At 37.6% G+C, this 144,179-nt stretch overlaps 1 long non-coding RNA gene across 4 annotated transcripts; it reads right to left on the reverse strand.

Moving 5' to 3' along the window:
• Positions 1-6,596: 6,596 nt before the first annotated feature.
• On the reverse strand, positions 6,597-110,851 carry LOC112962524. Of its 4 annotated transcripts, XR_003252335.1 has the most exons (5): positions 110,805-110,851; positions 86,915-86,985; positions 49,519-49,605; positions 48,354-48,462; positions 6,614-6,649 (listed from the first exon to the last, which is right to left on the reverse strand). It is a non-coding gene; the product is annotated as an uncharacterized LOC112962524 (long non-coding RNA). The 4 variants fall into 4 exon arrangements; XR_003252337.1 differs by lacking the exon at positions 48,354-48,462 and having other exon boundaries at positions 6,597-6,649; XR_003252336.1 differs by lacking the exon at positions 6,614-6,649 and having other exon boundaries at positions 48,263-48,459.
• Between the last annotated feature and the right edge of the window lie 33,328 nt (positions 110,852-144,179).

The following is a 144,179-nucleotide window of genomic DNA, read 5'->3' on the forward strand; positions in this document are numbered from 1 at the left end:
AAAAAAGTATTTAGTGATGGATTGTTTTTATTTTGGCTGCACATTCAGAGCACAGAATGGTATAATATGGTTATATTCTATGCATCCTAATGCAATGGAGGGCAGGTTGCTTATATTGCATTTGCATTTCAATATCAGTTATTTTTTGGCTTTGTTTGTAAACAAACATTCAGAGGAATTCAATAGTGAAGTATCACTTATAAACAGAAGGGAAAAACTGATTTAATGCAAACATTCTGAGAAACAAAGACCACATGCAGTAAAAAGATATAGCTAACTACATGACACTCTATGTATATTTATTAGTCTGTCCTCTGTTCACCAAAATTGACTTTTTGTTTTTAGACTTTTTTACATCACTGAAGATCTAACTGTTGCAGGGTTATTCTTGACTTCTAGTGCTTCAAATTCCTTGACAGTTGATTATTTAAAATGTATTTTAAACTTTAAGTTAACATCTTTTTCCAATAGAAGTGGTAGAAAATTACAACAGGGCTAAGGGGCAGCAGAACAAGACAAATCTATTGCCTACCAGGACAGTCTGATCAATACAATTATTAAATTGATGTATTTAGTGTATTTTTCTTGAGATATGCATTTTTAATGTTAACTGTTAAAACAGAATGAAAACACATTTGTTTTAAGGGCATTTAATTTTCTTTGACAAAGTAAATAAATAAAGTAGCAAACGCATTTATTAAATCTTGCTCTTCCATCTGTACTGAGATCAGACATTTCTATTAAAAAATGTTAGTTACGTTGAACAGTGATACAATCTATCAATTTCTGGTATAATTTGACAAGTCATTTATCTTTTTCTTGAAGAAATCTATTTACGAAATAAAATGGCCCCAAATTCTATCAATTTCTGTAGCTTAAAATATCAGAATGAATTGTGTAGATTACTTAATTTTTTAATACATATTTTAATGATTTAGTAACTTCAGACACCGGAGCAGCAATTACTCCTTAAGCAAAAAAAAAGATAAGAAATGGAAGAGAYACTCCTGCACTGGAGAGGAAACATACAGATTACTAAACAGGCCTCTTTCAATAAATACAGAAGACACAAGCATAATGATATAAATGGTATTAAATAAGAAATGGATCTATATGTAAAGTCTTTATATTTGTCATGGTTGAAATTTAAGAGTCCAGAGATGAGTTAGAAAAATAACAATAAAAAGTTTTATTAAGAGCAAGAGATCAGTTAAACTGTGCTTAACAGAAACTGCAGCAGCAATCTCTATTTCATTCTACTGAAATTTCACTCACCACAACAGTATAGGAAATTAAAATCACTGCACGATTAAAATAATTTTTTCACTGACCAAAAAAAAATCATAGCACTGTTGAGATAATAGCTTTCTGCAAATTCACCTTGCTATAGAAACATTTTACTCATACTGAAACACCCCAATGTATATAAAAAGAAAACACTTCAACACTCTTTACACCAACTTCTAATGGCCTTCTGCCATGGCTGGCATCAATCCAGTCCATACAGGACGGCACTCTAATACAAAGACAGCTCTGATCAGAGAGCAAACATTTCAATCGTTCATATATTGGAAAGTGGGCAGCATAAAAGAAACTGCAGTATTCATTGCTAGAGTGGAGGACTGCAGTCAAAATTTTGTGGTTAACGTCACCAGCCCTTTTAAATTTGAATAAACATATTTTGTTGGTCGAAATAAAATGTGAAATACAAATTAAAAAAACTGATTTTGAGTTGATGTAATCATTGAAATAGAGCTAAAGAGAGCTCAAACGCATCACACAGTCTACCTTTTCTTCTCCTATCCAGCCCTTCATCTGACCATCTGCCTCACCCCTGGCAAACATTCAACAACGCCAGTCTCCAGCTATGGGCCTTCCACAACCTGAAGAGGCATCCTCTTTCAGCAAGTCTTAAATTTGAAAGTCTTTTCTAAATTACATCTCCCTTAGTGTAAATTAGACCAATCACTTCCTGTTCTATGCTCAGAAAAAATAGAGAAGAAATCACCTTTCCAAGATAATATGATTAATCAGCTAATGGGATTTTAGCAAAACAGGAAAAAATATGTTATCAATTTTGTTCTTTAAATTATTTTGGATTGCTACCTGYTATGTACCATATTTTGGAAAGATTACTCTGTAAGAACATTTTTACTCACTTGAAGATAGCCTTTTTTGATACACACTTTTTAACCTTCATTCAATAATTTATATCTGGATATCAACTATTCTGGGGGATATTTTATCCACACAGTTTTCGAGAAAACTATTAATTGGATAAATTATGCCTTTAAAGTGTCAGAGAAGCAACACTCAGTAAGCAACCTTCTATCAGATGCACTGCTCTGCAAGCAGATAAATACTTGCTTGACAAATGGATGTTAACAAAAAGTTTAAAAGGAATTGCATTGTCTAGAGTTTAATGAAATCTTTAAAATTGAGGTCTAAAGATCATCACAATTATTTCCCATCATCTATTTTTACTAGAGCTGCAAAGTCAAAACAGAAAGATAGAAGCTTATCTCACAATTAACCTTTTGTACTAAATAGTGTTAAAAGTCTACAGAAAGGAGAAAATTCCTTCATAAGCATTCTGAGAACATTCACGTCACCCTCTCTGTCTTACAGGGCTGTTCTGTTGTCCCTCTGAAGGACACGATACTGCAGTGAGACATCCACCACGCAGTGGAAATGAGCAAAGGCTGCTGGGATTGTGCTACATGCTCTAACCATATCCTGGAGAAAAATAATGCACTTTTTTTTTTCCCCAGATACGCATAAAATTGACTTTTTGACTCAGAGGCAACTTTCAGCTGTTTAAATTCTTGTGACCCACGGAAGAACTTGTTAACTGTTGTCAATAGCATTACCAGACTCCTTCGATCCTAGCTAAAGAGAAAACATCTTTTATCCAGTTCGTGTTACAGTTACTTCATGGAATATTTAAACTTTTTATTGGAGTTGAGCCACTTTGTTTTCTACTTCTCATATTTCATTTTTTCATTTCAACTTTTTCATAGAACTGGTCACTTTCATAGTAAAAAAATCACTTGTGGGAAATGCAAAATGGATGGAAGTTAAACCATGTAATTAGCGGCCACATAAGATTCAAGCAAACCTGTCTACTGTAGATCATATAAAATGCAAATCTCAGTAACAGGAAAATGGAAAAGCAAAGAAATTCCATCTGTGTTCCAATTCAGAAAGGTTCTGGCTTTTTCTGCATACTTACGTTTCTTTGAATTCTACTTAGGGCTGGATCTCACAGCCTGGCAGCTACTTTGACCACGTAATCCACTACTAACAACTTTTCAGAGAATTGTCCATCTAGAGGTGGTGTGCAAACTCAGTGCATAAGATCTGGAGAGGACTAACACAGAATTTGTAATTTCACTATGATCTTTTGAACAAAATCAATTACTGGGAAAATTATTACTTCAGGACAAATGTAAACAGCTTTTGTCTTCAAGACAGTGATAGCATCACTAGCTTTTAGATATCAGACATAATGCTGAAAGATGTTTCTCTTCAAGCATCCCAAAATACTAATGGAAGACTCTGCATCTTTTCTGAAAGTCTGTTTTCACACCACTGCCTTCTTGGAATTACCTTCCTCCGAAAGAAGCTGGAAAGTACATACTGATTTCCTCTCTGGAAACTCACAACAAATAGATAATATGAGCACATCTAGTGGGAGCAGTAAATATGATGGTAAGGTCACCTTTTTTATTAAGTTGAACTTTCATGCCTATGAAGTCCTTGTCTAAGGCAGGGTGAAACAAGAGCCTTATCATGCTGCCTAAGGATGCGAGTAAGCCATAACACCACCACTGACCATCACTGCTGTTTCTTGATGAATGCAGACAAGAGCAGTAAGAAAGGAGAACAGCATCTTCTCATATCAGGTAGTCCTGATGAGAGGAACAGTGGTTAGGTTGTTATTGGTAGCCCTTAAAGTAAAAGCAGAGAGAGGGACAGTCAAAAAAAAAAAAAAAAAGGGGGGGGATACTGGCGAGAAGGAAGAAGGATAGAGAGACCTGAAAGCATCCTACAGATAAGATTTTTCATGACTCTTATCTTCAAGAACTGTTCATGCTGCTCTCTTTGATAGCCTTACAAATCAAGCAGAGATATTAGAAATTGGTGCAAAATACGTTTTAGAAGTCCGAAGTGTCTTTTCCACACAGAAATGATACAAGAGCTAAATGTTCGTTAAAATGGGACATGTCTCTCAATGTTGTTTTACAACAGTTACAGCCAATTGAGTATAAACTCTAAAAAAAGCAAACATTTTGTTAAAAAACACATAGTAAAGCTAAAAGAATAACCTTCTGTGGCAGGGCAAATCTCAGAAGGGAGGCAAATCCACTCAGCAAGAATTTTCTTGTGTCCAGAAATAAAAAGACTCCTCCTTTGGCAAAGAACTAGAACAACCCATATAACTACAGAGGTAAATTTATCTGCTTTCAACTCAAGGGTAACAGTTGGTAAAATAACACCTGTGTCAGGCTCTGCTGAGGTGTCTAATGAGCCTGGCCATTTTGGTCTCTTCTTGTCAGAAATCATAATGCAGATGTTAGGCACCTGACCCATGTTCAGTCTCATCTGTTTCTTGATCATGCTCTAAGGGGTGATCTTCCTTTCTGCTTGGTCAACAGTTTCACTAATCAGCACTCCAACCAAATAAAATAATAGATGGATTAYAGTTCTTTTGTAACCTTGTACCATCAATAAATGCTCAGCAAACATCATAATTTTGAATTTAACCCTGATTCGTGTTTGCACTTAGCGAGTGTTTAATTAATACCTAGCTTCCAAAGGATGCCATTCAATTAACTTCTACAACCTAATGTATTAGCAATCTAAATAAACAAAAGCATATTTAAATTATTCTACTGGTTTGCTTTACTTTCCCAAATCAAGGAAATATATATGTGTAGCCTGAGATCTATACATCTGCTTGCCTTAGTCTACTTTTAAAGCCAGAGAATCTTCCATTATTAAGGTGGCTTCACTAGTATCTCTGCAGAGACAAGACAGATCTTTGAATCGAGACTGATTTTTCCTTACTGTTAGACACAGTTTCTGTCTGCCACGTTTGAGTGTTAGAGTAGAGGAAGACTTGGTGAAAAGACTGCACTTTCATGTGACAGGCTGCTCTGCTGTTGTGGATGTGGTTAGGATATGCATTGCTTTTTTGAGGCTGCACACGCACTTTTCCAGCACGGACTTGAAGGGGGCCAGCATAGCCTGCGGTCACAGCGTCTGAGACAGACCATCCCTTCATCTACAGTTCAAAATGCAACCTGCCTTTGAAGATGCTTTTCCACGGCAATCTCTAGCAATCAATTATCGATTCCAAGGAGCTTTAAACAAGGCTTAAGACCAAGCCACAAAGCCACTTAGGTACCAAATCCCCAGTGAGCTGAATATGAGTCGAGTGCCTTTACCGCCTAGGTGTTTGATTGAATGAAGATACTTGAAACTAAAACATAATTCAAACATAACTGTTTACAATACAAAGTGGGAAATTTCCTTTAGGTTCAATATGAGAACAGCCTGTTTTCTAGAAGTTGCATATAAAGGCAGGAGTATTCTTCTGAAGAAAATATCTCCTAATATATCCAATAAACAAAAATATACAAACAGTCACAGAGCATTTTGGTACTTCACATTATATTATGTACAGAAGTAGAGGTATGTTCATCTGCAGTAAAATTAAAACACTAAAAAACACGTTCCAGAATTATAGTCCTCGTTATGATGTCATATTAATATAATAAGATAAAGAATGTAAGCAGACAATCATTATGTTAGTCACCTCACCACAATCAGTTTTCCTTATTTAACTGTATTGTCATCATCTCCACAGACTATCTAAATAACCTGTTTTTTATAGCCATTTACACAATTTTAATTTTATAGCCACCTATCTACATAATTTTATTTTTTATAGATATCCATTTTAGCTCTATGTGATAATTTACAAAACTGCTCCTTCTACTGTTCTCAACATGTGGAAGGGAATAAAAAAGAGACAGCAGAAAGGAACCAGCAAAGATACTGAGAAAGTATCTGAGAAAGAGAAAGCAGCAAGCAACYGAGTCCTTCATCTCAGCACCTCACATATCATGAAGTATTACATACTTAGTCCCTTGCAGATCACTGATGCTATTATGAAATCTATAACATTTTTTCTGTATTGCTTCTGTTCTGGTATACGATTCTGTGTTGTATATAAGAGACATTCGTATGCTTTTTTTTTTTAGTATGCTTTTTTTATATAAGAGACATTAGTATACTTTTAATAGATCAGTTTAACTTTTTTCTGGATTATCATCTCATTTATATGGCCTTGTCATGATATCCAACCATTTCCTGGAAACTGTTCTTGCCTTTAAATCAGATTTAAGACGCTCCCTTACACTTGTTTGCATCCTAATCAGTTAGTCCTTTACTTCCCAGTGGGAATTTATGGCCATTCTTTACCCCTACTGCAGCTTATCACTTTCCACATATCAAGAACGTCCTTCCTCCTTCAAATCCCTATTTACCTAACTTGCTTGTACTAAGTTCCTCGCAAATCATCGCTGCTTACCTGAGCGGCAGCTGCCATGGTGATTCTCCTTGTCTTTGGCTTCAGTCAAAGCTAGTGAGGAAAAGAGAAAAGGACACGGTTTTCAAAAGTTTCTAATGAACTTAGCACTCAATTTTAAAAGGCCTGATTTTCAGAAAGCTCCTAGCAATTACTCTCTGATAACTCGCTTTGGTTTAGAACATGACTTATTCAAAAGCACCAGTTCAAAAAAAAATAAATAATAAAATAAAAAAATTCCCAACTGTTTGGGATACTAAAAAAACCCCTCCAGAATGACTGATGGACAGCGAGCATTCGAGAGAACTATCAGGTCTGCAATTAAAAAAATAATTGCATAAACAACCACGTGCAAATAAACAGTCCCAGCAATATTTAAGATATGTGCTCTTCCATCAAACATTGCAAATGAATTGGTTTTGAAAATGAATTAAAGGAATTATTGGTGTTATAGGAACTTCCTTTTCATCTAATGTTTACCTCTCTCTTTGCCAAATGCTTGTGGAGGACAAATTGTATATTATGTGTTTGTTTCTTAATTTCTCAAAGAAAAATCATACATATAATGTCTCCTTTCCTAATTGTATAGGTGAGAATGAGTTAATTAATGGCTGATAGTCTTAAAATGTTTTATTCACTATTTGCTGAACATATTCTACTCAGCATTAGTTATAAACATTCTGGTAATTCACACAAAGAAACAACTCCTGCATGCCTTAGACAAATTTCCCAGTGAAGATAGACAGAGCATCATTAGGCAAAAAACAAAGTTGATTTTTAAAAGTTTTCCAAATCAAAATAGAACTTCAAGTATTAATTTTACCCTAGCTTGTGTTTTTTTTTCACTTTCTAACTATTCACACTGAGCTAAATAAAATGTGACATGCAACATCTTGTCCATGAAACCTCATGCTCAACACCCACTCTCTTAAACTGATCATGTCTACTCATTCCAGGGATTTCAAAATATGAAACTAAATTCCTAGGACTGTAAATCAGAGTTTAGTTGTGAAGAAAAATTATTCCAATGTGCATCAAGAAGTTCCTTCTCCATAGATTAGTGAAATAAATTAAAAAAACAAAAAGCAAAAAGCAAAAAACCCAGGAGAGCCACTCTTCTTTATGGCAGTACAGGGAAAATATTCTTCACTCTTACACCAATGATGGACACAGAGCAAACTCCTAGGTGCATACCCGATGTTACTCTGCCAAGTTCTAGTATATATTAACTGGCAATGGATCACTTTGGTTCTGCAAAAGCAATTTTCAGCTAGCCAGCTCTATATCCGTCATTTAAAAAAATAGCTTCTCTGGTTTGATGTTTGATCAGTCAAGGTATTAACTTTGTAGCCATCAAGATCTGTCATTCCACTGCTCCTTTAATACAATTCACATAGCCACTATACTGAATACTGAAAAGAGCAATCAATCTGAATGGCATAGTAAACTTTTATATTTCTATTAGAAAATCAGTTCCATAAACCAAATATACAAAAATGGCCAAAATCAAAACATTTTATGAGCAGATCTCACTATAAAATATGCCACCAAATTTATTTTGCAAATAAAGATAGGAATATGTGCCCAGATTTTCCACTCTAATCTGCTTTTACCTCATCAAGTCCACCCATTTCAGTGAATTATTTCATATGTAGACACAGATAAGTGAAAAAAGAGTTAGGCCCCTGTTGCCTTTCATAAGGCCCTCACAATATTTTTCAAATCAATTATCTAGACATAAACATACACAGAAAGACACAGAGGAAAGACACGTAGAGATGAAGCTCTGCGGAACATTAGAGATTCACAGATGTAATAGTGAAGGCAAGGACACAGTGAATTACAGTAACCGTATTCCACTTCTGTAGTTCTAAGTTCAGATTTTATGCAGGTGCTTAACTATTGACAAAGGCTCAGAATTATACCAAATATCTTAGCAAATACGACGAAGTTGGTTGTCAATAGCAAAGATTCTCTGCTGGTTAAGTCCAAAAGAATTTGGTTTTATTTTCTGTCTTTACATTGATTCATTGGTATAGGCATAAAAGTCCAAACTCCTTTGTAATGCAAAATCCTTAGAAAAGACACGAGGGCTGTTGCACTCACTATAAAGGTAGTGGCTCAGATTCTGTCAAATCAACTGCCAGGAGCTGTCAAGACCAAATCAGGCTTAAGCCCTGGTCTCAGGCTTTGAAAGGACTCTCAGAAGTTGTGTGTTGTGCTGCTGCTCGGTTTCAGTGGTAGGTGGGCACACAGCCATTAAATCCTTCTGGCAATGCCAGCAGAAGACCAAAGGCGGTCAGTAAAAGGGGATCCATTCATCTCAGCTGCCTGGGTGACACACACGGACAAAGCAGGAATCTCAAACAGAAGTCTGAAGAGGGAAAAACCATGCTATGATAATGAGAAGATAAAATAGATCTCTAGAAGTATCTAAAGTAGCATCACTCCCAGAGGCTAAAAACAYGCGTTAAATCAGCTATCATATTCTACATCAAGGACAGGTGCTGACGGGCATTTAACTGGAAAATGGTGTCAAGTGAGAATGGTGAAAACGTGGTGAAAATTTAGACCAAGGTAAAGAATTTTGCTTTATCCAGTTGGAAAATCAGAATGACTGCAGCAAGTCTCTGACTGAAAAAAATGATATTGAAAATTGGGTATGTGTAAAAGAAATGCTTTCCAACAGTGGCTCACAGGCTAACCAAGCGCTGCCAAGGTTCTCCCAGCTGTGGAGTGGGGAAGCGTCTTTCAGAGGAGAGAGCTCTAGCATTATCTTCAAAATCTTTCTCACGTAATAAAAAATAAGCACCCGTCTTTCTGGAATTAAACCAGCTTCAGAGATTACCAAACCTTTTACCTTACTCAGTGTTCAGCCSTGAGGAGTAGTTTGGGCTGGGGACAGGGGAAATTCAACAATGAAACCAGAGACGTGCAGGACAATTTAGATTATGCATCCCAATGTAGAGCTTGCATATTAACCCACTGGTCAGAAAGAGAACATTAAATTAGCTATTTGCAGCCCATCAGGGAGTGCAAAAAGCCCAGTTACACGACAACTGCTAGGCAATACTGATGTCAGATTGCCAAACACTATTCAGAATTTCTCTGAATGCTGCTGGGAAGCAGTCAAAAAACCTTTTTTTGCTTTACTTCTCCACATATTGGTACATTAACTGAGGTTCCTGCTAAGGTATGAGAATGTTATTTCACTCATAATCTTCAGCAAAAACAGAGTGGCTCAGCAGCAGCTGCAGTCACAAGGTCACAAAGATTTAGAAATAAGTTCAATTATATTTCCTAGGGTTATAATGTTTCTTTTGTGTTGTTGCCCTACTAACCTTTAAGAAAAATGTACATTTGAAAAAATAAGAAGAGACGGCTTGAGGAAAGGACCAGTAGCCATGGCTTTATGTATTATTTATGGATCTATCTCTCAAACCAGAAGTGGAAAAATTAACATGTTTTCTGCCTGAGGTTTTTCACCAGCAAAACATGTTTAATAATACTAACCCAGCAGAATCACAAGACTCAAGTCACTCCTGTTTGCAAGAGTTTTTTGGGGAGCTTTGGATGAATACCTCTATAAAAGGCAAGAGTGGAGTATTTTACTGTAAAACATCCTGGCGAAGTCTGACAGAGGCAGGAGCAGTATCTTGGAAAACCTTGCACGCATCCCTCTGTTTAGGCAGAGGTGGGTCTGCATGCCAGCTCTCTGTTCTGTGCACACGCACAAAGCAAAGAGGGTAAAACCACATTCCAAAATGCCATTTAAGCATCGAATTCTCATTGAAATTTTTTAACTGTGATTAATTGCTTAAGTACATTTGTGGATCTAAGTATTCACATATACACCAGCAGGCTGGACCAAACCCACCATTCAAAAGAGCAGAACACTGTTTACAAGTATAAGCTAYGGATGCTACTGCTACATTTACCTCAAAAAGATGTGAGAAAGGGTAGATCACTGGCCAGGGAAGCAGACATCAGCAATGAGGAAAGCTGACATTATTGATGATATACCTTTGGGCAAGAAAAAGAGGTTTTTCATCTTTCAGTGTGCCTTAGGCTTCCTGCTGGAAGCACAGGAAAGAAAGGCCAGAAAACTTTTATTGCTATTTCACACAATGCATTTCATTTCAGCTGGAAATGGTGAGAGAACCTGGAAGAAATCACAGCTACTCCTTCTAGTAATGGCTATTTTTGCTATCTAATAGACAGCAATGTAAATGATGGCTATAGTCAAATAAACAGCTGAAGCATAAAGAATTCAGTCTTGGAAAAGGATATTTTTTGCCTGTATGAAACATATCTGGGAGTCTCACCTGAAAGGAAATGTACATCTATTACACAAAACATCACAGCTGAAACTTTCTTTTGCAAAGGTCCAGAGGAAAATCATGTCAAAATACAGCATTATATTTCTTGAGGGTCTTTTCCAGTTGAAGATTAAACATTATGAGAAACTTGAAAGTCCTCAGTGGCAGAGTCTCCTCACTCCCACCTTTCTACTGTGATCACTAGACCACATTTTTACATTCATTTGTTCTAGACAAAAATGCATCATTTGTTTCAATTCCGTCAGCATGGTGTTATGACTTTTTGGACATATGTCTTCTCAGTATGTCTCTACTATGCTTTTTATGAGTTCTAAAAATTTTGGATTATTATACTATGCTTAAAGGCCTCTAACAGAGTTAAGGTGCAGTATTACTATTGTCCTTGTATCCCTAAAAACCACGGTTCAGTAGCATTGTTTTCTGAAATTAATAAGTTTTTGCTGCCTAATGGGAAAAAGGAACCATGCCCTTCCCTGTGGAGGGAGGGCAGGGAAGGGTTATGTTGCTTTTGTAATTCAGAAAAGGAAATGGATTCAGCTTTCCTCACTGTACATAGAGGCTAGAGAAGTCTCAAAAATGAGGTTCAAAGTCAAAGTCTGTGGCGATGTCGCTAGCTCCACTGAAATCAGTAGGTGTTCCTACTCAGAGGGGCAACAATTTCACCTCTGGATTATCGCTCACAGCACATCGGCATTCAGGTCTCTTGGTTTCAGGTGTCTTAACCTCTCTGTGCCTCAATTTTCCCACCTGCAAAATGGTGGCAAATGACACTGGTGACTGCCAGGGACAATCAGGCTTTCCTGAACCTGGCAGAATGCCTTGTAAAACGTGCAGAGGAAAGTACATTTTCAGTTAATCAGAGACATCATTTAAGCCCCAGCATAGCCAAAGATGCCATAGATAAAACCCATTTGATTTCAGTGGGAATTGTTCATGCTTGATGAAATATGGATGATGCAGAAGCCCCTCGGCTGTTAGGAACTGGCAGTGACTCATCTGCATCTGCTCAAATTTCACCTACAGAGGAAATAATTTTTCTTTATGAAGCATTTTAACCTGCACATGAATGTACCCGTGTCCAGTACTACCTAGAAAATATTTCAGTATTAAAATGATTAACCAATTTCACATTTAATGACATTCTTCAATCTTGAAATYCATTTGAACTACAAAAAATAGAATTTTCTAAGTTAATATAGAGTATTGACTGCTTATAATGAAGCACCTTCACTTTCTAACTAAGGTTTTGTTAAAAACTAATCTCTAACAACAATAAGCTATACCTTTAATGATGCAAAATTTTTAGTAAAACAAAATCTTGTGATACTTATTTGAGGAAACTTCATTTTTGAGTCCGTAGAGGTTAACACTGCCTTTGCATTGTATTCATTCTTAGGAGCAAGCACTGCTGCTTGGTAATAAATATTTCCAAGACTGGCTTTTAAGGCAATATTGATGATTGCTTTGGCTTTTCAAGCATGTACAAGCTCATGTAGAAATTCAGATATGACCTAAAGAAAACCTATATTTTGAATATTCCATGGAGTTCTTTCCCTCCCTTTCCCTCCATCTCTAAAAAGATATAATAAAAATGAAAAAGAAAGAGAAAACTGAGAAGAGAAAGAATTATCAAGGGATGGAACAAATTCTGTTCAAGGAACAGCTAAACTGAGTAGGAATCCTGAGCCTTGATAGCACACAACTGCTGATATGACAGGGCTATACAGAATCACCATCAGCATGGAAAAGCTGAATAGCGAATGATACAAGCACTGGGGAACATCTAATGAAACTAACTGGTCACAGGTTCAAAACAGAAACTCTCCACCTAAGAAATAAAAGGGATATTTCTTTGTAATACAGTTAACTTCACAGTACATTTAAATAGTGAATTTTATCAACATTTCTCAAAATTTCTCTTATCTAGAAGGTTTTCTCTGACACTGCTGAGTCAAAAATATAAAAGCAGGTAAGGAAAAACCAAGACGAAATAAATAAAAGGAAAATTTGGGGAAATTATCCTGTGTTGTTGCAAGGATTTCAAATTACACAAATAGTTCTAATCAAATAACTATTTATTAGCAATCTATATTTTCTTTTGAGATTTTCACACCAAAACCGCTTTGCATATTCATCTACAAAATGTACTCTGTATTCGACTCTATTACCATGTAATGCTGTCTATCAGAGAGCTCCGTCCTTCTGACAAGCCCATTTTCAGTTGCAGGCAGCATCTGTTGTTTCGAAAAAGCAAGGTACGTTCTTTACCCTGTATGTGTTATCAGGTATAAAGACTTTGCAAGCAACAGTCATTCCTGACAAAGAAGGGAACAGTTCAACCTACTCTGGCATCACTATAACAGCGCTGGAATAGAGACATCAGTAAAATCCAAGTGTTCCTGCTGCCTGTGCAMTGACCACTCAAGAAAACAGGAGAATTAAACCTCAGTAAAATTCATCACCATTTCAGCATTGATTGATTTTACAAAACAACTCTCCCAGCTGTATTGCTTCCTACTTTATTTTAAGATTACCTTAGAGTTGACAGAAGAAAAGCTATTGCAGAATTTCATAACGCCTATATATTCCTATTCTAACTCAATCCGAGTGCCTGCCAAGACTCAAGATGAGCTGCTGTGGAATTCCTATGTGACAGAAGTCATGAAAAAGTTAGAGGGCAAGGAGTGTGGTCAGAGATTTAGCCAGGCATTTTTATCCTTGCTGTAGCACCTGCATTCACGTACTTGCAAATGCAACTTCTGTCTAGCTATCACCTCTATCCTTCGAAATGCTGCCTCAAAAAGGACCATTTCAAGCCATCTACCAGAGTAGCCCAATTTCATATCCATGAAAAAATCCAGAGATTTGCTAGACAAAAGGGATAAATGATGGTTTGAAGATAACTAGAATGCTGGAAGAACCATGGTCATACTGTTTATTCATACCATGCATGTACAGAAGTATAAAAGAGYATAGTTAGTACTACCAGCTACTGCAAGAACTCCTTTTATCTTCTCAGCATTTTACCCTGAACCTCAGATACCCYATCTGTTAAATATTCACCTCAGTATATTTCTGTGAAACTCTCCTGGTTTCAGCAAAGCAGCACATTCATTGTAAAAAAGTCTCAGTTATTTTTTATTTTTTTAATTAGCTCTGTTCTTGGGACTATGACTGCACCACACATACATATGCATCTCTCCCAGTCCTCAAGAAAATCAAAAAATCCAGTGAACTTTAAGGACTCAACACACTGCAAGAGGCCCTTTCCGTTTAGTCCAGAAGGGCTCCAATTTATATTCCTCCAGCAATCACGACTCCTTAAGAGGCTGTTACATTTACAATGATGAAATAAAGCAAATAAGATCTAATATTTTAATAATCATAATTCAGGGAGGGTATGTCTGTAAATATTATATATTACTTTTTTAAAGATCTTAGTCTTTTTTTTTTTTAAGTAAGCGGACAAGGTTGCTCATCTATTTTCCTGTTTGTGAACTTGAAATATGAAGGAGGTATAGCATGTACTCCAAACCTTTCAGAAATCAACTACATCACATGAATCAGAAAATTAAAATTAATTTTACATCAGAATCATGCAAAACCTTGTTCAYGATTCTCATTCAAGAAAATTCTGATAGTTTTAAGTATAGAAATATTTTCATGGCAGGATGACACCACTATTTGGTCTTATCCTTCCAATTATTACACTCATATTATGGGAATGAATCAGAATTTGTCACTAGAGCTAGTGTCCATGTTTCCTATCTTGCTATTTCAGGCAAAACAATTTCTTTGTCCTTGGAAACATTTATTAAAAAAATAAAGAAATGACAAGAATAACACAATATCTGAAATAATCTTTCGGGGACTACGTATTTGCTTCGTACATCCCTGATTAAAGCAATTTGTAACCTATGAGTAAGTCTGAGTATAATTGAAATGTATGACCTTCAAAATATTATTACATATTGATGCTGCCAATTTATAGCATAGGATAAAAAAGAGTTTTGCAGTAAATTGCACTATTATTGCAATCAAAGATTTTAGTTTCAGAAGAAACAAAGGTTTAGAACAAACAGCTAGAATAATTGAGCTTATTCAGAAAGGAGAGTTTGGATGTGTTACGAATGCAAAGCAGCCTTTGATTGCATAACGCTTAACACAACAGTCATAGAAGTAATTGATTTCACACTTTTTTTAGGATTCATTTCTCATTACTAGGCGAAGGCAGCGATCACTTCGTTTAGTTTCAATGCAAGAAATGACAATTGTTGCTAATTAATACAAAATATCCTGAAGAGTTTTTAGATGTTCAATTTTCTGGATCTCTCAAATCTTTAAAAGTCTCCTAGTTGCAAAACAAATTTTCTCATACTTGTATGWTTTTCATTTTCTTGATATGTTCTACCGAAAAGACGGGTAAATTTCAAAGGTTCTCAAACTCAGATTCAACTGTAGCCAAAGCCTTTACATTAACGCTATTTGAACATTTGAAATAAGGATTAAAGAATATGGGGCTCAACTGTGAGCTTTTCATGACAACTGCTGTAATAAAATTTCTCCATTTCTGGGGAAATTATCCCTCCCTGCAGTAAGCTGTCAGAACACAAATGAAATGATTAAAATTTTACTCATTCCCAATTAACAGCTGATGATCAGCTTCTGGTTCAGCTTCATGCCAGAAGCCTCAGAATTTGTATGAATATTTCAAAACCTTAAACACAGACCTCATCTGTGCTAGTTCCCTTGGTACTCATGGCTCTGGGCAGAGAAGAGGGACAAGGACAGAGGTAATCAATGCTGACTTACACATCTCTACTCTATATATTACTGTTACATAAAGAAATTACTTTTTCTTGAGCTTTTTACTAAATATGAAAGGCAGTAAGGTTGAATTGCTGTTAAACTGGACTTGGCCTGCATGGAGAAAGGGGAAAAAGGGTGGGGAAGAAAGAGGAAAGGGAACAGTTAGTATTGATAGCAGCACCTACTTTGATAACTTAGGGAAAACAAAAGGGTAACAGGTACTGGGACTGTTTAACCAGTCCTGCTGCCAATGCAACTGGTAAAAAATTCTTTCTTCTAAGACACCATGTAAAACTGATTTAATAGTTCCAAATGAATAAAAAAAAAAAATTCCTTGACTCTGGTGGGCCCAGGATGGGCCTTACGAAAGCAGATTTGAATTTAAAGAGGTCTGCATGCTTTAATGCACCATTTGTTGCCGTCTGTACGGTTAAACAGTCTTTCCCATACCCTTCACGCTATGTCTGCATTAGCTCTTGCCCCTCTAGTACTTCATTTTCTTAACCTACGTCTTGCCAGGTACACCCACCAAGATTTGATAAAGCTGAAATATGAAGCATTTGTTGTAAATGGTGTATGACCAGGATAATAAATCTTGTGTCAACACTCTGAGTTTTTCTTGGCAGTTCAGATTCAGGCAAACACTAACACACAAGTTCAATTCCAAATACACAGTTCAGCTCATGTAAGTATATATGCTTCCCTGAAGCAGGGCACGATGCTGGGATTTTTGGAAGTAGCAGTGCTGGGCATACAGGTGTGTGACATTTGATGTTCCCAAATCTTTCCAAGGATTTTGAAAATTCTAATGTTAACCAATAACATAACTGAGACATTTTCTTGTGTTTTTAGAGACATAACCTCAATTCTACCTAATGCAAGAAGAGAACATCTTTAAAATATATTTGCTTGATAATATTAGCAATCTGAATGCACAAGAGGACTGTACTTAACTTTTGTCTCAAAAATATAAAAAGATCACGGTAATGTTTAGCTACTCTCTTTTTAAATCAGCTCCTTTAAAAATGAAAAATAAATTCTTGAATAGGTATTTTGTCCAAAGATTTTTTTTAAAAAGTTAAATCATGTGTGAATCCTCTCCCATAACTGGTTTTATTTTCAGGGACTCACAGCAGATACAGGACCAGATTAAAGCATAGCACGTAAGCATATACTTTAAGAGTCAATGTCTTTGTTCGATGCCAAACATGTTTTCTATCCTCCACAACATTATTAGCAAGAATACATGTCATAAAGCCATAAACCTAGCGAATGCAGTAGCAGTCATTTGAATAACTATTCACTATTCACAAATATTTTCCCAAAATACCACCCGYCATGTCATAGTCTTTGAGGGAATGGTGTGTTTTTCCACTGAATAGAGATTGTGATTGATAATGGGTTTTTCTCAGCGCATTATCTAGTCTTTTCTTCATGTCACGTGTAAATCCTACTTATGTACAGTTGCTGGGCATCTATTACTCAACTTATTTTGCGTACAGACTTTGAAATCCATCATAAGCCTGTCAGTTGATGAGTTGTTTTGTCCTTTCTAGGAGACAGAAGCAGAAATGACAAAACCAATCTTTACAGCTTGAAAACACAGGGAAAGAATCAGTACAGTACAACTCAACTCACTTTACATAATCTAACATATTATTCTTTTAATCTGCTTTTTGTCCCTCAAAGATCATGCGACCAGACCGACAGTGTGTGCATTGTCAATTGTCTCTAATAAAGCATTATTTGGAGAGAGTTTTATCCATGCTAGAAAACATGAACTATTTTTGGAATTAGGGCTAAGTACCTTCCATATAGCCTACCTAGAAAAAAAAAAACCAACAAAGCAAAAGAACATCCTGCTTTTTTACAGCCATATTAAATGATTAATACTTCTCAGCATTGCCCAAAGTCAGTTTGGTTTAGTCAGGAAAATAACTGAAGTCAATTTTTGTTGGTGTTCTCTACCCTGTTATAATAAGTAGCTATTATTTTGGTTTTTGAAGAGTAGAATATAAAGAAGATTTGGTCATGTTATATGTTGGGATAATCTTCATGATACATTAAGCACTTTTTTGGTTAGAGAATGATTCTTTAAGCAGTCCTGATTTGCCCCTCGCGTTCATTTGTTATGTGTGTGTTTCTAAAACAGTTTTTGCCCCATGCAAAGGTCTGAAAAATTCTCTATAAAACACCTACTTTCAAGAAAAATAACCTTAGGAGAGAGAATTTTAGCATGTAAGACTTATGCTGATTCTCAGGAAGATTTTCAAACCTAAAACTGAAAAAAAAATTTCAGGCAGTAGTTGCTTATATGAATATTCAGGATGCATTACCCTAGCTGTCTGATAGATTTTCTAAGTTGCATAGTCTTTACSTCTTTATAGTGCTGTGGAAGACTTATACAGAAGTCAACTGAGACACTACCAAAACAGTACTGCAGTACCTGCATCTCTGGCTGAATCGGGAGATCAGGAAAATACTAACACCCTGCTACGCTACCTTCCCCCTCTAAAAAGGTCAAGGTTAATAGTGCTTCGCACAGCTGCTTTTGCAGTGCTGCTCCTCAGTTTTTCTTCTGCAAGACTGAGACTGTCATACTGTCTGTCATCAGTTTGCTTCAGATAGGAAGTGTGTTGTCTTCTTTAGCTGATTCTTCAGATTGCACATTCACCTGAATAAAGTAGTACCGTACTGGTGATGAAAACAGGTTTTACACATAATGGTAATCCTATATTCTTTTTGTTTTCCAAGAGATTCTGTGGAGATGCTACTGACAGAAATGATAAATAATTGACTTGTCATTACTTTATTTAGCAGAACCTGTCATCCAGGAGATGGAAGGACAATTCCTTACAGTGTGATCAGCCTTTGGAAAGCGCTGTAATTATCGTGAGCTACATTTTCCCTTTSCACTGCAACAGTAAAACGGGTACTCTTGCTCTCCAGCGTGCAGCTCCAAGACAAAGGGAGAAGGAAGTAGAGCTTTGTTTTTAATTTGTACCAGACAGTTCTGGAAGCACACTATACTCTGTCTCTAGGGTATTTTTGCAACAGAAAGTAAAAGAATCAAAAAGCAAAGCAAAAAGGAGGAACAAGAAATGAGCAGCATGAACAAGAAAAAAGAAAACAGGCTTTCAGGATTTTGTTCACACTTTCCAACTGATTTCAGTTACACAGAAAAATTGTGTTGTCTTATGACCATGTTTCTTCAGATGTACTTTAATGGGAAAGTAGATGGTTCCTTTCTAAGGTAGCAGTCATCTTTTACATCCTTAAATAAAGTTTGCTTTCTGAAATTTTTCGTCTAAAAGAGCTGATATTGACCTCTGTCAGCCACAAGATAAATGGGCCTAATCTGATCCAATACACTAATTCTTTTGTTCCTATTCATTTCAATCTAGCTAATCTACAAGGTTACAGAAAATCTATCTTCTGTTGCTGTTCAGTATTGATTAGTAATTATTTTGAAGGGTATAATGGAATGGGAAACCAGTGACTAAATCTTAATCTTATGTTTTAATCTTGTGACATCAGTGTCAAGGTAGTTAGGTGATTTTCAGGTTCTTGTCTGCTGTGTTTTATCTAGCTCATGCATACGGTGACTGCATGAGTACCTGGTGCTACACACTCAGCCAGTCCATCAAATTCTGAACACAGAACTGTCATTAAATATAATCACAAATATCCACGTTTTCCAGATTATATCACTTCAGCCTCTATTATCAAAAATGGTAGAGGAATAACTCGATTCAGAGATACTCAAGGCATCAGTAAGTACTGACCATGAAGCATACGACTGTGCCTTTACAGGTTTTGGCAAACAATAAATGAGTATAGTCAGATGGGAGAGAAAATTCTATTAAGTTAGAAGTTATGAGACTCAGTCAATATGCAGAAAGGCATATATTAGCTAGAGAGACTGCAACCAAAGATCCCTGAAATTTTCCTTCTTCTGACCCATAGCATGACACACAACCTAAATATTCACATCTTTATCATATTAGTTATTAATCCAATGTCAGAACTACTGAAGAATGAATTGATTACATGGGCTCAGATTGTGCTGGAAATATAATACAGACAGAAGACAGACTAAGATGCACCAAATAGCTATTCTAGGGGGAACTGGAGTTGAGCAAGAGAGAGCTAAGCTTTCTTAAAAAGAGTTTAAAGAAGACTCTTACTGTGCAGTCATTACAAAACGACTGAACACTGACACACCGAGATGAAGGGAGACATCCGCAGCTCAAACAGCAATGTGCTCACCGGACGGAAGAACATGTAAGGTGAAAGGGATGATGACAGTAGCAAGCTCCTCCTGGGAGGAAGATTTTTTCTGTCACTTATGCACATCTGGTTCGCTCTTCTGCTATTACACAGACAAAAYCCTCAACTAGAGGAGGAGATTTTGGTAGTTCACAGAGGCCACACAAACCCCAGAAGCCGACTCTGCCAGCTTCTGTAGGCACCTAAGCTGCCACAAGAGACAGAAACTGGCCCCAGACAACTGTCCACATTACTGAAAATTATTTTGCTTGTTTTGTATTTATTTTAAAAGTATAGTTGGATCATTTTTCAACCTCTTGTATTTACTCTGGCACACTCCAGCAGTGATTTTTGTGATTTCAATATTTGCAAAAACTGCCTGGCAGTTATAAATGTCATTTTGTAGTGTTTACACAAGAGCTAGCACAGGAAGACCATTTCAAGACCTGGGAGTTTGGGCTGAAATACTAACAACTTTTTTTTTGACTTGCAGCTAAAAGTCCAACTAAGGCACACGTAGGATTTACAGTTCAGCTAAAACCACTGTTTTGATCTATATGCTGCATGAAATGAAAGAGCACGTGAGATCATGCCTGATAAACACTCACATTGAGAACTCTCATGAGAAAAACCTGGCAGATTCTCCAGTCAGTACAGCAAAGAGGAGCTGACCTGTAACGTGCAATACCAAGACATCACCGAACACCTCACATGCCTTAATGCCTCATAACAAAAATTAAATCTTCAGTAAAAGAGCTGCATTGGTCAGTAATCTCAAGGATAATTTTATAATAGCACTGTAAGTTTTTAAAAATACCTCAACCTGTACAGATGTACCTGCTTGTTTTTTCTTTAATAGATCTTCTGGAGACCACTGTAGAAACTGGATTGCACAGAAGTATAAATAAGTTTCATGACTGAGCCTCTGAACATTATATTATAAAACACAGTGGTGGTTCTACCAGAAGTTACACTTTGCTTAAAAAAGAAAAAAAAAAGCCTTATGAAAGAACTTAAACAGAAAAAATTGAAAATACAGATTAAACCAAGGGAAGAGAGGCAAATGAAACATCTGCCAAGCCATTTATTAGTGATGYGGGGTGCAGGGCTGAGGAGGGAGTAGACTTTGTTTCAGTAATGTAATTTCAAGAGAACACATTTAAGAAGTAAACTGCACAGCCTAAATGGGGCAAACGTGGTAAAGTAAACTATATAAATGATCACCCTACTGCAAATATTAAGTATAAATGATGTGTTGCAATACGCCATGTATTTTTAATGACTGTCCTCTGGTCAGCCATAATAGTTTCATAACAGACTTAGCTTGTTTGAAGAACTTATTAAGAAAGAGAAGAAAGATTTCATTTAGCTAAATCAGAATAACATTTCTCACGGAAAGCACAACCACAAGCTGCTTGGCTTATTTCATACTACAAAGAGAAATGATGAAGAGATGCGGCAATTCAAGTGAGGTAAAGCCATGCCGGTGGCGGGGGGACAACGCGGCGTGCGCCGGCTCCCTGAAGCAGCACCACGCAGAGCTACCTGCGCTGCCTGCGATGAGTTATCTCGGGAACCAGAAGCAGCAGAGCTGCCTAAGTGTGGTATTTTGACTAATTACCCTTTCAGGGAGGCAGAACTAATTACCTTGGCTTGAGACCATCCTGATACTGTTTCCAGGGCTCAAGCTAGCAGCTCTGCGCGGTGCAGCAYGCTGTACTGCACAGACTTTTGTATTCGCCTGATTATCTTCACCGAGGCATTCCTTGAGCTAGATAAGCACATCCTGTGCGATAGCTGGTGGAAAAGCCACAGACACCAGGGTGCTGAGAATATCAAGGCAGTATTTGCGGATTAGAAAATAAGTATTTACTATAGCTTCCATAAGTATGGTTGCTTACAGATCCAATAAGTTTAAGTCAACAGGTATAGCCATCAGCACAACATTTGATCTATGAGTGAGTATAATTCAGGTTAAACATCAAACATAGTTTTTATTATAGAACCTTGACAACACTAAACTAAATTGCTTTAAAATATTTCTACCCTTCAACATCATTATTTGGTACACGCTTCCTCATGGAAAACATTATTATCTATTCAAATGACACAAAAATCTGTACAGTGGAGAATTTCTGTTTAAGGTTAAATTTCTTCTTTTGCATTGAGATGTTCAGTTTGGGTCTTTAATGAATTTCACTTTGTTGATAAACAGAAAAATACTTCAGCCTTGAGGAATATCCCAAGAGTGAAAAACATTGAGAGCCATGCTTCACAAGATGTTTTTCAAAACACCCTACAATTAGCAAATATTGGCAAGCGGTACTTCAGTTCAGGTAGCCCCAAAAGTCAAGCAGTACCTGAACATTCGTTTCAGTGGAACATCCTACCAAACACATTCATCCCAACCTTACGACATGACTGGAGCCATTTCTGAAGTTTTAGTGTGGTCAGAAAAGCTGGGTTATACCAAGAAACAAGCGCAGCAGCAGGAAGATTACATTCTCTAACACAGTTGTTTTGATTTTTGAGTGGATATTGCAGTTATTGACCTGAACATACAAAGTGCTTTTAAGAACTAGAGGAATGAAGCAAGAGACTTCCTGAATTCTGTTTAGAGGTTAAAGCCATTCAGCAAGTTCACTAATAGTTTTTCTTTTGACAGGACAAAAGGATCAGATTGAAAATGCAGTAACATCAAATCCACAGCGACAAAGCTCTCCTTAACAGAGAGAAATAAAGTTCTTACAGGAAGCCAGGTGATCTTTTCACAAAGTTATCTTTTTAAATTGCAAGAGCCTGAACTCAACTCAATCTGATTTAAAGGAAGAAAACCTATTTAAAGGAGAGCTGCATTCATTTTCCCCACCTCTGCTGTCTGAAGCTACCATACTTCCCTGACCTTCTCATTCTCTGTCTTTGCAGACTTAACTTTTGCTAAGCATTTACATACCACRATACTCTCAAATAATAGCTTAAACTCCACACTTCTGTCACATTCCAAGTGCAAGCTCAGTTTGAAGCATCTATATTAATCCTATTGGCCTTCTGAACACTGTTTCTGAGTGGTTGACTAGCAGCATTTGGCAGACTTTCCCTTTCCCCCAAAAGGGAATCGCTTCAGCAGACGTCCGTCCTCTCTCCTTCCCTTCTCTTCCCTCCGGCTGTTGAGTTACTCCAGCCTCCGTAGGTGGGCAGCTCTGAGCCAGTCACACAATGCTTAACCTTTCCTTTCCTGAGCTGCTGAGGAACCTGTCCTTGTGCACAGACCTACAACAATTATTCCCACTTGTTTTCAGTATTTCTGGTTTATATTCCAACTTCAGTAAACAGTTCCTGATGTGATTTAACAAAGTGTAACAATCAGAAACAACTAGAATGTTAAATATTAAGCATTTACTTTAAACATTAAACAATGAAGTTCTCTGAACTTTTAAATCCTTATCTAGCTTTTATAAAAACTGAAACTGAACCAGGAAACTTTTAGCATGAAAAATTTACATCCCTCAAGGAGAGAGAAACTGGGAACAGGACATCAGGGATGCCTCTACRTTATAAATATTTCATATCACATCTATAAAAGAAAAGATAGTGTGCTATCTCATATCATCTCAGGTAAATATCATCTCTGATACAAATCTTGGTTAAGAATCAGAAGTTTTGGTAAGCTTGAAAAAAAATCTACATGATGCAGAAAACTATCATGCTGAGACGGTTTCAGCTGTGCCCACCTTGCGATCCCCCCCTTGCCGCCGTTTGTGCGGTGGTGCCAGCAGCAATACAAACTGGGACATTGCAATGACAATTTAGAGCCTGTCAGCTACAGAGGCGATGGCCACCATTGCTCACACGTATATGGGAGCGGCAGACTTTTTTTACTGTTAGTTTCAGTTTTCAGAACCATAACAAGCTCAATATTCTGAAAGCTGCTTTCTTATCTTATCTTGTAGACAAACTCAATACCTAGACGAGGAATCTCTCCGACACACTATACTAGGCAATACTTGATCTATCGTATTTGTAATCAGCAAAAATTCTATTCTTCTTTTAATATTGACTTTTTTAATCGCATTTCACCACCTTCTCAGTGGGAAATAAATGACATTTTAATAGAATTTTAAACTGACTAAATTAAAATGTTCAAGGTAATGTTTAATGAAGCATAGTGCTGCTGGCCACACTTCCTCTATTTTAATTATAATCTCAGAATTTTTTTTTAATGACTACTACTCTATTACAAACTTTTCTGAAGGCTGGGCTATACCAGGACACAGCAAGCAAGCAAGCAAAGAAAAAAATACACGCTCTACTTTTAGGCCTATGAAGTATGTTTAAGTCTAAAAATCAATGAGTAGCTTTGACAATAAGTTTTAATGTAGTAATAGATAAAAACACCATCATTCTCTTTGGGAATAAATCAGAAAGTTTTGACAACAGCAGTAATGTCACCAATTCTTCTTTCTGCCTTAATATTTATTTACTTTTTTGATCACTGGGATAGTCTTCAGAGACAGATATCTCATTTTTATGAAAGGTAATTTTATGAAAGTAGCACTGTTCACAATTGGTAACAGAAAAATCTTGGATTTATGTTTCAACTCACGCCTCTCCAGCTGCTGAATTTTTCATTTGAAACAATTAAGACATTTTGATAACTAGAATGCTAGTTAAAAATAAAAACAGATGAGAAAACATGCTATTGCTTTCTTTATGTGAACTTAGAGAGGAATGCAAGGCAGCAATTCAAGGGCTTTCTTCTCAGTATTCATTTTTTATTCTTATTTTCGATTTATTAATCAACTCTGTCATGCATTCCCAAGGTGAAGGATTAGAGATGGCTGAAGAAAAGCGAGTCCAAGGGAGTGCAACCTTCGTGCAGTTTTGCTCTGGCAAGAACAAGTGCCTAAATGCATTCCCTGAAAGCAGTCCTGACCGCAGTCAGGCTTCATATGGTGTTTTGTTTCCTTAATGCATCCGCTGAGAATAACGAGCCACCCACAGCATTGTCAGGCGCTGAGTATCCACGTAAAATGCCAAAGCTGGGTCGTTCTGAACCTGCGTGTAACCCAGGGGACCTTCGTCCACAGAAAGAGAAAGAGAGACTCATAAAGACAGAATACTTTGTAATATGCACTTTCTTTTGTTTTCCATTCCTTAATTTGACTTTTTGAAATGTCCTTCTCCTTCTAGATTAGAAAAGAGCACCCTCTTCCCTCACACCCGGCAGCTACCGTTCACGGCCTGTTCGCTGGACCCGGGCGAGGGGCAACAACCAGCGAAGGCAAAGCGTGGTTCTGACCTTCGGAAAAGCCAGCGCAGAGATAATGTTTTCGGCTCTCCTGTAGAAACTTCATTTAATGTGCTACGTGTTGGGAAAAACAAACAGGTTGTCACTGAGATGCCTGCATTCCCGCTGCACACAACCAGAAAGGCTGGACAGAATTGGTTATTGTGGGTTTGTTTTTTTTATCTGTGCACAAGGTTCCTCCTGAACTGGCAGGTTACCTGACTACGCTAAGGTGCCCCTCTCTTCAGTTAACGTGCACATATTTCTTCATCTCGGCTTTTCCCTTTTTAATGAATAAATGGAAACAGGCTGTAAACCTTTTCAGACAGTGTGGCTGTTTTCTCTAACTATTGATTCAGTTCTAAAAGGCATTTATGTCAAATTCTGGAATGGCTTTGCCCATCATACAAAAAAAAGTTTTATAAACTCCTGTCTGGGAGCTTACAGAACGCATCGTTTGCAAATGGGGAATTGTGTGGACATGAGCAATCTTTTTATTGTGCAATTGCTACTTGCTTAACATTATTTTTGCCATTTGCTATTGGCATTGCAAAACCAAAACCAACAAACTGCTTTACACATGGAAGGTCTACTAATCTTATGTGAGCAGCGCCGATAAGCTATTAGAAGAAAAGTATAATGTCTGAAAAATAAAAATATAAAGTAAAAAGCTGAAAATGTAAGGATAAAATGACAGGGGAAGTGAAAAATATTTGCGTTATCKGTCATATTTTTGCCATTTTAATACAAGATCTGCAGACAGTAGTCAACTTACGCTGAAAATCAGATAAAATATAAAATATAATCAACAGATTACATTCGTGGCAATTATGGAATGTCTTCCACTCACGTATTCTCCAATGCTTTAGAAAGGTGTGTATGATATTCCACATTTTCTAGAAGGGGAAAACCCAGAAATTAAGACACATTTTCAAGGAACATTTACTAATAGGGCTTCCCCCAGAATTTGAGTCACCACAATAAAGTCCCATTTCCCTTGGAAGGGCTACTGCTTTTTCCTTTTCTTTTAAAGCTTCTGGTCAGCATTTTTGAAAATCCAGTGTCAGCCATCTCAAATGAAGTACCCAGAACTGCAATCAGTAAAACTGGCAGCACTTTTAACCACGCTGTTCTTTCCTACCTTCCCTTTGCAACGACAGTGGCAAACCTGGCAACACAACCTGTGACCTCAGACCCTGATGCTTCCTGTAAAGCAAGGCTACCCTTCCGTCCAGAAACTCAATTTATTGAGAACAAATTGTATAACTGACGCCTACTGTGCTGCAAAGTGTGCACAAATGCCTCTACTTCATGTAATTCTTTGAAAGTTCCTTTAAAGTGTCATTTGCATATAACTCAGCCAAGTTCTTTTATTGGTACAATGAAAATTCATGCTAGTCAGAAGAAAATATGCAAGTCTAACAAATGTTAGGAAATTAGTTGTTAAATAAGCTATTTTCCTGATATCCAGMTACACTCTTAAATAATGCATACCAAAGCAATGTACCCAATACTGGTTTAAGATTATGTATCACTCCAATTTAAAAGGATAAATAATATTTATTTCCTTAATTTCCTTCTAAATGCAGACGTACGTATTTAATATCGTTGTCTATGCTAATTTCAACAAATTATGTGAGCATTATACTTATTTCCAACTTTTCTTCTGAACCCACAGTTGTTCTTAAAACATGCAAAACGATGAGAGGCAGCAAAGCCAAATGTAAAGAATGTTACCCTAAAGAAGGTAGGGTTTCTGAGAGACTGCAGGATTTTTACAAGCCAAAACCTGYGGACAAAACAAGACAAGCAACAATTTCGAGGCATCTGTGAAATGACAAACCAAAACTAGATAGCCAACAGTAATATAAAAAAGGCAGACCCAGAAACTGGAAGGTCACTACAAAAGTTTAACTTTTTAGATAGCTATAGAACACAATTTCAAAGAAATGAAAATCTCATTTGCAAGGAGAATTTGCTGTTGTTTATTTTCAGAAGGCAACAGCTTTTTCAACAAGCTACAGAAACACTTCCTTGCCTCGGATAATTCCAGTCCGATAACCAGTTAAAATACACAGAAACTACACTCTATTTATGGGCTTCCTGAGACAAAACTAGTTGAACGCTAGGGGAGTGTYGGAGGGATATCACACGTGCTTGCTCCGGGTTTTTACTCTTCTGTGACTACCTGCTTATGGCCACCGTTGTACAGGCTATTGGGCTGGGTCAACCCTTGATCTTAACCAGTGCAGCCATTCACACCGTGTGTTCTTTGTCAATGGACAACTACATTTTCCACGTACCACAAAGCTTTTGCACTCTGCAATATCCTCATCGAGACACCCCCTGAGCTGAACAGCAGCTCTGTCACACCAGCTGTAGAAGAGCTTCCCTCACCTAAGGAAGCAGGGTTTCCAGAAATTTAAGGCTTTAAAAAGCTTCCGGTAGATCATCCTCCCCTTTTCTTCCCTTCACAAAAAGGAATAAAATGCTGTAGAAGTTGATATGCAATAACCATTTGTTTGTTGAACCCACACTTTGTCTCTTTAAGAATGAGAACAGTATCATGTTTAAATCAGTGCACTGAGATTACTGCTAGCTATGTGAATACAATTAATAAACTACTCACTTCTGAAAAATAACCATCATACCTAGTATTAGAGGTGAAAGTACACTTCATATTAAGGTATTCCAAAGGTTGTCTATAATTGTGCACACCTTTAATTATAATGGCTTGGATGGCAAACTGTAACTTTTTCAGTTGTAACTCAGATGTGTTTGATTATATGCCCATGTCCATCTTCAGCAGCTGGTGTATGATGAACATTTCTCCAGTTTCAAACAACCATCAACAAGCAGCATAGTTATTCTTTCTGTATGCTCATTAATCATTATATCCTAATGAAATAATTTATTCTCAAGTAGATTATAAAAAATGAGTATATAATGTTGATGTTCTTTCTTAAAGATCAACAGCTGTTACAGTATTTGAAGTTCTCCTTACTGTTGATGCCAATATAATACATATGTATAGCCCATTACAGGCTTGATTATGGATATTTTGTGTGCATAACTGTTTGGGGGAGATGGGACAGTAAATAAAATTTTACTGTCAAAGGCTATATATTTAGCCATAGAACATGATAGTATTAATGATTGCTATCTCATGAGTATGCACTACAGAAGATCTAAATTTTCACCAATTTAAGAGGAAGGAAAACCAGCACTGAATATGCTTATGCAATGGGACTTGACTATCAGCTGCAGCAGTCAGCAACAAAGAAAACCCTTGCTAAAGAGCAGTCATGTCTGCTGGGATTTACCCCCACTGGATGTCACTGGATTGGTGTCACTGCCTATGCAGGATATATGGAAATTGATGGCAACTATTAGTCTATTTTTTAAAAATTTCCTGTGGTTCAGTGCCTTTCTGCTTATAAATGCTGTTACATAAAAAGGTGACTTATACAGCAGCTATACTGTTCATTGGTCCAAATCCCAAGTTGATGAATATCACCGTAGTGCTACTGACTTAAAACATAAGAGTAGAAGAGGTCTCTGGGTCACTGAATCAAGCCCCTGCAATCACAGACACTAATGCAAACAGCATTAAATCCAGAAAGTTCTTGACCATACATCACAAGCCACAGAAAAATCCAGCATCCTAAAGCAGTTATTTAGAAAAGACCAAGAGCCTCAAAATGTACAATATGCCTTAGAACAGGAGAAAATCTGTGAAGGCATTACCAGTGTCCTGCAGTCCTTCAGTAGCGGGAAATTTGTTAGGTGAAAAGCCCAAAATGCAAACTGCATCCTGTGCTTCAGAGCAAGGATTCTTGCCCCTGGAGGTACCACTTCACTCAATGCACACTAAAGGCACTGTTCCATGCTCAGGTCTCACTGACAGTTATCCTGTCATCCACCAATGCATTCAGGACCTTCTACTCTACTCTTGTAGCCAGACATTCTCATTTTTAGTCCCTAGGGTCAGCCAATTACTGTGGAAATTTATTGAAAGATGTTGCCAAGATGCTAATTGAGAAGCCAATGGTATGTGTTAGTGGAGTAGATGCAGCTTAGCATTTAAGAGCCACAGGGAAGAAGTGGACTTCAGGAGAGTTTTATATGAAAGGACTGTAAACAGATCCTTCTGAATAGTCAAATTCCTGTAGGACTCAGCTCTGGTGTTTTGTGATGGCAGTATGCATAAGAAAATCAGCAAGAGTCTTTCAATCAGCAGGAAAGTAGCATCACCCATGTGTTCCATTTTTAATTGGCTAAAAATTCTTATACACACACACATCTCAGTATCTTCCCAATACTGTTAGCAAAAGTTTACTATTGTGAGCATTTTATAAGTTCCCATATAATTCAATCTAATTTATTTCATAAAGAGGATTCTTTAAGGAGCGCTGCTTACTGAGGTGTAAAATGATCATAGCATTTCACGTGTTTGTGATAGGTTTGAGATATTGCTCTTCTCTTCCCACACAGCTTTTTAATAAAAGTGCTGCCAGTTTGCTGACCTTCCCCTCTTCAAGGTTAATGGTTTGTTATCTATAAATTACTTTTCATGCTCCAGCTTGGGTTATGAACTCCAGAATTGTCTTCTGTGGGCTCTCTCTTCAATTTGTTTTAGGCTCAGAGAAAAGCACATTTCCTAGTAACCAAGGCAGATTTCACAATAGGAAAAAGTACTACAGAAATGAAGAGATAATGCTGGCTTTAGAAGCTTGCCGATTTGTTCTGTAAGACGACATACAATTGTTTCAGTTGGTTGATGCTGTGGAACAGCTACTGTCATGTTCACTGGTAAAGCTGAATGCCTACATGACTACAATTTACCAGACTCTACCCTGAGTCCTTTTTCCCTGCATGTAGGGCCTCTGGGCTAAAGATGTTGTAGGGAGAGAACGATTAGCTATATTTCATTATTGTAGAGGTTTAGATACATATTAATAGTCAGACAATTTATAATATGCAATCCTTGTTATCAGTGTGGAACATCTGCTATTTAAGAGCCAACTCCATAATAAACTCTGCCCTAGTATTTTATAATCCTGTCATAGTGTAAGAGAGAAAAGTAGAGATGATATTAAATTTGATCTTGAGAGGTAGTGGACACATTTGCATCCCGCTGAGGACAGCACAAGCAGAAGGTGTTCAGCAACACCGCGCAGCATTCACATACTCTGATAATACATCACGTAATTCTTTACTAGCTGGTCCTTCCCACCCTTTAAACTTTGGGAGCGTGAATTTCCTAACTGACAGACGACAAGACTCCAGTGGCACACTGCAACTCTGTGCCTAGGAAATACATTTTTGCTTTTGAGCTCTGGGAAACATTAGAGAATCTCCATTGTCAAAAATTTAACTTCACCACTTCAGCTGTAATTTTGGTCATAAAAATAGCTGTAAGAGCCTCTCATCCAGTCTGACTGTTGTTTGCTAGGAAGAAATTAGTTTACATGATGCCAATGCAAAAGGAATACAAAAATCAGATGATAACCCAAGCTCGGATTTCTTGCTATATTTGTGGTAAATTTCTACATACATTTGCAGTATTGCAAACTGCTTAATTCATTTAATTTTGTGTAAAACATCTATTACACTACTTTTATTCTTAAGGCTTTTTGAGTGATACATGGCAGTATATTTTAGAATTACAAGCCATAATGATTTGCTTATATCACTTTATCAATAGGGATAGGACGGGCCAGAATCCTTGTTATGGTTAATTAATATCAGCTCTATTACTGCCATTCAGAAGCTGCTTAAATTATGTCAGCTTATTCCAATAGCTAATTGGCCCACATTTTTTGTCCAACTTGTTAGAAAAGGATTACTAATTTTATATCTATTTCACAAATACATCCTCCATATATCCTTCTTCCATTTAACTTCTAACCAGGCCATTATACTGTATATCAGAGCCCTTACTACATGGACCTCCCTTTTCTTTTTTATTTACTAAGCCTGAGTTGTTAAATGGTTATGATGTATTTCTTTTTTTTAATCTATGGTGATCATTATTCATACCTCTACTTATACCACATGTGACATATCTTCAAGCTATCCCAGTCCAATTTTATCTAATATTTAAAAATGTTTCTAAAATATATGCTCTTTTAGAAGAAAAAGAACAGATATATTTTCTATGTTTGTAAGAGATTTCTACTCCTCTTAATGCTTTTTTTATTTACATTTAGCTTTTCCTCTTTTACATGGTGTACTGTAATTGTACATTTAAATCAACAAAATCATACACACACCATATGTTATCTGTGAGAAAGAAAATGCCTCATTGTAGTACTTTCCGTATTTTATGAATTTTGATAAGGAAACACACAGCCAGCTTTGAGAATATCTTTCTGTTAACACACAAACTATCAAGAATAATCTAGAAATTTTGTGTTTTAAAATATAATTTGATCCTTACAAAACAACATAATTTTCTTATTACTTGTTATTTAGGTTTTTCCTGTGTAATTACCAGCTACCTTTGGATAGAAAAGAATCTTTTTGCTATCAAATACAAACTGAACTCCTCCACTGTTTTGCTGAAGTCTTTCTTACTTTGCTTAAGTTTTGTTTTCTCTATTACTTCATTTATTCACTAAAAACAAAACTAGCAAATAAAACAAGGGTTCCTACATCACTAGGAAGCATCTGGTATTCATCTACCAGAAGAGGCAAAGACCAGCGCTGGCATGGCCAATATCGATGGCAGTATCAAAACCAGCCCCGATTCCAAACACCTAAGATACCACAGCAAACATATTTCCCCAAAGCGGCACTCAGCTTCCATTTGTGACTTTCAAAAGAGCAAAGCTGGAAACATCTTTAGGAGCATCTACTTCTTGAAAAACGGGCCTCGTCAAGCGGTCTCACACTGGGGGCTCAATTCCTAATAGGGAGTTTCAAAGCATCGAAGCCCTGTTTTCAAACGTGATTTAGAACATGACAGTTTCAAGCTGGTCTCCTTAAGTAAAATATGCACTGAAATAGGTGGAACTTCCAAGAGAGATGATTCTGGMAGCGGTACCCTAAAACATCAGCCTAAAAGCATCAGTGATCCGTATATGGAACAGACGTTGTAAAAAGATAAAAAGCCTTAGGGTTAAAGAGAAAGAACATGGTGCTGCAGCATTTCCATCAGAGTAAATCAGGATAGTAAAACTATCAATTCTTTTATCACTATGCAAAATTTATACTGGTTAAAATGTTAAGCCTTTCATTATCTAAATTAAAAGTATAGTGTTTATTGAATTCAGAAATTAGCTTGCTGTTATACACAGTAGTTTTACTTTGATGTCTCAGAATTTGTATTCATGAAGTTTCAGACTGTTATTAACTACATGTTTATAACATCTGACAAGAAACATATCTTACAGACCATGATTATCGTAGGCGGCTTTTAGTTCTGATTTCATCTTTCATTTTGCTGTGGATCCCCACGGAGTCTGCGTATTGTCAAGCACTGTTTAACTGTTGGTTCTAGCAGATTTACCATACAGATGGATTTGACTAAAACTTAGACATACTGATCCAAAGGACAGTTTTTAATTTTTCTGTCTTGTTTTAAATAATTTTACATGAGTTATAACTTTCCAATTCAGTTGTTTGCAACGTTGTCTAAACTCTTGGCAGAACTGGAAATCACCAGAAACTGTTCACTCCCCAACCAGTGCAACTCAGATTACTGCAGGACACTGCACACGGGCACGTCAAGGGAGAAACAACCTGTTCTTGGCCAATATTGACACCTATCACTTTTCATCTAGGAATCTCAGAGACATTAAACTATTTGTGAACTATAGTAAAAATCGTAATTCACAAAAATCTAACCTTTCCTCTTTATTTTCGCACGTGGCAGCAGTGCTTTGAAATTAATATCAATTAATTAAACAGAAAAATAGCAGCAAAAGGTCAGATGTTACCAAAGAAAATGCCTAGCACCAGCAGAAAATATCAGTTAAACTGTTAGCTGATACTAYGTTTAGTTCTAGCTAGTACAGTGACTGTATAAGCACTGTAATAACTACAATTCAGGGACTGATGCCCAATAAGCAGCCAGTCAAATGCACTTCTTTCCCTGACTAGCTGTTTGTGGAAGAGACACTTCTGGAAGGCTGCCCAAGGCTGCCCGCGAACACCAGCGCTTGGCTGCAGGCTGCTTCAGGCTGTTCTGTGCAACCTCTTGTCTTCAGCCTGCAAGCACAGGGCTGCCCAAGATCTCTGCAGAATAGCTTAGATCTGGCAATTCAAGATTGTGAGTAATTTAAATAAGATGTGACGGTAAAGACTGATATAAAAAATGATTTCCAAGTACGTCAAGGGAAGGTCATTTACTATAAGAGTTCTTTTGAGAGACCAAAATGTTAGGTAAAAAGCTGTGCGATAAGTTAAAAAAAAAAAAAAGATGAATTTGGAGAGAATCTCATGACTAAGAGAGATGGATCCCACAAAGAGCCATAAACACAAGTAATTTTAAGGTGCTGCTTTTTCCAGAATTTTAACAAACTGAAACTCAAAACCACAAATAATGTACCACTAATTACCATCCAAGACAGTCGCTGTGCAGAGAGCACTACATACCTATGCCTCTAGGATGCTGCTTACAAGCTTCTACCTATTTCCCAGAGCGCCAGAAAGTCATAAACTACACAGCAACAGCAACAAAAAGCAATAACAAAAGCAAATGTCAGAATTTGAATTGCAAACTAAGATGAGCCTTGACTGCTCAAACCAAATCCAGATTTGAACATTAAAGGTTTGAAGTTGCTCTGTTGGCATTAGAGGCTGCTTGTGCTCATCCCTTCAATAAACTTCAGCAGTTTGAAACCTTACGCTACACATTACAGGCAGACTAGAGTCAGTAGGAATGGAGAATTACAGCACAGACACCCTCAAAGACAAGGTCCTACAGAATTCAGTGGGGAAGATAGGCTGATTTAGAAGGGAAGATGCACTGATTTACTCATTATATAATAGTGAATGACCTTTCTGACAGAATTCTGGTGCAGGAAGATAACTTTTTAAAGCATTCTGTGAAATATCATTCCCTCCTAAATCTAAAATCTATTGCAAATGTTATCATTTATTATTAAATCCTCTACAAATTTTCTCTAATGATAAGAAAGTAGCCAAAACTCAGGGCCATTAATATTTAACACAGAGACAGATCTCTGCCAAAAACAAAAGATATCGTAGACCCCTCTGTGAGTGCCTTAATTCCCACTCAAATCTCTGGATTTAAAAAAATGCAGAATTAACTTTTGCAAGGCACTGAAATTCCCAGCAATATAAATTTTGGAGTTTCAGTATCGCTGTCTTTCAAATCATGCTTTCATGAATATGGTCCGTGTAAATACACAATATTCCTTATACCAGTAAATCTATTAAGCTGTGTGTTTTATTCCAGCACAGCAATATCACCACATAACACTGGTTTCAGTCTGTCTCTCAGTGTAAAAGTTTAAACTGGAATGAAACAAAGTCTAATTTTTCAGGCCTACAATTATTCCCTGAAAGCTTGATGGGGAAATGGCCTGAAATGCCCAAAACATAAAACAATGAAAGATTAACTCTTAAAAGCGGTTGTTTCCGTCTAAAGATGCTGAATTATTTCATTGCATGCATAGTCACACTTGGAAGAACTCAAAAGTGAAAAACACTGAATCTGGAAAAGATGATGGACAAAGGAGCTCTCTATTATTAGATACTGTTATTCTTTTAGGCTGTTTTATGTTAATCAATATTATAAACATCTATTTACATTCATATGGTAATAAGATAAAGTATTTTTTAACTCATGCTAATTTGTAAAACAAATTTCTGTGATGCTCAAGATCTTATGTTAAGGAGCTTAGCTAAGCTTTCTTTTTTATGTGACTAATTTTTTGCAAAATACATTAAGAGCTTTCTTAGTAAGAGCTGATGGTGGGGGCTGCCTCAGACAGACAGTCTGGGTGTTTTGAGCTTTAATAGTTCTGCCCTTAGTATTGTCAGAATATCATGATGATTCGTGTATCTGGCACTTTGGGCTTTAGGTATTCCTGCTTTTAAGATAAAAAGATGGTGAAAGGCTGAATTCTACTGAGTATTGTAAGTAAATACTGTAAAAAGAATTGAAGAGGGAGGCTAAACCAGCAGAAGACTTTAATGGTGAATAATTAGCTTAATGGTTGCATATTAACACTAGTCATTTTCCTAGGTATGGATATGGGAAGGTTGAAAATCAGAGCACCCAGTATGCTCTGTATGATGAGCTTTAGTCAACTCCAGTTAATCCAGTACTGCTCCTGACAAGGTCCATGCAGAAATCTGTTCTCTGTTCAGGAAAAACATTTTCCGAGAAAGGTTACCAGTTCAGCATATAGAGCTGAGGGACACAAAAACGTGCTAGTGCTTCGTTTTTTAAGGGAAGTTTACAAATTATTATATGAGGGCACTCCGTTCTCAAAGAGTAAAGCCTGAGAGATTAAGAAGCATCTCTCAAGAATTAGTACATGCATGTCACCCTGGTCTCTTAAAATTCCATGGGATTTGCAACAGCTTACTGAGCTTTGTATTTTATTAATAAAACAGGTGAACTTACACAGAACCATGCTCCAAAATCAAACTTGTGTTTACTTTATATTAACATTAATATTCAATCAATATTAATATACTGAATGAATCTTCTGTACCATTAACTCTGGAAACGTACAGTGAAGTTGTTTAGGAAAGAGAAAAAGTAATGCTATCAGCTTTTCCATGCTGTGGTTTGCCTTTTTAGTAACATCTCTATGGAAGTCCTTGGAGTATAAAATAATTTTTTACAATTGCTTTTTTGACATGTTTTGCTGTGCCACAAGTACAGCACAATAGTTCAGTCAATCTGCCACCTAAACCAATTATTATTTTGTCCTGCTTTGTTTGACCATTGGCTACCACATAGTTTACTCCATGGTAGTTAAATGCAACCTCAACATCACGCTGGAAGGTTTTAGGCACTTCAGTGGAAAAGCAAGGAGTGGTAACCACTAGCTGAAAGCTGCAGAACTCTTGGAGCTACTCCTCAGGGTTTCTGATGCTAGTTACAGGGATTTAATCTTTCTTTGCATTCCTGAAAAAAAACACCTTCAAAGGGTTTGTTTTGGTGCAACTAGCTCCTCAGGCAGCTACAAAATCCCACAATCAGCTTTAAAATAGTCACATATTCTTATTTAACACATTCTAGTTTTGGAATGCCGTAGATCAGTAAACGGGGATTCATCACTCCACTCTCCCTATTACTGGGAGGAAAGACTACAGATCGGATCTTTAGCACAGCTTCTGCTGCTTTCCAGGCCTTTGATCTGCTCTATTTCAGAGTTACCTGCTTGAGAGACTGTTAGAAACAGAATGTTTGAACCATCCAACTAAATCAGGTACTAGAAAATTTACTTACCCTGCAAGATGGTAAAGTACATGCCTAACACATTCTCCATCAACATACAACATACAATTGTGACAAATTGGCACAATCGTCTCAAACAGCAATCAAAACAGATATTTCTTCTCTGACAAGGAAGGGAGGTGGAAAGCCAGGAAGTATCATGTCATAGGGAAATATCTTCAGTAACTGTAGAGTTCTTGCAAGCTTCAGAGTCAAAATTTCTCTGATCTGTCAGTTCTAAGTCAATGGAAAAAAGTATACAATTCTACATATTTTAAGGACAAACAGTATCTGGTTACTTCACGTCTAAATGTCTTCATGACTGGTTTATATACATTTGTTCTTGTGCCAGCGCTTTCAACTTCAGTAACCTTCCTCCTTTGTAGTGTTCAACTACAACTACAAACGTATCCTTTCAGACTTTATTTTGTCAAGGTAAACAACCCACAGTCTTCTAGCTTCTCCTTGTAATTCCTCATCTTAGTCCTATGATCATTCCAGTACTCTACACCCATACCAGTTTCAATTAATCTAGCTTGGAAATGAGTCACTATAGCTACTGGATGAGGACACAGTCATGCCTTATACAATGGATGTTACATTTCTCTACTGGCCGTAGAAATCTCTCTCATGAGACAAGGCAGGGCATTTGACTTTAAATCACACTGGTGGCCTATAATGATTCTGTTATCTTGTCTGACACCCAGATTTTATTTCACCTCATTGCCATACAGAAGATGGCTCCCCTACAAGCTGCTTTACATGATGAGAAAAGTCAACCAAAAATACAAAGATTAAATATCCATTTCCTAATGCATATTCAACCAGGTTAATAAAGCAAACTCATGCTAGTAGCCTGTTTTAGTGAGCTATGTGCTTCATTTAGTTAAATTACCTACTTCAAGAAAATTTCCATGCTTATTAGTGCTTGCCATCAACTACTTGCAACACATCGTCTCACTCAGTAGATTATATTGGGGAAAACCGCTTGCCATTGTACTACAGTCATCCGGGACTGAAAAATTTTATATGAATAGTTCTGAAAGCTCATCCAAAGACTTTCCTTCTTAATACTATTTAGGAAGAAATCTGCCCATTATAAGTCACTCCCGCACTGAAAGAATTCGTGAAAACAATGAGGCACACAACAACTGCCTGGAAAAAAGAGGAAGGCAAAACGAAYGCCCAGTATAACCAAACGGAAGAGCAAAGCGTCTAGGAGTTAAAAGTCACTCACAAAAGAAAGTACAGAGAAAGGACAGAGACTGGGATGAAAAAGACAAACTTGAAAACTGTATTACATAAACACAGAACTGCCTTAAATGTATAGATGTGATTTATCTCTGAACAGTCATATCCCTGATAAATATTTTGCTTTTAAGGTTACACATTCCCTGTTACCAGGCATCAGGGGCAGTCAGTTCTGACAGAGAAAAATCAATACAACTTTGCCAATTCTTCACCTTTATCAGGCTCTCYTTTTATAATAATCTCTTTTTTGATCCATTTCTGTGTTGTCCTTTTTTTTCTCCTTAGAATTGAAAAGGAAATTGCCTTTTGAACTTTCATACTTGTTTGCAGCCAGAAAAATGTGTGTTTTAGATCTGATTCATGTCTTATTTGGACAAGATTATTTTTTGTGTGACTGGTCTACCTAGCTACCTCCGCATGGTCCAAAAGCAACAAGCAGAAAATCTATACAGCTGCATTTCACCTCACAGTTTACAACAATGCAAGTCTGTAGATATAAAACCATTCCAAACTTTAATGTATGTAGTAAGAACAGCAACACTGTAAGAAGTTTAATTTATCTACAAATAATTTACCTTCATTATTGTATATAGAACTTCTTTCTGTTTTCTATTCCAGAGTCCAGAAAAAGTTCAATATGCAGGAATATTCATTTATTTTCAAAACTAACAAAAATGTGATGTTCAGCCACCAGAAATTCAGGATCTACCAGAAGTCCGATGTGTGCCAGTGACTTAATTAGAATACTTTAAAAGAAAGTATTTCAAATGCACCTGTGTATTGTTTTTACCTGTGCCCTGCTAAACACGGATACAGATAAAATCTTCATGTTATTTCTGCATTACAAATCACTATCCACGCCTATCAAATTTAGCAAACATTAAAATCTAAACCAGCATTAGAATTTTTTCTGACACTGAAATATTTGGTGCTCTTGATTACATTTAAATCACAGCCAATACCAGTATGCTACACATTGCACCCTTCTATCCACCTTGCATATCATTTTCTTAACATGGTCTTGAGCCACAGGATAAAAAATACCTATAGATGTAATATCCAACACAAGTTTACATTTAATCTACCATCCTTTCCAATGTCATCACCTTGCTGTATGATAAAATCAGAACATAATGAGCTGGTAGTACAATAAACCTTTCATTAAATATGAACTCATGCAGCTGAAAGAAATATATGCAGTAAAAGTTTAAAAATAGGTGTGCTTTGCTCCTATATAAAAAAGGATAGTTACCCATCAAGATGTACAGCAGTTCTCATCCTTGCTTACATGACGTACAACTCACCTATTTAAAGGAGGAAGGCAAAGGCTAACACTACATAGATTTTCAGCTGTATGCTGTATGGAACGACCCCTCATTGCGTTCAGTGCCACGAGGACAGAAGTCAGGTCACTGCTCAAATATCTCCAACCGGTCAGGCCTGGAGAATAAACACTGGCTGCAGTAAAGGCCTGAATCAAAACGTAACTGAACTGAGGGGCAGGGGGCTGAGGGTAGGGATGTTCCTATTATCACATCATCAGGAAAACTGAAGGAATTTTGCAATTTACAGATTCAAARGTTTCAGAAGTTATTTGGGAGAGAGAGGGGAGGAAAAAGGGAACTGTCAAAGACATTTAAACCCGCTTCCATGGGAATTCAGCTAAAATACTGTCAGAAAGAAATGACTAACCTTTTCTGCATAGAGTTATGACTGAAGAACTGTAATGCACAGAAATAATTCAGACTCTAACAATTGCCAGAATTAATGGAAAACAAAAAGAAGCAAAAACTAGGTGGGATATTCTCTACCTGGAATCACTTGTTATGCTGATTTTGAGAGTTTTTTGCATCCCTGGGAATCTAAAAATTAAAATAGCTTATTTGTTATTCATGTCATTCATGTAGAGGAATAAGCTTTACAAGGAAAAAAAAAAATCAAATTCAACAAGGAAAAAGAACTCCGATCTGCCAAGGACTTTCAAGGACTTATAGCTCGGTAGTGGGCAGCAGATTTCAAGCTCTGCAGTATGGACAGTTCATCCTCTTTTCTACTGCAGTGTAAAAATGAAATGAACTATGGATTCTTATTTAAAGCAAGCAAACCTGCAAGAGTACAGAAAAGTTGAAATAAGCATTGAGAAAACTGGAGTCCAACAGTATCATCTTCAATTAAATATAATTTAAGTGATCTGGAGTCATTAACTTCTTAATTTGCAGCTTGCCCCATTAAACGTGGGGGTTTTGCAGGTTTTCAGGTTTATCAGCTGACTCATACACAGTGAGTTCCCTGATGTAGTAGACCTATTTGCACTGTAAAGAAATAGAGCTTAAACTCTTAGTTTTCACTTGGCAACACAGGTTTCATAATTTGGTGGTTAGACTAACTTGTATACCATATTTAAAGTGCGATTTTAATATAATGATGATTAATGGCTGATTTTTCTGTCTGATTATAGAATGAGTAGCTGGCATGATAGTTTTTGGCTTTGTTTTTACAATACTAAAAACTACTACAGTTTGGTTCATTGTTTTAGTAACTTTCAAGATTTAGAGGAGCACATTTGACATGAACACTGAGACATGAAGTAAGACTGTCATCAGTTTAATCAAAACCGTTAAGCRTTTTTTTTTCCACAGACTACGTCAGTCATCTGGTCTGGAAACTGCAATTTGCTTTAAAAGTAAYTGTATTTATATAATGACTGTCACCAACTGATGACTTCTTAGGTGGGAGATGAGAAACAGACTTGTAGCTAGGACCTGCTGCTGGCTCCTTTTGAGTTAGGAAAGGTAGTAGGTCTTGCTCGTCTCAAAACTCTTTGTCTTGCTCCTTCTGTGTGGCAAGGAAATAACAGCTTTACTTTTCACTGAGAGCAACCCTCTTCTTCAAAAAATTTCTTCATACTTTACAGTAAGTCAAAAGAAATTTAATGTGGATATTAAAACAGATACAAGATGAAAACAAAGATAAATTTTTGGTTCCACACAGTGGAAAGATAAGAAAAAATCCTACAATCCGATGAGGGCTGAGTTAGTTTACCCAAATTCCTTTCCCGGATTTTCCCCACTTTTACATTTTAAATGAAACATGTTCTGATTACTTCTAGTAAAAAAGAAATCTTAATCTTCTGTCCATATTTACAGACTTTGAACAGCATGTACTAAGAGGCTTAGCAGTATCGACTAAATAACAGTCCTTTTAAAAAGCTGGAGGCAACATACTTTGAGTAGAAGCTTCTATCTCAACCAAAAATTGGACTGTGTGGATAATTTAACTGTTCTTTGTTATAYTGTCAGCTATTGCTCATATTCCTATCTTATTTCTGTATATTTGTAAGCAGCTCTCAAAACCTAGAAGCATATTAAGAACCTAAGGACTCTTTGGACTTCCACCCCTTTCTTGGTAACTTATCTTCCATCTTATACAGCGTAACGYGGATATACATGTTATAAAAGTGGGTTCCTAAACTTAAGAATTTAATTGATTGTAAGAGCTAGAAATAGCACGTTATTGAGCACATACTCAAGAGATCCAGTAATAAAGAAGGCAATGTAAGAGCAAAATACTGTTCTAGTTACCAAAGGTCAAAGCTTCTGAAAGTACATACAGCAGAATCACACAGCCAGGCTGCAGCAATGTGGCAGATCATATTACGCTGCTCCCTCTACCTGCTTTCCAGTTCTTAAGCAGCATCCGAACAATTATTTCAAAAATACATTGATTATTTTTCTTGAATTTTCTGAATCAGTAATTACAGTTTCTGTGGAAAACATATGAAATCATTAGGCTGATTGTAAGTGGTCTGCTCAATTGTCATCAGATAAAATGAATTATGCAGGTGACAATCCATCTTTGAACRTGGTCTAGAGCCAAAAGAGAGCACAGGTGACTGCCTTTCACTGGCTGCTAATATTTTACTGTTATTAGCCTATTCTGACTGTGTTCATACACTTGTCAGATATATTGTCTGAGAATAATTTAATTTGTCAGGCTGTCAGTTATTCCTCATTTGGATTAATTTGCTTGGGAGAGTTAAAAAACTTTTCACAAAAAATCCCTTAACTTATTCTGAGTCTCTTCAAAGAAAAAGTTGAATTCTTCAGTCTGAAGAGAATTAAAATAACACTCCGAAACAGCTTTTACTTCTRAATTTCACTAGATTCTGAATAGACATCTCAACAGACATCCTGGCCTCCTTCCTTTCCAGTGTGGTAAGAGATTCTTTTACAAAAAGAACATTTTTCTAATATGTAGAAGTTAACTTGAAATTTTCTTTCAGTAGATTTGTATCAATACACAGGAATATTTTGTGTAAGGGAAAAAAGTTCAGAAAAGCACTGCTCCTAGAGAGGGAATAATCACAGAGTGATAGAAATGCTAGTCTTGGGAAGAACCTCTGGAGATCCCTAGTCCCCCCTCACACTTGATGCAAGCCCATTTGCCAGCCCTAGGTGAGGTCAGCCACGGCTTTGCTGAGCCGACTCCAGAAAACCTCCAAACCTTCTGGACAACTTCTTGCAGTGCAGGACTACCCTCCTCAGCAGCATTTTGTGAATGTAGAGGATTAGGAAAAGTGTCAGCAAGTATGCCAGATATGACTACATCTAAACATTTTCAGAACAGCTCATAGAGAGTGTGAACACCCKTCTTCTCTCACAGCAGCTGTATTTTCTGCAACGCAGCAATGACAATGTGTGTAATCTCAAGGGCGTCTTCTKTAATTTACAATATTCTTTCTCATTAACAAGCAAGCAGATTAAACTGCAAAAGACAGTTGTCATGGTCCATAGCTATTTAAATTTAGGAAGAATTTGAGATTTGTGAGGTACTGTTAAGATTACTTTTTAAGCCCTTAGATCTTTTTCCTTATTAACATATGAAGATATATAAAAATATAACACAGCCTTAACAGTTCATCCTCTTGTGCAAATGCAGAAACTCAGCAGGGATACAAATTACATTTATTCTATATTATATGCATAATRCAAGTTGTTTTCTGGTCAATCTGACATGTAAATAAAGCAATTTAGAATGGTTTAATCTTCTGCTTTGCAGCACAAGTATTAAAATCTGTATTGGTCCCAATCACCATCTACATTAAAAAACATGCTGCAATCAACTGTGGATTTCAGAAGGCTGCTATAATTAATGGCTTTCTGCTGGCTGCATTTTTAGTCACTGTCATTAGCATGGAGTTGGATCTCTTTCCAACTTTGGCAAATGGCAAATTTGCCTAGATTCCTCTCACAGTAATACTATTTCTATATGATTTGCTGAGTATTTTTAACATGAAATACACATTTTCYTCATGTATATAAAAATAAGCATAATGAAACCTATGTTAAGTCACCACAACGGACTGCAACAAAAGCCCTCTTGGTAATGGTGTTGCACTTCAAAGAAAGATGAAGAAAACTGAAGTCAACACACTGGGCTGGATTTACTAACCTGTGTCAACTACTGCAGCCACACTCCCAGCAGTGGAACTGCGCTGGGGTAAAACGGCCTGTTATATTTAGAAAATCTCTGTGGCAGTTGCCTAAACCCCGGTAACAACGGCAGCCAGCCAACACAGCGAGTGCCACAACAGTTTCCTTTCAAAATCCCAAAGTATCTTTGTTATCCGTCAAAAACAAACAGGGAAGCTCTGCACAAGTAATATCAGAAAAAAAAAACAACAAAACCCCCCTGCCCACCTTCAAACTACAGAAGAGAGTATCTTGTAGCGAAGTGCATCCTTGCCTGCAGAGCTCCTTCTTGCTTGAACCTGCCGCCTCCATTCTAAACTAGAAGCTCTGAATTTGTGAGAGAAGAAACAGGCACAGCACATTCATTAGAAGGTTTTCCCACCCTGTTACTGACTGTTGTATAGGTTTTTTCTTAACATTTGCTATTTTCATCTTTATGCAATCAAAGAACATGAGACCTGCATGCAGCAAAGGGACAAGTATGGATTAACTACCTGACTGTGCGCCAGGGATTTTAAAAACTCTCATTTCTATAGTTTTCACTGGAACACTGTCAAGTCCAGCAGTTTAGAGTCATGAAAGGTTTGTGCAAACCTTTTATTTAAATCTGAACCAAAGGGACCTGATTACAGAAATGCACTTCCAGGCCAGATTTAAACCATTCTCTATTTTCTATCATCCCCTCCAACACAGAATCCAAACTGCTGATTTTGATGTCTAATGATAAATGTAAGAGGACAATCACCGCACTTAGCCTGACTGTAGAATTCATAAAGAAAAAATCTAGATTAATTTCAGTATTATGTTTTGCTAGAAACAATTATTGCAACYAATATTCATGTCTATCTTGGCAGTATGGCTACAATGTTTCAGAGACGTAAGCTGCTACAAAAAGACAAGGACCACATAGGCCAAAGACTGGGAACAAATGGTCTTCACTACCTGCCAACTTCTACATCTGATATCCATTACTGTTTTAAAAACATCAAGAATTTGTACTAGACTAAGACTATAAGAGCTATTTTAACAGGGACTCCCCAAGACAATAACTTTGGCTACCATGTGCAACTGAGCTGCACTAGATTTATAAAAATGTCAGCAGTGGAGTTTAATTACCAATATGAGAGTAATCCACTACTGAAAACAAAATTTATAAGTGGAAAATCTACTTGTTCAGGAACAAAAGGTACATATCTGCTATGAATGCCCCACAGTGGGATAATGTTACCTGCTGATCAGCTACAAATTAGTTTGTGTGCATAATATACAGAATCCTATTAACTACAGAGGAGTGTCTTGACAAATGCATTGCAGCAACAGCACCACTACATAGCTGGGGAGCAGATTTGTTTCAAAGCAGGTTTTGAAGGGAACACCACGTGCAGAAAGGGACAGTCTACCTGGCTGTCCTCGGTCAACTGTTTGGTCTTTGCAGTACTTTAATCTGCTTTTGCTAGCATTTCAGCTTCCATGTGTCTGGCCTCTCTCATACATTTTAATATACTGAGAACTAAATCATACTGCTCAGTAAAGAGGAAAATAGCAGCTCGAGAAACTTGTAAAAAAAAAAAACAAACTTTCTTTTCCTGTCTTTTCAGATAAAAATATACAGCCCCCCAAGAACTTTGCAATGCCAGTCACGCAGTGTATGCAGAGAAAGAAAAGTCTTACTGCAGCTTGCTCCTTTGTAATATGTCCTGTGATAGTTTGGATGAATAATTCTGATAACAAAGGCATGAGCCATTACTGAGCCATTTTTTCAAAGGCAACGAGGCTTAGATGATAGTGCTTTCTATCTGCTCCTTATTAATAACATTTTTATTGATTGGCTGAATTCAGATGAATCTGACAGAGAAGGAGAGATCTCAAASGCAGGAGACTTCTAGAAGAGAAAACCAAAGGACGGATAAAGGAAGGAAGCTCAGGTTAGTGGCTCCAGCGCCCCACGACCTGCAGGGATGGCACGTCTCCCCTGGAGCCGAACAGCTGCCTGTGCTGCTCAGCCTGTCGCTGCCAACCACGCGCTCGCAGCCGTGCTGCCTCCTCCTAGCCAGAGGTTTGGGGAAAGGAGAGAGTTAAATTCAGTACAGCGAGGGAGGGGAAGAAGGAAGGGAGTTGCGAGAACAGGAGGAACATTTGTGGTGGAAAGTAGGACACAAATCCATGGGAAATTGGCTTCATTATTTCAGCTCGTTACGAAACAACTCACTTTCCATTAAAACTGGCAAGGGAAAAAAGAGTAACACTGCAGGATTGTGAAAGTAAACTATGTTCTCTCGTATTTTAACTTAACAAATAGTTCCATCACGCAGGCTTTGCACTAGAAAAGCATGCAGTACCTGTTTAAAAGCATCGATAGCTTGGCAAGAAGTTTAATGCAGATTTGTTTCTAAAAAATTTTTTCCAGTATATATTTGAGAGAATTCAGAGTATGAGAATGGAATGTAACAGTTCAAGTAATTCTTCCTTTTTTTTTCTATCACCTGTAGCTGAACCTTAATTTGATGTAAAAGGTATGTGCACATTATGCAATGCCATAGCACAATACAAAGTTTTAATAGTTCAGATGGTTGGATAGTGCACACTGCATCAAAACACAGCACATAAAGCCTGCACGCCGGGTTATATCATGATATTCTGTATATGATAGATAGGTTCAAAACACCTGGGGAGAAGTATTAGTAGCACTATTTTTTCTTTCAGTCTTCAAAGTCAGATGCCTTTTTCCTGTGAATTCTACTGTACTGACTTCAATTTTTTTTCAGTATCAAATACCTATAAAGCTATCCAAAATATAATTGATTTGGCTTTTACCTTAGCATCACCACCTCATACACARGCCCATCAGGGACTCCCAGGGCAAAAGTCAAATCCTTTGGAGAGGAAGGAGGAGGAACTGCTCCGTAACAGTCTTCTTGTTGCTGTTTTGGTTTTCAAGCACCAGCCACTTCTTTGGGTCTGGTAGCTTGGAAGAGAGATTAATGACAAAATGCAAAGGAAAACGYATTTGGGGCTGGGGGGGAGAAAGCAAGCACAGAGATTGCTTCTCTCTCATTTAAAATTACATTATACTATTAAAATGGCATTGAGAGCCCTGTTAATTTTAATAACTGGCTTTTTAGTTTCATTCTTTTGTGGACTAGCTAGGAGAAAACACACAAATCCATCAGCAAACCTACTACTCATGTCACTGACATACTAGAGATAAATGGCAACTACCCCTGCGAATTCATATTGTGAAAAGGAAATGTATTATTTCCAATGCCTGTTTAGCCACCATCCTTACAAGTATAGTAGGAGTAAATTTTTACACAGGCAAAGAAATCCATTACTGGTATGYGGGAGCTTGTTCCTGACTGAAACGACCATGCTGCCAGTCGAATTCCCGTCTCCGGGAAGGATTCACTCTACTGTGCTCATCAGCAATGGCAGCACCTTCACAAATTCCCATCCTAGAGAGGGCTTCCCTTTGACATTGGAAAATCATCATTGCTCTTTGGCTCTCTATACCATCCTGCAAAAAGAAATGTATGCACATAATAGTCACTGAGCAGCAGCGACACTACCTTGTATAAACGACACCTCAATTAGACTAACAAACATCTCCACTGAGAGAAAGATTTCATATAAAGGAATATGTAAATTACTTTTTATCCATTAGGAGACAAAGGAAGAAAAATGCATGTAATTAACAGAAAGCACAGCGGTAACTAGCTCTTGCCTATAGCTATCTGTTAAAAACAGCAGGAGAGACGTGCCTATGAAAAGTCTTCATGTTGGTGTACCTGTTACCCTGTTTAATGAGCACCCTATTGCACATCTGGTTCTGTCTTTAAAAAAATTACACCAATAATACCTAGTACGTGTCCTGAAAAAACGGCAATAAGAATAATGGTTGTATCTGTGGTCAAGGTGAAGGAGCTGACGCTTGTTAATTGCAGATTATTATTCAGCCACCCTCAGGCGCAGATGAACAGCAGGAAATCATTTTGCCACCGCAGGGAAGCAGTAACCTTCTTAGTGCGCACGAGGCCTCTCTGTCTTCAAGGGAGCTGCAAGGGCGTGTGCGGCTCTGCTCGAGTCAAAGACGGGTATGAACGTGAATACTTCTCAGTTTCCACCATGATCTGACCTCGCCTAAATTTATTTTTAAAGAGGAATTTGAAATTATAGGATCTACCTAACATGGTGCCAAAGCCGAAAAAACCCTGACTCTCTAGCATTACAAGTGGTTCTTGCACCATTATAATAAAACTAAACAAATTTACCACCAATGGGATTCTTACGAGTAATTATAATAGCTTTAAAAGAAGTTTTGTTGCATGTGGGATTATGAGAAAGCTGAGTAAAATGTGGCGTGTGCTAGGATTTCTGCATATTTCTAATTTCTCCAGGACTCTGGCAGTCTGACACGTGCTGCACCTATTCATAGGCACGTTTAGGTTAAATACTCTTAAAAATCTGACTGTGATTTGCTGAAGGTAACTGAGGGCATGTGAAGTGGGCTGGGCATTGATCYATGCCTCTCAGTTGCTGGACCATCTTTCTGTTTTGTCTCTGACTTAAACTTTTAGCTGATAAACCTGGAAGGGTCCAGCTGAAATGTGTGCAGCAAAATCATTTTGCATGCTGGACAAAACAGGCCTTCACGCTTATATTTCATCAATGCTTTCAAAACACCAGCCTGTATTTTTAAAGTGCATAGGAACTGCAGAAGCTAGGGGAATGAACAAGGATTCCTTGTTCACTTTCAAACAATACAAAGCACAACTCTTATGCATACTACTGGCATCATTTTTAATGACGTCAAATACTAAAAAACATTTTAAGGAATGCTTGCTGCTACAGCTACCGCTGTTACTCCCCACAGCCATATAATTTCACAGTAATATACTACAGGGATCACCTTTTGTGCAGGCAGTGAGCTCTTATTGAAACGCTGTTCCCAGTACACGAAGAAGAAGTAATGAGCACCGCGCTGAAGGGGCAAAATAACGGCAAAGTTTGCCTCGCTTCTGCCGACGCAGGAATTGACAGCAAGAGGCACAAAGATAAAAGAGACATAAAGATAAACAGTGTTTTCCCAAAGTAACTCCTCTGCAGGTACTGACAGCCTTGATGTTTCTTCCAAGCACTAACATTCTTTATTTACTGTTGCATTTCATTTTATGGATTTTTTTCCACGTTGAGTTCAAACAGAATAAACAGAGGTTTGAGTTATAGCATGTAACATGGTCAGGAAGGGACTTTATAGAATTAGATCAATTCTTGTTTCTTATCCACCTGGATTCATAAAACACTCCTGTATTGTCTCTCTGGTACTATCATCTTTGTGTTTGGTTGCTCATACTTCAGTATCCATTACAAGGTAAAAGAGCTTTTTATGTGAAAACTAGAAGCCATGGGACTTTAATAATGCTACTCTCTCTCCTGCATGATTTTTTTATGAGCATTTTAAGGAAGTTTTCAATCTCTTATTTCTGCTACGTATACCTGTATTAAATAAAACCCCACAATGAAATCCAATAGATCTATAATTTCACAGTCAGGGAAGTCAATGGAAATACATTTCTCCAGTTAGCCCAGTAGCAAAAAAATACATATTTCCAAAGAAAGGATGAAAAAATTGGACTCATTCTAGATGTGAAATAAGTGATATAAGAAGAAAGAGCAACACTGCATGGGATTCTACTCTCCAACTTCTAGAGAGCCTCCAAAGGGTTTCTTGTAGCAGCTTAATGACATTATTTTCCCACTGAGCGATACAACAATGAGCAGCTGGGAGAACTGCTGCAATATCGTCTTCTGGAGGGATCTGATGAACATATCAACCTGCTATTTTGGTACAGGAGAGGATAATATATCCCAAATGCTTCTTTACAACTAATTATTGCTTAAATTGTTCTACGATGTTGAAACAGGCTGTTAGGAAGTGTCCTTAAAGATCTCTTTAGAGTTGTATCTCTTAGATTCTTAAAATAATTTACTAACTGACATTACCCTCTGCACTTCTCTTCGGAACCTTAACCAATAGCAGCTTGAAATAAAGTTTAAAAGATGCAATTTCTCACCTCTTTTGCTACTTCAGGCAAAACTGAAGCTGCTTGGATTACTTCCAGTCTGGCTCTCAACACGTATGAAGAAGGAAACAATGGTGCCTGCGATTTAATAAAAGTGATTATCTCTAATGAAAAGCTGTGACCCCTCTGTAATTCATCTAAATGAGATCTGCATAATAAGAAGGAAAATTCCTTCCTTCTTAGCTGAGACATCCTTGGATGAGAGTATCACTGTTCCAAGTGAGATATTGAGATAACCCCAAAAGCTGAAGTATTCTGAGAAGAAAGGTGCAGCTTGAATTCCGACCTTATTCGCTRTATAAAACTCTATATACATCCCAGTGGATGTGGGATTAGTTCCTAACTACAGAGAAAGTTTGTATATAATGTGTCTACCACCGAAAATGAACAAAGCCACAGGAGCTAGGCATATAATTCATCTGGGAAATTAAAGTGCTGGAAATGATTTTCCACTCCCACAAAAATATTTAGGATTACAATAATAATAACAACAAGGTAGCTTGGATCAAAGAATTATAATTCCAGTTTCTGCAAAATAAAATCTCTAGTATGGGTAAAATAAGTGTATCTTTTGATCACTTTGAAATTTCAACAGTATTCTTCTACGCATAGTAGAAGCATAGAAAATGAAAATGTATATGTACCTACTACTATATCCTTCAATAAAATACCTGGACTCTTTTGTCCAAAAGTACCTAGTCAAGGAAATCTAAGCTTTACAGAGAAAAACAGCTCAAGACAATTTTGTACAGTTAAGAATTGAAAAAAATGTAGAAGCAACTTCTGTTCTGAAAATTTTAAAAGGAAGAGCATTGGTACAGTTCAGAATGGACTCTCATTCATGACCAACATGCTTCAGAAGGAGCATTAGGAGAATAACTGAATGCAGCTATGGTGATGCAGATTTCCATTTAATAACGTTATGAACATTTTAATTACTAACATATGCCTTCATTGGCAGCCAAGGAATTGCGATGCCTTTGAATTTCCTGGTATATCTCAGTTTATCTCCTAAAATAGTTGGACCTGGTGTGGGAAAGAATTGTATGGGAAATTGTTTCCTTATTTGCTCAAGTTACTGGCAGCTCACGCAAAAAGAAAAAGCCCTGTTGTGAATCACAGTCTGTGAGCTGTCGTTATTTAAAACATGCAAATAACTCTGACTAAAGAATGGTCTAACACGGCCATTTTCTTCATGCAGATTAAGCTAGCGTACTCCTGGTACAGCCTTACAGCTGACTCAAAGTGATGCTTCACAAGATATCTGAGCCAGTCCAATGACTTATCTAATTCAGTTGGTATGTTATAGCTGTGAAAAGGTGACTTTCTTAGTCATTTTAAAATTATTACCTTTATTTAAAAGTACTAAAGAAATGACTAGAAAATAACACAGTATTATATTTGCTTTAAAACCATCCTATTGAAATTATGAGAAAATTGTTTTGAGGACACAGAAAGGTATAAAAATGTAAATAAATATTTTTAAATATTTGCTGTAATTTCTATAGAAATATATTATACCTTCTTAAAATTGCACCTCTACTAAATTGTCAGGGATTTAAACACCCCAACCTAGGTCACAGGTAAAGAGCTTCATTAACTGATGACGAACGAACATCTTTTCTGTCTTGATCCATCAGCTCCTGGGTTAGTTCCAGACAAGCGAATCCCTCACTTCCTGCTAGAGTTAAGATCTCCATTATTCCTTTATCATCCTTTTGTGTTTTGCTCAGTGCCTCACTACAGCATTAGGTATTACATGTTACACGTTCTGTTGGGACCAAAATTAACATTCATTGCTTTTTAAATGTAACACTGTCTGCCTTCACCTCCAACAGACTAACAACTTTATATTAAACTCACATAACCATAGCAATGAAAATTAAGGGAAAGATAGTATTCATTTTCTCTTCTACGCTGGTACAGCTACTTACACTGTCACTAAGTTACACAAAGGAAACTTTTAATAGTTTGCGCCAAAAAATGTTGCATGTGCCAATATTTAAAATAAAATAATAATAAAAAAGAAGAGTTATGAGTTCTTGCTGAACACAGGAGCAAGACGATTTTGATTTATAACCTATTTCCTTTGGTAGACAACAGATATATACTTTTGTGCTTAAGGAAAGAAACGAGATATCCAAAAAACAAATGGAAATAAACTGCATCCATCACAAGCCTAGTGCTGTATCTATTATTTTCACAGATAGTTTCAGTAAGTGGCAACCCTCATCTCATGGGCACTAATTCACAAATCATAAAAGCTGGCACTAAGCTAGCGCATTATAAAAATGTGGCTGTTATCCAAGAATCAGCACATTGCTAGATACATGAATGGCATAAATGTATTTAATAAAAAGTTGCTGGCAAGTAAATTAGCTTCTTCAATATCTGTATATCAGTGAAACTATAGAAAGTGGAAAGAAAATTATACTTCCAATAAAACCAAATACTAATTTAACACTGAAGAATTAAGGGAAAAGACTGGGCAAAGTTATACTCACACAATATTGTTGATAGACAGAAAGCAAATTCTCTCTGAAGTGAGTCTTAGCCCCTCTGTGGAGAAAATCTTGCTCTTACAAACCCTGATCCCCTCAGGTGACCGACACTGGGCCCAACCCAAGTAACTACAGCTGTCAAGTGCATTTTATGCTGCTGCTGATAGATGTCATTGAGGAAGGYGGAAAGAGAGAGAAGAAATTCCTTCTGCAGGAAAACCCCCGAAACAAGCAGCTCTAGACCTCTTCATTCTCATCCTTCCTGTCAACCTCTTACTTAACAGCAAACCTGTGCCCCTCAGCCAGTTAGCCCCCAAAATTGCCAACAATACACATAGTACAAATCCTCATCATTTTTCCCCATAAAAACGTCACAGTTAATTGAAAGCACTATGGGATATATATGGGTCATAGGAAAAGCCTTACCTACGTATTCCAAAAATTACAATTTTAAGCACTTATAAGACCCAAAACACCACAGTATTCGAGACCCTCACACTCTATTGCACTTGACTCAATGTTTGTACAAAAAAATAGGATTTGTGGCACTGATAAGAGCTAAGACACAAAGGGACTTGAGGCACGTCTAGCCTTAATGCAAAAGAACAGGTTTAAGGCTGGCTGGATAGAAGCCTATGCTCAGCTACAGCCGTTCAGATGAACATGAAGCAAGCTGGGGCGAAACCTTGGATCTGTGCTGTCCTATAACGTGACTCCCAGCTCCGGCCATGCAGACAGGCTCTGCATCGTGACGGCTGCGCCTCGCCTGCTGTGGCCAAAATCACACGGCCAAAAAACTAGCGGGGATCCTTTGCATGAAGACTGAATATCAAAGCCTCCTGCATGAATGCTGAAAAATGCATCATGCGCAAAGTGCAGTTCGTTCTACTGATTCGTGACAAAGCAAATGGGGGAAGTCAGCATCCACACAATAATATTACTTATAATGATGAAGGTGGTAAATAAATAAGCAGTGCAATTTGCTGGTTTCCTCTGTGTGCAATATATGAAGACATAACTGTTTTGCTAAACTAGCTGTGTTCTCCCAGAAAGATTTCCGATATCAATTACAGTACTGATTGCATTGCTGCTAAATAGATTTCCTTGTCATGTTTCCTTGATTATATGTAAATATTTCCTAAATTAGACATGTTTCAAGCTCCATTTAAAACGTAGTACAATTGGATGGAGTTTCAAAATTATGCAAGGTAGAACATGACTACGAGGAATCTAGCAAACTTAGATTTATACCTTTTAGTTTGAAACAAAAAAAAGAATACGTAGTAGATAATGTCATTTAACAATACAGTATTAAGATGCCTTGATTTTATGCTATGGAAAGTATGCCAGCCTTTTCAGGCTGTAAGAAAATCTCAGAAGTTTAACTCAAATAAGTCCTTAAAGCCTCAGACATTGTTCCAACAATAAATTCAGAGGTTAGAAGTTTGATATAGAACAAGATCTCTTTTCCACAAGTATGATAAATTAAGCCACTCAGGTGATGCAAATTTCATATGTAAAATAATGAGATGTGGAGGAATGTACTAATAACAAAGTTTTTCACTGCATACACCAAAAATCCCTACTTTTTTTTTTTTTTTTTTTTTTTAAGATGCAAAGCTCTTACCTCTTGAGCTTGATATATTTTACTATGTTACAATTCTGCCACGGTCATCTTTTCCCTGAGTACTGAAAGTCTCCAGAGAAATGCTAGGACAGTATTAGAGAACACTAGGTCAACTGTAGCTCAGAACTGAGATGGTTTCACTTTGAGCATACAGAAAGAAACTAAGAAGCCTTTAGTTAATGTAAGATTCCTTCCTTTTTACTTCTCTGAAAATGTGCTTTTTATATATATCTTTCCTCAGAAGTTACTGGTAAGTCACATATTATTTTCTGTGACATGGACTGTCGCTATTATGAAAACTCAGAATGTTATTACTTTCTCAAAATAAGAAAGTTAAGAAAACTTATATGCTTGCCCCCACCCTCATGCTATTTCCACCTCAAGGGTTTGGAGGCTAAGGATGCATTAAGAAGTTAACTTGAACTTTAATATCTTCATAAAAAATTTACAGCTTATGCCCTTGAAAATACACATCGGAGTTTTAACACAGCACAGCTCAAAGTTAGACACATGAAAATACGTCGAGTAAGCAGAAAGCATGTCCAGCTTAGGGGAAAAGCCTGATGTTAATGTGCAAACACTCAAAATGAAGTTTTCCTTTAGAGGAACACTATAAGAATGCTAATAAACATCAGGAGTACCRATATCCTTTTTAATGATGACTGACATTTTTAGAAAACCTTCTTAAGTATTGTAAAACTGCACTCAAAGAAAATAAAGCGAATCCTTCAGCCTTTGCCATTTGCCTGACTGTATTCACCTGACTCATGATTTTCATTTTCACATCAATGTCCCATTCTACAAAACTACCAAAGTTATTTCTCATCAAGTGGGAGATGATTTTATGAATATGCTTTAAATGGGACTAAGTAAACTCCAAATGAAATAATATTTGCTCAAAATGTTATTTGAACCCCAATTTAAAATCTGACAGACAATAAACTTTGTTAGTATTATTTCATATTTATCTTTCACAATGAGRTGGGAAATGAATCATGAACACACACATGAGACTGTACCAACTAAAAAAATGCTGGATCTCTTTCTTGTTTAATCCAAAATTGACAGAAAACCGAAAACAATCCCATTACACTTTAACACTCATTCGTCAGCTGTTTTCTGACAGAATCAGCAAAAGCCACAGAATTCAGTCCTTCCATTGACTCAGAGGTTTTGGATCAGGAAATGACAGCACCAGCAGTAGGACAAAAGATCTGCTTAGTCTGAAGCTTGCTCAGTCACAGAAGGCAAACAAGGGCATGGTTGCTTGCAGTAAGAGGAAACAGAAGTCTCCGACCTAAAAAAAGCCTCTTCAGTCCTGCTACCCCTGCATGGGACGCTTACGCCAGATGTAGGAGATAAGTGTTCCAGCAGGAGATCCACTGCTCCAAATCGGTTGGAGTAGGAGTGGGATTACCCTGAACCTCTGGGAATGCTGTATGCACCAATCTGATGATTTTTCTTTCCAACTTTCATTTTCTTGTACTGGGCACTCATCTCACACGTTCTGTCTCAGCAAGGTTGCACCTGAGCAATACTCTGTGCTATATAGCTGCATATAACTCCTTCAGGTAATTAAAGGCTTCTCCATAATATGCCCTGCTTTTTACCTAACAGACCTGACACACTGAAACTTTATGTCTAGAAGCGTTACCTGACACCTAGAGGGTATACTTCAAAAATGATATCTCATCAGATTCAGTGAATTAGCATTTATAGTGATAAAATGCCTTTTCAGAATGTTTGCTAAATCCTAAATAGCTTTTTTCACAGACATCTTTGTAATAAAAACCTATGTACTCTACCTAAGAGTGCCAGGTGCACCTAAATACTGAGCAGTTTGGGCATAATTAAGCCCCCTGTTGCTACCTTACTGCTCCTTGCCTTTAGCAGCTGCTTGTTTTCTTTCTATAAAGGAACCACACATGCTGCTGGCTCCAGGAGCATCTTTGAAAAAGAGCTCTTTGACAGCACAACAAAACATCTTACTCATCACTGATCTCATCACTGAATTTCTACTTGAAAAATATGAAAATGTTAAATCCCAGTTCTGAGAGAAAGCTCAGGCAGAACACCACTCCATGGAAAACGAGGAAGATCAGAAAACACTGGCAGAGACTGATAATCCATCAGTCATTACTCAAACACCACCATCACTAAAAGTTCTCAATTCTGCAAAAAAGAATAGGAAACTACAACATATTTTATAATCCAGACCTTTAAAGAATGGACTAATGAATGGACTTTCATTCTTTAAAGAACGGACTAATGGGGAACTTGAGGAGCCTAGACAGAAAAACATTTAATCATGTTCTGACTGTCTTTCATGAAGCAAATCAGCGATTACTGTGTGAAATATTTCTGTCACAGCAACTAGAATACTAAGATTATATAGAGAGAGGTTATCTAGTGACTGAGGAACAAATTTAGGATTCGGGTTACTTGGCTTGAAATTCAAGGGATCTCCAAGAATGCTTTTGTGATATTCATGTCACTGCATACATCTGCATAAGCTAATATTATACTAGTGACAGGTAACCGGATCTTTGTCACACTCATGTTTTGAAAAATTATATTCTCTACCTGACAGTTTCATTCAACATTTGAGTTACTTCTTTCTTAGGGACAGAAAAAGTTAACACTAGTAGTCAAAGAGAGGAGATATACCTCTCAGCTTCATTAGTCAGGAGTACAAAAAGCAGCCCTCACTAGCCAGAAGTAAACAAATAAGGCCTTAATTATCTTAAACACTCAAAGACAAGATTTCATTGCCAGTCTAAAATGTACTTTCACATTCTACACTCATAGTCCTGAATGGATCTATTACTAACAGATCTAATACAGACAAGGAGGGTAAAAGATTGTAAAAGGAGGGCATTTAAATTCTGACTATGCTCTGAGGTAAAGCTATCAGTCTTATTTATTGAAAAGATAAGGRGGGAGTTAAGGAACTTAGATGGAGAAATAATTTTACTGCAGAATTCTGGTAACATTAATGATCTAAAAGCTACACAGCAAGAAAGCAAAACCATTTAGGTAACTGATAACGACACAGGAACAGATGAAATACTCTGGGACACAGCCAAAATACTAAGAAACAAAATAACAAATAAATCTGTCGCCTTTCAGGCAGCAAGCAACACTTTTCCCAAATACACACACACAAGAGCTTAACTCTAGTCTTCTTATAAAGAGACGACCCATCCTCACAGAAAACCGCTCAACATCAGCCCTTGCCAATACCACATCTCCCCCTACATCCCAGGTTTCTGGATCTTCCAGTTTTCACCTGAAAGCCTGACACTCTGGCTCCCAACAGTTAAGGCTAACTGTGATTCTTACCTTAGTCTCAACAGGAAAAACGGGTCCAGCTGAATAAGAAAAGCCAATAAACTGCACTGGCTCCTATTAACTCCAGCCCTTCCTTACCGCCACATGCTCTGTAGCTTCTTACTCATTGGTCCCAATGTCTAACCCTATTTGAAATGCTGCCCCTCACTGCAATCCTAACCTTGACTTTAGCTTGGAAGAGGTAACCCAGACATACGTGAGAAGAAACTACGGGACACTGGCCTGTTACTACCGGTTCTCCTCTTACCTCAGCTGGGTCAGCAGCTCCAGCCCACCCGGGGAGCCGCGGCTGGGCTCGCTGGGGAAGGGCACCTAGCACCACGTTCTGGTTTATGCCCTTTTCTCTACAGCCGCCCCAGAGACAACGCAACACAAGTGCGGAGGATGAAGCAGAGGGCTGGAACACCAGCTTCACCTGCCTCTCGGCCCTTTGCTAGCTGTGAGATTTCTCGTACTGGCTTTTCTGCTTGTCCGCACTGTCTAAATCGATTTGATGCTGTTCTCATTCATTGCATCAGCCTTGATAACTTCTTCTTGGCATCTCCGAGACAGCTAATGTTTGTCACTGCCTTTCTCTTACTTTTTGGAATTCTTTCTTTGTTTGGACTTTAAAAACACATGGTACCTTATGTTTGTCAGACTTATAGGTTCAAATCTTCCCTGTAGTATTAACATTAGGTCAGCAAGAAAAGAATTAATGATGTTAAAAGTGACATGTATCTCATTGCTGTAAATAGTAAAAGAAACCGAAATAACAAGTAAAACTAGCAAAGAGTGACAGCACCGAATATTTCTGTGTATAAACAGAACAGGTGGCTTCTGCACAGCATTACACTATTGACTCTCCTCAGGTAAGTATTCAGAAATTTATTATGCAGGAAAACTAGGGAGATATCAAAAACAAAGAAAATGGGATATCATTGTTATGAACAGAAGTGTTTTCTTGATTGAAAAAAAAGAAGCAATTTTTTAGGCACAGAGGATGTGGGATGTAGTAGAATTTATGTATATACTGAATAATGTAGTTGTCATATGTGTTTTTATGTAGTATGTACATCTGTTTTCTGGTAGACATCTGGACTCACATCTTGAAGCAGACAGCAAACTGACAAAAGAAATGTGCTGTTATTTCTTGATTGTAGATATTCTCACAAAAACGACACAGAGTTGGAAGAAGTACACATTTTTACAGACTAAAATGTTACCTAGGACCACTTTCTTCCTCAGTTGTAGTTTATCATTGCTTCCTGGCAGCACTGTKCTAAGAGGGATGCCACTAAAGGAAAGCAAGGGAGAACAAGGATGGCTAACAGAACAAACAGACTTTCTTCGGTTGTCCCCTTCTGTCTTTTACACCCAGCAGTTCCTCTGCCTCTTCTGAACTGTAGGGCAGAGTAAAGAGCAAAGAAAGGTACTCATCACAAATACCCCTTAGAAAATAAACATCACGCTCCTGAAGCCCCAGAAGATACTGCTGCACATTATGATCCTGCACGTACCAATCTTTAACACGTCACCTAGTCTGCCTTGACTGGAACTGCTGCCAAAATACGGTAGCTATGTCCTCCCTCAAAACATGCAGCTGGAGTGGCGGTACTAACCTACACCATTACATAAAGACTATGCCATCACTAAGGTAAAAAAAAGAGGATATCTTAGACATGCAGTTGCTACTTCTGACTCTGCAGTACAGATACTGATGCAGTTTGACAGAAGTGGTAAGTAGCAGCCAACGCAAGTCCAGGGCAGGGAACTCCAGCGTGGAGTAGATCCTCCTCCAAGCAGGAATCCCACAGCACTTCATCAGGTGACAATTAGCAAGCCAGAATGAATGAATGGAGAACTCAAAAAACAGACATGGCAGCTAAATTATTCAGAATCCAGTTAAAACACACAAAAAAAGGATTTACAGTTTTAGTTTTGGTAGGACAGATGGAAATGGCTAGACCTGCAACATAAGCCAAATGCCTTCACAACATAGCAGAGGCACTTGACAGCTCTATGCAGCCTATTCCAATCCTTTCTGTAACATCCTGCTGAACACCGAGAGTGGAACAGACCCTATTATCTTTTTCTCCCATTTCTTTAGGTCTTTCTAGATGAATGAGGAAATGCAAAAAGATTTGGTATAATACAAAATGATTTTTTTCTCTTTTTTGCCAGAAAATTAATGGGGGGGGGGRAAAAAGTTTGGTCCAAACAAATAAAAATATCAATATTGGCCAAACCACTAATATTGACATAAAAATTCAAAAGCCTTTACTTGGTCCTGACTAGTTCTCTGGCTCAATGACTCCTTAAGTAGAAGGTCTCTGGACAGATCACAAAATCTGGAGCCAGACCCTCTGACATTAGGGAAACTACCATAGCTTAATTGAAGTCACTGACTTACATTAGCTCAGACCACCTGAGGATCTGGCCTCTAACATTATTATTTTGCATCACCTTCATGTTTTAAATCCTCTACTGATTTTAATTAATTTGTTCCGTGTAGGCTCATCAGCTCAAAGCTTTTTAAATAAGAACAGGAATAGGAACTTGCAGAAGAGGCAGATTTTTTCCTCTAAACTCACACAGCTTTAACAATTCTAGCTGAAGGGGAGTTCCAGGGCACTGACTATTCTCAATATTTTTATGCGTTCAGTTTTATTATCAGGACTCTGTAGTGGATTATGTTTCATATGGGTATTCTGATGCCTTATCTCAAGTCTGCCTAGGATTGACTGAATTTTCAGTCTCTTCTCAGCAAACACAGTGGGGAAAAAAAGCTCAAAGCGAAAGTGCCAATGTGATAGAAACCCTCTCAGCAGAACTGTTTGAAATTACATAAAGAGAGAAAGGAGGGTACAACTGTCATCTGTGGAATAGCAGTACTGGTTTTTTATGGTATATTATACGATCCATGTTGCACAGTCAGTCTTCACCGCAGCGCTAACCTAGGCTCGCATTCAGGTGCCCACAACTTCTCTCCCATCCAGGCACAAAAACCTTTTAACTGARTACAGGAGCATTTACTGTCTGATTAATCTGGGTGTTCTGGGGATATAAATGAAAATCAGAGCGCTGCTTTCATTCCGGATAGTGGCTTAGCGAGGTTTTCTCAGTGCCAGCCTATAATTTGTCACATGTTCAGAAGGCCAAGCAAATTATCCTGTAATCCAGCGGGAAAGGATCAAAGCTGATTCTTTCTGCTTTATTGCATTTGCTTCCAGAAGTCAGAGAACATATATCTGTGCTAAGAGTACAGCACAAATGATCACACAATCACTCCAATACAGCTTTGAAGCAGGAATAATCACAGCAGAACTAAGCTAACCTGGATGTTGATTTATTTTTCAAGAAAGATCACTTTTAGCAGTGACGAGTAGAGAGCCCTGCTTCCCACATGGATTGCCAGCGCAACAGGAGCAGTCCTGAAAACTCCTTCCTGCAGTCACAGTTCTTCTGCTCAGGTTTTAAACTGGACAGACTGCATAGAAAAGCTCACTAATTCCCATGTAGTGCAAATTTTCCTCTGCAAAGTCAATATTTTGGTTCTTTTGATGAACTTAACCTCTGAGGCATCACTAACTAGCAGAGCTAGACTAGACTTAGCAAAACCCACCCATATACGTTTTTGTTCTCAGGATGACTATGGAACAGTTGCTGACACTCAGATTCCCTGGTGTAGCTAAACTAAATCATTAAAATACAGACACATGGAATTATATTTTGTAAGTTCTTTGAATATGACATGCACGTATCATTTTACAGGCAGATAGTAAAGAGCTACATGTTTAAATTCATGTCATTTTCTAAATCTTCTGTTATTTATCTAGAAGTTTTGCCACAGAAATGCAAATCGTAGTGACAGTGGTAGCATTGTAATTGCCCTGCTTCATGGCCTCGATGCTGTTATGATAAATCTTATCCAAACAAGAAGAACCAAACTCTAAGCAGCTTAGATCTCTATCTGCCTAGCTGCTAAATTTCTTCCTTTTCACAGATCAGGGCTCATGCAAATTCCAGAGTATAAAAGATTTAACTTCTAAGGCAGGAGAACCAAGTTAATTCTACAGCCATCTACAAATGTTTCAACTGATGAAAAAAAGAAGCTTTCTGTATGCTTTTTTCCACTTTTATAATATATAGTTTCCTTTCAATCCAAACAGCCTTCAACTGCGGTATAAAACAAGAAAACCAGCCCTCAAGACACTGCAAGCATTGTGAAGGCGTGATATGATTTTTAATTGCAAGAAGCTTTTAGTTGGAATATTTTCTCCCAATTGGAAAAAGTATCACAAAAAGGGGGGAGGCCTATGGATATCATCAATTATAGAACATTTACATTCTTATTTACAGGTAGCACAGATTGCACAGTCAAGTTTTGCCGGAGGTATTAGRGAAAAGTGTAAATCTAACATTTTTAACATGGGGATTCACATCAATGCGAAGGGACAAAATAATCATGCGATTCTGAAGAAACGTAGACATAGGCATTCATCCCCCTCACCTTTTAATTTGCTAAAAAGGTAATTAGCCAAGACAATTACAAGACAAAAGCAATTTATTTTATGGATAATTGCATGCATTTCTAGTATGAGTAGACTTCGAATGGTTCACAAAAGTATTAAAGCCATTCATCTCATAAGCTTGTTTCCTGACTATTCAGGGTTTCTTTTTGCACTCAGTAGTCTCCACTTTGCCAAATGATATCCAGTGGAAATTTGTGCTCATACTTTGGGCTCTATAGCGCAACAGTTACAGAAGCCAGAGGTAATCATCCAAAACTACACACCACATTCTACTGCACAAGATGTTTTTGTAAATAGTAATAAAGTTCAGCACATACTGTGTTAACTCTGCCATCTACTGCAATGGCAGCTTCCCCTATCATTTAGCAGGAAAACACAACATGAAAAAAGATAACTCCTTCAGAACTCCTACCATTAGGAAAACAATCATCTGAGCAAAAAGCAAAGCTCTTTGTTTGAATTTAACCTGACTAATTATGACTATGGATGAGATAAGATTAAGATGTAAAGTAAAATCTCTACAATCATTTTACCAAGTACTTTATATATTATTGAAGTAATACTGTAGATTAATATCGCATGCTTTATGAAATAAATGAAAATGCCACAATAAGAAAGCTTCAACATTTAAGTTCAGGACTTAATCATACCACTATGATGTGTTTAAAAATTTCTTGAATGAATACGGAAACCTTCTGAGTTAATTATTTCAATAGTTACACAGATACCAAAATGAAACCTGAGTTCAATGTGTTAAGCTCATGCAACTATTTCCCTGCACCCAGGGGGCATCTCATCTCAGCACAGGTAAACAATTCAGTTCACTGGAAGGGAGGACAGCTCCACTCAACCTGCCGCAGAAGCAGCACCCAATACATCGCTTAGAAGTGGCTTGACATGCCAACTTTGACACTTTAACATGCAGACCTCTTCTCCTTCTGCAACACTCACAACCATGCTTGTCTCAAAATCCTTCGCTAGCAGTAATTTTGGAGCACTGTTACTCTAGCTTTCACACTTTCACTCTGACAAGCCCTTCCTAGTAACTTCAGSCACCATCCCTCATTTAGCAAGAACGTGTGAATGTACCCAGCACGTCTCTGCAGGGTTTGACTGTCTATTTCCCTTGGTAGGACAATAAAGATGTTATTTATTTTAAGGGCAATCCAAAGACTGGCCATGGAAAAAGCTGTATTTCCACTAACATGTATAAATCTCAGACAATCAGTTAGGTCTTACCTATAGCAATACAGGCACCGTGTTAATCAAGTTCAAGGTCTATGCTCAAGGCCTGTATTTTTCCTTGCTGCGTTTGCTCTTGTCTTTCTATCTCCATGAAACAAACATTTCTTTGGTCTGATGCCACTAATACGTAACTAACTCTCCAGTCAATGTCTTCAGTTATTAACCTGGGAAATCTGTTTTTTGTCTGTTCTAACCTATTGTCTACTTTAATCGTGCATATCGTAAGTGAAGTGTAATATAATATGATAAATTACTAGGGTGCAACAGCAAATTCCTAATACAATAAATCTTTAATGCAATATCAGGCATTAGAGAATGTAGGACTGAAATGTTCCTGCCTGTTCTAAACAAAAATGAGTAAGCAAGCTATCCTGGGAATGACAAAATACTGATGAGATAAAGGGGAAAAATGAGCCACCTAAAAACTATGTATTGAGAAAAAAAAAAAAAAAAAAAGGATGAGTGACCCAAAGGTCCAAAACAGGTAGCTTTGATACAAACTGCTGGTGTTTAATTATAGAGAAAGACCAAAGCAATGTTCCAAGGAGCCTTAAGTAAAGAAAACACACAGGGAGAAAATGCAAAGAAAATTGGAATGACAAAAGTGCCAAGGTAGATTGGTTACTGATGTATTTGGGAGGTAGCATGTCAGTGTGGTGCTATGAAAATAAAGAAATAATAATATATGACATTTATGCAGTACCCTTCATTGACAGACCAAGGTGCTTTTCCAGGCGAAACACAGTTAGCAGCAAAACACTGAGATGCCTCTTCAGCATTAATGTAAATGTCCCAATAGAACTGATTTAAGTTCAGAACTATTAAAAAAATAGGTATGCCATTACCATGGGAAATAAACAGAACCTTCTCCAGACAACTTCAAATTAGAACTAAAAATATACTAGGGAGAAGAGGCTTCTAGAAGTCAGTAGCAGCAACAACCCAGATCGGAGGTGATCAAAACAAGGACCTAAGGGATGTTTATGTAATTATGCATGTAATACTGTAATGAACTAATTTAATATAACAGCTTTCATGTTCCAGGTATCTCCTAAAGAATAGATGCAATATCTTTAATCCATATAAAATACAAACACAAGGCTCAGCCAGGCCACAGCGCAACAAAGAGTACAAAAGAAGTTGAAACCATACAACATAACAAGCCCACTATCGTTAGCATTTAAGTATTACAAAACATGCCTTAGAGCAGGAATTTAGACTCCAGCTTCAACTCAACTTGCTTACTGATACTGTGTGCAGTTTTATACTCCAGAATTCTTGACTTCACTTTAAAAAGGGTTTTAATAAAATAATCGCAATGCTGGATTTGGCAGCATACTTCCAGCTACGTATCTGCAAAGGCTAGAGGCAAGGCTGAAACGAACAAAGCATTTTATTTCCCAAATGCAAAACTACCTCCAACAACACACATTACACTTGTACAAGTTGCAATTACATAAAGTCAAGATTGTTTTCAGCAATACTGTCCTCCTATTAATATAGCTATTCCAGTAGAATTTTGTAAAATAAATTTTGTAATAATATGCAAAGGTAGATAAAAGTCTTCAGGTAACATGGATGTGTCAAAACCCTCAGAAATATAAATCCAGTAATAGATGAAATCTAATTGATTCTTCAGGTGGGAAAACTGCCTACTATTTGTGATTTAAGACCATGAGCTATGTACCATGAGCAAGGACTGTCTGAGCATGCGATGGGCTGACTGTGCCGGAAAGGAGAGGTCTCTTGGAGTGCTGCAGGGTTCCCCTAAGTCTGGCGCTCCAGGCAGGATGGACGGGTCTTTCATTTAGTCTACTTTATGCACATCTATTTTTCCTGCAGATTTCATTTTGTACTTTGACTAAAGAACTCTGATAAATTCAAAGGGGATAAAAAAGCAAATGACAAAGGTCACAAGAACAAAAACTAACACATTTCAGTAAAACAAGTAAGAAAAAGGTATTAATTAACATCTTTTAAGTTGGCCTGATCTCACTACTTGTCAAGACTAACTAGTCAAGGCAGGAATGGGATTTAGGGAAATCACACTTTATTATGCTACYTTACTGCTCTTTTTTCTTTCTAGATTTGTTGATTGTCCTCCAGCATCTACCAAATAATTGGAACAAATAACTTTTAAATCATTCATTACTCATGAACTGCTCCCTTAGACTATCTGCTATGGATTAGTCATGTTGTCTGACAGATCACTCAGCATCACAGAGCACTGTTCGTGCCCTTGTGCTGGATGACTGGGACATTTGAAGTGGGAGGATAACAAACAGCTAACAGTTTTTTGTAGAAATCCCATTCACTGCTAAGATTACAGAAGCCTTGGGGATTCACAATAATTTTGATGAATAAAACATATCACAGATATCAAATACTGGGATTCTATGAATCTCAGTAAACCAAACTTAACAGTATAGTTTCCACAAGTTACCAATTATTACTTTTTTTTCTGCTGTTCTGAAAAGCAGTAAAGGTAAAGTTAAACCCTTAGCAGAGCAATCAGCACAAAACCCTATTAAGCCATGAATGGGACTTGATTCTGCTCAGAAGGATGAATTTCACAGAATCACAGAATCGCTGAGGTTGGAAGGGACCTCTGGAGATCATCTAGTCCAACCCCCCTGCTCAAGCAGGGTCACCTAGAGCACATTGCACAGGATTGCATCCAGGCGCGTTTTGAATATCTCCAGAGAAGGAGACTCCACCACCTCTCGGGGCAACCTGTTCCAGTGCTCTGTCACCCTCACAGTGAAAAAGTTTTTCCTCATGTTAAGATGGAAGTGTCTGTGTTTCAGTTTGTGCCCATTGCCTCGCGTCCTGTCGCTCGGCACCACTGAAAAGAGTCTGGCCCCATCCTCTCGACACCCTCCCTTCAGATACTTGTACACATTTCACTTATTTTAGCACTATACATCATGCATGGCTTACAAGTCTATAGCATTCCAATAAAGAATAGCCTCCCTTAGTTGAACTAGACCTAACCCCAGAAAGAAACATTCCGAATTTTTAAGCCTTCCCAAGTTTCAAAGCATTTTGTTGAAGGCAGTCCCTGAGGAGTAGACCACAAAGATTATAACCCAAACCAAACTAAGATGTCTCTGGTCAAGATTTCATTTTATACTCATCTCTAAACAGATTCAATCCATGGCACTATATTCAAAGAGTCTCTGCTACTTCAGATTTGCCCATCAGAGAGTTGAGACCCATTAATACAAGAGCGACAGCTGCTAATTGTTAACCATTGCCAAGAGGACAGAGATACTCCTCTGCTGCTAGTGAAAAAGAATCACATTAGCAGTATTTTATCAGATGCTTCAAGTTTGTTTCATTTCCTTTGGATTTGAAAAGTATAGAGATTGCCATTCTGCCAGTACTATTACATTATCATATGAATATTATCACCAGACAGTTACACACAGGGCCTAGCTACTATGCTTCCTCTAGSTGCAGTCACCTAGCTAAAGCTTCCTGTGTATTTGATATTCAACTGAAAACTCAAAGCAGCCTACTATAGCAAATGCATATGTACTTCCACTAACCCAAATATTGCACAGTCTGGTTTGGATTCATTCTATGGATGTGAGATATCCAAGCAGTCAGTCGCTTCCAGCTCCCTCCGCAGTCAACGGACAGAGGATGTCCAGAGGGCAACTTAACCCACTGAAAGTCAGAACTGGTCTGTGCACGATATCATCTATTTTCAAGTAGAAATGTCACAGAACTAATAATATCACAATGTATTTTTGTATAATAATTACCCTCTTTTCATTTAAAAGTTTCATTGAAAAATATGTGCTCTGCTAAGTTCATGAAAAAAGACTGATAAAATATGACATAAAATCTCAACTTTGTAGTGTTGATTTCAAAAGATCTTGTGTCTCAGTAGGAGGCTGAGACCATGCAAAGATTCCTTTAATATACACATGGTTCCTAGCACCCTGCGAGAAATGAAATGTTTGTTGAGATTTGACACGTGATCATGCCATACACTTTGCTCAGGTGACACCCCATATTTCAATAACAAGAAGGGACTTGGAAGGGATCTACTCAAGCTGAGATTGTTTATTACACCACGGAGGCTCTCCCAGAAAGCCAGAATACACCTATACACCTGCCTCCTAACAATGGAGGATCCAACCCACTCATTTTATACCAATACATTAATACTGGTTCCACGTATTTTCTTTTTTGAAAGCCATACCCCCTTGAAAGTTCATTGAGACCATTCAGCTGGATTTGCCAAAAACACTAGGTGGCACTGTGTTCTGTCTTTTGCTGCACTGTTCGTCCTCAATTTGCTAAAATCTGCCCTGGTTTCACCAGTTTACATTCTCTTCCCAATCACTGCTTGAATGTTAGCAAAAAAAGATTCTTCAGGACTCCTCATTATGCTTTTCTATACATCTCCAAGCTATTTCTATCCATCAAAATGGCCAATACTACTGAATTCAACAACATATTTATTYTTAAAATTATGTTTGCCTGCCTAAGAACACAGCTTTCCTCTCATTGGCATTTAGAATGGAAGAGAAAGAAAACTGCACCACTTATTGTTCAACRTTACAACAAAGAAAGTACAAATACCTAGCTCGACGGAAAGAATCACTGGCAGTCCTTATTTTACAGCTGAACAAGGAATGCTATTCGAACACAAGACTGTAGAATTGTAAATCTACAATTTTACTTACTTGCTTTCACCCTTACTATACAGCTTCTGCCTAAAAGCTTACACAGTCCTTCTTGTCTTTTGTGGTTGTTGTTATTATAATAGTCCGAACAAGAGGCAATAAGCAAAAAGGTGAGAAATACACACCACCTGTATTTACACACACAAATGCAGGGTATGAAGGAGTGCTTGCTCAAAAGGGCTTTTAAACCATGGAACTATCTGCCCAACTGTGAAGCAAGCAGATCAGGAGGAGAAGCAGGTCTCTCATTTCCAGCCTATTACCCCCTCTGCTTGACCACATAAAAATTTAAGAAAACAGAACATTTATAGCTGTATCACATTACTCTTTTTTGAGATGTATTCTAAGCAAACTTTTCTTTGTTTGTGTGCTTGTGTATTATCTTAGCATGATGTTGAAACCCTTTGGAAGGTGTAATGATCTGAAGATAATCAGTCAAAGAAAGCTTTTGTCTCATATATATGTATGCATGTTTGTATTTATGTATACATTTGCATGCCTTAGTGTAAAATAATTGCTAATGGAGTTTATCTGCAATGGGTAATTTATGGGCAACTTGTGGGCATTCAGCACTGTTTTCCTTTTGATTTCTCTCCTTGTGTTTTTACAAAGAACAATTTTCAGTAAAATTAGCAGTTAATCCTGCCGTACAAAAGCAACATGCCCTGAGAAGGGCAGTACGTTCTCACCGGCTGCACAAAGGTTGTGGGTCTCCCTGGAGCAGTGAGAATTCCTTCCTGGCACACAGCACTTTAAACTGTAATTGCACATACTGCACACCGGCACAAGTGACCACATATCGGTTAATGCATAACAGAATTTCTAGGTTCAGAAAGACCAGACAGAAGTCAAAAACAACCATGAATCAGTTGCTCCCCAAAATGAAATACTGTCTGAAATTGTGCAGTAAGCCTGCCAGAGTACAGGAGTGCAAAGCTGATGGGCTGGACACTGTTCCTGCCTCTGTCACGGAGCTGCTGGCTAATCCTGGGGAGGCCATTTCCCCTTCATCCTTAGTTATCCCCCTGCCCTCTTGCCCATTCAAATTATAAAACTATAGTTGGAATGACCCTTCCTCAAGTGTACATGCAGCATGCAATACAAAAAAGGTTGTAATAGAGATAGAGACTCCTTAGGTACTATCCTAACTTGGTTTACGTTCTTAGAACAACAACTTCACATCCTGATCCCAATTCTAGAAAACATCTGCTCACATACCACTCCTAACTCACCTCTGTCAGCGTTTCCTGCAATTTTAAAATTTACCTGTGTGGTATCAGCCATGATTTCAACACTTCCAAGTTAGTTATTTTTAATATTAACAAGCTTCTGAAGCCAATATATATGGAAATCTGGGCATGACAGCTGAAGGACAGCACAATAAAGCATAGAACAATCATATAGTTTGGCCATTTTTAGGCAGTCATGAAAGTTCATTCTGGATGTAAAGGACGTAAAGGATCAGGAAAATTTCATAACTGAAATTAATTTCATAACTGAAATTGCTTCCTTAGAGCAACATGCTTACTGCTACCACCATACTGTTTGTTAACTCCTGAAAGGCCAGAAAATTCTATAATGCAGTGTAGTTACAAAAAGCATCTTTGTTGGGCAGAAATAAAGAGTCAATTAGATATAAAAATGAGTATAAAAATAAGTGAAACTTTTGAAATTTAATTTTTGAAGGGCCTAGAGTTCAAAAGAGGCACCATACTTCAGAATTAAAGAACACTTTTTGTGTTCAATAGTTCTATGTGTTTGAAACTATGGAGAAATTAAAAGCTGTATTATTAAGAGATCCTAATTAACCTACTATTTAAAAAACAGTTAAGTGGCACCTGCAGCAAGTATTACATTTTAATACACTGCCTATGTGTAGGGGCATTTTTTATCTTGAAGCAAAAGTTTGTTGTGTCCGCTATAGGTATTACAAATTATTTAGAAGATACACCAGCAAAGAGTGGGAATACCAAACTTGGGGAAATTTTGAAAACACCCAGCCACCTAGTGACTTTCTACTCAGGAATCAGAGAACTGTAGGCATCCTTTCATGAAAGTCTTGGCACCCAGCATCCTCATTAACAGATTTACCAATTTTCCACTCCTCATAGGAATATTTTTTGGCACTTCCCTCTCTCGTATAAATTATTCCTAATTAATTAAAATGAAATTCTTTAGATATGTGAGTTCATTAACTCCTTTAATGAGAAAGAACATTTTGGACCTCATTATTAGACTGTCATCAGTATCTGTTAGACAGTTAAATTAATAAAGTGATTATATTCAAATAACTCAGGCATTTGCATTTTATTTTTAACATTACATGTCTCTTGCTTGCTCTGGGAACTGGGAAAATTTTGCCGGTCATGCAAAAGTAGACCCTGACTAGGGGGAATATTATGCTGAGCTTTTGTAATAGAAATGATATTCCACGCTCCACACAAATTACAGAAGTCTGGTTATAGAATTGGCCATGGATAATCTTTGGGAAAATTCTGTCCCAAACAGGTCAGAATACAAACCCCCCTCTGAAAGTGTTTACAGAACTGGAATACTGCAGTATTTTATTTCAGAAGTAGTACTGTCACCATGAAATATGCTCCCAAGCATTCCTGACAGATGCACACTAAAACTGATGCAACCAGCAGGTCCAGTGCTATATACCCTTGAGAAGGGATACAGCACAGACCAGCCTGGTCAGCTACTGCCTTGCTTCTGAGGACCTCTGAACCCAGCAACCTCTCCCTGTGGGACAACCTCCCCATGCAGATTAGGAGAAACTTTCTCATAAGCAGAAGCTTCTTCACGCTGAGGACAGTCAAGCATTGGAAGAGGCCCAGAGAAGTGCAGTCTCTGTCCTTGGAGGTTTTCAAGACCATACTGGATAAAGCCCTGAGCAACCTGGTCTCATCTCATAGCTGACTCTGCTTCAAGCAGGAGGTTGGACTGGGGCCCTCCTGAGATCCCTTCCAACCTAAATTACCATTAGACCCTATGACTGATCTGTGTGTACCACCGCATGGTTCCAGACTTCCAAACTAGCTGGCTTCTCAACTGTTGCATCCTGGGTTGTCAGCCAACCCAATTGTGGAGCACAGACCTTTGAAGTCCTGAGTAACAGGACAAACCCACACTCCTTGGAGTCTTGGCTTCAGCTACAGTTCTCAGGGGCTTCCTAGCTTCTTGCTATGGAAGAAGTTGAGGTTTAATAGCAGTCTTGATTTCCAGGTCTAGTAGTCCATGGGATCCATGCTTTCTGAACTCAGCTGAAGTTGAGCTGCCCCAGAGCTACACATCTGAAAGCTGGGGCTCCCCAGCCAAACAGCAGGATGCCAAACAATAACCTTGCTGCATTTATCAAAAATTCATCACAATAGATGTTTTCATGAAACATTTCCGTTTCAACAAATCGGCATTTTCCAACCAGCTCTAGCAGCACATTATGCTGCTTGTCAGTTCCCCAGCTTTTACTAGATGAAGTGAATTGATAGTTATATTCTTCCTGTGGATTTCTAACCCTTTTCCTTAGCAGTTCAAATGAGATCTGTAACACTGTTAACGTTTGCTTGTAAGGCTTCAATTATGATTTCTTGCAGTCTGTTTTTAAGGATGCTCCTCAGCTGCCATGCTCCTCATGACAACTTGCTGTCAGCTAAAAATAATACCTCATCTTTATGGGTATTTTCTTAGAAGACTGTACATTACTCTGAATGAAATTCAACGGCAGTCCAATTGCGTGCTGTAATTTGTTACTTCTGTCTCCCCCAATCAAAGCCTGCTGTCATTAGAGATGCCGTCTTGATCAACGGCCAGCCAACATCCTCATTAATAAAGCATAACTATTATTTACTCCTAAGACATGTTGCCAGCAGAGCACTTCAGAGCCATTTCATGGACATAGGAAAGGATAGGAAGTCTGGAAGGATAGCTGGTGTGGACTGAATTTCTATTTCATGTCAGAGAAATTATTAATAAACACTCTCTATAAAACTACACAGAGGTTGCAAGGAATTATGTTCTTTTACACCTGTGGTCTTTGAATGTCATCCTGTGCCAAGCTGTCTGTAGGGCCTGGGGCTTTCAGTACTCTGTTCAACCAGTCAAGGGAGTTCAGCTTTGTGCTGAGAAGCCAAATGTGAGGCGTGTACAGTAAGTCTGCCTGCTGATCAGCGCAGTCTTCTCAAACTGGGAATGGGACACAAGTGCCAGGGACCCATGCCTTAAGACTGCAGTAGCTCTGTTCTCAATCCAGAAAAGCTTAAAGGCACAAGTGTTAGACTGCAATGAAACTAAATATTCCACTACTTAATGCTAAGTTGGCCCTGAAGTGTTCTGCTGGATTGATTTCAGTGCACTGCATGCCTGGACACTTTAAATGTATTTAGGGGCCAGAAAAGCTGTGGTCTAGGAGATACTGAAGCCTCAAGTAATGATTCAAGCAAGCAAGTACAGCACAGACATCCCTTAAAAAAAAGTGTTTTCCCTTTTTTGTTAGAAAGCAAAAAAACTGCAAGAAAAGTAGAGAGAACGGACACTTTATCCTTGAAAGCATCAAAATAAAGTGGGACACAGCAATAATTTGATTCTGCATATTCTGTATACAACTGACAGGCTGTGAAAAACATCCATTGGCTAAAAACGGCAAATAAAGTGGAACCCTAGCTCCAAACGATGAAAAAGCCATGGGTGTTTTTTGTAATGACCWCAACATGCATCTTTCTCAAAATGATCCTCCAGCTATGCAGTATCCCTGAAATACCTTCCTGGGACACAATAATTCAGTCAAGGCACACAGAAGAGATGCAAAACCTTAGTTGAAAAAGAGAAGTGCTACCACTTTGAAAATCATAAATCAGCCAGGTGAAAAAAAGAAATGCTAGAAGTTAAAAAATTAATTTAGAAATTGTCTTTAATCCCACAATCTAGATCTGATTGTTAATAACAGGCTTCTGTTTTATACGTACCCCTGCAAATCAAAATGTCAGAAGCAAAATTTTTACTCCCAAACTTTTCTCAGTAGATAACGCAAGAATCTTTTTTTCCCCCACTTTCTCTCCACTGAAGAACAAAATCTTGACTTCTCTTCCCTTTCTCATGTTTTCCAAGTCATTGACTTCACAACAATCAATAATATGAAAAAAAATAAAAAGACATATCCAGTCCATTTCCTGCACAAACTAAATTATTTTTAAAATCTTCTAATCTTTAAAGCCAAACAAGATATACTGCTGCTTCTTAAAAGGCTTTTAGAATCACTGTAGCCACATGGAAAGAAACTAAATGATTGAGATTCRTTGCTCAATAGACAAATACAAAGAAGGAAAGGGGAAGAATTTTTCCAATTTAATTAAGAAATGGTTTTATGTCTCAGGAACTGGTGCCAACTAGGCAACTGGAGCTGATGAGGAATTTAAAGCGCTGCTTATTCAACTAAGATTGCTTCAGTTACAAAACTCAGATATTTACAAAGAGAAATTTAGCTGAAAAATAGAGGAACACCTCTACAACTGTTCAAATATTTATGTCACAGCTTTTTTCTTTCTTTGAGGCTTCAGTTAGTTCATAGTTTAGTACCATAGCAGCTACAGTAAGATTCATCACAGAGATGAGATTCAAAACTAAGTTATGTGTGTCAGAGCTGTCACCATGTTGAAGCAGTACTGGATACTTCGGATCGAAACAATCCTATTAATCATTATGAGGACAGATAAACATCATACGAGAGCTCTCTTCGGGTGGAGTGGTGGAGAAGTGCCCACAGCGGACATGCCCACACGTACCCCTGTCACTTGTCCAGCTCCCACAGGAAGCTGCTTCTGAACATCTGTCCTACCTTCGACTCCAYTGATTCCTTTAAACATAGCAAAAATCGTATGTGATGTGCGTGGCGTGCTGACAGCCTAAAAAGCCTCTTACTGTCTGAGCTGTGAGAGAGGGAGGGACCAAGCAAGCATCGTGTTAGGCAATTCATTCACATCGCAGGCTGTAAACCCAGAAAAGCCATCAGGCATCCCTGTAGTTAACACTTCTCAAATCATCTTTGGGTCTAGTTAGATGATAGCTTAACAAAGATCAAGTCCAAACAAAACTGCAGCTCCTCAGGCATCCTGATTGAACCTCTGTGCGACGGCGGCAGAGTCTGCCTCCAGAGCTGGGAATCAAAACCACAGGCAGGCAGGAAGGTTCTTGAGAAAAAAATGTGAACTAAGGGCAAAATGCCAATGTACCATTCTGGAGGACTCTGACTAATGTAACATTAACTCCAAGATGAGTACACTTTAAACACTGTCCTGTTCTTCACAGTGTAGTCATACACTTGACTGCTAATTTGATTCAAATATTTACCAAATATCCATGCAATCGCTACATTGTATTCTGAAATAGAATACGTGCTTCTCTTTGCACTAAAGCAAGCCTCATCAGTTCACTGGCATATCCACTTATCAACCGTGAAAAAGAAATGTTTGTGTGCTGGCCTGTTTATTTCTCCTCTCACTGACAGATGCTATTTAAATCTTTCATTCAATTATACACTGGAAACAGAACTAATGTTGTATGAACAGCATTACATTTCAGTTATTCTGTGCGAAAAACACCAATAGTAAATAGAAGACTGAAGCTCTCAAATACAGAAATGAGGTATTTTAACTGGTACTATTAAGCAAATCAAAACTTTTTTTCCTGAAAAGTATTGCAAAGATACCTGGAAAGACAGCTGGTATCTTCCACACTAGCCTTCCGAGAAAGAGGAAGCCTATTTGTATTTAATAGCAAACCAGGGTTTTACAAATTACCTTAATTCAAAGTGAGAACTCATCTGGGTTTTGTACACTGAATTAACTACCTTTTTATTGAAAAGTCTAATGATATATTCCTCTTTAATTATCAGATGATGTATATTAAGGATAAGCTGAAATTCTCCAACTTTGCAAAAATTATGTCATCAGAAACCTWTTCTGATTTAAAATAATATTACATTTCACAAAGTTTTTAATGGGCAGCTTTAATTTATTGCTGCACTTCTTCAATTTAAAATGGTACTTCTTGTTTCACCTCTGATATACTACATACTCTTATCTTCCTATATGGAGCAGCTGACTTTATATTAGAGTTCTAACAAATTTTACATAGTATTAGCAACCAAGTTACATTGATGCATACTATCTGGATACTCTAGTTCCTTTTCAGCAGGTGAGATTGATCTAAGCTTTCACTTTAGTTTTTAAAGCACCAGAGACAGTAATTTCAAATACATTTTTCAAAATGTAGACAGTATGGGAAAGTTTAAATGCTTCAATCCTGACTAAAAATTCATATTCTTTAAATGGTAAAGTCAGCGAAAAATCAGGATTATCAAACCACTTGTATCAGAATATTTTACCAACGTYGGTGAAGAGCTATTGGCTCAAGTTCAAATATAAAAGCAGTGAATGCAACTCCCTTTGAAAGGACAGGCACCTCCAGAAATTTTATTTTGAAAAACATCAAGATAACTTTTTGGTATTTCTGAAATGAAATATTAACAAAACATCCAAATGAAATGCTTTCACATTTTCACATATCCATTCCATTTCTTCTAGCACAAACTATTCACTAACCTTAGCCCAAATCCTTGGGTATTTTTTAATTTGTCCTATAATCACTATTTATCATAATAAGTATTTTTCAGTTTTTTCCACCGACTCCAATCTGAAGTGAAGTTCTCCTGGTAAGCATGATCTCTTTATGCATACAAAGAYGCATTAAATTAAGTCAGTAATAATACATGAATTTTTTTAAAGTCATTAATCACAGGGAAAAAAAAAACATAAAGGTGTCTCCTCTTATTTCCACCAACAGTCCAGTTTAAATACTGTATATAAAACAATACTATTGGGCTTGTTCAGCAAAGTCAGATTAAGTCACTGGTTTTGTTTCCCTGCACTGAATTCCATAAGATAAGTGAGCTCAAGAAGTCCACAGAAGCTTGAATTCAGAAGATAGGAGACTCTGAAACTTTTAATACAAGTGCCTTCTAAAGAGTGCATATTTTATTTTTCATAGCTGTCTAGAAAATTAGGAGGAACCATTTTACCTGTTCTTTAGTTTCTGTTTCCCTTTCAGGAGAGCACATAAACATGTACTTAGGAGTCTAAGATACCCAGAGAGAAATCTCTCGAATCCTCATTATCCTAGTATCTGAGTAACTCATACTTACTACTGCATTTATGACAGAGCCGAATGGTAAGGTAGTACTACTACTTTTCTTTCATGAACTGAGTATTGGGGTACAGAAAGACCAACCACAACATTTTTAAAAGTTCTTAAGAGTGCACATTTCAGTAAGTGAAGTTGTGATAACTAAATTATTCTTCAAAACAGTCTGATTTGTTCAAGGTCACATACAAATATTGTGACAGAACAAGGAAATGCATCTTCTTGAGCCTCAGGCTAGTGCCTTTATCTCTGGACCTCTTTTTTCCATAATAAATGTCCACGGAAYGTAAGCATGCATTTGCTGAGCAGAGAATCGACTACTGAATCRAAATCTAAATCCAGATTCCTGGAAAACTAGGTCAACTACTTAATTTTCATTATTTTGTAGTACATAGTGGCAAGAATGCTGATATATCAATAAAATGTTCCTAAGGCAAACAAAGTTGACACTGCACGATGAGTAGCTAGTTTTCTTATCACCAGCCCCTAGCGTTACAGTACTTGCACTGTATCACAACATGTCATCTTACAAAGCACCTAAAGAAGAAGTTATGAGGTCAATGCAAAGAACATAAATCATGACATGATTAAGGATGTTAGGGAGACACTGCAAAAGCATATGCTATATGAGTGTTTGCAAGACAGAGAACTTTCAGAAGCAAAACCTGGGCATTCACTTTAGCAAAGCTGGCATTGCCACAAGGTGAGTAATTGAAATTAATTTAATTTGTATATACAGGCCTCTCATAATTACGGAAACAYATCTGCTGAAATAAACTTCTTTCAATCATTTCAAAGAGCATTTACTTACTGAATACTGAACCCATTTCTGATGTTATAGAAACCTTCAGGGATTTCTGATCATCTTTTTGTGGAGGAAATTATTCAAAAAAGTTAGATGATTTGCAAAGACAACAACCAATTCAGCTTCGAATCTGACAGTTTGCAAATGTTAACATACTGTGCGAGTATACAAAGCTGATATACCACTAAAAAATTAAGCGCTATCTGATTAAACAAGGACTGGTACAAAGAGAGGGGATTTAAGCAGGCGCAGCTGCTGTATGCAATCCCCAGGTCTGAGAACTCTGTCAGTTTTCTACAAAAATTTTAGAACACAAGTTTTCTGTTCCTCTGTGCTATATTAGAAAGAAAGGATACTGCACAAAATCCAGACAAAATGTTGCTTTTTGAACTTGTTCAACAGTTTAATTCCTGAGAAGAGAATGTGCATGCATATATCTCCCATTTTTTGCAAGGACTGCAAAATAGTATACTTTCAACTATATCCAAAAGCCTGCAATACAAAGACTTGCAATTTTTTTATTCAAAATGATTGAGATGACGCTGTTCAGGAAGCATTGTTACCATTTTTTAACAGAATTTTTCTTCACAAAAAATTATGGTTGTGGCTTACATACTAAAAGGAAACTACAGATCAACTTTCATGGAAAATGTCACAGGTAATAAAAACKTCAGATCACAAAGTGTGTTTTATGTTTGCCTTTATTTTGTGAGTCCATTTGCTGAAACAGCTCTGCTCTCCCTAGTCATTTGATACTTTCCTTCAGAGTCTTCCCTTATGACAGTTAGCTTATTTTGTGTAGAAGTTATCAATGTAGGAGACAACTAGTATATATCCTAGCTTTTACACTGGTTTAAAATAAAAGGAAAACTTGGTCAACAGAGCAGCAGCACAAATTAAGGCATAGTAACAAATCCCACTAACGCTTAGGAGAGATCCAAAACAATTATCTCTAAAACAGCTTAGAGGGATTATAAATATGCATTTCAGCAGCCAGGAGATTTAACACTGAATGAAAGGAAGAAGCTTTTTGGAGTATGAACTCTATTATAGAAATGCGAAGTGAAGAGTTAAATAACTGTGAATAGAACACAGAGATTACTTGCATAACAGGAAACAGTCAACAATTATATATCTGCATTATAAGCCATTAACTGGGTCACAATCTTATAGGTTCAGAAAGATGTTAATGGAACAGCTGCCAGATAACAGGATGGCTGCAAAAATATGTATTTTGCCATTTGTTATGCTGATGTCTCTGTGTGCATCTGTCTCTTCAGATCAGCCTGATCCAAAGACTGCCAAAGCTCAGTTATCTTCTCAATGACTTCTGTAGCCTTTGGTGAAGGCTCTAGACAAATTCAAATCAAGACTGGTAACTTCTGGATAAACATTGCAAAATCCTGTCAAAATAGATTTAATTAGGCTTAACAACCTGAATTTGTCCTTAATGTGTTAGATAAGTTGTGCTGTTACAGAGTTCACTGTGGTGGCTTAATACTGTGGTCTTAAAGTAGCTTTCTCCTCTGCTTAATGTAATGCCATAATCCGTTACTAAGAACGTTGTCATGGCTATATGTCAAAGATATAATGGTTATACACCATTAGATAAGGTCTTTTCTAATGTTAGATTTGGCAAAAGTTGTTTTTAGAGCTTAAGTAAATAGATTCAGTCATATAYTTCAGCAATGAATTCTTGGCATCAAGCTTTGCATAAAAATGTTTTTAATTTATTTTCACTCTCTTTAAATTCATCTGATTGAGTGCTTATTATTCAGTATAGAAGGGGTAAATGAAAGAGCAGTACTGTCTTACGGACTATTAAATATCAAGGAACAATGCTGTACAGACACCACCACCCACATTATTGGTATCTTTGCACTGCAATGTTTTAACTTGACATCTTCTGCCCAATTTCAATATTTTAACTCCATATTTTAACCTGACAGCACTTTTCCTACACCTAGTACCACACTACTTACCACCTACTGTACTATCTTTGTTATTATCATCTCTGATAGAACAGGTAATGTTGCAGTCCAAGAATGGGCAATAMAATGTAAATAACAGGTAACAAGACACTGCCTTCTAGATGAGATATGCATCATCTGTTAATACTATGCATACTTTTTTCTAAACAGACAAGTATTCTGACAACCATGAGCAGTGTACAAGGATTCTATTTTCTTCCTTGCAGAAGTCTTCTACAGGGAATGATAATATAGGAGTATCTGCTGTACAAGGAAATGTAAGACAAGACAAGTGAGAATATATTGCTGATTGCCTTCTGTGCATGAGCAAGTGGATGAAAAATGTATTAGCACAGAAAAAGACACTGTAAAAATGAAAACCAGGACAGCATTGAGGACATCATTAGTATCCATATATTATTCTTTCAGAATGAAAAATAAGATCTTGTTAAATGTTACTACACAAACTGTCCTCTAAATCATCTTGTGAGTGCCTCAGCTTGCACGCTTTGCAGTTGGGGTCCCCCAGCCACCACTAAACCACCCAACTGTCATAACTTGCTCTGCATGAAGGCCATCCCTATTCTGTCCCTTTCTTCTCCCTGACTTTCTCCAATTCTTCAACTATAAAACTTGTAATTTGGTGGGGATCCAGACAGCACTTTCATCAACACTGTACTTTTCTCTCTCACCAGCAATGTTCATGTCTACGTTAATCCCTAAAGATAGCCACTTTTCTTTCATTTTTCTCTGCAGACTAACACCAGAAGTGCAAGAAATCATGGTCAGTATCACTCATGGTTCTGCATTTCCTTTTGTACTAATCTAAGTTCTGCTAGGTTTTCCATATTCAGATTTATAGCTTAAATTGTAACACCAGAAAAAAAAAAAAGCTTAAGGTTTCATAAAAAAAAAGAAAAAAAAATCAGTTGCAGTTAAGACCTGAAGTAATTCCTAGCCAATTCTATTCTGAGCTCAAGTTCTGCTTCAGCTTCTCATGGTACTACACAAGCACATATAAATTCCTGTGAGGTTTACTGAACAGATCAGCAGAACATTTCAAGGTTTCCTAGTTCTAATTGGACTTTCCTGACAGTATTTTGTAAATATGTCATTTTTTCTTTGTTGCTAAAACAGAACCCTTCAGCACYTATTGAAGTCTCTTTTTTTTGTTGTTTGCTTTTCTGAAATATCCAACACTCTTCCTCTGAGATTACATATACACTTTGACTAAAATAAAGTACTTGTATGAGTAATTATACATATATTCAGAAATTTTAGCAAGCATAAAATATGCTATTCATATATTTAATAASAAATGTTTGTGTTAGTGGAGTTTTCTTTAGATTGTATTACATGCTGCCCTTTGCAGGTAGTACACAAACAAGCACACATAAACACCTCTAAGAATGCTTTCACTAAGTACACGCACACCAGTGGCATTCTACAGATGTTATTCAAAGTAGAGCAACTTCTATTTTAATCAACAGAATGTTATCAGAAAAAAGATACTTTTTAAATGCTGTTCAAATTGCTTGTTAGCAATGGAAGCTTTGCTAAACTTCACAAAAGCTTTAAAATGTAACTTTCTATTCAATTCTGTCAGATTTCCCTGGAGAAGAGACCTGTAAGGTTTTTTGTTGTTTTAGGAACTTATAACAGATTCTACGGTGCAAAGAGCGAAGGGTCAGCTCCCGCTTGTTGACTTCTGCCTTTTCTTTGGTCACCTTCCTTCTATTGACATTGCAAGAAACACTCTACCAAAATATACTTGTCATGGCTTCAGAAGAGGTGGCCATGCTAACATATGTTCACTAAATTAAATTTCTCAGTTGGTAAAACGGCTAGTGAGCTTCTTACTTCCACATTTCACAGAATACAACAATTGCATCTTCCAGATTAAAAAGCTGCTAACACTAATAGCATGCACTGAAATGGTATATTGTAACAGATCCAAATGTCTACATGCAAATCAAGACTCCTTGAAAGCCACAAAAAGTTAATGCTTTAAAAATAACTATCAACATTAGGAAATGCTTAGATAATAAGAGAGATTTATATAGCTGGATTAGGATTTTGAACATTTCCAAAGAGATCATTTGCTTTCTAAGTTGAAATCCTATTATAAAGGAAATTAACTGAAAAGTGTTAAAAAGCTAAATCTGAAAAGCAAAGCAAGGCAAAGCATGCAGATCAGCATGAAGTTAACAGGAACGACTGTGTAGTTTGACAAAAGGAAGTGGTTATTTTTCTTCTGACATAGTATGCTGAAATAGTTCAGTGAAAAGACCAGAAAGTGCTGGGGTTAGAGCAAGGAAAGAAGACAAGARCTCTCCCTCAAGAGAGAGAAAGCAAGACATCCCTTTTCAACAGCACAGAACAGTGCGAGGTTACTGTCTGAGCCAGAATGCAAGTTAAATTTATAGAGTTAGACTTTCTCATTGGAGCAAATATCCCATAGCCACTTCACAACCACAGATAAAGCAACCTTTATTATCCTTTTTTCCCCACAGTGGGCTCTCAGAGTAGGACYTCCAACAATGCACACATTCGCCTGAATTCCAAGATTCCAGATCAGCCTTAGGAATAGCCTGCCCTTGACAGAATTAATAGGAGCTMGGCTGACACAGCGGGAAGGGAATGTAACAACAGATGACAATGTGAAGACAAATGCTTTAATTCCTTTTTTTGATCTGAYACAATGACTAGCACAAGCAGCATCAACCACAAAGTGCTAAGAACTCAAACTGCAGCAGGAAACCCATGGAAAAGAGAGGACTTAAACAAAGCAGTGGTAGTGCTGTTGTAGCAATGACACTCTAAGGACACAGCCAAGGCAAAATTTGTATGTAGAGGTAATACTTTCTATCAGACCAACCAGTATTCTTGGAAAAAATATTCTTGGTATTCAGTAATTACAAATTTTAGTTCCCAGGCTTGCCTTTGAAAGGTGTTTTGTAGGTCTGCATTAGACATTACAACAGCCAACAAAGAATAACTATTTTGTGAGAAATGCTCTTCCAATGTTGTCTACATATTTTTGTTCTTTTTCAACTGCCTGTGTGAGTTCATTTGGCTTTACTTGTCTGTGCGTTTTCTACATATTATATTCTGCAGTTTATCTTTTTTATGCTGACAATGGTGTCCAGGAAAGCAGCATTGGTACAAGAATATTACAAAAGACAGTTTGACAGATGGATGATGACAATACTGAAATTTGTGATGAAAATCAAAAAGGAAGAAAAGCTTCCAGACAATAAAGGGTATCATTTCTTTTAGGTATGGCATCAGCCTGATGGCAGTCATGTAAATCTTTTCACCAAAGTGCCTAATGACAAGTCATCTTGGTATCAATAGCTGGACCCATACTGCAGCCACATGCAGCCAAAATAGCAATTTCATTGCCCAGACTCAGATCTTAAACAGTGAAAGCCAAAAAGAGCTAAATATTTAGTTCTTTAAAAAATYAGCCAAAAGAGCTAAATATGATATTTATAATACTACTACAAAGCAATCAAAACCTGTCTTCCATATGACAACTGAACTTGGAAAATAGACCCAAAAAACCAATGAAAGTATCATTATAAATCTACCAAACCCTCAATATAAAATGAAGAAGAGAGACAGAATAATGTGTGCTGCTTCATTAAGAAACATCTCTTTGAAAACTGTGCTCTAAAGATGTAGGCCAAGAAGCTAAAGAAGAAAAATCAGTAGTCTGGGAAATATATTGCTATTAAAGAGGTGACTTTGCAAAGGAATTCAGATCCAGATTCAAACACCGGGGCAAATATTTTGTTATGCRTCATTCTCACACTTGGTGACATCAGGGCTACTGCAAGGTCATGTTTGTTATGGGGTTTCATTCTTTCTCACCATGGTTTTATCATTATGTCAGTAATCATATGTAGAGAATGGCCACTGGGAAACAGTTGCTGCCTTATCTTCTGTGGTAAAAAACAGGTTGGGACGGGCAACAGGGCAACTGGGAATGGTAGGATTAGACTGCATTATTTGGTCCATTCAGGTTCCCAGTCAAAATCCCATAGCTATTTACTATGGGGAATATTGAAAAAGTATCATATAGTCTTCAGAATAAAATTATACGGAAAACTTCCATATATAGTGTCAGTCTACACAAAAAAGTTTAAAGAGAAAGCGGTAACTGGAGAAGCTACTTAGCCTCAGTCACGACAAGCCAGACAAATAGAATTTTCAAACACAGATTAGGACCTGCATCTAGTGATACTTAAAACCGATGAGCGTACAATCCTCCTGTAAATGTTTTTAGAGGACAGAAGTTATTGCAAACTCTTAAAAATAAATTGTCTCTCCTGCCCTCTGGCTTTAGCTAATGTGCTCACAAATGCTTTTAACCCTTCATGGTCCTAATTCAGTCAATGATATGCTTCATTACATTTCCCAAACAGTGGTCTATACCCAAAACAGAGCCATAAGACAGAGGGAAAAATTGCAAAGAATTGTGCTGTTTGCCAGCAAATGGAGAAATGAGTATATATGGGGACAGAGAGGCAAGACTGGGCAAGTTCTATGGCAAATTTTCCTTCTAAGGGTCTCAGGTAGTGTAGGAAGAAAAACAAGAAGAACAAAAAAATCCTGAACTTCCAAGTTAATAGAGAAAAAAAAAAACAAAAAAAACCTATAGTCCGTCAAGTATCTAGGGAACCTGGGAACAGCAATAATGAGGAACTGCATACTCCAGGCAGTACAGTTTCCTAATGCTAGAGCTACAGAGTATGGTCCTTTCCCCCATCCCTCATTCAGTGACAGACTGCTGAAGATGCCTGTAGAGAAAAAGCACTGGTTTTCAACAGAGCTTTATGTCATACCTTGTAGTAGTTGCCATACTGTTCTTTTGTCAAGGAATGTAGACTCAGCTAAGGCTAGAGCCCCATCAGACTCAGTCCCTGCTGGCTAAGTCTCCTGATAGCCTCTCCTAGCATTTTTCTTTCTGTAAGCTCAAATGACAGGGGAGATGTCTGAAGATAAGAAAAGCATAAGATCTCTTCTGAAAAATTCTGCATCTGTATAGAGGGTTACTCCGTGCTGAGTCTCTGCTTCACCTATTTACCTGTGTTAGTTGTTCAGAGAAATGAATCTTTTTAGAATTTTAGTTTAGAATCGAACACAATAGTTTTCTATCAGTGTGTGGGGTACTTTACTTGGATTATAGCATGGTTTTATAGTAGTTTTAATTGTTTAGAACAATGTTTGGCAAAGATGCTAAMTATAATTAGACGGTTCTTTCAGGCAATGTCTGCATATAACTGTGTGCACAGAATGTTCAGCCCAACTGAGTCCTCATTTCAAACAGGACCTCTTTTATAAGAGCAACATGCAAATTTTCTGGCTTATAACCATATTAGCACAGAGTTAGCAATTACCTAGACTGTGTATAGTATAAAGCCAACTAGTATAAAGTCATATAAAGCCAAGTGGAGAAAATGCAGAGCTAATTTTAACAAGATACGGAAGCCTGGTATGAAATCATGGCTTTTTAAAACATGAACCAATAATTAAGTTAAAAGTGTTTGTCCTAGACWCTTCTGGGTGAAAGGAAGAAGGCAAAACATTACAGCACCAAAGCTTCAGTAGGTTCAAAGTTCTTAGATATTCCCTAAATCAGACTTTTTTATATTAGACTATGAACATGGCAACTCTTGCTTTGATTGCTTTAAATATAATAAAAAGAATAATTAGCACTTAGAGATTTTCAGTAATTCTCATTTCAGTGTAATTAGATGTAGTGATCAGAACCTTTTCTATTGCACTGCAGTTCTTCCTTAACATCAAAGAACAAAGATACAAGTTATTTACATAATTATCTTCAGTTAGAGCAGGAGCGCAACTTAACACAAGAGTTGCCATTGTTTCCAATGGAACTTCTACACAGCTTCTGCCAAACGCTCTGCAGTGTTGTGCCATGAATATGTAAACAGTTTGTGTCACTTCATTATTTGCAGAATTTATTCTATTAAACAGACAACCTTTTCAAACAACTTGCTCATGGACGCTTTCAATTCACAAATTATTCCTCATGGAAAGATCCCCTTTATACCCCAAAGACCAAGAACAATTCTTCAGATATTAACTACTTCTGGACTGCCTGCCTCACCTGTCAAGTTTCAAGCACAGATAGGACAGGGCAGCCTAGGGTTTTGACCAATTCTTGAGTTGAGAAACGGATTTCTGCATCTTAACATATCATAAACATTTGATGTAGCATTAACAGTATGAGTTAGTAAGAATTCTATGAACCTCACTAAAAAAAATTGTTACAAAGTTCTCATTTATCAACATTTATGAACATTTAGCTTCCAATTTCCTGGACCATTAATCCAAGTTTTCTTAATAGGCTGTGCCAAAAAAAGTTATCAGGAAAAAGTAATTTATGGAATGATTTTTGCTTACCAAATTTTTTAGAACAGAAATAATGTCAGCACATGAATTATATGCCAATAAAGTAAAAAACTTAAGTAAGTTTCTAGTCACATACTGGAAGAAAACAATTTCAGCTTAAAGAAATATGGATGAGTTCCTTACTCTTTGACTCTCGCTGAGTGTAGCTAAATGACAATGATGCTCTTGATCAAGGTCTAAATTACATTTTGATCTATGTGCTCTGTACCTTCTGTCCTAGGACTGCATGATAAGAAAGCATACACTGTTTCTCACAGATGTTTCTTTCTAACCTCTYGATAGTACTGGTGCTAATTAGTTCAGCAATTGATCTCCATCTGCCTCATTTAGGATTGCAATAGCAATACCCGTTTCACCCTGACAACTAACACAAAGCAACAGAATCCCTAACTAAGTCATAGTTGAGGTTTTGCTACCTGGAGAGCTAGGGGAAAAACTGTATTCAAAAGCTTTTAACATTTTAAGCATATGCTGAGACCTATGATGGGACCTAAGCTGCCCTTTCAATCTGTAGTCACAGAGCTAATACAGTGAGAAGAAATTCGCCTGGATTTCTGCTGCAAGCTCTTTATGATCTTTAGCAAGTGRCCCAATTTCCGTGCATCTGCTGCTCTTGTGTAAAACAGGAGTAACAGTATTTCTCCCTTCTTTCTCATGCTGTCTGTCATCAACTTTTAGTTTTATAATTTCTGGATACTTGTACTTACTAAAGTCCCAGTTCCTGGTACCATGAATATCAGCTGTCATGGYGGGGGGGGAGGGAATAATTTGATGCTTGATGTATCATCTGATGTTTCAAAACCAGAACGTACAGCAAGAATTGGTCTGGGAGGTCAGGGAAGGTGGTGGAAGTCTTATACTGAGACAGTCATATAATTAGAGGTTGGCACACTCTGCTACTTTTGTGTATCTACTCTCTGGTGACTACAAGATTTTTCAGATGTATTTGAGACAACAGTAAGTTCACACTGTCTGTACTACCTGTACAGTACTGTCTGTACTGTCTGTACAATGGTGCTAATAATATCCAAGCCAAATAATGTAAAGCTGAATATTTACCAAGATTCCTGGATAAGCTCTGTAGCAAGTACTACTGCATTCTTGGCAGTTCCTAAGTCAGTTGGTTTAAAGCTCAGTTTTACTTATACAAGCTGTGATTATCATCTCTAAATTATTTGGGGCAGGGACTGTTTGCTGCTGTATTTTACAARGCATAGACAGATATGGCCCTATTCTTCATTCATATACCTAGTTTATACTAGATAGAAATAATTTAGGTTGGGTGCAGATAATTTTTGGACGCTAATGTAGCTTTTCCAAAAGCTTACTTTCATAAATGCATCAAATAAAATAGATGTGTTAGGTGCAACATGCAGAGCAAAAAGAATTCATCCCTCCCCGTTTTGTCCCAGTCAGCTGATAAATTAGCATAAGATATCTAAGGTTGTATGTAATTTCTATCCTCAAGTTATTTTCAAGATCAGGCTCCATTACTAGCTTGAGCAAGACCTCCAACATGTATTGTGTCAATCAACCCTTGTAGAGAAAATATATAAGGGGATGACCACATTTGTGTGAATTTTCCTCAAACTCACAAACAGAATTAAGGAAAGCATCCTTTATCCAGAAGAGCAATTATGCACATCTTTCTGGCCACATAACAACAATGAGATTTTAAAACTGAGTTTAAATTTCAGGGATTTTCTAAACCCAGCCCTCTGCTTTTGCTAGTACAACATTCTAACTATGGAGGTAGACTTGTAATCTTTAAAAAATAAATCACATTTATACAGCTACAGAATGGAATTTCTTCTAACAGACAGTTGTGTCAGTGTAAAGGAGCATTCAAAAGCCGTTTTAAGAGGCATCCCATACTCAGTGCCTCATCAGCAAGAAGGAAGAATAAAGCATAAGGCTGAATCTTCCTTAAGAACTTTTGCAAGAGGACTCAGTTTCAATGAAAGCCAAGTCTAACAGTGAAAATGGAGGCAACTGTTGGAACACCTCCAAATACTTAAAACAAACTAAGCAGCCTACCTGGTAACTGCAGCTAGATGATCTGGGACAGAGGAGGAGGAGATCTTGCCAGGACATCTTTTTAACAAAACCTGGAAAATAGTGTCAGTGGGAACACGTTATATTAAAAAGACAGAAGAAAATTCTGAAATTCTCTAGCAACTCCTTCCAAATTGTTTTAGCCTTTATTAATTAACAACAGCTGATGATTCTAATAACCTTCTACACCACTTCTCCACTTTTTTCCATGTATGGTGTATGAACAATGGATGAAAAATAACAGGCTAAATAACAAGTGAAACGCTGTACTTAGCAAACTGTCACCCTCCATTTACGGTTCAGGAAAGTCGCAATGAATATATTCAGTTAAAGTAATTCATGATAAATCTCTACTCTCTTTCATCATTTGTTGAGCTCATTACTCATGGTGTAACTCTATCCCAACTTGCTCTGCATTTGAGAAAAGTTCCTTTGTATTTTCCATTATTCAGGAAATTCCATAAAAGGCTGACTGTTCAATCCCACTCTTCGGTCATTATTTGTTCCATTTTTAATAACAATAATTTATTCACTGATTTTCTGTACTTTTCTAAACATCTACCACTTATGTGCAGATTTCCAATTTCTCAGGTATTTGAAAGCATTCACTAAATTTTGTGCAGTGGCCTTTTCAATGCATGAGTGACTCAAAGTAGGAGGTTACAAATTACCAGTATTCGCACAGTTAATCATGAATCACATTTACTTTTAGACTGATCACATCAATGAGCCAATCAACCTGATGCTAAGTTTTAATATCATAATTTTAAAGATTTAACAGTATTCTAATTAGAATAATTGCTCAAGCCTACTGTGCTTTTGGCAAATGTGTATACCAGCCTCAAAAACTCAAGCCTGGTCCCTCACAAGAATACCTCTATACACTTAGCTCAGAGTAGGAAGGAGACTAGACATGAAAACTTATGCATAAGTAAGCCTGTGCCACACAGTTTTTTGCTAGTAGGGATGAGCTGGCTCTGCCCATGGGTTAGGCTGGCTGGAAGCCACAGGACTGTGCTGGTGAAGCACTGCACCCAACCTCAGAGCATGCTGCTTCTCTACAGGCTTTACTTGTTCAGACTCAGCTCTGCACTGACTGTAGCCCCACAGCGTTYTGGGGAGCATGGGAAAAAAAAAGAGCATCTGACTGCAAAATACTCTACACAGATCCACTGTCCAAAGGACAAGCATCAGACTTCAGTTCATGTTTCCTTGTAACCACTTGCATGCTCCATATTGTATCTTGCAGATTTGTAAAGGCGGAAAGCAGACAAAAGAATGGAAAYGCTTAATAGTAAGGAGAAAGCCCAGAATGAGAAACACGCCATCCCTTCAAAATTAACATTACATAGGCTTTGATCAAACATGAGCTACTGGACGCAACACAGGAACTACTGAATGAAATGTAATGGCCTGAGTTCTGTAGATTAGACAGATGATCTAATTGCTGCTAGAAGGAACTGCAGCACAGCTGGCAGAGACTGGTACAGTTTGTTTCAGAAGAATAGATTAGATTTTCTCACCATACTTACRAATGGTCAGACTGCTTCCTGAGATCATTCTTTTCTAATGTTTGTAGGCTAAATGCAAGTATCGCATGTAAGCACTCTATTCCCAACTCTCATCTGCAGGAACACCTTTTATCGCCTGCCAAACTCATCTCAGAATGCTCCATTTCCCTACTGGTAACTGAACTACTAGTCTCAATAGAAAATAGAGAGTCTTCCTAGTCATCACTGGAAAGTCAGGAAACATCAAAACTACCCACTAATAGGTTGCTAGAATGTGTGTTTTGTGTTCTGAACAAAACACTTCRGTAGAGTAAGCTAAATCAAAAAGTGGGCGTTTTTAATTTAAGATTCTGAACTTAAAAAAAAAAAAGTGAGATAGAGCACCTTTTTCATAAATCTTCAAACCCTTCCTCAGAAGTACTTAGTTTTCTTTATGTGACTCTTGTATCATTTCAAAAAACAGCTTTTTGTGAATTTAAACACCACATTCAACCTTATTTTTACAATCTAAGAACGAAAAAAGTGAAAGAACTAGCATATCATCTCACATGTCATACTGAAAGAGTAAGTTTAAAACATATAATATTCTGCTTTCCATTCCGAAACAAGCTACCACTATTTGATGATGGGAATCTTTATGAGTAGTCTAYGCACTTAACTTCTGCCATCCTTCTTGGATGGATTAAAAAACCAAACAACAACAGTAAGAAAGATGTATTTCATATATGCACAGTGCTTGTTCCCATGCCTTGCTGAGAAAGGAAACTCCATGTACGCTTTATTCTTAYATCTACTACTGGCCACTGTAAGAGACAAGACAGTGGACTAGACAAACACTTAGATTAGGTCAAATTCATAAAACCAGCAGTACAGAGGAAGTGCTGCCTCCYTTTCTTCCTTCCTCTACACAAAATACTAATGAAAAAAAAATCCTCCAGGCCTCAGTAGTATTTACACATGTAAAGAGTGAATAAAATTTAATTAAGTCACTTGAAGTAAATATAAAAAGTAAGAAAGAACATGGCAAACTGGCAAACTCTCCAATATTTGCTGCAGCTTTTTCAGCAAGGGATCAAAATATCTCCTMTCAAAAAAAGCATTTCACAAAGCACTGAGTCTGTTTTATTGTCTAAACTAGTTTTTTTGTAAGGCAGCTCTTTTATTTTTATTATATTAAAAAATACTCATTTTAAAGTCTTAACTGGTGCTAACACCATACTGGGAGAAGTTTCTGTTGCATATCCCACCTATGTTCTGCAATCAAATCCTGTGACTAGACCAACGAACCTATTTTCTCAAGAAGATTCATGCTATATCTTTGCTATGCAAGTGCTCTTTTTTTCTTTTTCCTTAAATATGGGAATCCTTCCAGTGACTCGCAGAAGCTTTTTTAGCACTGCTTCAGTTATGCTCTGTATCAGCTGCTTCACGTGAGATGAGATAATCAACCCTTCAGTGAGATTTCCCTTATTTGCATTTTAATAYGTTCAACAGCCTGATTGGGAATGGGAAGCCACATTCTCTAGAGGTCAATAAATTCACTGTAAAGCGCTATATTTGACTGCCATAATCCAAAAAGGTTTAAATACTATATTCTCAATCATCCAATGAGTAAACACTTTTTCCCACAGGCTCCTTACATCCACCTTCTATGTCAATCAAGCATTTATATTCTTTAGACACTGTCACTGAATCWGCCAACCTGATATTTTACAGTTTAAACCCTGTCGTTTAAACCTGCTACTTAAACAAGAGAATTTTGTGTTTCCAAATGCCTAAACTCTCAGAAAAAACAGGTCAAAAGACTGGCAAGATCTACTCAGCTATTTTTCTCAAGTTTGCTGCATTTAAGAATTCAGTAGTGACCTGATAGAACATGTGTGCAATTTTGGCTGCCAAATTAATGCCTCAAATAGCTTTATTTGTATGTGTTGGATTTAGAACAAAGTTGATGTATGGTATTGTACATAAAAGGACCAACTTTCTAGAAACCTTTTCTCCAGACTGTCTAAATATATCTTTGCTAAAGCTAAGATGACCAAATACAGAGCARACAACAAATGGAAAAGTCTGATCTGTTCTGTAAGACATGCAGAGTTTCCACTCATCTACCAGAAGAGTTCCCAAAGTGGATAAAGAGTGACTAATATTACTACAAAACCTCACAGTGCAGCAGTTGGTTTTGTTTTTATGCAAAAGTCTGTGTAACAAAGCTCTGTGGCTTCTCCATTGCAAAAACTACTAGGCCTACWATTCAGGAAGCTCAGAAAACTACTGAGTAGAACAGCAGTTTCAGAGCATGCTGTACATGGCTTCAAAAGTGATGGTTGCACCATGGTTGTAATACAGCCAGATGTACCCCTCCCATAATATTCTACCTATTATAATTAACATATTTACAAAAGCCTAAACTCATACTGTAAATCTAGGAAGAACAGCATTTCAGTTGAAAAGTTACACTTGGAGCGCTTTGACCATCAGGTTCTGTAAGATAGGATTGAAAACACATGAATGATAATTTTCTGTGCTCAGCTAAACAAACTTAACTGTATTGTCATTTCCAGAAAAACAATTCCAACTCCAGTTTAGGATCCAGCTTTTCAAAGGAGCTGAGCAGCTGGAGACTGGAAAAGGGAGAAAAGGGAGAAACCAAACCATTTAGCAATAAAACAAAACAAACCTTTTCATCCCTTCTGTCACTTTTTGTTCCCCCCATTTCCTCCCCTTAGGAACATTTAATTCATATTAATTTTTAAACAATTGTTCCAACTTCAGAATAGCCTTGGACCAGCCAAATAAGGAGTTTAAATCAAACATCAAGCAAAAGCCAGACAGATCATCGTATTCCCCTTCAGTGTTACACTTTTGGACAACTTGCTGCATAAATTAATGAGCTTGTCAATTAAGTTTAGAGCTTCAGTAAACCATCTATATTAAATACGACTTGAATATGAGGGAAGACTGTCAGATCAAATGAAGGAGATTTATGTAGGATTCTTACAGCAGATTTATAATCTGCTGACTTTGGGGTGGAAAATATGACAGGTTCTTCATTACCCTTTGTTTAGAATTCCACCCAGAAACATCCTGGAAAGGAAACATCCTGTTCTAATAATTTATGAGATTAAGCATCACATTAATCTTCATGCCACAAACTAATGAATCAAATTGCTAAAACTTTTCTTTAATTATGCCTGGTATTACATTGTACCTTAGCTCATCAAAATTCCTCGTTCATGATTATTATTTTTAAAACACACTTTTTCCACTTGAGCAACTATTTATCCATTAACTTGGGTACTTAAGTCTGTCTCATCAAATCAGGCAATACTGAAAATAAATACTTAGCATTTTTATCCCCATCTATGTATCTCAGGCCCTGATTCATCAACTAGTCCTGTATGTCCTTAAGTTTGTACAAATAAACGGGTTCACTGAAATAAACCAGATAATGAACATACATAAATTTAACTGAACACGTAACTTTATGAATAGGTAAGTGCTTAACAAAGGAAGAATATCACATATGGGAAACTAATGCACAAGAGTTAAGGCTGATATTTTCAAGTAGATCCAAAGGACTAAAGTGTCAAAAACCCTGCTGTAGTCTGTATATTCCAGCATAATACCTTTCTGATTTGATCGCATTTCCATGCACAAATTAATTCATAACAGAAGTGCGCATTAGGCTTTTAAATAAGAGAGAAGGACAGATCTGCAGAAGAACTAACTTGATTTATATCACTCAAGACTTCTTACCTACTACCTGTGGCAAAGCAAATTAATATAGCCCGCAGCAGGAGCTTCCTCAATAAGGATCAATCAGTTCCTCACTGATGGAAGGCTTTAATCTTTCTCTCTCACAAGAGCTCAAAGTTAGCTGCCTACCTTCATTTTGGTTTATACAGCATTTTTGCTACTCTCCACTAAGGGTTTTGTTATGCTTATTTTAAAGGTTCTTGCAAAACAGCCCTGCAAATAAGACCCTCCATTTAAACACAAGGAAGATCACCAAGTGAAAAAGACCTAGAAGTATTTTTCTAGATAAGCTTGCAGTTCATTTGGTAATCTAGCTCTTGGGGAAAAGAATCCTGAATTCTAATATGATGCACAACACCCCAAACTGATTAAAGCTGAATTTCACCTTTCTATTTGTGTTCTATGTTTTACTTAATGACTACTCATGACACATGGATGGTGCTAATGAAGGACAATAAACCCTTAAAACACATATTGAGGGGGTTAGTTCTTGACAAAAGTTTTGAATAATTTCTACCATAATCACGTAAATTCCAAAAGATGTCTACCTGTCTGAAAGGCAAAGCAAGGATTTTGGGTAACGTTTCAGACTGCAAACTCACATCATCTTTTAAGCAATCACTATTTGTTTTTGTGATGAATTAATAAGATCTGTTGTCTCTCCCAGAGCTTAGTCATTATGTCAGCTCACCCACAGATATTCTGAAAGAAACTAGCAGCAACAACTCTAACGTTCCACACAACCAATTCTGCAATAGCTTGTACTTTCTATACAGCTCCTTTGAAAGTTGAAGGTGATGCTCATTAACCTGTGTTGCTCACTGCAYATAGTGCTTCAGGCACTTACACCAAAGTGTTTCCTGTTCAATATTTTCTAAGCTGCTATAAATCTTTCCTATTTACCCTGACCATAAAAGATCTCTAGGATAATTTTGTACTATTTATTTAAAGCACTAATAGAAGTTTCTGAATTATTTATAATTCTTACAAATAGTTAACCTCCTAAAAATAGTAACTCATTAGACTAGTCTCTTTATTTCCATACATAGGTCAGCAGCTCTATTGATAACTTTACAGAGCATCATGATTTTTTTTCTCCTCAAGGAAAGCAATGAGAGCTGCAGGAGCAAGGTGCCCTTTAACTCCATGCTGCACACTCACATCTAGATGAACTGAATTTTTGTTGACTGTGAGCATTAATCGTGTAGTGGTTTAATTTACTGGAAGACCACAGGGCACCTTCCTGCACACAAAACAGAAGCTATTTTACCTGGCTTCCCCTTGTCAAAGAAACATCTGGAAAACTGATCAAAAATGCTAAAAAGAAGATAAATTTTTTTTTTGGTTGGCACAAGATGTTAATTACAAATGCAGAATACTACTACATAACTATTTTCCAGAAAGTACATAGCAAAGGAAGACTGAGGAGGAAAAGTGAGGTACTGATACTGATTACTGATAATTTGCTAAGGCTGGAATCTAGTCAGAATGTCAGGGGAACAACTGACACTTGGAACAAGAAGAAAAGTAATCTGGATTTTTTTAAGGCACACACAGACGTGTTTGGGATCCAACACTGAAGTGTTCAGGATTTCATCTCAACTGCCATAATTCCAGCAATGCACTATTCTCATTACTGGTCAGTCTTACCCTGGAGGTCCTTACTGGACCACTGCCACCCTTTTCTTAGAAGTTTTCTCACTATTCTTCTGACCTTTTTTGTGGTATTTCTCAGAATTGCACTACAACCTGTTATTGCTGCAAGTTATGCAGAGGATTTGCACATACTCACTGCCAAATAGCTAGGAAGCTATTGTAGAAAAACTATTCCATAATATATTTGTTGATAAGTCATTATTAGAAAAGATATCCTTAGTTATGGCTTGCTTTCTTTCCTTAAGAGGTACACTATTATGACAGATGATAGTTCTCACAGCGTGTAAGAACTAGCTAGTGCACCATAATTATAAGTAAGGCCTAATAACTCTTCTGCTCTCTGGCTTTTTTGTATGGTATCATCCTATATAAGATCATAAGAATAGTAAAAACCTAGTGTGAATTAAGAGAGACACAGATACATCTCCTATTTTAAGAGAGGACTCTCTGCCCCCCTGGTGTCCTGCCTCACTAGTAAAAACAAAAACAAAACAAAAATCAACAACAACAACAACCACCAGGAAAACAAACAAACAAAAAACTCCCAAAGCCCACCTAAATCTCATTTCACACCTTAAGACAGCCTGGAATTGCTGAACCTCTTCCCTGTCAGAGTGGAAGAGACAAGGTCAGACAACAAAACCTTAAGGATGACTGATTCGTCTTATATCCTCAGCGTAATAAACACCACAACTCCAGACAGCTGTAAATCATGCCAGTATTTCAGGTCAAAAGCTGAAGTGCTCGAGCTTCACCGATACAAAATGAACGAGAACTGCCACTGCCCAACCAAGGAGGACTCGTCCTCACCACTGGGATTTGGCCACAGTTTATCCTTTGTAAATCTTCTAAGCTGCTGATTAAGGTAACCCTAAACAACAGTTCCCAAAGGCCTGCACAAAGAGCGACCCAAAAGACTGATATTAAAAACCAAGCCTGCCTCATTGAGGGGCACATCCCTCTTAAGTCCCTCGTTCCCTACTCCTCCGTCCCCATGTCATCCCTTGTGCCTCTCTCAGGATGAGAGGACGTCGCTTCCAGACCCCGCCACCCGGACAGGAAAAGCAACCACACACATCGTGGAACAGAGACGAGGTCYTGCAGCCCCTCTCACGCCGAACCGACATGCTCGGTTCTCCTCCGAAGCGGCCTCCAGAGGCCTGAACGACCTACCTCAGCGAGCAGCTCAAATACAGCAGTTCTTGTCAGGCACGCGGTCCCCAGCCAGGCCCCCTGCCTCAGCTTCTCTCTAGCCAGCTCTCCTCTGAACGCAAATTTTTCAACAGAGAAAATCAGAGCAAAAACAGAAAAAAAGGGCTTGTTGACAAACTGCCACTGCCCACCATCCAAAACAGGCAAATCCTTCTCCTCAGCCTTGCTTTCAGCCTGGCAGCAACTTGCACGGCCACAAGATTTAGTGCCGCCTCCTCAGAAAGCCTCTTTCTTTCCGCCCCTGCAAGACCCCCCCCCTTCCTCAGGGGCCCCCACCTCCCGGCCCTGCTCCGAGGGGCTTGGCTGCCTCCCTGCTAAAAAAGCTCCTCTTGAGAGGGGGCCCCACCGGTGGTGGGGCAAGTCCTGCCCTCTTGCCACGTGCAGCACACAACGAACAAAACATACCCTACAGCTATGGTGCACTTCTTTATTTAGCAGCCTTGAGATTATACAGAACTGGAGCAAAATATGTACTGGCCACAAAAAGTTGCATATCTTAAGCTGGGCACTAGAAACTATAATAATGAGTATCTTAAAAAAAAAAAAAAAAGAATTGATTGAGTACAATAAAAACAGGTTTTGAATTTTTCTAGTTTTTACCATTGCTTTATAAGAGATGGCAGACAGGCCAACTGTGCTTTTCAGATCATTGTACAGCAAGTGCTAGTTTGATTAAAGAACGCACGCAAYGGAATTCACTTCAAGACAACTAATAGTCATGTCACTGTTGGAGGACATTTATTGCCTTTGTGATATGCACGCATCTCTCGAATGCAGAATGGAAGCCTTTGGGCTCATGTTTTATAAGCCAGGATACGGGAGAAATCTGGCATTTTAGCTCAGTCTTAGCCTGGCAATTCTTCCGCCACCGTTCCCATCTGTTAGCACTGATCCACAGACACAACACAGGGGAACAACTGGCCAAACTGCTGCCTAGTCGAGAAACGTCTGGCTGAAACACAGAGCAGTCTGCTGAGACTAATCAATATTTTATATTCAAGAGGAGAAAACAGACACAGTAACTGACTCCTAAAATTTGCAGCCAAGGTTCTTCCACCTACTCCTCCCAGTTCACCCAGTAACTCCTTTCAGAACAGAGCTCAGAGCTGTATTTATTGCATCCTTTCTTGACAAAAATTAGAGCTCCTCACAACTCATCCTGGAGTTATTCAGAAACCATACAAATCAATAGGAGCAGAACACTGCACACCGAAATGAAAATCAAGTCAGCTTTACTGGGAATTTTGCATTAGAAGTTATTGTTAAACAGACTGGAAACATATAATATGGATATCTTCAAAATAGCCTGCTGAGCACACTGATGTACAGCAAACACACTCATAACAGTCATGCAGCCGGATGGCCTTCGGCCGAGGAGGAACCCGGAGGCTCCCAGTGCTGAGAGCACGGCAGGGCTTGGCATGGCATTGCCGGGTATGAAAATGTGAACTCGGAAGCAGGAACAGTGCTGCCTTCGGGGTAAGCACAGCAGCTCTGGGCAGGAAATGGCTTTTGACACACATTTTTATAAAACCTTCCAATTTCCAGTTCTATATCGGAATTAAAAAAATCAAGAGCTTTTGAATCTTCCTGTTATCTGTATTTAACATATTACAAGATATCCTCTTACTCCAAAGCTCTACTATACCCAAACACCCTCCTCATGCATTTCAGAAGTTTCTATAAAGTATCTATTAATAACTAAAAAACTCACTAAAAATTACCATTTCCTTCGTTGTCAGAAATATTTCTTTCTATTCTCTGGTAAAGTTACAAAAAAGGGGTTGGAGGTGGTGGTGGGGTACCTTTTTCTGCCAGTATATGTTGTTACCAGTTAATGGCCTGTCTCCATTGATCGAAATGTACTGGATTCAGCATGCAAAATGATCAAAATCCCCTCAGGTCATCAAAGAAAACATAGGAAGACTTTAAGAAAGGAGAAAAACATTAAAAGGTCCATTTTGAATGAGTGAAATTGCTGTCACAAGCTCCCAAGGGACCAGGAGGGCTGGTAATGGTGGTGTTCCGGAAGGTTCTTACCCCAGTTCGCTTCATTACTTCCAGACAGTCTGAATTTTCTGAGGAAAATCTCATGCCATCAACCTTTCTGTCAGTTCTACCAAACGACTTCCTTCACTCTCCAGCCAAGCCTGTTAGGTAAAATTTTCACCAAAAAAAGAAAAAACCCACCCAACATATACCAAAAGTGATTTGATTGCCGTCTGAATGAACTGGTTTCATTAGCGGAACAGATATATGTTGTTGGCAACCTTTCTCTAGACCTACTCTACAGAATTATTGTAAAAGCAGATTTAAGTTTCAGTATTCTCACAAGGATAAGCTGTTTAAAATCTCTCTTTGGCTGGCAGAAATCAACAAATGCTTTCTTTTGCATTATTTAGCTGAAAAATAGTGAACTCAAAGATTTATATTTCTTTTCTTGGGCTGAATTGCAGGCTGTCATGGTTTTCTGGTGGGTATAATATATTAGATGAGAGACACTATCCCATGAGTCTCATCCATTTAAAAGTCTTTGATGAATCAATTACGCTTAACACTGCTGAAATTTGTGTGCAGTAATACTGTGTCTTCCTGCATCTCCTAGCAAGTTCACATCATAGGTTTAGGTAAGAGAGAAAAGCACCAAGATTATTAAAAGTACTTTTCCTGATTTTTATTGGACATGTCCTCATAAATACTGCTCATTAGCACTACTAGGATAAAATGGGAGTGGCCAAAATGATTTGAAGGTCTGACTTATGCAATTGGAACATTTTGGTTTTAAGATCAAATTATTTCCCATTGTTCCACTTTCACCCTTACTTCAAAAACCTCAGTCAATGGCACAGGAGGGGGTTTTAGCTTCATAAATACAGTAAGAGAACTAAAGAATCTTTCTCTCTTCATTCTCCTTTTCATCAGCTATCGCAATTAGTTCTGCAAAACCCTTCTAATGGAGGACAGGCTGAAGTCTAGGAGAGTGGAGGAAGCAGAAGTAGGTCAGCTTTTCACCTGACTACACTTGGAAGACTTACGAAGTATAGTGTTGTGAAAAGAAAATACGATGGAGGTTACCTCTACTCACGCTGTAACCATTAACTGTCCAAACACAGGAAATTACTAATGGTAATATAAAATCACATCACTAGGGACAAATGAAATGGTAATTTTATCTCATCAATTTTTATGTCATTTGTAACCATTAAATTTTCAGAATCAGTTAAGACTGGCTACAGCCATCAGATTATTTTCAACAGATTTCTGATCCATGTCTTTAAAGTTTCCTGTAACTTTCACATTCAAAAGGCAGCACCACAGTTTTGCAGACAACGCAATGCATCTTAAAGTGCTTTAAGCTCCATACCCATTTACGCTCACAAGCTGTAGCTCTGTGTATTTAAAATTCTTTATTCAGCCTGTGTAACACATTAGATACCCAAAAACTCTTTAGGTTTACCTTTAGTGTGGGACCAGCAAACATTTTCCAGCACTGACTGCCCTCCGAGACAAGCCCCTCCGCCCTTCCTCCCGCTGCCCCCACACAGATACACCCCGCATTTCCCTGGCGAGGAAACCTGGCGGCACAGGCCAAACTGGAGCTGTGGTGCACTCCCATAGTCGAGCCTGGCCTGCAGGACTGCATGCTGCRGCACGCTCCTGCTCTCTAGGCTATCCATGGCCCTTGATGCCTTCCGAAGGGCCGTGGAGCAATGCAGAGAGGCATACTATCTCTGGTCTCCCTTCCCAACACTCAGACAGGGCATGGACTTCTTTACTGTTTCTAGTATCACTAGAACAGAGAAAATCGTAACAGTGAATCACTGAGTAATTTAGGTCAGAAGGGATTTCTGGAAGTCATCTGGTCCAATCATCCACTCAAAGCAAGGTCAACTTCAAAATTAGATCCACTACATTTGAGGAAAGGTTGAACAAGTGCAGGTTTCTCTTCGTCCAGCTGAGGCAACAACTGAGCAAAATGACGTGACTAAGAAACACCATCTGAGCGCAAAACTTGGAGATAGTGCATGTATTACAATTATGAGCTCAACAGAAATGTAAAGGAACAGAAAGTAGTGTCTTCCTTGATGAGTCTGTGACCATCCACTGTACTTATTGGGTTGAATCTTACCACACAGTATGGCAGAGTTGAAAATCACACAGGAAAGACTTGGAAACACACTACTAAAATCAATAAAACTAGATTGCAGTAGATAGTGGCCCTTCACTTACTGAAGTCTTTTGGACCAAGGAATCAGAAATAACATTTAAAAAATGGTCAGAGAAACTTCTACAAGGTTGCAGACAATAAAACATAATAGTGAATAATGTATGAAAATATTTGCTGCATTTAATGTTTATTTGGTATAAGAGTAGATCTGAGCTTACAATTTCATTTCTCTGATGGACTAGTTTAATTTAACTCCTGAAGTCTCACTGATCACCAGTAAATCTCTCGGCACTCGTTAAGCGTATCTCTAATAAGTAGAACATTTGCTAACATTGTCTCCAATAAGCAACGGTCATTACTATTCACTCATATTACACTAGAGCAGCTCCCTGGCAGATGTCCTAGTAAAATAGCCATCCCAATTCATTACATTTTCCATTAAAGGAATAAATAATATATTCACTATTGAAATTGAATCAAAATATTGGAAGATTCATAAAAGTCCTCCCACCTCATTCAGGGGAAGAGGAGACAGACATTATCATAAGCACTTTACAATATATTGCAAGACTTTTTTGCTAGTAACACATCAGTGTCACAGCTGAGTTATGATATTCCAAAATGCCAACCTTCATAGCTACAAAAGTAACCACAATTTCAATAAACTAGAAGGACACGTCAAGGTCTGTAAAACAATAGGGTGAAAGGAACACACTACAAGCCTTTCTTTTCTTTCCCACATGCTTCACTGCCATTAGCTGTCTATTTGTATTTCAAGATCAGTGAATGTGAGGGCACACAACATTCCTCTAACAGTATTTTAGTGGTCTTCAATTAATTTAACTTTAAAGACAGAACTCTAATATATTACATGTCTACCTTAATCAAATTCATGCGTGGTAATATTTATGGTGGATTAAACAGCAACTATATGTGGTTGCTAGCCACATTAGCAGACACCTAACACAGACTTACTGGACACAATCATGCAGCTGAAACTTCAGTGGTCTAATCTTACAAAGTGCAATGGCTCCCAGTCCCTCTGGAAATCAATGAAACTTGAGAACAGTCATCTTTTAATAGGAAGGTCTGGAATACCTTGGCAGGACAGGTCCTTTGGTAAATGTCATCACTGTTGTTAGTCCAAAAGTGTAACACAGTTGTGAGTCTATAAGCTGTTTTTCTGTTGTGATGCTGGAGTTCTTTCATTTTGAAAAAGTCACAGGAGGAAGAGTCACCGAAGAATGATACAGTGACTATAAACATGATGCAAACATGCCTTAGAGCAACCACGTGATGTCAGACCATTTCTTTCCTTCCCCATGTTTCCCTCTTTCCTCCTTTTACTTTGCCTTTTTTATACTGAGGTGCATATTTTGAACAGTGATCAATAGCAAAATTTTCCATAGGAAAACAGTGATTTTGGACTATGTTCCACTAATATCAATAAAATTTAGAAAGCATTATTTTCTGAAACAAGTGTCATAGTACTGGGCACTTGGAAGCAATAATCGGAGTATAAAAATTTACAAGAGACCATGTTTGATCTTTCCATTAGGATTAATTGTAACTAGTGTAACAGAGTCATAAAGAAGCCCCAGAGAGAAAAATCTCCCCTATAATTAATTGTGGCATTAGACTAATAAAGTAATGCATATTTCCATTAACAAAGCTGAGTGCAAACAGAACTGATTTTGAGTTTTATTTGATGTAAACACAGCTTATTATCTTAATTAATCCTTCTCCCTGGCTTTGTTTTCTGGAATACATTTATCTCAAATAAAGCAACTTTATCAACTCATAAGCAGCATTTTTATTTTTTATAGCTTCAATGTGATGTAGGAACTAAAGCTGGATCCAAGAATGTATTTATGTTACTAAAGCCACCTTGTAAGTAGGAACCTGTTAGCAATTTCCGTATCAGCTCTAGAGCTGACTACAAAACAGATCAATTTGTAACAAAGAAGGGTCTTAATGCTATGATCCATAACTAACATATGGATAGATGCTTACTACCAGCAGGTTAGCCCCAGCAAGTTGTACCTCAGATGAATATGGAATTTATCATTCCATTCCTCTCCTTTATCCTGAATAGATCCATACAATTATTTGCAACAGTCTTTTCAGAATTTGCTAAAAAGGATTCAAAAAAGACATCTTACTTTTTCTTCTCCCTCACTATTTTGCCATCTTCCCTCTCATTCCTTCTGTCTTCTTTCCCTCCCCATCAATCCTACAGGTGCAGAAAGGACTGTACAGGATATGGTCAATGGGCCATCTAATTCAACATCCTGTTTCAAATCACATTGCACTTCAAATGTCTCAGAAGAACACGGCAATCCCAAAGCTGATAATCAGGCTGTGACATATCCTTTTGGTGGAAGAGTCAGTTGTTTCAGCCTAATAAAATAAGAGATTTTTTTATTCTTCTATTTGACAGTCCAAAATAGATTTTTTTAATTAACTATATAAACAAGCAATTCCTTTCAAAATCCAATCTGATCACTGTCTCAGTCCTTTTCTCCTCAATTCAGTAAAGTGCAAATAAGCAGAAAAATACTTAAGCATATATTTAAATGCAGAAGATAACACTCAAAATCAGCAGGACTGAAGCCTATACTTAAGTACTTTCCTGAATCAGGTTCTGAATAAAATACTGCATTATTTAATCAAGGAATTTCATTTGCATTCCCACATTTCACTAAATTTACAGCACATTGTTTAATTATATTTTTTAATCATGAGGAGGGATGCAAAATCCCACTACTTGTATTCCTTTATAACACCTTCACTTACAAAACTTCTCTTTGCCTTTGAGAAATTTCCTAAAGAAATACGGTTTTAAGTCTTTCATCACATTGCTGCTCCACTCTGAATTTCCTCTCTTTTGACCAGTCCTGGAACTGGGTAACAGATTCCAGGGAAAAGCTTGCTATTTTCAAAGTCTTTCTCATTTCCTCTCTCAAACTCAGAGAGCTAATGAAAAACCTCCACAGAAGCAGTTAGCTCTTCCCTTCACAAAAAATCTATGCTGTAATGATAACAAAATGACCCTTTTCTAGAAACAGCACTTTGTAAAGATTTAATGTTAAAAAAGCCAGAAAGAAAAGATAACACTATGTCTTCAGAAAACAACCAATTTTTATTTCCTTTGAAATACTCACTGAAAATCACAAGGTACTGGCACCTGCAGGATACACCCTTACATGAGCACCTCCTACCTTCCCATAACTTTTAGAATTGGACATAAAAGCAGAAATTCATACAGGATCTCTTTTTCGATATTTGAACCTAAGTGACTGCAAAACTTCCTTTACTCCTGTTGTCCTGAGGGCTTCTTTTCTGCTATGACATGAACAGCATAAATTCCTCCCACTACTCTGCCAAGGATTTAAGCAGAGAAAATTCAACAGAATAGGAAGCAGCAGGGAGACAAGTCAGCGGTGCTGCTGGGATTATGGGCTGGGAAGAGCTCACAGGCAGCAGAAGATATTAAAAATAAAGCAGATAATAAAAATAAAAAGCTAATGCTATCTGAAAATTACAACCGACTTAAAAAAACCCTAATTAATTGCAATTAGGAGATGATATAGGTAATTGACTGAAATTATACAAATAAACCAACCAATTTAAAACATTGGGATTGTTGTATTAAACTTATTTAATACAAAAAGGCTAATTACAAAATAGCTGAAATGAGTTATAGAATCAAGTATGAGAGCTGAGGGTTTGTTCACTCATTGCAAGTGGTTTATTCTATAACTGCTTTCTTAGAGCTTGAAAGTTAGCCCTGTTTTGAGCAGGAGGTTGGATTGATGACTTCCAGAGGTCCCTTTCAAACCAGATTCTCTGTGATTTTTTATAGTATCCAACACAAATAGACTAAAGGAAACACAGGCCACAACTCAAGGCTACATTTTAACTAATTTTTTAAACTTAAATAGATCTTCCTACATATCTTTTAAAAATTCACAGAAAAATTAAGTACAGAACCAAACATCTAAGGCAATGTATTATGATTTTCCATATGGATTAGAGGTGAAGTGCAATAGGAAACGTTATTATGCTAAACCAAAATAGTGCTCAATTCTAAAACGAGTACAGCACCATTATCACTCTTGTATTTCACCTTTCAGATTCCTTTAGTTAAAAGTTATTATGTACATATGATTCAGCAAAGAATATCTTTTTTAAAAAAGTGAATACCACCAAGTCTTTATTACTCCTTTCTTTTAGACACACACTGAGTGTATGTAACATTTTTTCCACCTTTATTTTCTCGTGTTTCTACTAAAATGGCCGATAAACAGGGAAAGGAAAAAGCAACAGGAGGACTATAGGGCTAATATACAAGTACCGTGTTTCTGCTAGATTCCATATTTTCAAGGCATAGCCACAGCAGGCAATGGCATGTAGTGCCTAGACATGTGCCACCTGCAACAAGTACAAGTCCAGTACCAGAATACCTGTCGGTATGGCACTGTGCAAGCAAGCAGGGCTTATTACTGCCATGTCAATGCCTTCATGCACCCTGATTCCAGGACCATGGCTGTTGAAACTGCAAGATGTTGCAGTGTAGTGTGCAGACCTGTCAGCCCAGAGTTAGCTTTGAATGAGTTGCATCACATGCACATGTGCACGCGCAAAGGTAGAAAACTGCAAAAAAATTTAGAGAACAATCCAAAGGAGCACGCATGTAAGGCATCACAGGACAGATAAATAGATTCAACATATCCTTTATGTTGAGCAGTATTTAATGATATTTCAAGCTAAATTCACTAATTTAGAATAAAACTTGTTTCCAGTAATTTGCCTTAAAACCACCCAGTGCTTGCTCAGCACTGTAATGAGGGTCCACTTTTAGAAACTGCAAGAGTAGCAATTTCATCATTAAGCTGAATCATAAATAAATCGCCTCAATTTGCTCTGCACAACCTTCCTTTGATTGTTACTATACAGTTTTTATCCTCATTTTAAAAAATGTAGTTTAACAAATAAGGGTTTTTTTCATTCTGTTAAACATGCTGCTTTTTCAAGATCTTAAGGCTACTCTAAGAAAGCTGCATATATTCAGCTGGACAGCACAGGATCCTTTAGCAGGAAGAGTTTTATCCACCAAGGATGACTTCATCCTGCTTAAGGCCAGAAGTACATTTACATCATCTACTTTTATTTTGTGTATATTCCACCTGGTTATCCCTAGAGGTGAGCCTAAGGGCTTCACAGAATCAGATTTATAGAAATTGCTATCCATTTCCTCCCTTCTCAATCCCTGCTTTTTTAAACCGATGCAGAAAAGAACAAAGGTGTGATCATATGAGTGTCTGCACTTCTAGTAAAGCAGTTTTAAAATGTTACCTGCTCTCATTTGAGAAGCAGTAGTTGAGGCTGTTCACTTTTCATTCACTGCAATAAAAAGTACATTTATTTGCATAAAACTATAGAGAGTAGTATCCATTGTATTGCCTCTTTGGCACTAGTTTTTACGCTCATTAGTGAAGGAAAGTCAAATTACTTAATCTCAGAGATTAATTTTAAAAACTGTTTGTTTTGAGGGCATTCATCGTAATACACATAATAAAAGCACTGGACTGTCTTGGAAGGGGAAATAATCTCTCTAGTAGTTTTATCAAACATGACAAGGAAGCATCTCTGAATCCTTTACTTCATTACCATTTCAGATGCAAATAGAGATAGAAACCTAAAACGCACAATCCTCAAGGTCTTGCTCTCACTCAAAATCAGAGGACAGAACTAACTTAAGACCAAAGCTGCACTTTAGCATTGTCGTATGATAAAAAGATCTAAACAAAGAATAAAAGGAAATTCATTGTCAAAGGGCTGCATAGGGGGAAATCATCTCCCAAAGACTAGTAGCAATTGGCATTTTAATACCTTCTCACCCAAAGACCTCAAAGCACCTCGCCAAGTATTATTTGACCCCTGTGTTACAGATGAGGTAATTAAGGCATAGAGTAAAAGTCTGAGAAGTATCTTGGAAGTTTTGTTTTGACATTTTTATTGAAAAAAAAGGAACTTTATTATAATTTTTCCAGAGTTCTCAATGAAACGCTGAAATCAAAACACTTTGCACTGTAGGAGTGCAGATAAAATGGCCCAGAAAGTAAAATGTAGCAGAGAATGAAAATGGAAAATAGACAGTATTATAAATATCTTAGGACCTGAGCTAGAGCTCTTCCACCAGCTTGGTCTCTAACTTGAAACTTTGGTATATACATAGATCTAAACTGATTTTCACTGCTACTTTATTGACAGAGGCCAAGACTGATCTGTTTTTCCTCCATTTCATTTACTTAAATAGCACTTTCATAGTGATAAATACAACAGAAAGTTTCAAGATAATCAATGCAGAAATGTTCTGTTCAATAAAACAGGCTTTCAGGGTTGTGAAACAGATTTGTACAACACAGATGCCATCAGTCTAGGTATTGCTAGGGGCAAACAAAACCCATCAGCTAAGAAGTGATAAAAAAACAAAAAAAAACAGTTAAGAGCAGTTCTTTTTAAGCCAGTTGCAAGCTGGTCTACCAGCAGGCTTGTTTCCCTTCCAGGAGTCACTGCACTTTAAAATCAAATCAATACTCTAGGTTTCAGAGAAGTTTCCCTGAGCACGTACCAACAAGAGGTGCACCACACAAAGGAAGATGCTGAGTAACCCAAATGAAAAGATTTAGCTTTCTCCCATATGACTGCTACATAATCAAGAAGTTCCAACATTTGGAAGTCTGAGGGCAAACAGCTACACTATTTGATGCAAGTTGGGAATTAAATGATAGGTGCCTCTGAAATGTGCAGTAAGTAATTAAAGGCCAGAACAACAAAGCAACCAGGGTTACTGGATTATAAGAAAACTAGGGACTAAAACCAAAGCTGTAAGGAGAAATGGCTTTTAACCCCACAACTCTCCCGTGTAATAACCAAATTAAGCACACTTGTAGTTCTAGATTCAGAAGGGCCCAGAAGTCATGCACATTAAAAGAAATCATTTTAAAGTTTTTCTGTGTCTGCTCACCACACCTTAAGATAGGGCAGGACTGGAGCCATACGAATACAAGACTTCCTAAAGAGGAGACCTTTCATCACTTGGTTCATGCTAACTTACTTTTATATAGATGTTTAGGTATACAATTACCAGAACGTTTTATGGCTAATTGATAACTGATTCTGAAGCAAGTGTTTGCAACAATATCATCCAAAAGCTACAGTCAAAGTCACAGACACAGAGGTAGGCTATCCACAAACATAACTCAACATTATCCATGCATTAGAGAGTTGTGACAGGGAGCCCTGAGGTTTCCTAGCATCTAAGGCATTTTGTAACTCTTTAATATAACAACACTTTTTGGTAGCTAGCAGAGGAGTTTTGCTTGTTTGGAATTTAAACCTGTAATACTTTCAGGTTTTGCTTTCCTAGATGGATTCCCCTGCAGAATTCATAAGGTTAGCTTATCTAAGCTTGTAGAATCCTTTTAACTCTACAATACCAATGCTGTCAATAAATGTTGTTTTTCTTCAATAGTTTCACAATCAGTACTGACAGCAAATATGTCACATATGCTTTGCATAGCATAAAATAGATCTTTTCCTTCATTTATAAATTCAACACAGATCCAAGACATCAACTTATATTTAATTTCACTTACTCTCTCAAACAGAATTGATAGCAAAGCTGTTTCTCCATGACAAAAGGTAAGAGTTTTATAAAAATATATTCTCTTTTAAGGTTACAGTAAGTTCTATCCAAGTGAAAAGGGCTACATTTCACTAAATTTCAGCAAGACATTTTTCTATCTCCTCATGTAATTAGCCCCTCTTTCTCAACTATGAAAACTAACCATTTCAATGCACCATCCTAACTTTGTATACACCCTTGTGAGCACAGTTGTAAAAGGTCATGTCTTGGCAGTAACTGAATCTGTACCAAGTTCTGGTAAACAGAGGAGGAAGGGGAAAGRGTTGCCATGAAAACACGACACCTGCCAAAAACTTCAGGCACCTATACCAGTCTCCGTTTCCCTGATTCTTCTGACTTGCACTAAGTGCTCTCTGCCAACCCTTCAACTCATTTTAAATGTAATAGGCACTAGAAAACAAGAGTTACTATTTGCATTGAAGTGATGCTTGGAGCCTTCCTCTGGAAACAGAAATTGTAAAACTGATACTGTACATATTAAAGAAAGAAAGCCTAGACATTAGCAGATAGAAGGCAGAGGATGGAAGGCAGATGCTCTTTTACAGCTGGAAAACAATCACTAAAGGATTAAATGAATTGCCTAAGGTCATGCTTGAGACTGTGGTAAAGCTGACAACAGAACTCTGATTTGGATTTCTAGGCTAGTTATTAAGCAGCTAAACAAAGCTGCTCTTTCACTATTTTTTGGAGAGGTATTCTTCATATGTATTTTGCTTGGCACATGTGAAGTGGAGGAATAACACAGTACATATGTGAAATGAATAAATCCAACTCCATTCCAAGGTGCCAGAGATGATAGCTTGGATCTTCCACAAGTTTAATAATGAAGTGCCAGAATCACAGTCAGTCAGAAAATAACTCTTTGAAGTTTAATGTAATAACAACAGTCAAACTCTTACTCTCCTCCCTAAGCAATTATCCAGCCATCTTGGGATATCAGGGACCACTTAGTAGGAAGACGGCTATTGAAATTACAACAGAGCTGTATTTATATGATCAAAGAAGTTCCATTGGCAGTAGCTTTACTGGTAAATATACGGAAGGGTCCACTTTTTTATAGGATATTCCTCATCTTTCAATGAAGATGGATGAGCATCTCACAACAACTCTTTACCTTGAAGTTAACTAAAGTTAAAGCATCCTTTTAAATGCAGAGTCACAGTGGAAATTCATTTTATCACCTTATTTAAACGTCTCTCATGGTAGTCCCTATCATTGCATCTCAGCATCTTACACATACCAGCAGTTATACTTGGAACGTCTGTGGGACAAAATACAGATCCTACATCTCACATTGTAGAGGGGTAAAAGATGCAAAACAAATACTCCCTCACTACTCAAATTCATTTCATTTATTTAGTCCCCACATTCCCCCCCCTCAAGCCACCAGTGAGAAAATTAACATTTCTTTGGAGCCAACCATTCAGTCCCCTCCCTTCCAGCACGATTCTTCATGGGATAGGTCACACTGTCACAAGATGTCAAATACTAAATACTGCAATACAGATCCAACTTGAACTCGTGATCTAAAGAAAAAATGTTCTGAATCTTATTGTCAGTAAACGGAGCTAGCCAATTTAACATACTCTTCAGTTCATGCATTTCTACAGGAATTGGGGAGGATGAAGTATTTGCCACCCTTTCCAGATACTAGACTCCAAATGGTGTGGCAGTTTTATTATTTTTATTAAGAAAACTGAAAAGGTGTCCATGATTATTTATACAGTTTTAAAAAACGAAAATTGAACCAACATCTAATTACACAGCCCTATATCAAAACTTTGAAAGAATGCCAAGCAAATTGTTCTTACAAATCATTAAGTTATTTAAAGTCTTCTAAAGAGCTAACTCTATTGCCAAAATGCATTCCTTGCCACAAACCAACAGTAGCTGTGATAGATTAAATCATAGGGAACAAAAGACAGGGCCCTGGGAACAGAGCTGGGGTCCTGAAGCAGCTACAGACCAACTGTTAGCACTGGCTGGGGTAGTATGAACTCCAGATCATGGAGAAGCTGTCTAACCTTCCTCCCTTTCTTCCAGTCTACCTTCCCCCTGCTATGGATCTGGAGTGCAAGGAATGAGATTACTATTTGTTAGCATAAATACTTGAAAAGAGCAATATCATGCCATCATTCATCAGAAAGTTACTACATAAAGACCTTATTCAATTAAGAACATGAAGGTGGTGTGCTATGTGTGTAGAATCATTGACTTTCGCAAGGCTACATCACTTATACTTTAGCTATCAAAAGTTGTAAATGGAAGTATCAGAGCTAAAGTGGTCCTTTCCACCAGCTTTTCTTTTTAATTAGTCCACACTGTTCAGGAACATATTATTATTGTTATTAAAATGGAAATAATTCCACTACTACCTTAGTATTAAATGAAGAGGAAGTTCTAATTATGAGTTAAATTAACAATTTATACAAATAAACTTGTTTTTTACAACAAGTTTCAATAATATAAACCAGTTTAGAGTCAGTGGACGATATCAGAAATGGCTTAATGCAAGATGCTATAAGCAAATGATTGAAAAAGGCACTAACGTGGCTCACAGTCTCTCTTTGTCCAGGAATAGGAAACGTAATGTTGTGAAGTCATTCACTGTGAACCTTCATTTTGAAGGTAGGCTGAAGCCTGGAGTTTTACAGAACTCATAATCAACTGTTTATGTTCATGCTGCTGAAGAATACTTCATGGTATGATGCCAAATTAAGTGACAATAAATTAAATACTTCATCTCAGTCCCTAAATAGCTTGAGAGACTTTAGATGTGTCTTCAGAAAGCACTGGAGATCCTCAGAAGCTGAGTGTTAAGCTGGCCATGATTCATCTGTGCTCTCAAAYGGTGTGTGGAAATCCAATAGATTTTTGGATCAAGCATATATGCCAGGACAACCAACTATTCAAAGAGTGTTTACTTTAACATTTAGATTATGATTCTCACCATATCATTAAACTAGGGATCCAGAGATTTGATATTTATGCTATACTTTTTAACAGTCAAGTACAAGAGTTGCTGTTCAATTACTGACTTCATCAGGCTAATCCTTGCTTTTTTATTTATGTAATTTCTATATTATGTATATTTGTATATTCTGTACTGTATTATGCATATTCTATATTATGTAATTTCTATATCAGCTTTAAAAGCAAAACTCTATCCAATCTATTCATAAATCAAAGCATCTATTATACAGAAGTCCTTAGTGTCAGACACATTGACTTCCAAAAGAAACCCCCAAACCCACCATCGCTGAGAAAGGGTTCTAACAATTATGACAATAAGTTTTCTAACGAGCTTCTTGTAGAGCATTGTTACTTGCCTTGAGAAATCTCACAAAATCACTCAGCATACAATCTGTTGCAAATTCCTAGATAGATTTCTAATAAATGATCTAGACAAATCCTAGACAAAGACTCTTAATAAGCATTATGTTCCTAGTCTCACTAAGAGATCAACATGCAATTCTGCTCCGCTTTGCCTTTGCTGCATGCCCTGACTGCAAAAAAGAGCTGTACAGAGCTTACTCTATTACTTCTTTAGAAACCACAAGCACAACATTTTAACAAACACAAAAAAAGCTGTAGCTTAGAATTGGTTAACCATTTGTATCAAAACAAAATTAGCTACTCTTCTTACCACAAGCTGATTACTAGTTATACTTGTTAGAATCCTGTTCTCATGTGGAGGATGACTCTTTGCACTTGACGCACCTCTAATCAGAAATATTGCCATAAAGACACCATCAATACAGTTTTTAATCAAAACAGAGCTTTGACTGATTTTGTTTGCCAGATAATTACTGTTTTTAAAGGAACATACAGAGATCAGTTTATGATAAATACCTGTGACAATATGCTGGGTTGCTTAAACTTAAGAATCTTTCTTGCCACTCTCTTTGCATGGATTTTCAGTGTTTATCCTAAAAACAAAAACAGTTTGATTCTTTAAAATTAAGGAATATATAAAAAGTAATGCCAGGTATTTGGCACAATAATAGTCAGATTCTTCAGTTTTTTGGAAACTCATAAAAAAGCAGGAACTGAAGTCAAGGAGTCAGTCATTGATGATGTATCGGTACAGTGCTTTTCAGTGGTGGGCTTCCTTGTTTTGCAGTGACAGACTACTCAAAAGTTGGACTGGTCTATGTGTTAGTGTCCTGCCTCCATCTCTTTAAAGTGATTAGTCTTAGGGATTCTAGGTTCCCAGCGTATCAGACAAAAGATAATTTGGGAATGTAAAAACAAAGCTTTTTGAACCAATTATAAAAAGTATGCTCTGTTTTTCATTAAAGATCCTACGGTGATTTCATTTTCCTTACTCATGGAAAGTCTAAACAAAATCTCTATAAATACAAATCTTAAAACACCCCATCTAGTAAATCAGTGATTCAGGAAATCATTTACCCAGGAACAGATCTAAAATTTAAAACATATATTCAAAATGCCTCCAATTGCTTGCAAACAACTGATGAGAACATTAAAGTTCATCAATTGATTAAAACCTAGACTCTAAATTAACTGCTCTCTGTGAAAACAAATGTCAAAGCTCCTCCATATTCATTCAAAAGGCAAAATTCAGAATTTTATACATTCTGTATGCTCATAGACATTTCATTTCACAGGTAATATATGGTACTGACCAGTGATATTTAATCAGATAAGCGCTTAAGTCAGTTACCTACTATATTCAAAATCAAATACATAATTGTCATTTTAAAAACAAATTATGCATTAACTAATTATCAGTGTGTTCTATTTATTGCTCTGAGGTTAACCATTAACCTTCTTTTTCCTTGTGCCTGTTAAAGTCACAGTAACTTGCTTTGAGTAAGAACAGAGGCACTACTTGAACACTGCATTACTGAAGGAGAAACAATAAGAATACTGAACACAAACCAGCTTTATTAATAGACACCTACACTAGATAGAGCGTGAGACAGAATGTATACCTAGAGCCTATAATTACCAAAATACTGACACATTCAAACTGTATAAGCTGCCAGAAAGGTTACTAACCAGAGATTCAACACACAGAAGAAAATCCATTCCTGAACACTGTATCTATCTCCTATCATATTACTGCATCCAGTCTGGGATTCTGGGGGAGATCAGAGTTTTCATAGCTGTCTTCTGGGGTGGCTAAATGCAATAAATATTCTTCAGAGTAAAACTTGGTATTTCAGTCACAGGATTTACTGTAGTCGGCTTTGCTGCCAAGGTATATTTGTCATGTATTTATTTTTCCTCTGCCCATCACCGTTAAAGGATTGCGAGTGGTTAAACAGAACAAAGGAAAAACAGTTAGAAATTTTGTATGATTTAATTAAAGGAAGAAATCAAAGGGATAACAGCCAGCAAAGGAAGCTTAAATGAAAAATTTACTACCTCTGGAAGTAACTCCCTGTGTAAGGTAATAAAATACCTGGCAYTTGGGGTTCATCGTGAAATGAATCATACATCTTCCGCTGCATACTGCTCACTTCACATCTCTTCTACACTAGCCTCTGAATAAAACCACCACCTTCAACAGCTGCAGCTGGATCTTGTTTTAGGCTGAATAATATTTCTTTAATACTTATCTTTCTATTGATACATGAGAGCTGTCTAGACTCTGTTTGCCAGACCAGAATTCTGGCTTCAATTTCCTCATGTTCTTCTAAGTCACCGATGACAGAGAAAACCAGATTTCTGTGCCCTCTGAGATGGAGGCAGGCTGGACTGCTCTTGCTGATCCTCACTTAGGAACCATTTATCATTTCATGATACTTAATCATAGTTCTTAGCTGGCTCCAATGAAAGAAAAAAGTAAATATTAAGGTCATTTTAATCAAACTGGCCTGGGAAAGCAAAATTCAAAAAAATTTAAAGAAAAATATTATTATACACATTGAGAAATTGCATTTTATTACTTATTTTGGTTGAGACGGTGCCTAAAGCTTGGACAGACTGGCATTAGGGCCKTGTTACAACTGACATTGTGCCACCAGAGAAAAAAAGCAATCCTTGTTCAACAGCATGCATAATRCAGACTTTAAAAAATGTATATACAGGAGGCAGAATAGGAACCAGGGAAGAAAAAAGATGTGTAGTGACTAGTGTGATATTCTGAGATAGGTAAGCACCTGGTTTGGTTTCTCAGTATGCTACAGATCTAAGTGATCACAGGCCACTCTTCTAGGCTTTCTGTGATCTTTCCAAAGTGGACATGATCACACTGTTGATTTCTCAGGCGTTTCCTAAGGAAAGATACTAGAAGGATCGTGGGGTGCTCCTACTTTAATYATAGCAATGGTATGTAGATAGAAAAACAATTATCATCATACATCAATGTATTAGACATCTAGTTTCATTACTAGCTCACTGTACAAATTCAGCCATTTAACTTATATATGACTGTTTTTGTTCATGTATAAAATAGAGTAGTCACTTATTTTCTCAGTATGTACAAAGAAGAGCTTGCAAAAAGGTTTTAGGTTAAATGTTTTACTCCTGAGTGACTTCACCAGTCCTTCCCAAAGGAGGCTGCAGAACAAACAATTTCATCTGACCTGAAAAAAACACTTCTGAAATTTCTGAAGTTTCCTACTATCCCTCCTCCAGAAATAACATTGCGTTTTTCTGGACTGCCAATAAAAACAGTTGAACAATACTAGCAGCAGGTAATATAAAAATGCTTTAAGATGTCCTCTGAAATATAATAGTCAACATAACCCCCTATTTCATGCTCTAAATATAAAAATGTCTGCATACCTTTACATTCTCACTTTTCCTGACCAACAACTCCATATATGTATGCATGTGTGATATGCAGAACTCTGTATGATCACCTATATGATGTCTCTTAATAAGGATTTTGGGTGCTTCTTTACTTATCAAACACAAGCATCAATATGTACAGGCTTTTATTTTTACATTTTTGGATCAGGCAACGCACTGTGAAAGAGCTTTATACTAATTCAACTATTATATGACTTAACATCACTGTTTGTGCCTAGACTCTGTATCTTTAAACACCTCTTTCTAAACAAGCTAAACCAGACAAAAAAAGGAAAACAGAATAATGAAACAATTAGCCTAAAGTTACAGATGGATCACTTCTCTCTCTTTTCTCTACATATTTGTTTGGAAGGGAATTTTGGTAATTTTAATCTTTCAGCGATAAAAAAAGATAAATGAAGTGTAATTACAGAATGGATGAAATCCTGGGCCAATCATTAACAGCAAGAATCTCACAGCATTTACTAGTACCATGACTTCAGCTGTCAAACTCATGGGAACACGGTGTCATGGTGTGAAATTAATGGCAATCCAAGAGGGCTTCAGCTCTTTCCTTTGCCATTAACGCTTCCTGGATCTCACTTTGAAAGCATTCCTCTACAATTCTATTCAGTCCCTCTCTGTATGTAAATCACACCCATATTCATCCAGTGTTTATACTGCCTATTATTTTAGACATTTTTCCTGAAAAATACATCTCTTGATGCCAATGAAAGTGCTTAGCATTGGCCTTCTATGGATTGGCTTCTTGTGGAATCAATCTGAAATTTTTCATCAACATCAAATAGGAATCTCATGAAAACCACTTATGTTTTTTTTAAGGTTTCTTATTTTATTGATAAATGCATGTCCAATGAGATCTCCATTACTATATAGGCTAAAAGATGAGAGAAGCAATTGGAGAGAACTGAAGAGCTAATATGTCTGACAAGTCTATAATCAAAGCCAGAGAGAACCAAAAGTTGGGAAGAGCAACCAGAATTACAAATACCTGAGAAAATCATGCTGTGTTTCAATTACTGTTGCTAATTCATTTGAACAAAGAGTTGAAACAGAATGCTTGTAAAAATCCATATTTGCTTGACAAGTGCTTAACAAATCTTTAGTTAAAATTAGGCTTAGATCACATTTCTTATAATATATTAGAGAAATTGATTTTTAAACTAGTTAATCTTGTTTCTTCTAAAAGTTTTCTCTCCATTATAAAAGGATCCTTGAACCTCCTTGTTTCTCACTGAGCTCTATTCCACTGGCTTCTTAGTTCTGTTCTTTCTTAAAAAAAAAAAAAAAAAACCTTTTTTCTCATTATTCCTCTGCTGGAGTACACAATGGACACAGTCACATCCTCTTTACGCAAGCAAAACTTCAGTAAGCGTTAATGAAAAAACAGTAGGAACACTGGGGTAAGTGTTCAGCACCAAGTCCCCAAAATTACCTGAACTGAACTTTCTGTTAGTAATTAAAAGTTCATTTAAAGATGGTATTGGTGCACCAACTATCAGCACATACCTTCCAAGTTAGGACAGTACTAAACATCAGAAAATCTTCAGTCCCATTTTGTACAGATAAATCTATCCTGATATCCTCTTCTGTACCTCGTAACTTTGCTTAGGGTTTTGGGTTTGGATTTTCTTCCAAACTAAATCCAGCACTGTGGTTTCTGATCTCAAATTTCTATTTATGACTTCAAGACCAAACCTACTGCTTTCCAGAAAAGTTTGCTTTAAGGATTACAGTTTGTGTAAGCAGAAAACAAGCAGGAGGAATCCTGTGCAAAAACTAATACAGGGAAAAAATTGTATTGAATAACTCCAAAATGAAGCTGTATACAAAATTCCAGTGTAGCAGAAAGTGCTAGAATATTTTTCTCTCTGTGTTAGAAATTAATATGAGAAATTATGTAAACAAATGAACAAAATGAACTGTTCACTTGTCTGTTGGATAAAATTTCTATAATTCCTGAAAGTCACGGTTCAGAGTAGTTGGGTACATACAGGATTCTTCCTCGTTCGGAGGTTTATGCTTTGGTTAAGTTTCCTTACTTACAGGTTTCTGACCAGCTCTAGAGGTTTATATACATTTTTGTAGTATTTTGAATGAGTGAGCAGAGCACGAAGACTTTGGTTTAGTATTGTATATTGTAAAACAGAGGGATGCAATGTATGGTCTACTGCTACCAGCACAGAAATGTTTATGAGTAATACTCATGTCGGGTCTGAAGGGTGGAGGAGGAGGGCAGGGGTATTCAGTGGGCATCTATCTAGAGGAGCAGCTTTCAGAAGAACAGAGAGCCACAGGTTTACTCACTCATGAGTGCTGGCACCAGGTGCTCTACCAACTTAAAAAGTTAATTTCAGTTTGTATAGGTGTGTCTCTATAACAGCTAGCATGAGAGTTTGGGTTTGAGTAATGATTAAAGGTCAGAGTTTGGCACAGCAAAGACTGACAAGTTCGGTTTATTAGCCTGTTCTTCAAGGCCACAAAGCTAAAATGGAGACAAACGTTTTAAGGTTGATCCTGGGGTAAGCAGTCAAGCAAGGCATGGTGTTGCTCATCCTGCAAGCTCAGGATTTGTAGGATTGAACACCAAGCAGTCTGCATAAACTTGCTTTGCCATTCTAAACATTGACATTCATTCTAAACCTAGCCTTCTTGTCGGTGACCCTACCCATGCTTGATATCAATTGTCATTTGCCTCTGCTGATGCTTGTTGCCATCCTAGGCCTGAAGGATTTCCAGCACCCAAAAAATAAACAAACTATTCTGTCTGCACAGCTCCTGATTTCTGTCAGGTAAGGAGAACTGTACAGTTTAGGTGAATAATAACTTATTGCATAGTGAAGCAGTCCCTGTGGCAGTGTGGTTTTGTCACTGTTCCTCAGGTACCAGCTCAGGTGGAGGGTGAGGTCTGGCTTATACAGAGGAAGAGCTCAGCTGTCTCGGTGCATAAACATGGGAACCTCACCTCTTCTTTCAAGCAGCAGCTTTAACAATCAAGTCTGCTCAAGCCTCAAAGCAAAGCCTCTGTATGGCAACGTCTWCCCCCCCAGCACCCAATCCAGGAATGCAACGGCAAGATGCTGACACACTGCTATTGCAGTCTGAGATGGCTCCACTATTAAGTTCCCTTTGAATCTCCAGCATATTTTTTTTATCTCCTTCTCTTGGCAAGTTAGAGCACAGTGGCGAGCAGAGGTAAGGGCACTGTACACTCACTAGCTACATGGCATAGAGAGGACAGCATAGGCACTTTGCTGCAAGTACCCTAAGCAGCAGAAACAAAGGGAGCCAGGTAAAATATCTTTAGGATCAGAATCAACATTCTACTCCAGGAAGTTATGGCTCGCTTTCTTTTAAGTCCCTTTTCTCTCCTCCATTCCTTAAACCCACACATTCCAGCCCAAAGCTAATCCTTCTCTCAGCTTTTGTAATGATTTATTACTTGGCTTGAAATTATTGGCTTATAAGAAACAGAAATAAGCCACATAACATGCAGGTACATCTGATGTATCCTGCTTCTGTCATATCTATGCTAAGCTAGGAAAACACCCGCTTCTAGATAATTCTATTTGCTTATGAAAATGCAAATCACTGATCTTGATAAAGCTATTCCAGTGAAAACAGGAAAAGGATGATAATAGTTTAGCTTTTAAGAAACTAGCCTTTAGAGAATTATATTCTCTTTCCCTCTCTCCCCACAACTGTGAATGGCAACATTAACTACAATTTACAATGGGGAACATACTAAGTGAAAAGGGCTCTTGTAAAGAAGCAGCCAAGGTTCATAACTGAGCAAATATYCATTAGAACTTATCCAGACTGAAGTCTGGTATTATTCTGTTACCAAAAGGTATGCAAGTAGCATAGAAAAGATTCCAGGGAGCAATGGTTTCCCAGACAGGCAACCCTACAGACTGCCTTGCTGCACCAGCAGCGCGTGGGTGTCTGACCATACCTGGTGATTGCRAGTAGTCACAGTGCCTTCTGCTGTTTATAACTGCAGATATTTTAACACACTAAGTGAAAACAAACAGAGAAGAGTAATTTTTGTTCAAAATCTGATTGGATTGTACATATCATACCTCATTGGTTATATATTCTTCTCTGTCCAACAGACTGAAAAGGGTATAACACTAGAAATCCTATTAGATTCATATGGGCAACTTTAAAGTATTCCTAATGAGTGTTTTTCTTTTCTTGTTAATGCAGCAAATAGTGGTCACCCCTGGAGCTGGCCTTAATTAGCTGTGGATGAGATGCAATGTAAATGTCAAAATGAAATAGCTGTTGGAGCAAAAGTTTTTCCTTCCATTCTTGCCATGTTTTCCAGCTGTGTCCACCCTCTCACACTCAGATTTACCCAGTAAAGCAACTTACTGCTGCTCTTTTATGCAGCACTGGTTCCTTTTGTTTTATGATAGGACCCTTCAGGGCTATTACCAGTATTTGTTCAGACTATCATTCCTGTGGGCTTAAAATCATCCTCATCCACAGATCTGAGCAGAATGTCTCTGGAGAAGGGAACAACATCCCTGCTAGCAGGAAAACAGTACAGAGAAGGGGATACAGTCACTGTCTCTTACAGTTCTTCTCTTGTTGCTTTTCCCATTGGTGACAGGGATTTGGATCTTCAACTCTGATCAAAAGAATTCCCTCCTGCTTCAGCCTATACGTGTCTGCAGAGCAACGGATCCCTAAACTTGTCAGGCTGCTCAATATACCATGGTACTCTGAGTTACTGACATACTAAATGAATACTCTGAAGGCTGCTTTGCTTTCTCCTTTCCATCTGTCTCCCTCCTCCCTTTGAAAATGTTAACTTTCATCTTCACAAGGAAATCGTCCATCTATAACTAACTACACATTGGCCATCTTAAGCTGAATTTTAGTGATGTCAGATCACTTGTTAGGTAGACATCCATGCATCAATGAGTTATGAATGAAAAGTCTACAGTCTACATTGGAATAGGTCAGACTAGACAGTTCTAACTGTTTCTTCTGGCTTGCTACTCCRTTATCTACAAAAAATAAAACAGCAGTTTCAGGGAAAAAGATAAAAGCAGAAATATTTTAAATGGTTACCTAAAGCAAGGCTTCAATACCCATATGAAGATACTTAAACAAACAGCTTTGTCTTCTGAAGTGCAGCAAAACTAACAGCTCCAAACAAACTATTAAAACACTGCAYTTCCATTTACACCTCAGTAAAAAATTGGGAAAATCATTTCTATAGCCTATGAAAAATATTATTAAATTTGAAGCCTAAAATTTCTTGGTTGGCTAATCACTCCTGCTGTGCAGCTGCAAACACAAAAGCGGAAGCAGAAGCTGGTGTGCACGGCACGGCTTCTCCCAGCTCCATCCCCTTCAGTTGAACATCGCCCTCGGCCATGGCACCGAGAGGCCCATGGTGTGTACAGGAACATCCAGCTCATGCCTAAAGGATTATAAATGATTCAAACAAGAGTTTATTCCCCATCGTTGATCTCTTGATGAACATACAAATGAGGAAGTGGGTAAATCAGTTGCCTGGCTATTTCTAATTTAAACTTTGATACTGCATAAGGGTATTAAAAAGTTTGATTACAGCATTTGATTCATACACAGCAACATGGTTCCAGACGTTGTTATTTTATACTTGTTTTGGAATCCTGGTGCTTTACAGCTTTCTGCTACAAAAATTTTCTAATTAAAATAGAAAATATATAGTTCACCACATAATACTTTTTAAATGAATGTACAATTTTAATGTTATTGCTGCCTCCAAAATGGGTCTCTTTGGAATATACAACAGTTGTGATTTTCAGGGGAGTAAGAAGCAACTACATAATATGGCAGTTGTGGCTAACAAACGATATGACTCTGTCGGTTTTACATATACGAACCAGGAAGGTTGCRGCAGAATTACGGGCAGTATTTTTAAAGGAAAACTCACAGCTAGAAACCTCATCGACATTACGTATTCCAGTGAGTAAATAGTTCTGAAAGGACTTACCACAACTTGCATGGTTTGCATATTAATGGAGTAATCACCAGAATTAAAAGACATAACTCAGCAAGCAGAGATTTTGGGACTCGWTTGCGGGACCTTAATGCCAAATGAAAACATTTGTTTAGATGGGAGTAGCAGTGTCTCCCACCAAAAGTACCGAAACAGCAATTCCCATCGCAATCTGCGAGGGCTGAGAGCAGTTAGCTTTTGGAGCGAGTCCAGAGAGAAGTGCTGTGCCCAGCGAGCAGGGATGTTTTGGCAGCGCAGCGCTCGGGAGCTCAGAGCAGGCTCCTGTTCAGTGACTTCCAACAGCCTGCGTGTCCATGTGAACGCTCCCCCTCACACAGCCTGCTTCCGAAGGAAGCACTTCATATGAACCACAGACCCAGTCTTGGCTGTAATTAAATCAGCATAACAGCATCAACCACTAATATTGCCACGGTTTATAAAAATCAAGTCAAGAAGACACAGTTACTACCCTCCTCTTCCTTTAAATTCTTTGCAAGGACACTTTCCTATGCCACTCTGCAGCAAACAGGTCAGTTGTATTCTTATTCTTAATTTGGACTTCTTATTAAGAAATGCCTCAAACAAATAACTAATTGCCAAAAGCCTCATCTTCTTCCTGCAGTCCTTACAGTCTTGCCAGCTGAGTTACCTACAGTCAGCAGGTCACATTCCTTGAMTTAATCAGATGCTGGGCGTTTTACAGACAAAAATGCAAATGCAGGCCTTAGTCTCGAGAACTAGATATGGATAAACAGGAGATGCTACGAATTTCATAATAGCCAGAAGGGGGAAAGGAGAAAAGAGTGAGGCAGAGAAGGCACTATCATTGTAAGCCCTTCTTTAGAGATAAGCTAGCCCAATTCAGAAAAGAGACTTATTCTCAAATCAGTTACAAAAGCATTTTGGTTTGCTTTTTTTCACATACAAAAAAGAACTCTTCCCTTTCCATGGTTGTCACATTTTATGCTGCTCCCAATGCCATCTTAATTGCTAAGGAAAGTGAACTGATTTTGGAATTACTATCCAACTTCAATGTATAACACAAGCTCAGATCCCCAGTCAAGGCACCAGTGCATGTGAAAACAGAACTGAAGAGAAAAATGAAGAGAAATAAATTAGAGGCTCTTCCCAGGCATTTCCTGTAGAAAACCAGCATGACCTCCCAGACAAACCAGAACACTGGGCCTCAGGACACCCCTGCTCGCTTCTTGATTCATGGCCATGGTCATTCAAGAGCAACTAYTAAACCTCTTTGGGCTGCACTTTTCCTGCACATAAGATGGGAGTTTTATTTAATTTGTAAAGGGCTTCAAGATCTCTAGGTGAAAGAGCTTGCTCTTCTTTTAACTAATCCTGAGTCTAGTCAGAACTCTAGTTCTCAACCTCTAAGCACACACACACACAAAAAGCCAGTATTTTACTAAATATATTTGAGTAGTATATGAACTCAGAAATGGTCCCTACTCTTCCATGGATCACTTTATAAGCAAGTGCTTACAGATCCTCTACTATGCAGTGCTCCCTGTAGCCTGAATAGGCAACAGAAAACTGAAAGAAACGAAAGTATATTTATACTCTGATAGTGTTTGTTATGCAGCTTTATAAAACATCTATAAGAACCTTTGAAAAAATATATCCTGGATTCTAATTTGCATTACAAACACTGTGCTAAGTGTATCCTTGTAATAACTTCAGAGGTGTTGATGAGTTACACCAGAGATGCATGATTAAGTGTAGCTTATATTTGCCCACAGCATTATTATGATTCTATTCAAAAAAATTAACAGAACTTCCTTGCAAGATTTTGTTGAAAGTTAATATAGAATTAAAGTAACGCCCTGGCCAATGCAACACTGTACTGCACAGAAAAAACTAAGCATAAAAATTTATCTTATTAGCTGAAACCAGCAAGAATGACCTATAAACATCTCAGTATATATTTGCATTTTACAGTGGGAGTTTCACTGATGTTCTTGTGTTTCATGTTATGTTCACATCTTATCCAATGCATCCCAGAAGACAGGCTCAGCTCAGGTGTTACAATGTCACATAAAGTTAATGCAGTGAAGACTTTCAAGGCCTCCACAGATGCTATCGTTTAACTCATCATAGGCAGAGTCACACTGCAGAATAATCACAAATGAAATAATGGACACAGAACAAAGACATCCGCTGTTTTGTAGCTTGTAAGAACCTCCCACTTCTTCTCCAAGGCAATATTTATCTAATTCACTTCTTCCATATTCAGGAGCTATGGAATCGGTAGCAGTCTTTTCAATAATACCAATGGGGTTTGAATTAATGCTCCTTATTTACAATGAAATTTAGCCTGTCAATTCCCTGCAGTAGTATTTCATATGATACGCAAACTCGGTGTGTTATGTGGAATATCGAGGTTCTTGTTAGGATATGGAAACACTGAAGATGAAAATCTTGAGCCTAATTCAGCAAAGCACTTAAGAGCATACTTAATGTTAAGCATATGAGTAACCCCATTACAGTCAGCTGGATTTCAAATTAAGCACATTTTTAAACATTTTGCTGGAAGCACTACTACAATCATTGTTCTGGAACCAGCTAAGACAGATGAACTATTTCTTTATCACAAAAGGATCAGTGAGAGCAAAAAAAATTATAACTGGATTTAGAGTAAAAGAGAGATGTGCTGTCAGGGCAGACAGAATTACTTGCTTTCACTGTAACACTTCCTTTGAGATATAGCTGTCACCCCAAGTATTTTTATATCTTGTAGCTTTTACTCCTGCTTTTATTTTATTCTGTTTTTTTATAATAACCACATCCCCTGTCTTCTCATCTGCTCTCCTTTACATATTCCCCCATGCTCTTTGCCTGCTATCCTACCCTTTTGTTCCTGAGAGCCAGGCGGGAAAAAGCAATGTACAACTTGCACTGTGCCGGGCCTTCCGCTTCTATGCTTTGTGATATAAATTTTGTTCGCTGAATGCCTCAGCCTCATTATATTTGCCTCCCTTGATTGATTCTGGATATCTGACAGCTACTGGTTACAGAAGTTGGCCCATGTAGTAGCCTCTTAGAGCATACATTCCTGCTCTGTCACACAGATTGCTGAGACTGCTATAAGATTTTTCTCTCATTTGCGCTTTCTGGATATTCTGTAGTTGCAATTGGTTCTTAAGTACAGGTTTCACCCTAGCATTAAAGGCTAACATTGTTTTCTAACAGGACCCATTTCCCTAGAATCTGAACACTTCTAAAATCAACTAACCTTCATTGAGATAGCATCAGCTCCCCCTACATCTGGGGAATGAAGAAGGGTATCAGGACCTATCCTAGTAGCATGAAGCATGAGGCAAAGCCAGCGGCCTAGGCTCAGCAGTCCAAGGGTATTGCCTGGGTGCAAGATTGACTTCTTCACAGTRCCTTTTGGGCGGATTCTGGAGGGGAATGAGCATCCCTGCTGAGGCATTCAACTCAGCATTCAACTGAACTTTTAGTTTCCCACCAAAAGCAGCTTACTGTCTGTCTCTCAGAAAAGCAGAGATGATCAGTGCAGGGACTGCAAATTCTGATGTGCAAAGGTCAGATATTTTCACTGGGGAAGACAGGTGTTTTCATACCATCCACTTGTAGATACCTCACTTAGGCACCTATAACAGGATCTATGTTCCCTAGAGAGTTAATGGAGAGAAGTGGTGGCTCTTGCATTTGCAGTGGCCTTCAACTGATCATGTTAAACTCATTGCACCCTTAGGTGCTCCAGGTCTCAATTAACTGCTGAACAGAAAAAGAAAAGCTGCATGGGAAAGGGATTATGCTTGATATTTTTTAAGCCATTTGTCAGGAATTCAGGGAGAGGGGTGAAAACAAAGAAAATAGGCATATAATGTATCTTTGTAGCAAGCAGGGAATTCAAATGCCGCCATAYGGCCAGTCAATGTGAGTAAAATTAATCGGGAACCTCTCTTAGCAAAAGCAAGATGTTTCAACAAGGTAGAATAAAGCCTGCACTGAGACTCTTAGACTGTTTAAGTTCTTATCAGGAGTGCACACTACCTCAGTATCTCAGCCACAACATGGTCTCCTGTGCACGTGAATTCCCCTCAGCACATTGCATAGTTGAATTTTGTTTGTTTGCTTAAATCTTTAGAACTCAAGGTAGAAGAAAAAGCTTCTAAAACTCTAAACTGCCTGAAAGGTCAACTAAATGAGGCAAAAACAGCCTTGCAGGATTAATTCCTGAGGCGAAGTCTGAATACCTCAAACTAGGAAACTCCTGACACCTCATTTTATGGGAAAAAAATCTTTTGAAGTTGATGGAGTTTCAGGAGTTTAGGTGAAAGAACTTGATTTATGAACATAAAAGCTTCTGTCCTCTTCATGAGCAATATAATGCAGATGATGCACAAAAGGAGTACAAGGATTCTCACAGATAAACGAATTACTTCAGCCTGTAAACAAGGAAAGCTTACCAAAGTTAGTATGACAGAGATGCTCAGTTCTTAAAGACTAAGTGTTAAAATATGAAAATCTACTTTTCTATTTTAGAAGAGTGTGTTATTTTACATCCAGAAACATCACTGCAAACCTATCTTTGATTGTCTAGTTCACCCTGACYCCTATGCAGGATTATCTGTGATACTGGTTCAAGGACAAAGCTCCTTATATAGACTGTACATTTTCCACATTTCTCATACTCACACATTAATGCACAAAAACGAGCACAGAGCTGGTTAAACTAAGAGATGACAGATAAATTTAAAATGTTCATTTTACAGAAATCAGACATGTTTACTTAAAATCATTCAAGTTAATGAGGTGAGAGCTACATATATTAATTTTAATTCATTCTTAGTACTCAGGCAATACAAGAGAAACTGCTTAAAATCAAATGGCAGTATCCATGAAGCATGGTGGATTACATAAAATCTAGTGCAACAATAAAATAGAGGAGCAGAAGTACAAAGGAATCTAGGAATTATTAGCAAGCATATTGCAATTAAAATCATATTCTTCCCTTCATTAAGGATTGTAAGAAAAGATGTTCAAAATTATGAGAACATTCATCTATATGGGAAACAAGGGCTGCACATTTTTCCCCACAGTAAATAGTTTATTTTCCTTACAGTAAATATACTTATTTTTGTGACAAAAATATTCTGTAAAGCAGGATGTAGCTGTTATCCTAGAATAGTCTTTATAGTATCGTAGTGTTCAGTTTAAAAAAAATAGAAAAAAAAATCAATAACCAAGTTTTTAGCAGACTTTATAGACAGTCCAGTATATCTTCCTTTCTAGATGTTAAAGTCCTATATGGGACCCTATTCCAGTATTATCATCTTCAATACTTGATCACACATGCAGTTTAACTAAAAAATCTTCTGTTTGAAGACCACATCATATTAAGAGATAGAGCTCATGTGCCAGATTCCATCATGATATCAATGTTTTAAGAAATTTTTAGTCAAAGTAAGCAGCAGACATGTAAAAATCCATGCTTTTATTTTCTCAGAATGCCATTTACTCCAGCACACTGAAATCAAGCAGAAAAGGCCAGTTCACATCATATACAAGTGCCAACTATCAGAATAGAACAAGGTGAGCATCACTTTTGTCCTGGATCTGAAAAAAGGGATAAAATCCTCTGTAGAACTGGACCTCATTCACAGAGGAAAATCAGCTCTTTCTGCACTCTTTAAGAGTGATTTAGTTTCAGTCCTGTAGATTTTATCACAGCAACCTTATTAAATCTTTCAGAAAAGGAGAAAAAAAAAARAAGACTCACAGTAATCCAAATTCAAAATAAACTATATCACTTAACTAAAAGATATTCAAGACAGCTTTCAAAGATAAAACAAAACTACATTAGCAGCAGCAGCTAAGCTGGACCTGAGTTCATTTTTGTTTATTTTTAAGTCTGGTGACCTATCTTGGTGGCTAACCTGTAAGATCTGGGATTCAATTAGATGAACTTTAAAAGGCTTCATGATCTTTTCTTGCCTTGCAGAGACTCATCTACATGGATTGCTTTCTTTCCATTTTTCTGCCCTTTTGAATATTACTTGGAAATGATAAACACAGGCTGACTGTATAAAACAGGTGGCAAAAGTCAGAGATTTAATATTCCGTCAGAAAGACCCAGATGTGGCTGTCAAGTGAAAAACTCCACAAAGAGATGATATTTTCATGTGGAATACCATATTAAACAGACCAAGACATCATCTGCATAATAACACTGCAGATCATGTACAGTATTTGCTTTTTTTCCTAAACTGATACACACTGCTAGATAACGTGCAGTTTCAAGCTGYGTTAAAATATGGATAAAATACATGCTTTACATTGTAGGGGAAAACAGACTTGCATTAAGCCTCCCAGCCTATGTGTAAGTAATTTGCAGCAATGCATTAAAATGTAGTTAAAGTTAACTGCTACCCGACATTTCAAAACTTATGAAGTAACAGTTGATTTTTCTATTTTCCCTGTCTTCCGCTCCTTTCTTCCTACACAGAGTGAGGAGGCAAATAACCCTCCAATTGGGTATCACTATATCATTTGATGAAGACCACACAGTAGGCCAGCGGACAGAGTAGAAGAAAGATTGTAGATGTGCTGACTTCAGCCATTACAAGTAGTTTCTTTGGAGTTTTAATGGCCAGGTTCATCTCCTCATAGCATGATACCRGTATACAGGCCAAACCAAAAGCAAACAAAAGATAAAGACACAAAGTGCAAACAAAACTCAGCAGTTTAAACCCAGCCAGCCTGCCTTGTTTTCCAATGCAGTTTATTTTATTGCCGTGTGTACTAACACTAAACCGCTGCATCATTCAGCTGAAAGGGTGAATTTGGGATCTATTCAGCCCTCAGAATTGTCCCCAGAGCACTGCAATTACAGAAACACCTGGTTTGAATAACTCTTCTGCATTCTACCATAAAAATTCRGTGCTCAGCAGACTAAAATTTCACCTAAGTCTGCAATATAAATAATGTATGTATAATGGATTCACATATGCAAGGGGCTGTGGTCTTCTCTCTTGTGTATGCATTTAGCATCTTCACCATGGAACAACTGAAAAGGGGAAATGAGATTTGTTAAACTTTTTTCTGACATTATATGCAATAAGCATTTGGGGGGGGGGGCAGGGGAGAAGAAGAAAATTAATTTGGAGGTTGGCCAAACCCTTTATGTTCTGGAAATCAGCCTGGAACGGTCTTCTAGGAAGACAGAAGTTCTCATCCCTGGCATCTCTGAGATGCATCTCAGCATTGATGCATCCCAGCACCCATCACTGCTTGATAGGACTAGCAACAGTTTTGCAGGTATAGCTGAAAATAAAATGTTTTGCATACTTCTTCGTTATCCTGTAATTTGTTCAGACTTTTTTCATCATATTTTATCTGATGCTCATATCATGACTTTCTTATATGTGCTTTTAATTTGCAGAACATTGTCATCAAACAGTATTTACACATTAATCTTGGAGCACTCACACAGATCTACAGTAAAATTAAGGTTTTTAAATGTACCTCCAGTAAACCCAACACTAAGACCATAAAAAAACTATTCCAAACACTTGCAGATGTGGTGTGCAGAAAATGAGACTGCATGTTTACTCGTTTTGAAATCTTGCATGATGCTTAGAGATACATGGAGAATGAGATTTGTCATGTCATCTACATATGACTTGAATTCAAGGTTATTTCTTTCTGCACAGGACAGACAAGTTGGCTGGCACTATCAGTATGTAATACAAATGTGCTAATCTCCATATGCAGCTATTTCATCTGTAGCTTCTACCATGCTTAGGTCTATAAACTCCAGTGTTCATTGCTAGAAAAAATTACTTTCCAATCACCATGAAGTTCTTCAGCCAGTTAGTAAGTATTTTCACGTTCTAAGGTGACAAAAATATATATCATACACACACCATAACCTAGAAATTGGATCACAGGGTACTGGACCGAAACCACAAGCTATTAACAATAGAAATGGAAAAGTTTAGTCATGCTACTTTACCTCCCCTCTCACCTTACCTGTAAGGACCTGCTTCATGGTCAAGAAAGCTTCCTCTTAGTTCTTGGCATATGTACCAAGATTATCAACTAGCGCCCAAAAGTGGCAGCAGTGCAAATATTACTTAGCAGAGCTTATTAATTTACCTATTTTGGAGCACCCACTAATCTGCAAACATTAGCACCTCTTGGGCCCTGTTGAAGGACAGCAATAATACACAACAACAAATCTCACCCTGCATATTTGAGAGGAAGGTTTCTGAGCTCAAAATTTGCCTAACTTACATTTTTTAATCATGATAAATCCCTTATTTCCATGGGAGCAGAAATATACCCATCCACAGTGATTCTAATATTATTTCTAAACAAATATTTTTCTTTTTTGAAATTTTCATTGAAAAGAGAATCTGCACCTTCTGGTGCAGACTCAGTCAAAACAGGGCTTCTTGCTGTACTATGTACACTAAAAATCAATTGCTAACACTTTTATGAATATGAAACATCCCTTTACAAGCTATATTGGCTTGCTGCTGGTGGCTAAAGAATTGGTATAACATTGCTTGTGTTTCCTGTTTGGATGAGTGCTAAATCTCCTCTGGCTCAGATGTGCTGCATGCATATTTCTCCTGATCCTGGCAACATGTTGCTTTGAGTTTTCCACGAACCAGTGAAATACAGCAAAATGATTCTTTTCAAAAKAAACACAAACCAAAAATATGGCTTGAGGAAATTTATTTCTAAAACGCAGAATAAAAGGAAAAAGATCTTCCTAGAAAAATCCTACCTTACACAGCAAGATCACAAGCTGCTTTAAAGAAAAATGCAAGAAACTTGGAAAAAAAATAAGTTATGGAAAATGGTTTCTAAAAATCGTTTTTATAATCCCGCTTGGTTGTTATTTGGCTAATACCATAAATCTTTGGACATTAAATTTCCCCTTAAAACAAAAAGAATGTCCACCCAAAGGACTGGGACATTTAAATTAATGTGAACCAACTTCTGTTAACTACATCCTTTGGGAGCAAATTTGGCATGTTTATTATATAGATGCAAAAAGATTTCCTATTTTTTATCTTCTGAATTTACCTACTACATGCATGTACCGCAAAAGGAGAAATATGGTCTCTTGCTTGCTTTTCATTGTTACTCATTGCCTCCTACACCATTGCTATTAATCTTTTTAACTACCARTTACAGCTGGATTTGTTCTAATGATCTAAAGCCGAAAAAAGTAGTTCAGTGTTCTCCAGAATTTTCACATAGTTAAATTTTATTGTATTTTACTACATCAAAAAATTTTTACTTTTACTAGAATTCCTTCAAGAACCACTTTCTCCTCAAAGGTAGCTAGAGAACAAGCCCACAGTTTGTAATGCCCTATATAATAGCTCCTTTTGGAGAAATACATCTGGGACCAGTTTCTTAACTGTTGTGACTTCATTGGATTAAAAATTACTTTAAGCATTTGGTTTTCTAAAAAATCTCACTGGAGATACAGAGGTAAGAGAAAATTGACATTAGTATGTAAATTGACATTTAACTTGGGTGGAAGTTAATGAGTTCTGTCATGTCAAAGCCTGAAATTGCCCATGAGCTTTCCTAGAAGATGCTTCAACAAATGGATATGAGCAATTTCTAATGAAAGAAAAGCTTCTGCAAACTCACTTAAAACTGATCTTCAGGCTCCGAGCATTGCTAAACATGAGATGGAGATTTACTTCAACTGCTGCTGTAATCAGTGGTATGGAGGATACAAATACTTCAACCCTCCCCTCTTTACATCTGCAAACAAAAACAAAAGTCTGGCTGTTATARAACTTGCAGGAGCCAACTGAATGGAAGACCTGAATGTTTCTTTGGCACGTGTTCATTCAGATAGCAACAGATCTACTTCCAGTCTAGAAACTGAGCAACAGCATCAACGGACCAAAATCTTGCAGACCACAGTCTCAGCTTGAATACCTATGTTCCATTCAGAGAAAGAGAAATAGAGAACGGAGCTGCATGTGAAGTGTGAGGTTTTCCTATTATATTCAGTCTTAGACGACAAATATTCTACAGTTATATCTGCTATAAAAACACCTTCAAACAAATGAATGGACAAGCAATAAAATCTTTATAGTAATATCATTAAAGAAACTGATTGCAGCCCAAGTCCTCCCAATCTCTTTAGCAACACTTTGACAGAACTATGCAATCTCTGAAAGTCCCATTATTCAGCACAGCAGTGTGGTAGAAAAGGTCTTGAATGCCCTAGAAAACTGAATGGTCTTGAATGCCCAAGAGGGAAGGCTATTGATTCTTGAACTTTTGCACCCAAGGTTCCTTCACTCACTATCATCTAAATTTTTGCAAAAGGCTGATCTCATAAATATTGGATTCTCTGCAATATTAATAAAAGATGCTATGATCTGACAGGGCTGTCATAAGGGGACTGCTAACTGTGCCTTTGAAATGGGTCCCTGAATATGAAGTGGCAACACTCTTCAGCTTCCTATGTACAGTGAGTGTGACACATTGCCACCTAAGCATGTCTACAAACTATATGTATTTCAACCCTGTGAAAGGATAACCAGAGTCAGGGTCATACCTCACAGAAGTATTCCATAGATGTTCATGGATTTCCACCACAGGCTGTCACAAACAGCATGTTATTAACCTAAGTATTAGCAAAGAGAAACATCCCGTGAACAACATGTAAATAGTTCTTACTGAAAGCCTCCAGCTCTGACATCCTCTTGGGAATGGGGCTTCTAAAGCCCATCTTCCCACTATGCAGAAGCCTTCTCGTAGAAAAATAATGGGAAAGGTTCTTTTAGGGGAGGAACAACTGTTCGTGATGACCTTCTCAAGCTGAAAAATGTATATGCTGGAAACTCTGACAGGTCCCCTTCTTTCTCCCTTGATGGAGAACAACATGTCTCATTCTATTCATTTCCATTGGTACTGTTCCTTTTAAAGTGACAAATGAATAAATAAACAACATCTGGGTTGTAGAGTAGCCATCTGGGAAGGCTTTGGAAGTGAAGTGTAGAAGGGCCCCCAGAGAATGCTCAAAAGGCAGAGCAGAGAAATTTGAATAAAAAGTAACTGCAGATGCACTCACTAAAGAAAGGTTCTCTCACTTATCCACATGTGTCTAGCCATGAACCCATCATTCACACATCATCAAATTCATGTTGGATTGACAGTCATCTTTTGCTAGTGCTGACAGAGAAGTGCAGGTACAAGATCTATGCGTCTCCAATAGCATGACTGGTAAAAACACAACTTAATGCAGGCATATCATCTACCTACTAGCTGCTCTCTGTCAATTATTTTTGAATACAGCTCTGTCTTAGACACACATTAAAGCTTGTTATACCAGAGCTTTGAACAGCAATTCATTATGCAGTTTATTAGACCTGAAGTGCAGTTTCATGGTCAAATTGATTTAATGCTGATCTTGCCATTTTCCCCCAACTACAAGCTTGCATTCTCTCTCTCTTGTGCTAGCATTAGCATGGCATGTTGGGCCCTGCAGCCAGCTTAATCAAGAAGTTGATTAAGCTGAATATTAATAGTTTTTTGCTTACGGCCAGATCAGTTTCCTGAACTGGCTGATTGCTTGACTGCACAAAAATTAGTGCTGAGATAAGGGAGAGGATTAGATTGTGGTGCAGGTTCCCTACCCACTCAGCAGCACCACAGAGTTAGATTATCCAAACCTCTTCGGAAAGCATACGGTATGAGTGCCGTGTTCAAAACAAAAGCCTCTTGAATCTCCCTGACTCTTTGCTTAAGACCCAGATGATGTGTTAGAAATGCACCAAGATTATTTTTGCTTACTTTCATATCTGCATTTACAACCTTCACAACTGAATTAAATTGCAAATTATATTTGGGTAAGGAAAGGAGAATGAACCTTAGCATGCAAATGATTAGAACACTTAAAGCTTTTTTTTTTTTTTAAAGAAGGTTCATCTGCCTGTTTTACTAGATGATCAGTTCAAAAATACTCTTGGTACAAACTGAGATGGGTTCTGAATCACCATCCATATCAACCCGCCTGGAATCTCTCAACCATAGCTAGCAACTGCATTGAGATATAGGTAGGAAAATAATATTTAGAAGTTAAACACTCTGACAGGAATTTCGTTCAGATAACTTGATGTAAACGTTAAGTTCAAGCATCAGAACCACAAGATCAGGTTATTTCTTATTTAACTTATTTTCAGCTGCTATGAGGAGGCAACTGGCTACATTCTTCCCCAACTGTTATCTGTTTTTCTGTTCCCAATATCTGACTCAGAGGATCTGTTCTCCTCCCACTTCTACCATAATAATGATTGGGATGTCAATGGGATTATCTAGTGCTAAATTCATTCAAATTGGTAATGAGCCAAGAATTTCCTTGAGACTCTTACTTTTTTAGTCAAGTTTTTCTTTTTTTTAAACAAAATATAAGATTGTCAAAAAAACCAAATGTTAATGATTTAAAGATATAAATAGAGCAGATACTGCTTAATTCAAACCCATTCCTTCATAGTTGTGAAGCGGATCAGTATGAGTCCATGAAAATTCATTGGGTGGGGGAGAGTAAAACAATGTATCATTCATTGTCGCAGCTGAATGGCAGATTCAGAAAAGGAAACTACTTCGGAAGTGCAAAATATAAAAAGACTGGTTCTACACAGGTATGCCTAGGTCGGAGCTCCTCATGACAAGGCATCTATTCTCTGCAGTATATCAAGCATGACATTGCCCCTAGTCCATGACCAAGTCTTCCAGCTGCTACCGTAACGCACCAACAGTAACAAGGGAATTCCCTGCTGCTCTGCCCTTGAATATTCAACCGTATCAACGCAAAGTCAATAAAGAAGTAAGGCTCTTCCATTTCTTTTGGCAACAGTCCTCCTTTTGCTTGCACTGCTCCAGTGTTTTGAGGCTTATTTTAATTTTAACTGGAATCATCTCTTGATCTGGGTTGCCAAACAGTCCCACAAGGAACGGTCCCACAAAACTCAAGACGACAGAGAGCAACAGGCAGCAGGAGCYGCTTCAGACAAGATCAGCGCAGTCTCAGCTCTACTGCGAAACTCTAGGTCACTATGGAAGTGATATTTATATTCACCACATCTTGTAACCACCACATAGGTGCTTACAAGATTAAAAATCTATTTTAGTTCCTCCAACCTTAACAAAGAAAATGTTATTAGAAAACTAGGAGGCTTTTCTCCTATTCTATCCAGCGCTCAATGTACTGAATTTTACAGAGCAGACGTAAAACTCACATAGTAGTAGTAGTACTTAGTTAAATACTAGAACTTGTTAGAATAAAAAAATATAATCTATCTACAGATAAACCAAGAAGTTTTGTTGATTACATTCAATTCTGATGAGTTAATGCTCATGAAGCTGGTCAATCAAACTGCAAATTTTCCTTCTTGAAAATGTCTCTATAAATGTCTAAAAGGCTTTAATTAATGAAAATAAGCTACAAAATCTCCACTGGGTTCAGACAGAGGGACTGTATTACACCTGGTGTCAGGGAAAGAAGTGTGCTACAACTATGATTTGTGTAAACATTTAACTGGCCTGCACTATCTGGCCTATTTCAACTGAATCTGAGTATTTTTAAATGAATTTTGATTTGGGCATCTCCCCCGCAGATTTTGCTTGCTGTTGTCCACTGAAGCAAGCAAATACCTCAGAGACAACCATAATACTTTGCTGACTTCATTACAATCATATTCCCCCCCAGCCTTAATATCTTACAGATGTATTTCTACCATTACTGAAAGGAGTGATAGAACTCTCTACTGACTGATCTTAAGTGATCATAAAAGCATGTAATTTGACATTTTCCACTGTGGTTTATTTTAAAGTCAAACTATGACATTTCAAAGATCTTGCYAAACTTTATCTTATTTTCTAAAAGCCACATTATACACAAGTGAGTAGGAACTTATTTCCTTGATCTTAGTACTGGGGAAACTAATATGGTAAGTCACATGACTTAGGCAGGTAATAACTCTCTGAAGGATAAAACCTAATTTCAAGACAGGCAACATCTGAGTTTTACAGTGGGATCAGTTGTCCTATGTTATTTGTCTGAACAGCTATGTAATATTTTACAGCTTAGGCAGGAAAAAAATGAGGAAAGACCAGAACAAGACTATCCTAAGTCCATCTGAAGAGCAACATATTGTTATCAGTTGGGTTTCAGTTTTTCCATAGCTTACCCAGTTGTGCAGGCTGGTTTCATAGTTCATTTTATATGTATATTATATATTCATATGTTTTATATATATATAATAATGTGTTTTTATATATATACATATATATATGCCCCAAATAGAAAACAGATTTCACTTCTTTGTCTTCCTGACTGCATTATAGCACCTAGCCATTTAATCAAAATGCTGCCAAACTCTTAACAGGTCTCCCTCATAAAAGATGAAATTTATGGTAGAGGCATTTAGTATCTTTCTAGTATCAGATACTTAGGTAATAATACCCTGCTACTATGAAGAATTGGAAAAGACAGACTAATTTTTGCTCATGGGTATAAAGAATAGATMAGATCATCACACCTTTGTTGTTGCTATTAAGTAAGACCTCAAATAATCCGGCATAGCTCTACTTGTTTCTACCCTTCTTCCTTTCCGACCAGTGCCCAGATAATTCACAGAGCTTTTATATGGCTCTTTAACAGCAGTATTAGTGGTTTGTCTTCATTTAGATTCTAAGATCCGCTCTTGCAGTCTGTCCAAAAGTACTGTTACACTGTTACAAACAGGTTGCATCACCTTGGTAGATAAAATTACCTTGCATCAGGCCAGCCCCTGGAAAGAAACTACTATTTTTCTGTCTCCTGCATATTTATCTTCTGGGTTAAAAGATGGTTTAATAATCAAGAGGCCTCCAGCAAGTGAGTCACATTCAATGAGAGTGCATGTTCAGCTGGCACCCGTGAGCCAGCTCAGTGCTGGGCTACTTGTTAATTTACACGCACAAGTTGAAAAGGAGGACCAGAACCCAGGCCTTGGCAAGCATGTTTGCAGTTAGTTACAGTCCTCCTGCACTGTCATCCATGCAAAACATAGCCTGAAATACTCTCATTATAGTTTAATCTAAACCAATTGGTTTTATAATTTATTGCTTTTTCTGGTTTACAAAAGAATAACTCACAAAGTAAATGAAACCAATAACAAGCAAGTATCTATTCCAATAACACTTCATGGGCTCTTAAACACTTCAGCACTTCTAACTTCAGCTATTTGGTGAATGCCGGTTTAGATTTAAGCCATCCTACCCATTATTAACTCTAACTGTAAACAATGCTGCATTTATGTCAATCAGATTTTGTGTGATACGCAGACTGGCACTAAAAAAGCAAAAACATTTTTTGAAATTTCACAGTTACAAGCTGATGGAAACAAAGTTCCAAGAAATAGAATGAGTTTTCAATTACGTTATTTTTGCTGCTCCTGAGAAAACGTAAGATTTTTAATTTAGTAGGAACTAAAATGCTACCTGTGTTAAGTTTAGCTGTGCCTAGGAATCTCCTGATCACTGTCAGCAAGTGCTAAAAAGTTAAAAGTAAGGAGAGAAATATTTTAAGGTGCCACTAGAAGGTAGTGCAGTGTAAGATTGAATACAAGGACTAATATTGAATACAAGGACTCTTGAACTCAATTCTAGCCTCTAGAAGTTTGCTGGGGATGAAATCCAGTTATGTGCAGACATCTGTTATGAAGTGTACACAGCTTTCACATTCCCACATAAATCAAAGAATATGTTAAATGATGCCTTGGCCCACTGCACTGTATATGGAGGGCTAAATTTTGCTCCAGCTTAGTATTGACGGTCTGTGTTTCTGCTCCCCCCTGCCCAACTGTAAGCACAAATCAAGATAACACAACATTTCTGTGGGATAAATTAACAAGCATTTGGAGATCGTTGAAGGGGATCAGTGAGTGTATAACTAAGAGTAATGTAATGACACCAAGAAAAGGAAGGAAATATTTAAGGTGAATACCAGGAAAAATTGTCTAAGATCTGTATGACTATGAAACAAACTCCAGGAGAAAACAGTGGGAGCTCTCCATCAAGACTTAGTTAACAGGACAGAGCAACAGGAAGAAAAATCAGATGGAATAATACTCCATGCAGAGGGGAATAACTAATTTGATTCAACTCCTCCTTCCCTTTCTGCTCTGCTATATCCAGCAGGGCATGAAAAGGCTGGTGTCTCTGGCTTTGAAGCATTTCTTAATTTGCCTGTTAGGTAGCTACCTGTAGGAAAGGATAAGTCTGGAATGCTCTATCCAGTTAACTGTAAAGTTTCCAGAAGAGTGAGAGGTGATAGTGGACAGAGCCCTGCTGCTTCTGTCGAAGCCTGAGGGGAAAAAAGTGCTCACTGATCCCTAGGCATCGATACAGAGCAAGCGGTGTGCTGCGGGCGAACGGCACTCTTCCTGGCCTGCAGCACTGCGCTGGCTTCCCGTGGCGATGCATGGCACCAGAGAGCAGAGCCTGCCGAGTAAAAGGTTGCCTGCAAATCCCAGGCTGGGAAAGGAAGGAGGAAGGAAGCCTTCTTTCATTTGTAAAGCTCAACTGCATGTTTCTATGCATATATGCATGTTCATAAGAACTCTTAAAAAGACAACATAATGCAGATCATTTTAAATACCACTAATCCATGACACATACGCACCTAATAATGTCAGATAAACAGAGAAAACTAAGAAGTCTCTTCTTCAGTAGCACATGTCCTTGAAATTCCCTCAAATACTTAAACTGCATTCTAATATTTTGCCTTATCAACCCTGTCTCACAGAGCAAAGAAATGCATTTTTCACAGATTATTGACGTGCCATAGAGCATAAATCTGAAGGGGATACTGTCAACTTCATACGGTTAGAAATAAATAGGGTAATCTTTATAGTGCTGATGTCACTAAAACAGATGTGATACTTTTATCTGTAGCCACATATATATATAGTTTATCAGTGCAATTACAGGTAGGGAAGATTATATTTATCTTTGCTTTCCTGTGAATTGGAAAAGGAGGAAATTATTTGTCTTCTGAAAGACTTGAATTGAGTGGAAATTGAAGACCTACCTGTTTTGATAAATAAACTAGTTTTTTACTTTGAAATATCAAGATAGGAATGGTAAACAAACAGCTACAAATTATATCATTAGACTATGCAAATCAAATGCATTTAAAAACAAATTCATATTTAGGTATTATTTTTCTAATTCAAACAATAGATATGCACGTATCTCTAGTGCTTACTAAAGCATACAGTCATCACCTTATCCAAATATTCTTTTAATATTTTGTGTACCTCAGGGAATGGCTTACAATTGTGTAGCAAGGCGAGAAAGGAGACTTGTCCCTTGTCAACAAAACAACTGTAGTTGGCCAATGGCAACTTTTATTTTATAGGCTCACTTTAGCCACTATCTTGGGAGCATTTTTCATTCTAGCAGAATCATCTGTCAGCATAACCTACCTTTCTCCATAGCCAGACAGACTACATAACGTTCTCTTCTTTTATAGGTCAGTATAAAATTGGGGATAACTGTTAGGGAAAATGTTCCATTCCCAATCCGCTGCGCTTCAAAACATTTGATGCTAAGGTCTACTTCTCAGAATAGGTAACAGAAAATCAGAAGAGCCTGCAGACTTGCTGCTTTCAGTTGCCCAGCAGCTCCTTTACCATAGCACATCTAAACACCTTATTACGAGCATTCTGCTGCTGTGCTGTTTTCATGCTTTAAGTTATCTGCATTTCTTCCCTTCTTCCAAGTGGATGTATGTGGATGTAACTTAACTGGGAGAAAATTTGCCRCTGCGGCACCCACTCTCAGATTCATCTTTCTGATGATGATGGCATAATTCATGAATAGAAAGCTCAGAGAAAGATGAATATGGAAATTATCTTTTGTTAGTGAAGGATGGACTAGTAATCTTGCTGYACCAATATATAGTGGCATCATGTAAGATTGCCACAGCAATCCCCAAACTGAAACTGTATGGGTAGTTAACAACATAAAGTGGGAAAGGGAATGGTATTGCCAGCTGTCCTTCCTCCTTGCCAATTGTCCTTTCTCCTCAGAAGTACTCCATAGTGGGCACTAAGGTAATACAGTGAGGGCCATATGTGTAATCAAACAGATGCACTAGCCTCTTTGGTTTATTCCATAAACTATTAATAGCAATTTTCAGGTGTAGGTTGCTCACCAGCTCTTCCAAATGTGCATTTATGGATGCAATTAATGCCTAAACAAAGATATCATTACAGTGTGCTTAAACCCAGCAAAACCCAACACAGAGTTTTTATAACTGACTTCACCAGATAGCAAAAGCTGAGAAACTTGTTAAGAAAACCATCTGAAAGAAAAATTTCCCCAAGGTCCCTTCAGCAAAACAGTGACAAATACTAGATGTCTGCATCGGAAATATTTCAGCAGGGATACTGGCGTCAGAAATCTCAGTAGCCGTGTGGCACGTTCTTTCCCACCATTCAAAGGTGGGAAAGGTGGGCACTAATAATTTAGCAAATTCCTGTGCTATGTAAGGTTCCTCTTCTATTTCAGATCAGTATGACTCAAGACTATTAAGACACCCCAAATCTAGCTAATGGGAAAAATGATTTATGCAGAAAGGTATTGTTACACTTCCCTGGAGTGTTTTTGTAAGGGTGGCAGTGCAGATGTATGTTCATTACATCATTTTACGTATCAAAAGTTGGCAGTGCTGAAGAAGTTTGCTTCCAGACCAGTACATTAGTCATCTCCTAGATATTCAAGACTTGTTTGCCCCTTGGGCACAGTTGAGGGAAATATGACTGATGGCAGTAAAACTGCTTGCAGGAGTGTGTTATTGCCAGCATGCAATAACACAGAGCTGCCTATCTCCCCACAGGCATTTGCCATACATATCAGGATGACTGCCATGAGCAATTGACTTCTCAAGAGGAACCTAAACTCTTTCTGGACCCCTGTTGGGAGCTGTCCTGCCATACACAAGATGACTTGCTTTGACATGCACTCTAGCAGGCCTCATTTCACAGAATCACAGGATAGCTGAGGTTGGAAGGGACCTCTGGAGATCATCTAGTCCAACACCCTGTTCAAAGCAGGGTTAACTAAAGCAGGTTGCTCAGGACACTGTCCAGCCTCTGGCAAGGATCACTTGCTGTTAGACCTCAGGTTTAGTTCATTGCTCTGTTTCCGCTGGAAATTTTTTATGGTGAGACGGCTTTGCATTTTCCCACTGCTTGTCCAGCACTGGGCTATGCATTTGCTGAAGTCCCCTACAGGGAATAAGTGGAAGGAAAGCCCTGAATATACATGGAGGTAGAGAAGGAAAGAGGGTAATAAAGCATACACAAGTGGGCCATCTCAGTGGCCTGTCCTGCCAATACACACTAGAAGATGCCTAGTGGGATCACCTTAGAAGAACTGATTTTATTGCTCTGATCATCAGAGGGCTAACCATGACTCCGTAAAACCTTTTCCCTTCTGCAGGAATTACGTGCTGTTCAGGCAGGGGTATCCACACATCATTGGTTTTATATTCCTCATTCAAGCTGACTACATCAATTCCTGCTGTACAAATTTCTAGCATCTCTCTCACTCTCCCTTTGTCCTGATACTTACAAATTTTATTTGGTTTCTTATTGTCATGTTTAATTCCATGCTGTCAGGTTTATTTTGTCTTAATTGCCAAGGATTTCTGTGTAAATAGCTTCGTTACATACTTCAGTTTGAGGAGGTACAGTTTTAAAGTGATTTTTGTCTGTGTAGAAGTAAAACTTTATATCAAACCTGCTACAGAACACACTTCTAAGAGAAGACTTCGTGCTGAAAATGAGTTGCTACATATTCACACAAGACAGAACTCTATATCGATAACCAAAATATTTAAAATGAAGATACCTGAAGCACAGGAATACTTAAAATGCTAATTTTTGTAAAGGAGGMCCAAAAATATATATGAATTAGGTTTGTACCTATATGATCCACTCAAATTTTATAGCCCTCACAGTTTTCATGCACCCATATAAAAATCCTTTAGGAAATAAGTGTCATTTGGGACACTCATTTTTCTGGGCCAAATTATCAGCTGGTGCAGTCCAAGGAAGTGCCTTTGACTTTAGTGCCTAAAGAATGATTTCAGTGGAGACAGTAATTTGCACTATTTCAGAATAGAGCAAGAGACCACCCATTAGCCTACATCCAGCCATGGAAATACAGCAGATTACACAGATTGCTGGAGGCTCTGACAAGCATTAATTACACTGCAATGTCTGGACCAGGTCAGATTAAGGCCCGCTTAACTTAGAATTCTGTCTGCAACAGCAAATGCCTAAGGAAGACTATAAGAACAAGGCAAATACACAGTGATACTTCTCTATATGCTCTCCCGGCTTTCAGCTATTTGCAGCTCAGTCTGTTTCTAAACCGGAGGTGGTATCTTTGTTTTAACAGCCTCAGATGGACTCTTTTTCTATATTTTTTTCCCCTCACTCATTGATAACACTTTACATTTCCAAAATAACTTCTAGCTGGTAATCAAAGTTATTTAAAATACTGCATGAACTTCCTAGGCATCCTGTAGAATAGATACACTTATTTTACAGATCAGTAAATGGAGGCACATTCCAGATGAAAGCTCGAATTTCAGAACTATGAACACCTGCGACTACTACTCTTTTCAAACAGACGCAAGAAAAAAACCTATAACCAAATATGATCAAGTTGACACCTTGCAAAACAGGCAGAGTTCAGATGTCAGCCTTCTTCACATCAGGCATATGCTGAGGCTGACAGAACGTTAGATATTGATTAAAGTAACCAGCTAATCAGAACAAAACTGGTTCATGAAAAAATTTATTCAACACATTTTCAAATAACACATCTTATTTAAAAGCACACTCAATCCGTACTCAAGACAGATGTTTTTGGATCCTAAATGGAAGTTACGTACTATGAAAAGAGTGAGGAATCACACTCTGTTATACTGAAGAGGGGCTCTGAGATATGCAGTATTGGTGTTCAGGATTCTGGTCTTCTTGAATATGTTTTCCTTCAGCATTTAATGGTATTTGAGCACAGATGTTTGAAATTAATATGCTTTATTTATGATTAAAGTACTTTTTCAACTTGCAGTCTTTGTAAACAATATATTAATATTAATTTCTAAACTTATTTCTAGATCGGTTAAGCTGCATCAACAAACTTGACACTAATGGTAGCAGAGCTATGAAATACGTGTGTTGAATATTTTATAATGTTGATATAATATCTGGAAATTAAATAAAATGAGTTAAGTTGCAACTGGATACAGAAGTAGGCCATATCCTGTATATTTTTAACTCATTTTTCACTAATTAGAGCAAGATGGTATGCTTAGTTAGGCTTATAATTAAGCAATAATACCCTCGTGATTCAGTAAGCACTACTGGTAGTTTGTTAATTAATGGCTTCATGAAATCTAATGGTAGTTCTCTTATCACTTTGATCCACCAGTTATTGATCTCATAACAGTATGGGCATATCTGAAGAGGTAATGGTTACCAATTGCATCCACATAATCTCATTTAAAACAGAACCTAGTCATTGTATTTCTGTAAGAGAAAATTAGCATGCTTATGGCATAGCATTTTCAACTATCTACAGCAGTGTATAATTCTATCAGAATACAGTAAGTTACTGAAAGGTGGCATGAAGACAGATAATCTACAAAAGCAGAATGAAAGCATACTAGACTAAATTAATTCTTCCTGGAAATACTACATTCAGAGAGTATATAGATTTGAAAGGCCTATCATACCAACCAGATTCTCACCTTATCAATAAAAACGACTACATACTACACAGACTTCAGTCGGGTAAGTGTGAATGCTTGACTCCTGTTTCTGGAACTAGACTATCTTTTAGGTGTTGTGCAGAATGGAGTTTCTTGGGCACTGTTGGTAGAATATGTATTTATAAATGCTGTCCAAGAAAATACAAAAAAACACCCCAGTAAAGCTCATGGAATCTCTCCCTCAGYGCCAAGAGAACTCCGAAGCCCATCCTGCACCCCAGGACAGTGAACACCGGCTTTAAAAGTTTCCCTGATAACACGACTAAAATTAACAATAGCAGTACAATTTCCTTTATGATTACTCCAGCAGCAGAAATCAATATGGGTCAGGCATCTCAGGATGAGATTGATGCACTTGATTTTGAACAATAATTTAGTTTCAGTTAATGAAGCCTGTAATTTTTAAATAGCACCCTTCTTTGCTGCATTAAGTGGTGCGAAAAGTTTAATGTGTTTAATTTTTTAAAATTATAATGGTTCCAGAATATTTCATCATTGAATGATTCATTGAACACTGCCAGATTTAAACATCTGGCAAAGATTTTGTCTTATAAAGAATTACAGTCTTACTAAACCCTGAACATAGCAGGCCAAAGATGACCATTAATTTTTTCTTCAGTTCCAAAGTGATTTGTCATTAAATATTAATCTATACCCTAGAGCAACCAGAACGCCTGGTCTTAGGCAGTTAAAAAAAAAAAGTGATCCTTGCAAATTTTATCAAGCTCTGGGCAGTCTCCAAGAGTTGATASGAAAGTAAGGAAAATCTCTATTATCCTCTCCTGCCAGCCTTGGTAATGAAAGCCACATTTTGTCCAACACAAAATTACCTCCCTGATGTCTTTGTCACAATACGCAGCTGTGGAGTTTTCAGATGAGTGCTGCAGTGAGCAAGCGCAGCACGTTAGCAYGGGATTATGAAACCTATAAACCCTTGTTCTTTTCTGTCAGGGCAACCCCAGGGAACTCCTCCGCTGTTCTACCAGAGCTCCGCTTCCTATCGCCTAGTTTAATTTTAATCTTTCCCTTCGCATTTTGCCTAAGCAGCTCAGATTAAGCCTTTATCATTCCATCCACACGGCCTCAGTTCATCTCATATACTTCCACCTAGGGAATTCTAACAACTCCCTTATCAGCTTTTTCAATCAAAGGAATTCCTTCAAATCCCAGACAGATTATTTGGACAAGTCACTTATTCCACCAGGACAAGACAAATAAATGTTTGTGGATTTTGTTTTCCCCCCCTTCCCCCCCCCCAGACAAAACCTCTAGCTTTCCATCACAGCTGTCCTACCACATATACTGCTCCACATTTTATCAAACTAGCTCTACCCTATCCCTGGGCTACACAGCTTGGTTTTACCAATCACTGCATGAAAGTTTATCAAAACAGAAACAGTTTTAAAATCTTCCTCTTGGAGAAACACACATGTTGAATTTTTCCAGGATCACTGAAGGAACTGTCCTTACACCTTTATGAAAGAGTAACGTGCCATATTCCCAGGGGGATGTTTATATCAACATGCATCAACTACCTCATCCAAGAGTCTCTACAGAAGAAAGAAACATCCTTAAAGCCCACGCTGCCTTTGTCCTGCTAGCTGAGTGCCCCCTAACCAACCCTCTTCATTGAGCCAAACCTCCGAACAGCAAAAAGCAATGCCTGCTTCATTTGGGAAAGAAAGGCCCCACGAGCCAAGCTCAGGGGGTTGAGGCTGAACTGCTCACTAGGAAGGAGGCAGCAGATGACAAGTGTCCTGCTACTGATCAATTACAAAGCATTAACTTTGTTACTTCGTGTATACATTATGGTAAACAGCAGAAACCCAGCTAGTTTCTAGCGCTGGAGGTAAGTTTGCAATATAAAACAAAAGCAGTAGTCTGTCCAACCCTGCACGCTTAAAAGAAAGCTCAGCCTCCCATACAAAGCATCTGCAGCTGCTGGGGCTGCAACTGAGGTGGTGATTCATGGGTGAACTGCACCATCACGAGCAAGAGGAGTTTCCTCATTTATGTTTCAAAGATCACCTTATGTCCCAAAATATAAGACTATTTCTCTCTTATTATGCATAAGGGGATAACGGTATAAAACTCATACATCCAGAGAGATATGTAATTCATACTGCCATTTCCTAACCATATCAAAGACCAGCTACAGCTAGTGGCATGCATAATGATGAACAAACCACCACAGCACAGGTGGCGAGCTGAATTACAAAGGACTATATTCCCTACGCTGAGCAGAAAAAGGCAGGCTAAAAATTAAAAGGGAATTCAGCTGCTATGGTCCATTTATTCCTTCCTCTTTGAGGCTGCAAACTAGCTGGCTGTGTGCAACACCAACCCACTTAGTCGCAGCCCACCCACAAATAAAGTCAGCACAACCCTAGCTAAGGAAGTGACCAGCAACTAAAAGATTAAACACTCCCCATCTTGTTACCAAATATGTATACCAACCCACTCCTTCAAATAATTGTTAAAAGGCAGGATCAATCTAGCTGGTTCCTAATGCATTACTTGTGTTAAAGGTTAGATTCTGTATCCTTTGGCCTGTTGTAAAAGAAAATAAATTACA

Source organism: Apteryx rowi, unplaced genomic scaffold (genome assembly GCF_003343035.1).
Source record: "Apteryx rowi isolate R43461 unplaced genomic scaffold, aptRow1 scaffold_15, whole genome shotgun sequence".
NCBI lineage: Eukaryota > Metazoa > Chordata > Aves > Apterygiformes > Apterygidae > Apteryx > Apteryx rowi.